This window comes from Oenanthe melanoleuca, chromosome 3, assembly GCF_029582105.1.
Source record: "Oenanthe melanoleuca isolate GR-GAL-2019-014 chromosome 3, OMel1.0, whole genome shotgun sequence".
In the NCBI taxonomy this organism is placed as follows: Eukaryota; Metazoa; Chordata; class Aves; order Passeriformes; family Muscicapidae; genus Oenanthe; species Oenanthe melanoleuca.
This window is the reverse complement of record NC_079336.1, coordinates 100,623,080-100,744,975: the sequence shown is the minus strand read 5'-3', so window position 1 is coordinate 100,744,975 and position 121,896 is coordinate 100,623,080. Positions and strand designations below refer to the sequence as shown.

The window sequence follows — 121,896 nt, the reverse complement described above, 5'->3', positions numbered from 1 at the left end:
GCAGCTCACTGAGGAATTTTTAATCCAGCTTCAAAACTTGATGCAGATAAAAATTCTTTTAAGTTCCTGTAGATATGGAGTATCTCTGCATTTAATGATTTTCTGTTCTTGGCAGATAAAAAGTCTGCATGAGGATGCTGCAATTTAATCACAAATACACATGCATGATTGGGACCATCAAACAACATTTATGCACGTACTTAGCTCTTAAAAGTATCTATAAAAAACGCACACACTTCTTAAATTAATAATGTTTATTTCCATTAAACCAAGACAAATTTCAAAATTAATACAAGATAAAAATTCAAGGTGATTGGCATGGGGAAAAAAGATAACACTGCACATCAAGTATATTATTTGTATATGCTTAAAAATAATTCTGGGTAAAACAATACTGGCACGTAGAACTGGCACTTCCCCAAAGAAAACCAGCAGAATTTTCCTTTCTCTTCTAGTCTGTAGTTCTATGAAAACTAAACACACATAAATGCAGCTTGCAACTTTCATAGCCAGGTTTACCATGGGAATTTGCAACAACCCTTTATCAGAAGTCACAGAATTGTAGCAAAACACTTTTTTTACTGCATTTTTCATAACTGATGGGTTCTATAATACTTTCTACAGACAACAATCAGTTTTCCAACATTGACTACAAGTGCTTCAAACTGCATTAGTACTTGCAAACAGGCCTGAGGCATTCACAAAACCTCATTTATTTAATACAGATTAAAGCACTCCTGCAAAGCTACATTGCTCCTGCCCAAAATCAAAGCCACTGAAATCCAATTTTGCTTGTTGGTTTCACTGGGCTCCCAATCTGCTACAGCATTGGACTAAACACACAAGTAACACTGATTTTTAGTTGTTTCAATAAAAATCTTCCACCTTGACAGCAGTATTTTCAAGTATTGCTATCCTAGTCTTCTAACACTGAAAACCATCAAGAAACAAAACAAACAAAAAAAGCCCAAATGGAGAGAAGAGCATTTAAACCAAAACTCCCTCTCCTTACCCCACCCCACCCTCCCACCCAGGAACTTGCTGACTTAATTCCAAACTCACAATTTATTGTACAGCCAGGAGTTGGAATAAGCTTTCCCTGAGCTCTCTTTCTACCTGTTTCAAAAAGTCAGAACATGTTTCCTTGAATTCAGCCATCATTATTACTATTATTATTGCCATTTTCTGTGCTAATATGCAACATACTTTCTAGGCAAGTTATTTCATTTTGGTAGCCCTGGATTTGTATTCTATTGCTCCAAATACAGAACTTGAAAGTGCATCTGACTTCTAAACAGCATTAATCAGGCAGGTTTCAGGGAGTAACTAGACCCAAAAAATCTACATGCACAAGCCTTCATCTCTGTTGAAAGATGCAGAATTAAGATCAGATTTGCTCAGAAATTTAGTGGCATAGCATCAGTCAGAGAAATAACTGCTTTGCATCACAAGGTTTGGGTTTTAGAAGGGAACAAAGCACTGTCCTGTGCAGCAGGGGTCAGGCATGGGGATGGGTACAGATTCCATATACAAGAAGAGCAAATGGTTCACATGCAAAATGCAATGCTGCACCATCATGACACTGAGAGCATCTTTGGAGGTCTAGTCCCTACCTGCTACCCACCTTCAGAGGAGTGGGAGTTGAGTGATGTACACAAGGAAGCCTCAGAACTGCATGAAAATTTTGCTTAAACTAGTTTAAGTCACAGGTATTGTCATGGACTTCAAATGCAAATCCCCAGAAGACTGACCTAAAATGTCCCATCAAATACAACACAATATAAATACACGAGGAGACTTGGGTTAATGCTGCTGACTGCATCCAGAATTCAGTAGTCTTGCTTTTTTCCTTTTCAGTATTTCTAGCATACCAAAAGGCATATTTGTGTCTTCCCCCATAAATAAAGTTAGTCTGATAATTTAATTTTGTAGATTTATAAAATATTTTCTATGCAACTTAACTCAATAGCCTAAAAAAAGCAATTAAATTTAACTTTAAGAAATAGTATATTTACAGTTAAAATAAGTACAGACCTTATTGGGTTTGCATTCATTTATAGCACAAAATAATTTACAAGGCTTAAAGTAATAAATAAGTCACTGGAAAGCTTTCAGAGATGTGCATTCTCCAGATGTCAGAGTGCAGTGCAGTTTCAGGAAGCAGAAATGAGCTCTGGTTAAAATGTATCCATGACTCCTTATGTTGGACGGCTTTGACCAAAACGGGCTTTTGACCTGGGTTAGAAACATATTTACATGAGAAACATATTTACTTTATCAATGTAGGGTTTTTTACATTATTGATGCAGGTTTTTGATGTGTGAGGTTTTTTTTTGTTTTGTTTTACAAGGTGGACAAAGAACAGGCTAAAAGTATTTGCTAACACTTTTTTGGTTTTTTATAATTTCATTTAAAAAAAAAAAATTATTTTGGAGGCACAGTGAACCTCCCCCCAGCAAGGCTCCAAGAGTTCCACTCTCCCAGCTCTACTGGGAGACAAAGGGAAGCTTTCACTCCTCATACGGCTTAACCTGGTGGAAGCTGATCCGTAAGAAGTGTGTGAAAAGAAGCATGTTTTTCTATAAAATATTTCTTTAAAATCCACCACCCCACACCCCCAAAAATCATGAGTTGTTTTCTTGCTTGTATTTTAAAATCTTACCTGGGGTTCTTCTCAGCATTGCTTTGTCGTGCACTGACCTGTGCTGAGGCTTTTATCTGAGCTTCAAGTCTAGAATAAATGCCTCCTGCATACTGCAATCCAGAAAAAAATAATCAAGTTTTGACATGATTTCAATGAAATCACTGACTTTCCATAAAAATCACTAATATTCACCATAACCTATGGCATACTTTTGTCCATTATCACAACCCAGTACTGATTTTTTTAAACTCATTCTACTTTTCATGAGCAGTTTTTTTAAAGCAGTGAACTTGAAATATTAAACTCGAATCCTCAAAAGAAACATGCTTAGAACAAAATGTAGACTGATAAAATTCCTTATTTAGCTTAAGTATTGAACAGATGTTATTTTCATTTGCGTTTAATATTTTTGTTAACCAAGGCTCACTTCAACTCTGCAAACACTATATTTTGCCAGGACAAATCTTACTTCTTTGCTGTCTTTGGACTTGACTCGATCAAGGTCTCCCAGTCTCATTTTTATTAAGTGCCCTGTAATCTCAGACATTCTTCTCTGATCTGCCAGAAATAAGAAAGGATATTTAGAACAAAGGTTTTCACTGCTACTAAGGAGGATTAGATACAGACACAGAGTTTAGTGATACTGGATTTGTAATTTTTTTTTTTTTAGTTCATATAAAAATCTTGAACAACCAAGATCCTAAATCCTGATGTAGCCTCAGCAGCCTTGGCAGATACCAGGATCAGCCTGAGGCACTTACATTGAGATCAAAATCTCAGGAAATGGTTTTGAGGCAGAGGTTTTTAAAACAGCAAAATCACACAAGAGTCTCAGGAGAGATTAAAAAAGGCAGAACAAATTAATCTAATTCTGAATATTTTGAGTCAGAGAGACTGGGAAAGAGATGGAAGTGGATGCTTCTCTATTTATCTGTAGAGACAACAAATGCCACAGGGATGCAGGAAAAAATATTTGCATACTTTTATAATCATGAGATGACACAACTATAATCTCTGTAGGTTCTGTGCTGACATTCCAAATAAAGCACATAAATCACACAAACACCCCAAATCCCACTGCTGTATCTGAGATTAAATTCATCCTACAGGGATGTAACTAAACTAAATTTTAAGAAAATTAGCTTGATCATTTTCTCTGCATAATGACTTTATGAAAGCTACACCCATGCAGGAACAGACCATCTTCTCTTTGAGCATCTTGGTTGAATCTCAGGGACCTGGAGGCATCCCATTTGTTCTGCTGCATGCTGACTCTGCAAGAGAAAGGTGCACAAACCCTGTTATCAGGAACAGCTTAAAAGAGGGAGATATTAAAAGCTGTTCTCAAGGGCTTTGGAAATGACTTACATGAATGGAGAAGCATCTCGGGAACTTGACTGGTGAAGAAAAAAAAAATTACATTTAATGTGTTTTTTTAAGGTCAAGTCCAAAACTTAGAGAAAAATCCTCATTATTTAAGCCAGCCAGAGAGCCTGGATTCACAGCTGTGATTTTACCTTATCAGATGGCTTCTCCTTTTTCTGAACACCAGGTGAGGAAACCACTTTCTTTGGGTGCCTGTAGGATTTCTTTAATTTCTCCTTTCTCCCTGCTAATAGAAGGAAAAGCTTTTCATACCCTCAGATAACTGGCATTTCTCAAAAAAAATATCCCCTCTATTTCTTTACAAACAGTGTAAATCAACAGGTTGTTTTCCTTTTTTTAGTGTTGCAGGCATGGTAACACACATTACTCAAATGCTTTTCTATGAGAAATACACAGAAACTCAAGTATGTATTTAAAATGCAGAGTGATTACACATAAAAGCACAAATTTTTTACACTTAAAAGTGCACATCCAACCACGTTTTTGAACATATTAATTAAATTACTAAATTCGGAACAATATCAGATCAAACAACTTTAAATTTCAATTACAAAAATTCTTTCAAGATTTATAAATATTTTTAAACTGGTACAATTTCAATTCCCTTTACTGAAAGGCAAAAAGAACAAAGAACTGCCTCTCTTCCAATGAATCTTTAGTAGGGGGAAAAGGAGAAGTTCCTTTTTGGCTTTCCATGTTCCTAAACTCATGATCACATGAAAAAATGAATAAAAGCTTTTTTAGATCATATAAAGCTTAGCTTCAATGCAGACACAATTTTAGCTCCATTAACCAGTCATTCCTCTATGCATTCAATAGACAAATGTGCAAAATTTTTTTTACATGTAAAAGCAGTCATGTAATTGCTGCCTTTTCTTCCAACACTTATTACATGAAATTTCATTAATTTGAGGGTTTCCTGTAAAATAAGTGCTTGATAATTCCAGGGACTTCTCAGACATGAATAGTTGCAGGTTTTCTTGTTTGCCAGTGATTTTTGATGGCACCAAGCAGTGGGGTAATTTGTATCCAACCACAGGAAAACCAGGGATTAAATTCAAGTAACTTTGGCTTTTGTTTTTGAAGCATCTAATATTCAAAATCTGCTTACAGAGGACTTCTGCTGCCTCAAATCCCTATCTGATAACTCCAGAGAGGAGGACTGTAAAGACTTGATGCACCTGGTTTCTTGCACACTTCTTCTTCATCCCCCACTTCATCCTCAGTGACCTCTGAGCCCGTGGTGTACTCCTCCTCTTCAGATAACAGGGATTGCTGTTTCTAACCAACACCAGGAGAAGGCAGAGATTAAAAGTGAGGCTGGGCTTCTATTAAATGATATATTAAATCTGTCTTGCAGGAGCTGACATCCAGCATAGTTCCCTGAGTGATGAAGGAGTGAATAATTCCTAACAGATCAGCACAGAATTATGGAAATGCTCAGTAATTTGATATTTACATTGTTTGAGTATACAAATATATCTAAATTAAGTGATAAGTGCCTAGAAATGAGAAATTATGAAGCTTAACAAGGAAGATGTGAAGAACTTCAGACCAGCCAACAGAGACAGATACTCAAAACCTTGGATTTGGATTTATTTTTCTGTCAGCCTAAAAAACTATTAATAACTGAAGCATACAGTGCTAGTGTACCTTGTTGCCATTTATGAAAACATTCAAAGAATTTCTCATTTCTATTACAGCCATATTTTCTTGTAAAAACTGTTGCTATACTGCAACCTCCAAATTAAAGCAAAAAAATACTTTGTCTCATTTAGTAGAAAGTAAGACAAAAATCCAAGCTAGTTCTCTGCTAGTAGAGAAGACCAAATATTTAAAATTATTGAAATATTTTACTAACCAGCTGCAAAGTCCAGTTCTTCAGAGACAAAAACTGTAATCACAAAGAGAGAAAAAGGTGTCTAAGCTAAAGAACTAATAATAATTAAAATTAAAAAGTGAGAGGAATTCTAAAAAAATAGGAGTGGTATGTTACAGTAACTCCCAGGACCCTCCCATCTTGAGCTCTAAATTTTGGTGGAATGACTAAACCCAAGTAGGTTGAAAACTACTGACCAATTAAACACAGTCAATTCATGTTTTAGTGAAAGTAAGCTATTTACAAGTAAATATTTACAGCTGATTTTTTGACTAAACACCTCCAGGACAGGAGGGAAGTTATGTACTGAAAAATTTCCAGCAGACATGGGAGAAGTTTTGCCTTTTCGCCAATCAGGTATTTTGTACCTATCCTATCCTACAATGCTCAGCCAGTGTTTATTTTTAAAGTTGTTCATTAATTTCTTCAAAGAATCCTCATTATTAGAAAACAGGAAGGGAAAGCATCAGCACTCACAGCATTGATTTCTCCAGTTTTGGGGCCCCATGGTGTGTTTGGTTCTACAAGCACATCACATTCAAGGCCTTTGTCATCACCGAGCCCAATACCAGAATCACTTAGAGAGAAATACATAAACCAAAAATAAATATTGCTGTTCCACTACTTCAGAATCAGTCTTAATTTATTCAACATGTGTCAAGAGAGCAGACAGACCTCCAAGTCAGCCACATACATTTTGATAGCAATACATTAAAATATAAAGATAGCAGTGAATGCTTATGGAGGTTTGGTGACTAAAAGCCTCCTTGAAAAGTTAAAAGGAAAAGTACTTGTTCTTCACTTCCCAATTCCCAAATAAACAACCAAAAATAAGTTACCCTTAGAAAGTCCTATGACTCATCTTGAAATGGGAGAGAACTCAAATATAACAAGCACATGTGTTCACTGTTGAAGGCTAAGTTATTTCAGTAACACAATACAATGTTCTTACCTATTCTCATCCTTAGTAAAAGGAACAACTATAACATCTCTATGACACAGCAGATCATTCAAGATCTGAGCAGTTTGAGATGGCAAAGCATCCTCCTCTACACTTTGAGATGGCAAAGCATCCCCATCTTCACTTTTTGAAGGAAACTCCACCATATGATCCCTCACTTTGCAGCCCTGCAATACACAGAATATCAAATACTGGAGTTAATGGCAAGAACTGATTTCAGTCAGTATAACAACAAAAATTCAATTTCTGAATTACAATCCTTATTTTGGAAAAGGATCCATTTTCCTAGCATACTGTTGCCCACCCCACCATGTGTTTTGCTCTTTCAGAGGAGAGCTGGAGTACCTTTGGGAGGGTTGTAGGGTCAAAGCGAAGAACTTTTTGGTTACAGCAGGGATACACTCCTGTGCCAGTGGAGCCCAGAGCACTTGCTACACCTGGATAGAGAACTGGCTGCGAGTGGTACTGGCAGTGGGAGAATTCAGTGCACAGGAAAGGCTACATTAGCAAAAGGAGAGAGTGAGAGATGAGATAACCCATGGAAGTAAAAACTGTGCACTGTAAAGGATGTGTACAGAACTTTATTACCACATATTTTCCAAACAGCTTTAATCCCTGCTTCACCCACCACAAGCCAAAGTGAAATTACCCAACCTGGTTACATCTTGAGCAGGTCAGCCAGTTGACAGTCCCCCAAAGACGCCAATAAACATCCCGCCAGGATTTCAGCTCCTCGTGAAGGCCAATTAAATACTCATGCACTTCCCAGGTTTTGTCTCTGAAAAAGCAAAACATCAGAGTCTTGACTCTGTTTTGATCCTGCCAACACAGAAACACAAGTGGGAGAATGAGCAGAAAACACACTGGTGAAAAGCCTCCAGTAGTTACGTCAGGAGGGATACAATGTGAGACAATGATTACTACACTCAGAGCATGACAGAAGAGCCTTTGTTTTTTCAGAACATCCTAAACTCACTCCTAGCAAAGCATTAGAGCTTGATTCATCCCAAGATCCATATACTGCAAATTTACAGGCTAAGATAAACATCTTCTATCTACCTGCAACACAACAGTAATTACTTAGCTAAAAAATACAGTTTGAAGATACAAGCTCATGCCCTTTTGATGAAGGTACATACCTGGCAGTTCTAGTGTTAAAAATGCAGGACTTTGTTCCTTCCTTGTGATCAAATTAGACACTCCCCTTCAGAATTCAAAAGAAAACATGTAACATGCAGTGGGGCATGTTATCTTCAGAAAGAGCAGATAAAATTTCCTCCAAATTTTAAGCCCTGGCCTAAACCATTTTTGTTAAATGTGTACCTAACCTAGACTAAGCAAGCAGTACTTCCAGTTGGAAGTTAGTTCTAGGCACCACTAGAGGACTAATGAATAGAAAACTATTTTTAAATCATTAAAGATAGAACTATATTAGCTTCAGAGCCTGAATTTATTAGTGGCCAGCATGACTTCTCAGTAAACATATTCTGTGTAGCAAAGCATCACAAGTAGCACAAGGCAAATAATTAGAATCTAGGTAATCCTCTGAGTAACTTTAAAGCCTTGCACATTTATCTGCTGGGAATTGCAGAGCAGCCACATACACTCAGCTTAAGTGAAGTAATTCAGTTAATGAATTTTATCTGACTAGTCACCAATGATCTTAAGCAGATCAGGACAGGGGCACAAGACTTTGGTTCTATGTAGATGTTAGGCAGAACTTAACTCCACACCTTGGAAGAACTTGGGAGATTAATGACAGGAGACCTTTCTCATCAGATCCATTCTATTCAGAGCAACCAAAACAGTTCAATATCAGCTCCCACCACCCTCCTTGAAAGGGGCATGTGAGGAGGGAGGGAACTGCAGCTGATCATGGACTGATCTTCATTAACAGGAGAATCCAGCTGTTCACAGCCATGGATGAGACTGCCAGAATTCAGTTAAACATTTATGCCAAGTAAATCAGTCTTTCATACAGAACAGGTCCTGCAGGCTCCTCTGACAAACACTTCAGGAACAGAAAAACAACTGGCAAAGTTTATTTATAGCAGTCTTTAAGGAGGCTGGGCATTTGATTTGACAGTATAAAGTCAGACTATAAAATACTCCTTAGCCTTTCTTAGCTGGCATGGTGGGGTCTATCCTTCAAGAAAAAACCTTGCAGAAATGCAACATTTAATTCAATCTGTCATCAACTGCATCCGTCTTAAAACCATCTGATAAAAGAATTAGCTGAGTATCTTCTATTTAAAGCAGTGCAACCCAAAAATAGCCCTCCTAGTAATCATGGCTGCAGTTTTCCCATTTCTATTCAACAGCAGCACTGCTGAATGAATTTCAGTAGTACATCATCATAATCACACTCCCCTGTTTCATTTTTTGCTAGGAAATACAAGAAGTTGAGATGCTTCACACACTCTTCACATATCTATGACTTAATTTTGTAATGCATCTGAGTATCTAGTACTTCTAAAACCACCCAAAATCAGAGTTGAAGAAACATTTTATATATGTACATATTCACTACCTTATATGAACATAGACAATATTCCCATGTTGGTCTATGTTGATTTTTCCTGGTACACAAGGAATTCTCCTTTCAGTTTCTTTGGTTAGCAGCTTTTTACATAAACAACACCTAGATTTAAAAAAAATAAAAAAAAAAAAAAAAAAAAAAAAAAAAGAGAAAGAAGGAAAGAAAGCATTGGAGTAAGAGCAGGATTTCTAAACATAGGGACTGTTCTTGCTATTGAAGCAGCCATAGGAAAAAACCATACCTGTATAAAGTTGCTGCATTTCCTCTAGAATCTGGATTTTCATACTCTGGATCAAACAGTCTCTCAATCTTCTTGCAGAAAAGTTTACTATTAATGACAGCAACACAGCTCACCCATTAGAAAAAAAATCTGAAAATTGCTTTATGTATACTGAGATTAACAATCACATTCTGATAAGCAAAGTCACTCACAGAATCTAGCTTTTAATATAATTTTCCCATAAATTATCCTGTTCATCTCATTTTTACACAAGTGTGACAAAAGCAATACTTTCATTTTTTTTTTCTTTATTAAAATGCTTGCCAGTATTAACTGCCAGCTTCTGCCTTGACTAAAATACATTTTATTAGTGAATATTGCTGTGAAATTGCATTCATTCTAAAATTAAGCCTTCACCCCCTACTAAAATCCTCTCTTACTTTCACCTTGCTTGTCTGTCAGTCTGCACTCCAGTAATTGGGCCTTATCTTGATACTAAGCTGGGGTCCTGATGTATCAAAGAATATTCCAGCACAACTATTCAGCTTCCTAGCCATCCTGAATTCTAAGTCCAAACATCCAAGTTCACAGGATGCTGAAGCCAAGCCATTCTCTACCAATTAGGAGCATGTCATCACATAAATGGTTTCTCCCCCTAATCCTTGCTCCCATGTGAAGAATTCATGAATAATTCCCCCAAGCCATGCTCCTAGCGTGGCTTTTCCTTTTGCTCATTTCCTATAAAGCTCTTTCCTTTTGCTCATAATTTTATATAAAATTCTGAAGTCACACCATGATATTCTGCATTAAAAATACATTCCATGAGAATATATATAATATGTAATTTCAAATTGCACAGTCTTAGCTGTTATGAAATAAGATTCCAAAGTTCAACAGCACTTCAGATGTGCATTACAGGGCAAAAAAAGTTACCTCTTAAATTTGTCTCTTTTGTCCTTCAGCTCTTCCAACTCATTGTGCCTGAAGAGATCAGCAATGTGTGTAACAAGATTAGCATTGATACAGTTCATGTTACACGGTGTGGCTACAATAGCATTCATATTTTTGTGACAATAATGAATACATTTCTCTACCTAGGAAAAATAGAAATATGAATGTTAAGGAATTCTAAACAAAAAAACCTCCATACTAATTTCTTCAAGAGTTTTATTTTAAGTGTGATGTTTTGGAAAACTATTTCAGTTTGACTTAAAAATAAAAAACAAGCCTAAGATTTGTCTAAAGGAGACACTGAATTAACAGGAATTAGTTTATGCTCTCCTCCAAAAGTTTCAGTAATCTGCCAATTACTTGTTAAAATCATAAAACACGCAGATCTCAACATCATCAGCTGTGCTTTACCATGGGTCACCCCAATGACAGAACTTTTGACCAACATTTTAATAAAGTCAGCAGCTATTCCTTATATAGAGCTGGCAGATCAGACCCTAAATTGCAGGCATATCATTCATGTAAAAAAGATACAAAACAAGCACTCTAGATCACACTATCACATTTAGAAACAACGTGCTCTAAGTTTTATTGAATTGAGATTCTGCAAATATTAAATTACTGCACTGAATAGGAAAAGTGTTAAAAATCTCAAAATGTTCCTGTTGCAGCACCTGTTTATGTAACAGCCAATGCACAACAAACAAGCTGTTAAGACACCTGGTAATTAACTGTGCCCTCATGCCAGAAAATCAATCTTTCTTAATACTTACTAATGAATCCATCTTCAAAAACTCAGAAGAAATAAGGATTGAGATGACATTTGATGGCTCTAGAAAGCAACAAAGCAAAGGCAGGGTTCTTTACAGGATTTTCTTTTGTAATTTTGTATCACGTCCCTCCCTTTTCATATCTGGCACCTGAGTTACCTATTATTTTAGCAATCAACTTGCCATTCCATCCTCTAGTTTATAGAACCTTATAACCATCTTAAGAAACAAACTTTTGGTTTACCATTCCAGTGGTCAGAGCACAATTATAACCTGGAAAAATGATTAAAATTGGAAACCTTATTAAAATTGGAAAAGGAGGCTTCACAGGGATATAATGACTAACAATTACACAAGATTAACTTCCATCTGTAGCCATCACACCCAGCTGAGATTTCTTCAGCATGTCCTTCACATTACAAGTTATAAACAAACCAAGAGAATAGTTATATTTTAAAGTGTGGTAGCAAGGGCTCATTAAAAAATTAGAAACTTGCCTCAAAATCCACAAAGGCTCTTCTACCATTGAATTGGATTGCATTGAAATGGTAGAAAACATTGCAATTGTACCAACAGGGAGCAGAGGAGAAACAAACAAATCAGTCATCAGCATTTAAAATCTACCACTCTGTCCTGGGTCAGAAGAGGTCTGAAGAGTCTTAATTAAAAACATCAGATCCCAAAATACATTAGGGCTTTTTTACTGCTTCAACTTTCAGCATGTTTCTTCAAAGCTGTCAGTGCTGGCAAAGCAGAACCATCTGCTGAAATGACCGGAGGATCTCTTTTGTGACACTCTTCTAACACCAGCCAGAAACAGACTGGGACTGAACTGCATCAAAACCATTCATCTTCAATTAGTACAGAACATAATGAACCTAAAAGAAATTATCTGCTTTTACCTAAAGTGGGCATTTCATTAGCCTCAGACTCTTTGGAGTTCCTTTTGACATATCTTATCAGCCAGTCAAAGATGTGAACATCACAGTGCACAGAGATGTCCACCTCCTCCCAGCGCTGGGCATCCACTGACAGGTACTCAGCAAAGTATTTCATCTCTGAAACCAAAAGGTCTCGGGGACACACAAAATCTTCTTTGAGGTTTTTGGCTTCATCACACACATGGATCACCATATTTGGCCTCCAAAGAAAAAAGCCACAAAGCAAATTAGCAGCCTAAGACAATCAGGACATCAAATCCCAATGATCCCATCTCCAACTCTGGGTCATGCATTGCAACACCAATGTCACCAACAGGATTTTATTAACAGAGGGAAAACAAATTGCAGTTATTAACTATAGAAATTATTGTTGGAGAGGTGAAGCAGACAGATGCATATCCTCTACAGACAATCAGAATGATTTAATTAAATAGAAAATTTCTAGCTCTGTCCCCAGTTTTGTCACCTGTTTGTTACAGGATACTACCTGTTCTCCCTTCTTAGTTTTCTTTAAAGAATAACCAGATGCTTAAATCATGAAGCACCAAGGCCAGTAACAGCAATCTTCATCAGTGGAAATAAAGATTTGGCTTATTGTATATTAAAAATCTCTTTTTCTTAAGAAATGCTTGAAGCTAGAATCAGTAAATTCTGTCTCTACAGAGAGATGCTTAGGTTTCAAACAAACATTACTCCATGTGTAATTATATAGTGTGGAAAATAGGGATATGTGATGGAATAAAAGTGACCTGGATAGTTATTGGAATTAATGGGAAAGTTTTTCATTTACAGCTTTCTTTTCCTGCTTTTACATAGGACAAATGTAGGCTCAAGAGTATTTTTCATACTGCAACTGAGTATCAGTCTTGTTCATTCCTTTATTAAACCAGGTACGTTTCTCATTCCTGCCACAGCAGTGATCAATCACCCAGAGGAACAGTATGCACAATTTATAAACATCTTACTGCACACAACACATTCCCAAACCAACTCCTTGTATTTCTGTAGCAATGAAAGGCTTCCAAAATTCTCACAGCATTCATTAGGCTGTTTCCAGTTGTTTTCTTCCAGGCAGTAAACAAACTTCAGCAATTTAGACATCTTTCTGTCAATTATACAAGCCCCTAGATAGGAAACACACAAAGCTCTTCTTACCCCTGTGTTTCATCAGTGCTCTCTCCACTGTTATGTACAGGACCTTTCTCAGATTCTGAAGAACAACTCCTTGTGGAGGCTGCACTGGGCCTTCCTTCAATGTAAGGAGAAAAGGCTGCATTAGAACACAAACTCCTCATCTTTTGCTCTTCAGCATCTTGGAAATGCAGCTGAAGTATGGCTGTCATGGTGGAGCAATGGCACAGCTAGCAACAGATCTGCTTCCATAAGGGCTGCTAAACAATCCAGACTCCTGCTCTGAGTGCCCTGCAAGGGAACTCACAGCAGCACCATTGCTGGGCTGCCCAGACACTTGGCTACAAACCCAGACCACTCAACACTGAGCATGAGACTCACAGCCTTCAGCACTTCCTTCTGGGAATGTGACCCATTCCTTTAGCTCTTCTGGTCTGCTTTGAGGGACATGGATCCTGAGACCTTGCCACATCAAAGCTTCTCCCAGGACATAATTTGAGATCAATCCCACTCCTTATCCATCATGTGCCAGCTTTGGAAATACGCAGCTTCCAAAGAGAAGCACAGAAGACTCTTAGGATGTGTTTGTCTTTGCCAAATTTCTCCAACATGTGGCTTAAACCAGCTGATCATACCAAGCAATGTTCAAAGAGAGCAGACCAGGAAATCTGCCTGGTCCCAGAGCTACATCACTGAGGCTGTTCCAGGAATAAAGCACAGAAATAGCTGATCTCCACAAAGGTACTACAAGCAGTGGGAAGTGCACACAACAACCTAGTGAAGTTCAGGAGTTCGGTCACCAAATCCACTGAGCTCTGGATATGAACATGTCTTTTCTAGCTGTGAATGGATTATGTGAAACTTCAATGATTGGCTTGAAAGTCAGAAAGATCATTATCTTTTAGAAACAATGGAAGGGCACATATCTGTCTTCCACTGAAAATCCCTTAAAGTGGTGATTTGCCATGATTATGCCATTCTCTCATATTTCTGGGAGTTCCAGAAACACCATCTCCCTCTTGAGTAGTGTAAGAGGCTGAAGAAGATTAAGACAGACCTCTTCATCTAATGGCTGAACAACTACACTAGACAGCAAAAATGACATGGTTCAGAACACAGCAGTTGTGCCCTTTAGGAAAGCAAAATTACTGCACCAGAGGCAGAAAAAACAAAACTGTCTCCAAAGGTGCAGCCAAAGCTAAGTCTTAGCAGGGCTCTAATAGAGGGAGCACAGTTAGCAGAAGGGGGAGATTCACTCAGATTCACTTCCAGTAAAACCTTGGGAAGGGCTGCTCCAGCCACAGCTTTCTGGGCAGCCATCCTCACTGCAGGTGAGGTGGGAGCCCTGGGATGGAATCAAAGGTGTGAGTTTTAAAAGAAGGGACTGTGGAAATACATAGTATGAGAAAGTTCTGTCAAATATATTAACAAGTTCATTGTGAACACAGTGAAGTGATTTATTGAAGGCAAAAATGCTGACAAGAATATGCAACACAGCCAAATTAATGGGGACATCTGAACTTCACTATGCATTTCTTCATATCTTTTTTTCCTCCCCTCCAAAGCTTACAGATGGATTAACTTTTGAAACCTTTTAACAATACTTGGTAAAAGGCTATCCTCTGTGCTTGTTTACTGTTATGACATGCAATCAGAGGGACTTACCAGCTGTTTGCCTTATAATTAGCAAGTATTAAGTGAGCTTTTATAACTCAGCCAAAACCAGAATCCAGCTCAGAATGAGTATGGTCTGATTTACTTTTTCTTGCTGTTACTCATGACTACAAACAAATACAAACAGAACCAAAATTCTTGATCCTAACAATAAGCTAATGTGAATAAATCCACTAGGAAGCAATTAATTAAACAAAAAACATTTACAAATAGGATTGTCTCAAATCCCCAATTCTGAAATATAGAAGTACTTCATAAACACTAAGAAGGTGAGTTCACCCAAGCCTGTGAGAAAAAAAAAAAAGATTAATTTCGTATCAACAAATTACAATCAAATAGGGCAAATGATTTATCCAAAGTCACAAAGAAAACAGAGAATAATATCAGGCTAGGATCTTGTTGAAGGAAACATTACATTAGTGGACTTCACTGCATTAATACTCATTTCATGTGTTCCACTGTTAAAAAAACCCATGCACTAATTGTCTAAGGACTTCCAGAAGCAGAGTGAGCTCATTAACTTCCTACTGGGAAGCTGCTAATCCTGCAAACAGGGACCTGTGGGTGCCAGCAGCATTTATCCCACACCAGCCATGGAACCACATAATTGAAAGCTGAAGGGAAGCACTTGCAGCCTTGACACTTCACATACAGTTTTCCAATATCATCCCTTGATTAGAGTTATTGAAAACACTTTATTCAAAGTTCAAACAGCTGTTTTTCTGCTGCAAAGAGGACAGTGAAAGCTACAGTGAAACACATTTTAACAGAGAACAAGCAAATTTCTCATGCAAATATATTTACCAAGTTCTAAAGTCACTGGAACATCTCTGTACTGAAAATCAGAGAATAACACACGTTTCATTACAACTTCTGACAGAAGTAGTACTAAAGGAATTATTAAAAATATTTAATTGAATTTACAACTATTGGGTTTGGTCCTCTTCTGCCCAATAATTACAGGGACACATAATTGACTAAGACACATTTTTTGTCATCTCAAGATTGTCTTGAAGCAAAAACTAGCTACATTTTGTTCCAACTCCTCTGTACCCATGGCAAACACAGGGCTTGTAGCTGAGAGAGGAAGCCCTCGAGGGATCACCACCTCAGCTTCCTGCAGCTTTTCTTCACAATACTCTCCAGTTATTTTAATAATGCTGCTTAATGTAACTTCAAATGGCTGTAGGGTTAACAGCACACCACCAAAAATCCTAAACAGAATTCAGCAGAAGGATTTATGCCTCTTGGAAGAACAAGTTACCAAAAATACCCAAGCAAACATTGATTCATAAACTAAACTAATAAGTGCCTTGTTGAATGCATTATATTAACTCTCCAAAGATGAATGACTATTACTCCTGGGTGGACTTAACCCCTCAGGACAGAAGCATGCACATACTGATTATCAAAGCCAATATAGTTCAGAATGACTAAAAACATACCAGTTATAGTAATGGAATCCTGCCCAATAGCAGGCTCCTCAAACTCTGTCTGTGTATCGAGCAAGGAGGATTTGATGTACGTAGCTAAAGTTTCCACAGGACTCCCACCAGCAGCCATCAGGGGATTATATTGGTTGTCAACAGGTGAACTTCCACTGCTTTTTAGTTCATCAAACCTTTTTGCACACTGTCACAAGATTAAATGATAGGACAATCAAGCAGTAGCTTTCAGCACATTTTTAATAACTATGATTTGAGATGGACACTGTGTTGCAGTTTTGCATGTGAACAGTTACTGATATCAAACTCACAAATGCTTCTTATGCAGCTAGTGGTATCAGTATATAAAAACACAGTAAAAGAATAGCTGCCATAATTAAATACTCAAACAGAAAGAAAAAAGTAGAACCTGCTTCAACTTCCATTTCCTTAAATCCTGTGATTTTAAGCCCAGTTTTCAAAGAGAAAATTACGGGGAGAGTTCAAATTCTCATTTTGTAACCAGTTATTTTACAATAAACATGGTATAATGTAATTAAGAGTGGCTATAGAAATTGATTCACAATTACTACTCTTTTACTTTATGACCTCTATTCCAAAGTGGACAAAAGGGACTGCTGCTTTCCACTGCAATTCTATAAACTGCCCATTCCCTGTTTTTGATGAACTAGAAAGTCTTGCCATTCCATTAATTTGTACCAACACAATCATAATTATAGGTTTGATTCAGCAAAGTCCTACACAGAGGTAACTTGCACATACAGAAAAATCCACTTAATTCTACAGGGCCTCCTCCTGAGACACAGGTGTTGGGCACCATTAGCAGCTGGTTTTATTTATTTACTCTGGGTTGGGTTAGTAGACATTGCTTCACTCCAGTGCCTCACAGGGATATTCTTCTGATAGTCACTGTGTCTCAGATTTGTGATGCCAGTCACACACATAAAGAGATAAACAAAGGGGTATCTGTGCTTTTATGGAACTGCCTTAAACAGTGACTCCACATATCTGAGACATTTAGTTCTTTAAAAACAGAGTAATCAGACATGTACTAATCAATCACATGAATTAACATGAGAAGGCTCACTGATTATTTTATTTAATGTGCACAGTGCTGTCTGCACATTGAAAGGTGAACAGCAGAGATGTCCCCAAGCACTCTGCCAAGCACTCAAAAGGCAGTAACATTCCACAGAAGCTTCTACACCCAATCCTTCATTTTTATGTTCGAAATACAAGGTTACAGCAACGCCCAACAGCACTGCTATAAATGTGAGCTGACACACTTGATTAGGTTTGCATGGAAGTCAAGACCATTGGCTTGTTTTCTTTCAGCTTTGCTGAATCACAAGGGCAAAAGACATTTTCTTTTCCTAACTTACACCCTCTCAGAAATTAAAAAGTCAGAATTATTATTATAAAAAAGAGTGGTTCACCTGGAAATTCAGTGATCCAGAAAAGGAATTAAATATACAGGAAAAGGAATTAAATATATAGAGGTTGTTCCAACTCTACTCCAACCAAAGAAAGAAAAATCCACATCTTGTAGGATCAAAAAAAGAAGCAACTGCATTCTTTACCTAATAGAGTTCCTCCTTGTTTAGAGTTGTAACAACAAGTATAGAGAGTTATTAAGTCTCCTATTAAGGACACTGCAACCTGCAGGGGGTTAGCAGGTACTGGCATCCTTTGCATACAAGTCTTAGCTATGGAGTTTGGAATGCAGCAGCACAGCTACCTTTGTTAATTCCACTTTTTAATTTTTCCTTTCTAGTCAATTTTTATTCTTATTCTGTATGAGTTCTAATGAAATACAATGCAGAATGCATTTCTCAATTTCAGTGCTCAGGTTCTGTAGAAACAAAACAAAACAAACCTCCCCATATATTTTTACAATCTACTGCACATTTAACATTTTCAATGAGGTGCAAATTACTTTAAGAAAAAAAACCCAAAAAACCACCTTAACTTCAATTTCCCTCCCTCCTTCTCCATAAAGCATTGCTTAAAACATACAAATTCTTTTATGAGTGAACTCACTTCTTTGGATGTGTATCCTGGAACCAGCCTTGCCACACTGTCCCAGTTGATGGGCTGAGGAACACCGATTAGGGAACACAGGATCATGTCCAAAACCATTTGGTTGTTGTCATAGGGGAAGTTATTGTTTTCCGACAATCCACGACTCATCTTTGGCTACTTAAGCCTAGAAGAGAAAGAGTTCTTAGCAAGTCTCACTGTATGGTTTGCTAAAGCTTGATCTACTTTACCTGCAGCACTCCATGAATTGCTGAGAGAAATGTTTACCACAGCATTAAAGTCAAGTACTGAGTTTTTTTAAATAAAATTTACATATTCTCAAAACTCTGAGGGAGAAGCAGACCTGCAAAACACACCACACCCAGCCCAAGAGCAGCAGCTTTTACCCACCATCCCTCTGAGCTTCCTCTTTCCAGAGGGGAAATCACACCTCTGAGGCCTCTAATACAAGAGAAAGACTTCCAAAAATCTGTGAAAAAACAGCCTAAGTGACAAAGGGACATTTTAATACAAACTGACATTCAAATGCAGTTGTCTGTTCCCACAAACCTTCTAGTCTCAGCTTTGCTCTCCTCTTGCTCTGCCCATGTGCTCAGCACACCTGAGTGCCATTATTTAAAAACCAAACCAGCTTATTTAGAAGCCAAAACCAATTTAAGGGCCATCAACACCTCAGAGCCAGGAGACAACACCTGAATCTTCTTCAAATCTCATCCCAAACACCTGACACTCCCATTCCTTATTAGCCAGGATGAACATTCCAAAATCCTATTATTCCTCAGCTTCAAGCTCAACACCAGAAAAAAGCATATAAGGACAGCAGAAAACACTTTATAAAGCAGGATTATATTTAGATTTTTTTTTCTTTTTCCAAATGGATTTTATGTATAGTACCAGGGAACAGAGTAAAAGTTCAAAGCACTGATTTAGTTTATGCTGGGAAAGAACTGCAAGCATTAATTAAGAGTTTCATGTTCAAGTAAGACATGGCCAAAGAGGTTAGGAGGGACAGAAGTACTTAACAACAGAACTTAAAAGCCACACAAAAATTTTGGACTTACAAAGCAGGAATTACAGAGAAATTCAGAGAAAATACACTGAGATAACACCTGATAACTTGTTATTAAAAGCATGCTACGCATAGAAGTTTCTTTTGCACCAGCCTCTTTGTAAAAGAAAAAATGCTTAAAATACACAAAATAGGCCTGATTATTTTTCTCCCTCTAGAAGCTGTTCCAGCCCTTTTTTCTGCTTGTTTTCTTGGTAGAAACAGAAATCACAGCAGCAGGTAACCATAAGCTTTCATCCTCTCAAAAGAGCAGCTGAATTAAATGAGAAGGGAAAAAAACCCCAGAACCCACCGAGAGAATTCTTTGGCTCCCCACAGTCATGAGACTTAAAAAGAAGACAAAAAGGCATCAAACAGAAGACAAGTCCTATAGAAATTTTCATACACTTTTAGCAATTCTATCTAAATGAAATCTGCTGTAAAATATGCCAAGTAGCCAGTTTTAAAAGAGAAAGATCCTGAGAGATTACAGGAGCCCAAAATTCCGAGTAAAATAGATGCCACTAGCAGGTGAAAGTGGATCAGCCCCTGAAGTCACTGTGTTCTTATCCCTCACCCTGAGGGCACTCTGAAGCAGTGTCACTGTGGTGATTCTGTGGTGGAGCCTTCTCCCTGCCAGTGTGCAGACAGATGTCGGTAGCAATCACATTTCAGCCCCTGAACAACTCCTGTTTCTGCTCTCAGGAGGAGAAATAACCGGGCCAGAACAGGTCAGCACCAGGGGCAAACCCCAGGGGTTATGAAACACAGAGCTGGCTTCTTGTGCTCGTACACATGGAGCAGCTGGTTTAAAAATATGTTGGGATGAGATAAGTAAATGATGGAGTATTATAATCCCCTGCTTTCCCACCATAAAATAGGCTTAATGCAAGTAAAATTACCAGCAATGTCAGTATTCCATAAATCACCGTTTTGAGGGTTTAGTGCTGTGGGATGAGTACACTGGGCAATAAAAGAAAGAAAGGAAAAGAGAAGGAAAACCTTTTTTTTTTTTTTAAAAAAAAAAAAAAAAAAAAAGGAGTCTGTAATTTAAAAAGAACAATCCTGAGTGCTTCAGTGGTAACAAGTTTACTACACATCAGCCCTGTGGACCATGAAGGGATGACAGGTACTCTAAAACGTGATGACACATTCAGAGAGAATCAAGTCTTTGTCTCTCACACAGGTTTCTTTATTTGCTTATTCTGCACAATAAAATAACAGTTCTCTATATGCTTATCACTGCAAAGACAAATAAAGGAGGAGACATAATTACAGGCATATAAAAGGAATTTTATTTATAGTCTGGAAAGAGCATGGGACTCCTCTTTGCAGCTTTATACATGACATTCAATATTTGCCTTTTTGTCCTTTAGGAAACCCTGTTAGAAGTATAGACACATGTAAGATTCTGTCTCATGCCAGAACTCTCTAAAAGCAACAATATAAAGCCTGTAATAAATCGTATTCTTAAGAGAAAAAGCAACTTCTATAGATTCTCTCCACTCCGTTACTGCAATGAAAGCCCAGGTTAACCCCTTCCTCAAGTACTATGAAAACTGGAGGAAAAAAAAGAATTCCAAAATTATTTAGCTATGACCAACTCATTTAAAATACACAATATAAAAAGATACGTGAGCACATGAATTCCTATTAATACTTAGAATTCCAAATCAAAGGATTCCTAAGAGTTAATTCATTACGGAAACACATAATCCCATTCAACTTCTTTTATTAGTATTATTTAAAGCACATCATTAATACCGAAGTGAAGAATTCCTGCCGCCTGCACGCGCACAACCTGAGGGAAGGTGAAGATGGTGGGATGGGCACGGAGCATCCACAGCCCTGAAACGCAAGGAAGTGATGGTGCAGAATGAGGCGGAGAGGAACAACAGCAACTTTGTAGCTTGCCCACGTACTAGACAGCATTAAAAATCATAAAGCGTTTAAATTAAAAATAATAAAAACCGGTCTCAGACACCCTACAAGTGCAGCAGCCTCAGAGCGGAGACCCCACGGGCGGTCCCCACGGGGACCCCTCCCGGGCGCTCTCCCAGGTTTACCTGGCGGTTCCCAGGCGCGGGGACAGCGGGACAGGACAGGACGGGCAAGGGCTTCTCTCAGAACGTGCAGCAGCAGGACGGGGGCTCGGCTCCACCGAGGGACGAGCGGCACCGGCGGCCGCCCCGTCCGCAGCCGCCGCGCCCTCATCTGCCGGCGCCGCCCGGGCCCGCCCTCAGGGGAGGGGCGGGAGCGCCGTGAGGGGGAGCGGCCCCGGCCAATGGGCGCGGGGCGGGTGACGAGGCCCCGCCCCCCGCGCGGAGCACAGCCAATGGGGAGGCGCGGAGCGCTCCCGCCCCGGGCGCGCGGCGGCCCCGCCTTGCCGCAGTGCAGCGGCGGCGGCAGTGCCCCCTCCCGCCCCGCGCGCGGCGTCCGGTCGCCACGGCAACGCGCCGCCCCGCGCGGCCTCGCGGTGACGTCACGGCTACGTCACGGCGCGCCTCGCACGAGTGACGCGGCACAGCTTGTGCCACACGTGACGTCACGGCGGCCTCGTCCTGCCAGAACCCAGCAGGGAAGGAAAAGCCCGGCCACCAGAAGTTCTTATCGCCGGCCAAAATAATGCATCAGAGACTAGAATTAGGCTCGTGATGTAAGCACGGCGAATTAATGAAGCAGCGATGTGTTAATGCACTCCATGCTCCTATGGAAGAGGAGCCTTTTCCCGGATTTTCAGTGGATGTAAATACTTGATACGCTGTTAACCATAAAAGCAGTAGCAGAACATTGAAACTGCAGCTGATTACACAGAACAGCCCAGCCGCTGGGAGTGGTTCACTCTGCAAAGGCTCAGACAATCCCAATCCTGTTATTTCACCCACAGTTTGATTCCTATTGCATGCCTACTACTGAATCAAGTATTCCCAGACATTTTAAAATTACTTCCTGTGGGAAGCCACCCGTGCCCGATAAAGACCAGCCCAGCTCCCCGTTTCCAACATAACAATCCTTCCCAATCCTGCCACGTAACTTCTGCTCCTTCGTGGTAATTTGGCAAAAATCAGGGATATCAGTAATTTTCTTTCCAAAAACCCCACTTGTAAACTCTGGAATTGTACAATGAGGACAAAGAACACCAAAAAAAAAAAAAAAAACAACACAGAAAAATTCAGGAAAAAAATTATTCCACTCATCTAGAGAAGTATCTGAAATTTAAATTCTCTAAGTGAGTCTGAAAGCTTCCCTTAGGTCTCAGTGAAAGCAAAACCCACTGATTTCACCCCACAGCCTCCCACAGAACGAGCTAAAGCTGGAATATTGCTGCATTATGATGACATCCAGCTATTTCATGATTAATGGAAACCTGATGGTATGTCAGAGAACTGGAACATGGTTTTTTAATTAATCTCTGCTGTTAGGCAGAAGTTCAGTCCCCTGTTTATTTTTTAAATAAGAAAAAAAAATCAGTATTTGAGAATAAAAAAAATCAGTACCTTAAATTTCACTAATTTGCTGTTCCAGAGGCTGTGCTAGATCAGTTACAAAAATTCAAAGGTAGTAGAACTGTCTCTTTGTATTTTTCATTTCTAAAACCACAAGACAGTGTTTATACTCTGACAGCATGAATAATCCTTGTCATTTGCTCCAGTCTGATAGTTTTGTGACTATTGTGAAATTCAGGGAATTGCTCAAAGCAGCTAAAAGTGAGCCAGGGGTGCCCTGCACTGACATCATGCCTCTGTTACCAGTCAAACCAGTTACACCAGTACACTTGTTCCAAGGAGGGATTATCCAGCTGCTAAGAGGCTGAGCTCCATGTGGCCACAGAACCCAGGGGACAGATTTATCAACCCAAAGCTGCTTCAAACTGCTCTGCAAAGGAACCAGTCCAAGGTATGAGGAGAAAAGGATGTGTCTCACCACCTGTGGACACACACAATTACTACTTTGGCCTTTGCAGCCCAAAAATGTTCCCCAATCTCAACACTTGGGCCACACCTGCATGGATAAAAATCTGGAAGGAGTTACATAAGAACATAACTTCTTGTGTTATGTTTTGTAAAACAAGTACAGTTCTGCTTTGATTGCACACCAGAGTATTTCTACACTGGTTCATCAAGAAATCCCTGGGTTGGTTTCCAAGTTTGCACCTCTTCTGGAAGGTTTTCATTGCCAACAGATGAGATTTGTAAGAAACTCTGTATTCACCTCAGTAGCAAATTTCACCAACCCTGCCAAGTGAAGTGAGAACACCCTTAATATCCCAGATGTAGTCCAATTCCACACAAGGAAGAGTTTTTCAACCTGTGCAAATTGGCCAATTTATTTCTACTAGACAAACAGAGGATTTTAAATTTATTATTCAGAAAGCTGAACAAAGCTTTGACCCTGTGCATGTTCATGTTCTGTTTGAGCCCCAACAACCAATCAGCAATGGCATTTGTCAGTAGCTCACATATTCAAGCAGAAAATGGTTGATCTATTAAACAGCATCAGTAAGATTTAAGTAAGAATAAACTAAGATTTTATATAAACAGATGTCAAAGCTCTGTTACAGACTTCTAGCTCTGCTACAGGTATATAAATAATTCCAAAGAATAACATAATGGTAACTTAGTATGTACAGACCTCAAAATAAAAGCTGCTTGCCCAATGCTTAGGTCAAGCAATATTTCAACAACCTCTCTTCTGATCTCCTCTTCTACACTCTCCTGGTGCTGCCACACCTGCTCCTTTTGGTCTTCTCCCCTTCCTAAAGTTGTGCAAGTCTTGAGCAGCCTGTCCACCAGCCTTCCTTTCCACCCAGTGCTCATTTAGGTCTTTTTTCTGTAGCCTGACACGTGGACAGAAACAGACAGTAAATTGTAGTGTACATTTCACTTCAATGAACTTTAATACCTTTCTGCAATCAGTACAATTAATTGTGAGCTAAATAACTGACTTCATTTCCCCAGAGACTTCTCCAATTAAGGTAATTGCAAGATTGAAAGGACCAAAATTTTTGTTGACGTTTCATAGATATAATGATGACAGTGACTTTGTGAGCTAAGTCAAACAAATATAAAGACTCAGGTAAGAATAACCTATCTTCCTACTAAAAGAATTGTTGTCAAAATAATATGACCCAGAAGTGAAATTAAACTTGTCTTTCTAAAAAGAAGACTTAAAACATTCCAACAAGCATCGTGGCATTGTCTTCTCAGCTTGCTCTGAGCCAGGAGACAGAAAACAGAAAAAAAAAACCAACCAAAAAAATCTACCTGAATGGATACTTACTAAAGAAAAGTTTGGGGTTTATTCATTCATTCATTCATTTAAAGACCCTTCCTCTGATCAAAATCTTTCATTGACAAGAGAGGCTGACAGTCCATTAATTACATCTCAGAAGAGTAAATTAATTCCCTCCAGGGACACACTCTGCACACAGAACTGTACACTTGATACACTCCTCCCCCCTTTTGCCTCTCTGTATTTCAGATTTCAGATTTTTTTTTTGCTATTTTCATTTCAGCAACAGATAATTTTCAAACACAGATAGTTTCCTTCTATGCCCTGGTGCACAGGGCAATGTCTCAGATACATGTTCTGTTTTAAACCTCAAGGTTTTCATTTGCCCTTAACTACTCTTTCCTTTACATCTGAACTTGAAAATCTAGCAATTTACTACAAATTATTCTAATCACCATCTCCCAATACCTAAGCACAACCACTTAAATTCATGTTCTATTTATTAACAACAGGCATTCAGAGATTACTTTAAAATCAAGGTTCCAGTATAATATTTGTCTTTTCAGCCACTCTACCTCAAAATCGTGCTAATTTCAGGCTTTTTTAGAGTTTTGTTGCATTGAATAGACTTCTAAGAACCCAAGGCCAGCAAGTGCAATTAAAATATAAATACTGAAAGCTTTGTTAACACATAATGGGTGTTGAAGATTCCTGTAGGAATGGTCAAACTGAAAATACTCAATCAATTAGACAAAGGCCTGTACCCTACTTACATTTTCAAGAAACTTTAAAATAAAACAGCTATTTTAATGATTAAGACAAACTTAGTTATTTAATCCACTGATGTAACCTTCAGTAGCTCAACATGTTATACATACATACTACAAGCAAAAAAAAAAAAAAAAAAGTTTTAATTATCTTTGCTTCTTTTAACAAAAAAACCAAAACAGTATTTCAAGACAGAATTCTCAAACACCCATATGACGAAAATACTCTGAACAGTCTTAATATTTTTATGGCTTTTGATAAACTGGAGCCCTCAAATTTTATGGGCAGATGCAAAATTTACCACCTGAAAGGCAGCATTTAAAGTTTGTCCAACTCCAAGACCTTCTCTAACTGAGACAATTAAGCAAGAAATGTTACTTTTTCTTTGATGCACTAATTATTTTCAGCTTCCCCCAACTCAAGGCCTTCCTGCTGCTCAGAAACATGGGATAGATACTTTGATACTCATATAAAATCAGTAAAGGACAGAAATAAGTTGAGATGCAGATGGTAGCTGATAGAGAGGCAGCTAACAGGCTACAACACAAAATGGCTAAGAGTGATGCAAAGTTAGTTAAGGGAGTAACAACTGAGTGCCTGACTGCAGAATACCCTTTATTCTAATGTTCCTTTTAATAAACAAAACAGAACTGCTTGCAACTACTGGTGATGCCTCACTGCTCTCCCTTTAAAAACTCTATTTCTCCTCCCTTCCTCCCAAGTCCCTTTTGTTCTAAGTGCTAAGTTCTTTAAGACAGAACCCTACTTCTTATGAGAAGAAACTTAAACCTTCTAACTGTTCAATTGTGTGCATCTCCTGCATCTCTCCCTCCTTCCAGAGGAACACAATGTGCTACTACTCTTCATGGTTCTGAGTGTGAAGCTTTGGAGGACATCTTACAGAAATCAATCTTCCCTTTGCAGATCTTTTGAAGAGGCTCATACTTCTACAAAGACTGGGTGTTAATTTGTCTCCTAAACGAGAATGGCAGTCCCTATTTTTTTTCCCTTTGTTTGCTTTTTTATAAATGCCTTACTTCTCCTACCTCAAGATCTCAGAGTTGTTGCCAGGTGGGTGGATAGAATCACTGACGTGCAGCCTTAGGTGAGTCAAAAATAAATACCACAAATTTGAGCAATCATTTCTCCATCCCTTCACCAGCCAGTAGCAGCAATAACTGGTACAGACCCACCAGTGCTCCCACTACAAACCAAATTTTCAACAAACCCTAAGTGGTACCAATAAAGCAGTTCAGCTGCTTTGTTCAAAGTGCATCAGAGTTCCTGCTTCTCTCCACCAGCCCCAGCGGAGTCCGACGCCACGGGAACTTTGCTGCTTCCAGCAAAAGCAGTTTCAAAAGCAGCCTCCTGCTCCTCCAAAGTCACAGCAGCAGGGGCTCCTCTGACAGCTGTGCTGGGAAAGGCTGGCCGCTGCTCAGGAATCCTTTCCAGGTCCACTGTTCTCCTACCTCTTCTTTTGCCCAGGATTTTGATGTAATTAGCTGGCACAAGTCCTGTTGTTTGGCCATCGTAACTGGCCAGAAGCCAACCACGGATCTTGGGTTGTTGTTCTGAAGGAGAGAATGCAAAGGCATCAAGTTACAAGACAATTCAACAAAACTTCTCTGTAAGTTTCATTAGAATGCAAGTAATCACTTAATGGGGAGTAAAAATTAGTGTGGTCGAGGAATTTGGCCAAGTAAGGTGGTTTGGGAGCTTGTTTGTTTCAATTTTCAGACTCTTACACTATAACTTACTTCACACGTGATGACAAAATAAACAGAAAATCAAAAGTTTACCTTTGGGTGCTAATCTTAGCATGTCACCAGCACGGAAAGAAATTTCTTCTTCTGAGAGAGCATTGAAATCATATTCTGCTCTTCCAACTACATGGTCATCTTCTCCACTCGCCCAGTTACTAGACACTGTTTTCAAACACAAATCACAAGTTTATCTGCTTTGAGTTACAAAGTTTGGTATGTTTCTCAAAGGAAAATGAAGAAAACACTTTAACTTCCTTGCTAACACTTTTCCAATAGAGAAGTGGCAGGAGTAATGTTGAGTAAATCCGACCAACACTTGTCCCACCCAACCCAAACTGCCACATCTACTAGGAGGGAGCCAGAAATTGAGAGGAATCATGATTCTGGAATCATAGAAAGCTTCAGAAGGAAAGCACATCTTAACAACAGGTTACCTAAGCAGGCTGTCACTTGCATCACATGCCTAAAATTCAGTACTGTGCCCCATTATCTATTAATTACTATGGTTGTAGTGTGAGGTTCATCTCTGTACAGGCAACAACAAAAGGAACAATGCACTTCTCTGGTGCTGCAGGTCATCTTTACCTGTTTCTTCATCACTGTATGTAGAAAGCAGCTTCCAAATCAGGTAGGGGCCTCCCAATATAACAGCAAAGAACAAGAAAATAGGCCAGGATTTGGCAGAGTTAGCCACCTTGTCTTCGAGGCCAGCACGAGCTACTTTGCCCTGGCTCTCAGCCCACAAATCCTCGTTGTCACAGCTCTGCCGCAGACCCAGCAGGCGCTGCAGGCGCTGGTAGAGGTACCTGATAGTTCTCACTAGAGCAAAGGCTGAGAACACCTTGGTGAAGTGGATCTTGAGGCGGGAGAAGTGGTTGGCCACATCCAGCACGGCCCTGAAGCTGTTGTAGACGGCCGAGAAGGTGGCATCCATCATCATGCTGACGGAGGCGAAGGCGTGCACGATGCTCTCGATGGACTGGAAGGCGCCCCTGCTGCTCTCCTCGGCCTGCTGCACGAACCTGCTGGGGGGAATGCCGTCGGCACAGAAGCGGTTATAGCCCAGCCCCCCGTAGCCGTAGCTGTAGGGGCTGTAGCTGCCATAGAAGGAGGTGCCATAGGAGCCATAGCCTGGGGAGAAGGAGCTGCTGTAGGCTGGCCTGAAAGCGCTCAGGCTGCTGCTCGCTGGTTGCTGGGACGGTCTCGGCAGAATGGGCGGAGGGATCCGCGCCACCGCGGGCTGGCCGGGCCTGGTCAGCAGGTTGTCACCCAAGTCAGCAGACCTAAGGGAATTCAGAGAATAACAATCAGCCCCCAAAGTTTAAGTTTTCCCTTCCACAGAGCCCTTGGCTAACTACATAAATACCACAGAGAGTTTCAGCAGTGTGGGGATAGAGAACCTGGGAGCCCAACAACAGCGTTTGCTGGAAGTAAAAAATCTGGACAGGAAACACAGATCCTTCAGGGGAATAACAGACCCATAATCACATATTCAGTGTAAACATGGATCTGGAATGTGCATGGAAAATCTTTGCCCATTTATTCTATCATTTATTGTGTATTTAATGTATCAACATATGATATACACAGCCCAGAGCCACCAAACCTGCTGCTCTAACACCCAGGTCATTCTTCTGCACATTCTTCTTCTGTCTCATAGGCCCTAACACAAACTTTTATGAACTTTCCAATCTGAAAGCTTTATTTCCAACCCTTGTTCCCAGCTCTTTTAGACAATGAGCCAATGATACAGCAAGAAGAAAGCCTGAGAGCTCCTGTGAATCCACCCTTAAAGGGTGGCATGACCTAATTGAGAATCTAATTATGCAACAATTTGTGCAAGGGCTTTGGGGTCCCCAGTTTCCCTCTCTACCCAAACTACTGATTACCTGTGTGCAGATTGTCAAGGAGTTGAATCTACTACTGAGAAGTGCTGGCAGAGAGAGGTCTTAATTTAGCAATTTTTCTTTTCCTTTGCATGCCCGTAAGTTTAAATTGTTTTATCAATGCCTTTTGTAACAAAACTCTGGAAGTACTTGACTGGCATTTGAATTCTGTCAAGCAGCTTTCTGTCCAACTTCTGCCAGTTCAATAGAAATATATGTGTTTCATTCACACATTATCACCCTAGAAGTCAAACATTTTATTTCCCATGCTTATTGCCTCATCCCACAACTTTTCACTTCTGCAGTCCAGAAAAAAAACCAGAAGGAAGTCAAGCTGGAATTGCTATGGAGCTGCTGCTTGCTGTACTATTTCTATAAAAGGTAGGGAACAGCTTCCTCTCAGCAAAACTCACATGTTTCCACAGCAAAGAATAATTTTTGTATCTTTACACTGCTGCTTTTTCCATCACAGACTATAACTCTCTCAGCAGTTGAAAACAAGAGGAAAAACAAGTTATTACCCCAGCAAACAGAGCTACTGCAATTCAGTTTGTCACACTACAGTCCTCCCTCCAGTGAGCAACTTGGGACACCGCACTTCAAAGCTGCCTGAAGCCATTTAAAACGGGGTAAATAAACGCAGAATGAAAAACCAACACCGAACTGCTGGCTCAGCACACTTCAGAGAACACTGAGCGAAGTTTCTGCTCAGGGCTCAGTGCTGGGCCAACCTTTTGCCCAGTTTCAGCTCCCTCCGAGGGCAATCACCAGCACCAAGAGCAAAACAAGAGAGTGTCCAGCCACAGAGAGAGCCTTCCTTGACTTCCCACAACAAAGCAGGAGTTTACAAACACTTTGTGTGCATCCTTCTCCACGAGCAGGTTGGGTTTTCTGGGAGAGCTCCCAGCAGACGGGAACACACACGAGGCTGACAACACACGGGAATCTTTTCCAAGTCCCAGCCTTTTCCAAGGCACGCAGCTCCCCCAGCCCTGCAGAGGCTCACAGAGCTGCACAGCCCCCAGGCTGTGAATGCCGCCAGAAATGCACTTTTAATTCCCTCACGAAAGGACTTTTAACTCTCCCAGGAATGGACTGTGAAGCCGCTGTACCCACCGATGACAACACGGCTTTCCCTTCTCCGCACCCACACGCAGCTCCCCCTGACCCCGGCGGGGTTTGAGCCCCGAGCCCCTCACGCCGAGCGCCCCCTCCCCGCCCGGCACAATCCCCTCACGGCGCCCGCAGCCCGGCCGGGCCCGACCTTTGAGCCCGCCCCAGGGCAGCGGGCCCGGCCGGCCCGAGGGGGCGAACACCCCCGGCCGCCGCGGCGGGGACACTCGCGGAGGGACGGCCGCACTCACTGGAAGGAGGGCGCGGTGCCCGGCAGCCGCCGGGACTCCCAGGGCTTGGGCGGCGGCGTCGCCGCCATCGCGCCCCCTCGGCCCCGCTTCGGCCTCGCTCGGCTCCGCTTCGGCTCCGCTTCGGCTCCGCTCGACTCGGGCTCGACCCCGGCTCGGCCCCGCTCGGCTTCGCTCGGCCGCTCTCGGTTCGGCTTCGGCCGCGCTCGGTTCGGCTTCGGCCGCGCTAGGTTCGGCTTCGGCCGCGCTCGGTTCGGGCTCGGCCGCGCTCGGCCCCGCCCGCTGGCAGGCAGCAGGCGGGAGCGCCGAGCTGTTCCCCCAGCGGCGCGGCGGGCCCGAGCGATGCGCTCTGCCGCTCTGCTGAGCGGGGCTGCGCCGGCTCCGCGGGCCGCCGAGCGAGGGGTGAGCGGGACCGGGCATGGGAACGGGAGCGGGACCGGGAATGGGAACGGGAGCGGGAATAGGAATGCGAATGGAGCGGGAACCCCGCCGGAACGGGGTCCTGTGCCCCCCTCCCCTCATGTCTGAGGGGCTCTGAGCTCCGCGCTGAGGTGCTGGGCCGGAGCGGGGCCCCGATTCCTGCCCCCACAATGTCAGGAATATCGCCACGTTTGCCATTATCTGTCACACAGTGCCACTACTTAAATCTCATGGAAGTGAATTGAGGTTGCAGCACCTAAAAGCGTGTTTGCTCTTTCTCTTCCAGAGCGGCTTTGAAGTTTTGCAGGTAGCCCTTGGTTTTTGCAGCTTACCATAAAGCACCCAAATCCAGGATTGACGAAATTAATCGAATTAATAACGAGGTTTTCCATGGCTGCAGTATTTCTGTGCAAGGTTCTTCTGAGCAGGATTGGATATTGCATGGAGAACACGGATCTATCCCATCCCTTGGAACTAGGAGAGTATCAAATGTTGCCTACAGGAGCTAAGCCCAAAGCAAAGCCAGAATTTGTGGAATTCCTTGCTGAATTTATTCCTGCTTTGGGTGACAATGGACTCATTGAACCTTTGGCCTGAATAATTGTGGTTATCCTTAAGTGCCTCCTGAAATTTCCTAAGTGTCCAGTAAGGGTGAGCACCTCACTGGGAATCTCTTCCTCCAAAAAAAAAAAAAAAAAAAAAAATGCTGAGTTCTATCCCATCACAAAATTTTGGCCAAAAAAAAAAAAAAAATCATCTGTCTTTTCCAAAGTTCTGGGCAGAGAGAACGACAGGAAACCAAATTAGCCATGATATTTTAAGAGTGAAAAAAAAGCACTGTGAGATTTCTCACAAAAACATGAGTCCTATATTGAGAAGGGAAATAAATCTTAAAAAAATGGGAAAAGCTTTGTGTGACGAAAGGGGATGGCTCTTTTTTTTCCCCCCTGTGATTTTTAACACACTGATTAGTCACTGCAATTGTAGGAGGAATTCCCATTTAAAATTTGCATTAATATGTCTTAGCTCCACCCTCCTTCATTCAGTAAAGACTAGCGTGTCATGTATTTTATCCAAGATTATCCAAGATAAAACTGGGCAAAAGCTCAGCATTCCCTTGTCAGAGCTCAAGTTCAGGTTTTCTAGGAAAAACCTAAGAAATACAGAAGCTTTTCCTCCACTCCGTGGTCTTTTTGGGTTGGTCTTCCACTTCTCTTGTGCCTGTGATTTAAAACAAATGTGTATTCCAAGTTTTCTCTAAAGGACAAAAAAAATCCAGTTACTCTCAATCTGGTGCAGTTGAGTCTCAGCTGAGTCTTTTTATTATTGAATTGCTGGATTGTGTTTGTTCTCAGCTTTTCCTTTTACTCCTCTGTGTTGAATTTTAGATTTGCCCAGCATGTCTTCACTGACAGAGAAGGACAGACCAATTGTTCAGCTCTTGCTCAGCACTGGCACTTGCCCACGATGTATTTTGAGGTTCTGCTCTGTGGGATCACAGATGCTCTACAGACAGCCACACAAGGTTTGTCCTTTGTTGTGTTCTTGGGCTCTTGGCCTGAAAGGAAAAGGAGTTATGTAAAGCTGTGCTGTTTCCTTTAATGTAAAGGAAATGTACATGAGATTGCAGAATTGGTAGGGGGATGCAGCTGAAGAATTGCAGAGTGAAGGTGAAGAATAAATCAGGGAAACAAAAGTCTTTCATCCTTCTTAGCTTGCTCTAATCCCCTGTCTTTATGCTTGAGTCTGCTGGTCGTGATTGTTTTACCTTTGCTCGAGTTTAGACTCTCCACAATTCCTTTTGAACATATTTCTTCCCTTTTCCATTTTTTATCAATTATTTAAGGAGTGTTCATTCATTGTGCCATTTTTTATCCTTTTGCATCTCTACCTGATTTTCCTCTGAGTTGCAACAACACAGTTACTGCTGTCTTCCTTACTGAAAACCTTTTAGTGAATCCTTCCTGAACTGTGTCTTGTCTCTCATCCTTCCAGGAATCAGAGAGATGCAGGTAATTCTAAATTTTTGAAGGCTTCTCTCCTGATACAAAGTTCTTACTCTGTGTGTTTAATTTCACTCCCCACCTGTGTCTCCTGTCTTTTCTTTTTGTTATAGTGGCCAACTCTCTTCCTGGGCTAGAGGAGTTGAAGGAATTAAATTCTAACATAATCTAAATGACAAGAAAGCACTAAATGTCTCTTTTCATGAAATAGTGATGGGGCAAAGATGAATGTGTTTCTGCAAGCCAGGTCTGGAAAATGTTTTCATTCTTGGATGATTAACAAGTCTACTCAGCAGTATTTTCTCTGGAATTTTCTATTTTTGAGAGAAATGCAGCTTGGAGCTGTTCAGTTGTGTCTTAAAGATGTCTTTGGGCATAAATTCCATGTTGTTAATTACTAAGTCTCAACTGGCATAGTACTGCCTTGTGGAATTGTGTTTGTTAAAGAGGAACAAACAACCAGGGTGTGATTCCTCTGTTTGTGTTAGGATTTGATGAAGGATTTGCAGGAATTTCTGAAGAGCAGTCAGGAAAAAGAAGACACAGTCTGTTTGGATGTGGCTGACCCACCTTGTAAGAGACTCAGACTTGAACATGGGGAAGAAGGAGCTGATGGTCTGAACCACAATGGAGCCATTCCCTCGGCTGACAGTGGGAATTCTGCCACGGAGAGCTCGGCTGAGAAGGTTTGCAACGTGTGTTTGGGAATTCTGCAGGAGTTCTGTGAGGCTGACTTTGTTAAAAAGGTACATTTTTAGACTTTTGGGGTACTTCTTTGGAGCTTGTGTAGTTGGGGCCTACAGGATAGAGCTGGTGACTGAAAACACTGTGCAGTTTTTTTGTTGCATCTGTGGTCAGACTGAATTTTTCCCAGGCTTTGTTATAGTGGCACTTCTTTAAAAAATAGCAGTGCAGGTGCAATGGAATGACTGCAGGGAGCACACTTTCCTAAGAAAAGGACTAACAGCTATGTGGTTACATGAATTTAGGAGATGACCTGAGGTTCAGCTGCTTTCAAGGAAAACCTCAGTGGAGCTGGTGACCTCTCTTCACTTTTTTATGTGACAGGAAAATGAGGAGTCATCCAGTGCTGTTCTCTGAACTGCATGTTTCTACTACAACATGAACCTGTCTTTATGAAGTACCACAGGGGAGGAAAATGTTTTGGTGGTGCAACAGATTCTGGATAATAGAGGAAATGTGAGTTAGGAGAGAATGTGGGCACACAGTGTTACAAATACCATCTCTGAGCAATTGTATTGCTCATGTGACAAACTGAAATATCAGCTAGAAAACTCACACTGGCATCTGAGATATTTAACAGAGTTTTGATAGAGAAGGGTTTGATTTAATAGCATGAATGTATCAAAAATGGGACTAGACAGAAAGCACAGTATAGAGTTTCAGTTGTTGCAGAACATAATTGTTTCTTTTTTGTTTCCATGGGCAGAATGTGCATCTTTTTACAGAATCCACTGCTGAGATTTGTTTCAGTAGCAACTGAAAATCTGACAGCACTTGTTAAGGCACCACAAAACCTAATTATTTGATACATAAATGTCCTTATCTGAGATGCTGATTTCACCTAAAATCTCAATATGCAGTTGGTCCTGGCCTTAAAATAGTGAGTTTGGTTATTTCATAGCACTGTTTCATTGTTGATTAGTAACTTTTTTTATCAGGACAGAAAAGCTTCTATTTCAAGAAGTTGTTAGTGATTACTCTGGTTTGTATGTTGGGCATCTCTCTGAGTGTGTGTTAACATGAATTCACAGTGATAATTCTAGAACAAAAATGACCAGCTCAGTCTTCTTGCTGTGGTTTCATATTAAGTTCCCTCTCTTACAGGTGTGCCAAAAAGTTAACTCTGCTGACTACCAGTTCACCAGTTTTGTATTTTCTGTGTCACTACCCCCACAGCTGTCTGTCAGGGAGGTAAGTAACTTAAATAATAACTTAAATAATTAAATGCTTATTTAAGAAAGTAGCTGTGGAAAGTATAAGCTGGAGGTGGTTTGATTTTTTAATTGTTATTGTTGAAAAAAACCCAAAAGCCCATGCTGGAAGTGAAGTCTGCTCTCCCTTTCCTTGTGAGTCAGTATTATTGTAATTAATAAAGGGCCTGAGTCACTTCAGTTGTCAGTTAGCCCAGGAGTTACTTCCCATCTGAAAACCTAAAAGGAGTTTGTTGAAACCTTTTGGTGCAGATGCCAGCCCTGCTTTGTGGATCTTCTCAGAGACAGAACTGCACAGCTGGTGCCTTTCCAGGGATAGATGATGCAGGATGCAAATGAAGGAATTTGAGGATGAACTCTTGAAGTGTTCAGCATTTTAAATGATACACTTAGTTGTGAGATGTTTTGCAGTCTTCCTCTGCTTTCTGATATAAAGTGATGCATAAGTCCTGTTCTAAAAGTGATGCAAAAGTGGTGTTTTAAAGGGCAACATGTAAATCTGTGCAAGAGATGCCTGCTGTGGTTAAGATGTGCTGGAGGCTTCAGTGAACATGGCAGAAAGAAGTGTAGATGGTGTAGGATTTCTGTGTAAAGCTGTGGTGAGGTCTCTTCTGCTCCCACAGTTTGGTAAACGATTTGGTGGTGATTTGTGCTCTTCGTTTTGGCAACTTGGGCAGTGCCACTGTGATAGCTAACAAATATACCACTCCTAAGTCTTCTGGAATTTAAGATTCTCTACTTCCCATCCTAATTTGAGCACTGTTGGTGTGTTTGCTTTGTCCTTTCTGGCCCTGATTCCCATTTTGGTGTTTGATGCCTCCAAAAAATGAGGCATGTCAAAAAGCTCTTTCAGGCTAGGTGAGTATTGGGATGCCTGTGATGCCCTGGCAAGCCCCAAGTCTGATTTCACCAAACTTTACTCCATCTTTAAGCCTGGTGTCAGCTGAGGTGATCCCAGAGCAGCTGATGTTTGCAGGAAGCCTCGGTAGAGGGTGGTGTTGCATTGCAGTTCAGGAGAGGGATGTCCTCAAGCCTGGGGCTCCTGCTCCAGCCAAGCAGGGAGTCAGAGCTGTTCTGTGGGCCCACAAATCCATGGATGGAGTGAAGTGAGTGACTGGGAAGCTCCAAAACTGGATGTGTTCCCTTTAGTTCGACTGGGAGAAGGTTTGGATTAAGGAGTTTCTGCTGTCCCTTCTATTCCATCCCATTAGTGAAATGCTAAAGCACTTGAAATGCTTCAGTTTGTGAAATGCTAAAGCAGCTGTTTGCTCCAACTGCAGGGGTGAAAAGGGGTGATGGTGGAGGAAGAACTTTAAAAATCATGGGGCTTTATTTACCACCTATCTGATTATTACTTAAAAAAATAGGTGAGAACCTGTTTTGCAGCCACAGAAAAGCAGCAATAAACTGTGTAAAAATGTCTGAAAATATCAAAATCAGATATCAGAAAATCTCAACATGCTTTGTGCTGAAAAGAGGTAGTTTGTTAAATTCTGCTTTTAATTCTTTGACCTGCTGTGTACAAGAACATGTGGAATCCTATCACCAAAGAACAACACCCAAAGGCAGCCTCTCTCCCACTGCCCTCTGGTGTGACACACAGATTTTATCCATCATCTTTTCTTAACAAAAAAAAAAAAATAATAAAAATCAGAAACCAGAAACTGCCTTTCAGTATTACCTTCATCTCATTTAATTATGACAGTTGTCATCCTGCCAAGTCTAAAATGTATGAGAGGAGCTGGAGAAGAGCGGGACATAAAATCTACATTTGCATAGTATTTGTATCTGTGATGTGTGATGCAAGGAAGCAATTGCCTCCTTCCACAAGTAGGAGCTTTGATTGAAATAAATCATAAATCCAGGAGTCCCAGGTTTATGTCAGGCAGCTCTGTTGGAATATGAAGTGAGTGGTGCCCTTCAGAAGGGTGACTGCCAGCTCTGCCTGTGGTCTCAGCCGTGATCCATCATCCTGGTGCTTGCTGCAAGGACATTGATGCAAATAACATCTGTAGTCATTACTCCCTGTAGGGCTGCCTGTGCCTCATCCTGGAATTCCCCATCTCCAAGCTCTTTTCTGGTGCACTGGGACAGTGCTGTGGCTGGGGTTGCACGTGGTATTTCAACTGTTGCCACTGTGCTCCCTCAGAATAATATCCTGCAGCTCCTAATCAATACAGTGCCTGGGCTGGTGTGTTCCAGAGATGTGTTTGCTGCTGAGTATTGCCCTGCAGGCTTCAGCTCTGTAATGAGCATTTTTCATTTTCAAGCCTCTTCACAAACATGAAGTAATTACCAAGTAGAGGGATCTGATCCCCTGCTCCATGCTCAGCTGGGAGAGAGTAGAGGGGTTTGGCTGGCTTGGTGCTTGAATACAATTTGGAATTTGGGATCTTTTGGCTTCTGTGCTTGCAGTACCCTCATCTGTTGTTTCCCCTTGATTGAAGGGGAAAAGTAATTTCTTTAATTCTCTTTCAACTTGGAAGTCAAGAGAGAGAGAGATGAAATTTGACCTGAGGTCTCATTTTAGCAGAGCTGCTCCCCTACAGAAGTTTTGTCTATTTTGTAGTTTTATCCAAAGAAAACAGGGAAGAGGAGTGAGATTAGCTTCCTCCTGAGTCCCAAACATCCCAGTCCTGCAGTGCTCTAAATCAAGGCATGAGAGAGGTTTCTTTGTAAATTGGCATTTGTCAAATGCAGCTTCCTAGGCCCAGTTCTTGTCACATCCTCTAGTTCAGAGCTACACTCAAGGAATTTCAACTGAAGCTATTTTTATTCATGATTTTATCTGGGTTATTATGCAAACAGGATTACAATATACTTCAAGTGAAGTAGCCTTACTCATACTGTCTTCAAATGCAGGATAATGAATCACAGTGGATTTGAGCAAACAGGATTTCGTCACTACAACTGCATTTGTTTTGTTCAGCAGTGTGTGGGTTTGTGTATAATGGATCTAACAAAGCTCGTGGCCTCTCCACCATCCCTCTTCCCTCTTAATTTCTAGCACTGTTTTTAGGGTTCTCTCATTATTTAAATATGCCAAATGAAGGATAATAGATTTAACTTGTTGATTGAGTTCCTTATCAGCATGGAAAAGGGTTCCTTCTGATATCCATGTGATCCTGGTCCTGTTTCCTGGAGCAGAGTTTGGGAGAGGTTATTCTTTCTTATTCAAATCAAACAACTTGATTTTTGGAATTCATCTTCAGTGAGGATGGTGACACAGGCTGAATTAGTTAAGTGGTTTCCTGCCAGTCCTAATGTATTTGGTAGTTTTTGTTAGTAGAGGATAACTGAAACTGTTGTGCTTTATTGTAGGAAGTTTTGAGGGGAATTTCTCTTTTTAGTAATTGTTAGTGAACTTGAGAATTTATACTAAAAGCTCCCTCTGATTTCTAGAATTATTCCTTCTGTTCCTCACCTTTTCCATATTTAGCATATTCACCTAAACTAAGTGGTGTGTTTTAAATAGGGGGCAATCCTGTGATTACCACAAGATCAAGTATATTTTTAATTTCAGTTTTTAATAATGGATGATAACTGAATTTGGGGTTTTATTAATTTATGTCAATCAGATTTTATATACCATTAATTTAGACACTTTTAAAAAAAAATTCTATATGGAAGATAACAGATGACTTAAAGTCTTTTTGTAGTTACAGTATTAATAGCAAGTTTGAAAGTGTTTAATGATTTTTCTTTTAAGCCAGATAGGATTTGATGTGAAGAGCAAAGTGATGTTTTAGAAATGAAAACCCACAGCAATTCCATCTTTCCAGTTCTGAAGCAAAAGCTAAATTCTTGATACTCCTTTCTGTCATGAGTTTTAAAAACACTTCTTTTTCACAGTCTCTTAGATTGTTGGGAGTTCTGAGCCATAATTTCACTTGCTTTTGTTTTTTCCTCTCTTTTCCCTGGGTGTGGCTGGTGACCTGCAGCGTGCTGCTTGGCTGGGGGTGAAGCAGCAGATGAGGTGAGCCATTCATACAGACACCATTTCTCTGTAGAAATGTTGATTTTATACTCCAGTTTACCTGATGCTTACGAAGAACAAGGTGGCAGCTGGGTTTTGTGTGTTTTGTTTTTTCTTTTTTACCTGGTTTGACTTTCCTTGGGGTTTCTTATGTCTTTTGCTCTCTAAGTTCCCAAACAAATGGTTTGAAATGCATCTCTCTCTTCCTCAGCTTTTCTCTGGCTCTGGAAAGACTCTTGCAACTTTTGATCTCTAAGGAAGCTCTGGCATCAGTTTCCTCAGTGCACAGAAAAAAAATTAATCTGTTTTACTTGGCAGCAGTTACTTAAGTTCCTCTTGAAATATTGTATGTCATGTATCTATTTTGGACAGACCCCTGTGCAAGTTATTATTTCTTTGTGATTCAGAAATCTGGGCCTTCCCTTGGCTAAGGATGACATCGTTCAGCTGAAAGAAGCTTATAAGTGGATTATTCATCCCCAGTTGTCAGAAGAGTTGGGTGTTCCTGCTGATGGAAAGGTCTTGTATAAATAACAGAACATTTATTTTTTTCTTTGTTTCTTCATTCTTTTTTCATGCATGTTTGTGTATGTGTATTTATACACTTATACACATGGTGGGGAAATAAAAATCTCTCCTTTTTTCCTTATTAAGAGAGAAACAAGTTGAGTGGCTCCTAAATTCACTGTAGGGGAGAGCAGGGGAGAAGTTCTTTTAACCAGAGATCTCCAAGTGAGAGTCCTGAGGGGCACAATGTTCATTTTTGTACACACAGATCATTGCATCTTCTGAAACCACCACAGGCTTGTGCCAAATCTCTTGTGCTGCCATCTTCCTTTTGTTAATGAGACTTTTCCAGTTGTCTGCTGTTCCAGGTTCCCTGTTTTGCAGAGGCTGAGGAATGCTTACACATTCCTTCCCTGCTCTCCTGTCACTGCCAACACTTGATACTGCTCTGGGAGCTCAGTTGTTCAGGTTCTGTGCATAAAATAAAATTCTGAAATGTACTGAAAGAGAAAAGACTGGTCCTTGTTCACTTTAATGAACACTAGACATGGGCTTGTTGGGACCTGCAATATCCCTAAGTAGGCAATAGAAGTGGCTTTTTCAAACTGTTTTCAACTTGCAGATCCTGATTAATATCCTTAAGATCTTTCTGAAAGGCATTGAGGGAACATGGCAATCAGGTGTTCAAATTCAGAAGCACCTTGAATGTAAATTTTCTGCAGTCTGTACGTTTTACTTGTCACCAGCCATAGCACTGACCCCAGGACTAGATTCACTTAGTCTTTATGTTGATTTGCCAGCTTCCATAATAATTACAGGCTGTGTTTTCCCAGGAGTGCTAATTGAAAGCATCCCTTTTGTCTTAGTAAAGAAAAAACCCACTCAGTTACTCTGAAGATGACCCAGGAAGAAACAAACTTCTTACACACCAAGTTAGCAAAAGCTCCACACCACTTAGGCACAGAGCCACTCCAGACATCCCTGTACCACAAAAGTTGTTTTTCTAGTGCCCTTTATCTACAAGGCACTTGAATATTAGCCAATCTTTTCAATAGCCCTCCTGAGGTGTCTGGTATCTGAGTATCAGAAGTAATGAGCCTTGTTTGCCCAAGGCCAGAGAGGGAATTGGGGGAAGAATTGAGATTACACTGGAGTTCCTGGGCTAGCTGTCAGTCCACCAGGACTGTGTTGCCTTTCTCTGCCCCAAGGCCATGCAGGCATTGCAAAGGAAGCCCCTGACAAAATTTTACAGTGGTGACTAGTGCAGGGTTTTTATCTTTATTGCTCTCCTGGGAGGGCTCTGGGGTTTAGTGACCCTAATAGGCTTTGAGCTTTGGCTGCCTCTACCTCAGCCCTGCACAGGATGGGGCCAGGGCAGGTCACTCTTGGCTCTGAAGTGCTCTCACATCATCTCTGGTGACTTCAGAAAGGAAAATGCTGCTCTGGCACACCTTTTAATGTCTTTAAATGTAAATAAATGGGTTATTCTCTCTTTTGTCTCTACTGTTTTCCTAAAAATACAATACAGGTGCTTGAGAATATCCTCCCTGTTAGTTTATAAAACTATTTACCACCTCCTTGTTCTTTTTACTTTTTTTTATTCAGAGTCTGTTTGAAGTCAGCGTGGTCTTTGCTCACCCAGAAACAGACGAGGAGTGTCATTTCCTGTAAGTTTTTCTACAAGTAACAAAAGATCTTTATCTAAATATTGTGCAATATTATTGGTTTGGATTTGTTATAGAGCACAATAGGCAGTGTTTATAAACCAGAATGTGGCCTGCATCTAGATTTCCTCATATCCACATGAAGTTGCAGAGCTTGAAGTTATACCACCTCTGGTAATTCTGCTCTTTAATGCTAATAAAACAAGCATCCAGAATTCTGATTTGAACAGGGAGGAGAGCATTCAGATGAGTTCTTCAATTTCAGCCTCCCTCAAAGTCATTCTCTGTATCATTTTGAAAGATTTGAACCATGTAATTGCAGGTGAGGGAATCTTTTGAGGTCATACCTAAGTTTTCCTGCTCCTATAGGACACATGGACAGGAGGAAAGGCTTTGAAGTGAGTTAATCCAATGTAGCTGGTTGATGAAACAAACAGAAATTCCCTGGCCACTACACACAGCCTCTGGCCTGGCCCAGTAGGGCACCTGCTGTACACAAGGGAGCAAAACACTTCTGTGAATTTATCTGCCATTTAATCTGATTTCTCAAAATCTAGCTGTAGTATATTCTGGAAAATTAGGGTCACTCTTCCTGTTTGTTGGTGCTTCCTGGAAAACCTAAAGTTTCACTCAGTTAATTTGCACCTACTGCAAGTTCAGTCTTAGCCTAGGAGGCTCAGCAGACACATCTCTCTTGAAACGTGGATTCATTTCTTGAGACTGGAGATTTCTCTTGCAGCCTTGATTTATTTCCTGAATTCTCTTCTGGCAGTTTGTGATATTTGAGTGCTCAATCCACCACAACTGCATCTTTTGTTTGTCTTGAGGTGGGGGATGAGGGAATGGAAGCTTGGGAAGGAGCCAGTATTAGGAGCCATTATTACCAGTGTTTGCTGAACATCTTTCCTTTCCAGCTTCTTCAAGACTGGGAAAAAGAGGGAGAAAAGTATAGGGCCAAACTACAATTCTAGATAATGGTTCCTGCAATCCTGTAAAGAACTGAAATGCTTCTGCATCCTGCACACTTTAGTTCTAATTTATTTAATTTTAATTCCTTCCTCTGAAACCTCTTCACTGGTGTTTTCCTCTCATCCTTCCATGCTTTTTCTGGCATTTCAGGAATATTGCTGTTGAACATGTTATGGTGCCAGTGTTAGTGCTCCAAGCAGAGCATTTGTAGAGGTGAAAGCTGAAAAGAAGTTGCATTCCTCATTCCAATGGTTTATTCCATGTGACCTGACAATATCCCTTTATTTGCCTCCTCTTTATAGCACACTTAAACAGCAATTAAGGTTTCAGGCACTTTCTGAAGTAACAGCACATCACCTAATTTAATTACACAGTAGTTCCTGAGGTGCCAAGGCTTGTGTGAGTGGTTGGCTCTGGGCACATTCTGAGGCAGTGTTTTGGTTTTCATGTAAATATGGTAAATTTGGGAATTATCACAGTAGCAGTGACAGTCATGGTTTCTGTGGAAGCAAAGTAGAGCTTTGTCTCAACCTGGAAAACTCCAGGTACACTTTTGGATTGGATTTCCAAGCATGGCATCTGCAGATTCTCACCTGTTCTTACACAGCTGTGTGAAGGTGGGTGTGCTGAAATGACCCAAGCTTGACATGGAAGATTGAATTGGCTCTTGTCAATTATATTTAAGGGTAAGATGACATTGAAATTTTGGAAGAGGGAGTTTGCATTGCTTTGGGTCACAGACTGGCCAGGGAAGTTGTTTGTATAGAAACAGTAAAACCTGCTTCCTTAGTCTGAAGGAGTTACAGAGGTGTTGAAAAGCACCAGCAAGAAATGATAAATGGGGTTGAAGGTCAGAAATATCTCTGACTGCATACACAGAAATCCAGAAACCATCTCTGACTGCTTACATAGAAATGCACTAATAGGAACAGAAACTTCCTCTACACTACTCAGAAAAAGTGTTTCACTGCCTTGGCTTTCACTTTTGTGACACAGCCAATTGTTTCCTTTTGAAGAGGCAAAGCACAAGTGGTGATGAACACCTGGGGTTACTTTTTCAGTGGGAAATTGAATTTTCCTCTCTTGAAGGGACAATTTGAATCTCAGGTTTGTAGTGGGCGTTGTCTAAGAGCGGCAAGTACAGATTTCAAGGTGTCAGCAAATCTTGCCTAGAACTTAAAATATTAATCATGACTTTTATTGAGAGAGATTGGAAAGGACTGAAAGCTAAGCTTGTGTGCTTTTCCATCCCATGTCAAGTCTGAGACATGCTGTTGGTCAGAGAAGAGCAGAGCTTTGTTCATGATTTCTCTGGATCAAGCAATGCACATCTTGCACCATTTGTGGTTTAGAATGAAGGGAATTGGAAAATCTGCTCTGAGCTGAGCTGTGGAAGTGAGATACTGGATGTATGGATACAAAAACCAATTACATGCTGTGCTTGTAAGTCTGTCTGTTTATTTTTTTCTCTGTAAGAGAAGCAGCTAATTTTCATTTCTGTGTTTAGAGCCACAGCCTGCCCAGACTGTTTCAAACCAGCCAAGAACAAACAGGTAAGATCTCATCACTGTACTTCTACTATGACATTCAGAATTTCACAGCAGTAGCTATAACTTACCTGGGTATTCAGTCAGTGCTCAATGTCTGCTTTTCCTTCATCAAAAAGCTCTCTTGTTTTCAATTGTCTGAAAATAAAGTTGTCTCCTTTATTCACTTCACAATTCTCAGCTTAGGAAAACCAAGAGCTCGGTGCTTTTCTTTCTTTTTTGTTCATTTTCCAGGCTGTCTAAAGGCCATAATTTTAGGAAGGTTCTCTGTAAATAACTCCCTTAAGATCTAGGAATTTGATTGTCATGCATTAAAAGTAGCATAAAAGATGATCCTCAAACTGTCTGTGGGGGAAGCAGTTCAGATAAGTCACATTGTGAAGATGAGACTCGGCAGCCAAAAGGGAAATGATCACACTGCAGTTTTCATGTGCTCTGATCTGAATGAAAGCCAGGATACAGGCAGGATGGTTTTATCCTCTCTGCCTCTGGAGGAGGGGGGAAAGAAAAGGGACCTTGCCACTTGTTGCAGACCCTGAGCATGCACACAAGCACTGATGGAAAAGGGCACAAGGATAAAAAACCAGTCGGAGGGAAACTGATACAAGTGGGACAGTTGATGTGATCAGAGGGAGAACAAGTAACTCCTGTCAGAAGCCTTTTATTCTTTCTGATGAAGAATCTGCCAGCGTTTGGCAGAGGCAGAGTCTGGCCCAGGAATTCTGCTGACTCTACTCCACCTGACCAATAAAGGCCACTCTTTTTTTAGCAGGGTTGTATTGTTGTAACTCACTGCTTGCTGCATTGCTGTCCTTTAAAAGGGGGGAAATCCCACATAAAGAGCTAAAGCAGCAGGGCCTGGCTGTTAAATCCACACAGGCAACAAAATGTAGGGGAATCTAAAGAAAAATAGCAGCTCTGAAGAGCTGTCAGAGGTTTGTCCTCACAAAGAAGCTGGGCTTGAAGGGCTGTGTTAATCAGAGAAGTGATGTCAAAAATGGTTCTGAGGGAAAATTTCTGTGCTGTCTGTGTAGATAGTTACTTAAACCTGCTGCTGCTTTCAGGGCTTTCCTCCTCATCTGTTCTATGAGGAAGGGAAGTGCTATTATCTCTAATTTATGCTTAGAAGGAGAAAGCAGTTTTCCTGAAGACACCCAGGAGCTCTTTAGAGTCAAGACTTGAATTGTCCCAAACAGTGACCCAGTTTTTGTTTTGTTTTGTTTTTTTCCTCAAATCCCCAATCCAGTTTGCAAAAAAGTCACCATGAAATTGGAAATTCATTAGCTGGCCATCAGGGCAGTCCCAGGGCTGGAGCATATGCTTGGGAGGGGAGGCTGAGGAACCTGGACTTCTTCAAGGTTCTTGGTGAAGGCTTTGGGGAGGATCCAGCTGAATCTCCTCCTAGAGCCAAAAGAGATTATTGAGAGCAGGGAGCCAGGCTGGTCTGCACAGAGCATGGTGGAAGGATGAGACACAGCAGGAATATGTTGAAATGAGAAGCTCAGAGGAAACACAAGAAAAAACACTTTACCTTGAGGAAGCTGAGAGTGGAGAGAGGCAGTGCAAGCTCCATAATAGGTAGATTTCAATGCTTGATTAGAAGGTTCATTTAGAGACCTGTCCTCAGCCTTCCTAGAGCAGGATTTCACCCCAGCTGTTATCACACTTGTTCCTCCTGTCCCAGGAGCAGAGATTCTCACTGGAGCCACCCCAGCAGCAGCTGGCTGTGCACAGAGCTTGGCACTCTGCTCCTGCTGTGCTGGCATTGCTGCTTTTGCTGCAGTTTGGGAGGGGGAAGCTGCCTGCTTCCCACAGGAGGAACTGCCCAGCCCCACCACTCAGAGCCCTTAGTTCTGAGAATCAATCAACTTTTGAACTTCAGGAACACATCCCTACTCAACAGGCTTATTTTCAGCAGAGCTACCTGCTGCCACTGACATAAAAGCTGGGCTTAGGTATATTCAACTCCTAAAAATGAAGCTGGTTTGGGTTTCTGCTCATGGATTTAGGATTCTGGTTTTAAGCTGTTTTGCAAATTTGGATCTGGGCTCCCAAGTGAGCAGTGACAGAACTGCACAGTGCAAGTTTCAGTGCTTCTTTCTTCCTCAGGTATATCCTTTTTTTGCTTTTCTTAGTTCTTGACTCATTTTTTTATTTCACTCTGCAGTCTGTTTTCACCAGAATGGCAGTTATAAAAGCCCTGGAGAAGATAAAAGAAGAGGATTTTCTCAAGTAAGTATATACTGAAACTATTTCTTAGTATTGTGCATTTGTATAAAATATAGGGAGGGGAGGAAAATATTCAGTGAGTATGTAGTGGTAGGGTGGCTTTAAAATAACTTTTGGTTGTTTAAATTCTGTTGGTTTACTGGTTAAAACATTTTTTTCTTTCTGGCAATAGAAAATTACTCCTGATCTTTTAATTGAAAGGATTACTTAAACTTAAGAGTTTGTAAGGAGTTGAGTTTTAAGAAAACACCAAGTGCTGTTAATATGGTAAAAATTATACACAGTGGGAAACCAAAAATGGACATTTTTTACTGCTCTGGTGATGCTCCAGCATGTTCTGGTAGTGATAATATGTTTTACTCTGTTTTACTTTTAATACAGGCATTTTCCATGTCCCCCAAGTTCACCAAAGAACCTCTGTGATGCTCTGGAAATTCAGTGCAATAATGGTGCAGTTTTTGTGGCTGGTAAAGGGATCCATTTCTTTGCTGCTGTGTTGTCTTGAAGAGAACTTTGTAACACTGCCCTGAGACCCAGAGGATTCTTGCTGTTTGTTAATTCCTGTAATGATGTGTAGGGAGCAAAGAAACAAATCCAGCTCTGTCCAAGAGGGTTTGAAAGGGGAAGAAATTATACTTGATCTTTGCTGAAGATATTATTTTGTCATAAGTTAGAAATTAACAATCCTCTCAGGATAATGGTTTGGGAAAGGCACCTCCACACCAGCAAGCTCCCAGCAGTGCTGTTCACTTCCTTGAGTTTTGATTTGGATTCAGAAGTTTTCACCATCTGGATTTCTCTGCATATTATCCCATCCAAAACTGCAAATATTAATGGGATTTTTTAAAGGTTTGGGTGAGACAGGAAGTGCAGCAACCCTTGGGTGTCCCTGAGTTGAGATGATTTAACTTTTTTTATCATCTGCCTGCCAGAGTATCTGCCATTCTTCTAGTCCTTAGTATGAACAACTTATTTAAATACATGCAAACTGATTATTATTAAAAAGAACTCAACCTGTAATTTAAATTCAACATACTCTGATGATAAAAATCCTGAATATAAAGAAATGGAAAATGAAAAAAGTGTGAAAATGAATGGTAGGGTAGTCAATGTTCTGCATATAACCATTCCTTATTTTTAATTACTGATCAGTTGGGTGTACATTTTTGTGAATCCAAGATATCCAGTTCCTTTTAGGCTTTCCAAACACACTGTTTTATTTTAAGTTGTTTTATTGGATAGTTTTATCAGAATTCAATAGTATGAAGAACAAAACAGGGTTTGCTTTCTGCCTGTCATTTAATACTGGTCTTGGCATTTATAGTTTATATCTTGCTCCAACAAAAAAAACAATTTAGGCAGGTGTTTAATTTTTCAAGAACTAAATCTAGAATAGAATTTGTTGAGTACAGTGCAGATATTTTGCTTTTAATAAAATGAGATGGGATCTTAATTTGTAAGCACATTGCCCTCTTGACTTTGGTGTTTAGCAATCACTTCCCACCTCAGCCTTTTTTAAGGATTCAGTTCCTGAATCCTTAAAAGGTCAAACTTCAGGTCAAACCAAGAAACAAACACCTTCTGTTTTTCAAAGCTACACTTCTTCAGATCAAAAGTTAAAATTATTAGAATGGGGAGCTGAGAGAAAAGAAAAAAAAAAACAAAAAAGCAAAGTTTATTCTCCTTTTTCCATTTTATGGAAAGAGAATTTAGCAGTGTGAGGCTGTATCTGAATGATGAGTCATCCTACTTTCATTATTTGCCCCAGTGAGACTGGGTTACTCAGTTTCCCCATTTGTTTGTGTGGCTTTTTCTGCTGTCAAAGTGCAAAAAAGGAAACATTGATCAAGACAGGAAAATATGATACGAACCCCAAACCCCTGAGATGTCAGAGGCCCAAAGTAAAGCACAGAGCTACTCTGAACTCTTTTTATTTTCTGTTTGCAGGTTGAAAGCAGTTTAAGCAGGGGGTTGCTCCTTGGCCTTTATGAATTATTTCCTTGCTTTGGGAACATTTTCAGTTCTTATCAAACCTGTCCATAAAAAAGCTCATATTAGTCATCCATGCCAGGCTTGTTCTTTGGTTATAGCCTGCCATGGAAACACCACTGGGACCATCCAGAGATGTTAATCTCTTTAGATTCTTGCCATTCCTCCTAATTTATTATTGGGACTTTTTGCTCCTTGCATGGTGTTCCTTGTAGTAAGACAAAGCATTTTAGCTTGGGTTTCTTTCCCTCAGACTTGAGTCAGTGGCAGGACTGGCTTGGGACCTGGGTTATTTCACACAGGAGGGTTATTCCTGGAGGCAGGGCTGCAGCCACAGGCTCTCCAAGCCCAGCCTAGGTGGCCATCCTGGCTACTGCCACTGTCCTGGAGGTAGCCACAGTGCTGGGGTAATGCTCCTGCCATAGAACAAGCTGCAGCCTGTCAAGTTATTTTCACAAAGCTCCCATGGAAGTTCAGTGTGCTGTGCAAGACTGCAGATTCCACTCATGGCTGTAGAATGATTGGAAGTACCATGGCTGTCTTTTACAGGAAGATACAACAAATATTCCAGGAATTTACCTCAGACTCCCTGGATTATTGATGGGGAGCGGAAGCTGGAATCTTCAGTGGAAGAATTAATTTCAGAGCATCTCATGGCAGAATTCAAGGCAGACAGTGAGTATTTAGGAGTTCTCCTGCCATACATATCTTCCATCACTACTAGAAGATTTTTTTCTTGGTAGCTACCCACTTAATATGAGAGTATAATAGAAAATAAAAGATGTTTCTTTATCCCTCTTGTTTCCTTCCAAGTTATGGCTTGTAAATTTTATTTAGCTGTGATCTGGGAGTAATTAGATCCTTTTATCCTGCTAAAGGAGCTCCTCAGTGGATCTGATGATGCAAATATGTTGGTTTCATGTGGTAATGTTTTTGCTTAACCAAACTAGGTAACTCATAAAATGACTTGCACCAAGAAGGTTTTTGCCACAGGTATTTCATAGCATCTGCCTGGCTTTTGACCCCCTCATGTTTCTCACCTTGATTCATTTATTTTCCTCAGTGCACAGAGTTCCACAAGATAAATGCTTATCCAGGGATTATCCAGGTGAAATAATCACAGCCCATCATTTGTCATCTAACAGATGTGGAATTAGAGACATAGAAAGGAAAAATTGCATTAAATATTAGTTTGGAAAAAACTCTGCTACTTCCCCCTCCTCTCCTCCCAATGGATATGTTAGTCTGGTTGTAGCAGGCCAAGGAATTGGGAGTGCTCTTCAAGAAACTTAGGAATAAATAGGAATTCCCACAGTTTGTGAAGTGCAGCCTCCAGTTTATAAAGTAGATTTGAAGTAGATTTTGCAAACAAGTTTTGAAAGGAAATATTTCACCTCTTAAAAGCTGTAGAGAGTATTACAAATGTAAAATAAAAGCTCACCTGCCTTGTTCAAATCTGTTACAGGCTTTAACTTTAGTTCCTCTGGAAGAGAAGATGTGGATGTAAGGACACTAGGCAATGGTAAGGCTTGGAAGACCCCTTGTGAAACACAAAGATGAAATGAGTGCATGGAGCTCCTCTAACAGATCATTTTATTTTATTTTATTCAGTCGCTATTTTTAAGGCATTTATGTCAGACTGATTCCTCTCTTGTTTTCTGCTGGATCCTTCTAATTTCCTCACTGTGACTGTGGGGAGCTTTGTTTTCATTTTGAACTTGAGTCCCTTACAAAGGTCAGCTGCTTTCCAATGTGCAGAAGCTGCTGTAGCCAAGGGAGGAGGGAAACAAAAAGTAAAAATGAACTGTTCTGTGTTTCAGTAGCTGTCTGATTTGTAGTGTGATTCTTGGCATGGCTTGTGCTGGGGATTGTCCTGGCCCTGAGCACAGAGTTACAACTCTGGCAACAGATGTTGAGCTGAGGGAGTGGGATTTAACATTGCTGTGCACCTGGGCATTGCTGTAGGTGACAGAAAATAAGCTAATTAGCTTTTTTTCTTATTTTATTTTTTAATTAGCACAGACTTGTACAAGATGTCTTCTGGGAAGTCATAATTTGCACTTATTGCTGATACTGGGGTTTAGTAGCCAAAAAAAGTCCCTTGTTTCTTCCCTTGCATCTGATGCTTCATCCCTCAGCCTGGCAGTGCTCTCCCTGTTTGTGTAACACCTTCCAGCCTTCCAGTGTAAATGCAGCACTGATTTAGAACAAGATGTTTTTGTGTTTCCTGCCCCTGCCCGTTGCCAGGAAGGCCCTTTGCGATCGAGCTGGTGAATCCCCGCAGGATCCGTTTCAGTGCCGAGGAGATGAGGAGGCTGCAGCAGGTAAATCACCTCACACCACTCATACTCGTGAAGCACTGCCTCTCCAGCCCAGCAGCTTTGCTAACTGATTGCTTTTCTTAAACATCACAGGCAATTAATGACTCTTCAGACAAAATACAGGTTCGAGATTTGCAGCTCGTCACCAGGTCAGTGTTTAAGCACACTCGGGGAGCTGGGAGGGGTTCTTGCTCACAGCCTTGTATAATTATGCTTATGTTAAGTGAGTAATTAACTTCTTTTGTTTAGAGAGGCAATTGGTCGGATGAAGGAAGGTGAGGAGGAGAAGACAAAGACCTACAGTGCCTTGATATGGACAGACAAAGCAATACAGAGAGAAGACATCGAATTTCTAGATGATATCAAGGTAGCAGCAGCTCTTGTTGCTCATTTAAGTAGTACCTGTCCTGGTGCCCTAGAGAAGAGTTAATTACAGATCATCCATGGGTCTATCTCTTGCTCTGTGCTTGATTTTGGTTTTTTTTTTGTTTTGTTTTTGTTTTTTTTTTTTATTGAGGGTTTCTCTTGATATAGGGACTTTCCTTTACCAGTCAGTCCAGGGGGGTTGGCTGTTAGCAGAGGCAACAAATCCTTGTGTAATGTTCACCTTCCAGGAGACCAAATCCTGGGAGAAGAGGAAATCTGGCACCTGCACCCCTTTTTTACCTTAGATAGTGTCCCGTGTAAGTGAAAGGAGCAGAAAAGCTCTTTGTTCTGGTCTAAAGCTGCTCTCCCATAGCTGCCACAATTTGGAGTGCAAAGAGCCCTCAGGAAGGCTCAGGAAGAACTTTCTCCAGATGTTGGCCTGATGGAGAAGTGGGTTCAGTTTTTGGTGTGTTGCACCATTTTCTACAGGACTTGCCCATGAGCTCATTCTCAAAGCCATTACAGCTCAGGCAGACAACTGTTGGGAAGTTCTTCCTTTAGCTTCCCTTGCTCCTGAGAAGTTGCCTTTCAAATTGCTGCCTCTCCTTGGGGAAAGGGAGTTGGGAATGAACTTTTGAAAAGACTGTTCTGAGATCTAATCTCATTTAAGGTTTTTTCCCCCCTCACTTTTATTTCTAGGGAGTTTGCTGTAGTTTAGACAAAGCATTTTGTGGGTGGGATTTATTTTTTTTACTTCTGATTGCCCTGAGGCTCTGAGTGAGCTGCTAAATCCTGGAGTCATTCCAGCAAAGGGCTATGGAGATTTCAAGGTTATTCCTCTGTATTTGTGATTCCATTAGTTTGTGTTCATGTGAGGCCTCCTTTGGCCTCTGAGAGGGCTGTCCTTTTTCCTTCGATAAACTTGGAAAAAACCCGTCTTGCCTTGAGATTACTCAACCACAAGATAAAAAAGGTGGGACTGCTTAACAGACAAGACTCCTACAACCTCAGCAGCATTTTCACACTTCCCCCCTGATGCTTTTGGTGACTTGTTGTGGCAGGAGTTGAGGCTGGAGCAGAAGACCCCCCTGCGGGTGCTGCACCGGCGGCCGCTGGCCGCGCGCTGCCGGCTGATCCACACCATGAGAGCCGAGTACATCGACCAGCACCACTTCCGCCTGCGCCTCAAAACCCAGGCAGGGACGTATCCTTGGGGCCCTGGCAGCAGCTGCACCTGCTGCCTCTGCCTGGGAGAACGGGAGGTTCCTGTCGGAGGCTGCGCCGCTTTGGAATCCCTGCCCTCCCGCAGTGCTGCCACTGCACACTCTTCTTCCAGGTCACAGTTTCACATTGGGGTTTTCACTGAGTGTGTGACAGGTATAAAAATGTGCTGGTTGAAATGCACTTCAGCTTTTTCTAATTTAACTGGAAGCTTTTCACCTCCAAAAATGAACTTTTCCACAATACCTGATGCGCTGCAGTGCAGATTGGAGATCGCTGCTACTTGCAGTTTTGTTTAGCCCATACCTAAGAAGTTACTTAGGAGTAGAAAAAAACACCTTTTTTTTTCCCCTCCCTTTGATTTCTTTGGTGTGGAATCCACCTCTCCTTAGCCAGTGTTTTCCAGCTATATTAAAGAGTTTGTGCATGGAGACTTTGGGAGAACAAAGCCCAACATTGGCTCCCTTCTGAACAGGACTGCTGACATTCTGGAGCTGGATGTAGAAGTAAGTTGGTTACTGTTTGTCTTTCCTGGAAGTTACTAAGGGAGTTGCCCTTGTGAGATGCTTTCCATGGAATTGCTCTAAGTGGATCAACATTCCTAAACCACAGGATACATTTCCTGCTGCTACTGTCCTTTGTAAATGCAGCCCAACACAGAGTGATGCTGCCAAGTAGTAGCAAAAGGAGTTGTGATTCTTTTAGTATCTGTAAAATACCAACTCTGCTGCCTTTTTTTTCCCCTCTCTGCTTTTCTAGTCCGTGGATGTTGACTGGCCTCCAACCCTGGCTGATTAACCTCTGGAGCTGGGATGAGGAAGCAGCAGCTCCTTGGCAGCAGCTGGTGACCAGACACTGTGCAGTGTTACAGCCTGGGTGCCAAGGGTGTCCCTGGAACATCTGGATCATGTTGATCTGCCAAAGGATACCCTTGGGCTTCACTTTACACACCCTGGACCAGGTAGTGTTGGTTCCATCTCTAGCCTTACTTTTATTTCTTCTGCACATAAAAAGGTTTTGGGAGTCAAGTGTATATAACCCTCCATCAAGCCAGATTTTATTTTAAACTCTTTTTATATTGGATACTCCAGCTTTCCTTGTGTGGATGCAGGTAACACTGAAGTTATCTGAAACCCACTCCCAGCTTTTTCTGAGCAGTTCATGCATGAAATCCCAAAAGCCAGGGAGTGCTCGCAGCAAGTTTCCCTGAGACACTGACTGCTTTTTGGTCAGTGGCAGTAAAGAGGAGCAAATTTATCTCTCAGAGTGCTTTTCAAAGGGGAAGATAAGTTTTCAGAGGAAAATTTTGCACTTAAACCAAGTTTTTCTCATTTAAAAACATTGGGGATGCTTCCTAGAAACAAGAGTTGAGGCCTCATCAGCTCTCTTGAGGACTAGGAATTCCCCAGTGAGTCACAATGTGCAAAAAGACTGGGAACTCCTGGCAGTGGTGCATGATGGGAATCTAAAGAAAAACAGGAATACCAAGAATGTCAAAGTGCAGGCAGAAACAAAAGGTACCACGGGATGCTGGTACAGAGAAAGAGATAAAAAGCTGTGATTTAGCAGTGTAATACATTTTTTTCTTGTACCTCTCCTTGGATGGATGCCTGGAAGAGTTGAACACAGCCTAAGAACTTGCCTGGAATAGGGAAGATCTGAGGTTTTCTTTGGTTATTTAAATGTTTCTTACTAAGCACCACCTACATCCTTAGGAAGTAATTTTTTATACCTGTATCATGTTAATCCCTTAGGGAGGTGCTTCCCTGAAGTACAGAAGAGAGTTAAACTATCAACAAGAAATTAAGGTTTGGAATCTCAGAGCTCTTTGTTAACATTTTGGGAACAGAGAGAGCAACATTTGCCAAGACAAGCCACTGTCTGGGGACAGGGAGGATGACTGGGATGTCTTCCCTTGAATTCAGTGATGCTAGAGCAGCTCCATGAGAGCTTGAGCTGGAGGCTCTAAAAGTCTTAATAAATAAATACATTTTTAAGGAGCTCCTTGAAAGCTCTGCCTGTGCAGGGCTATCAAAAATTGTGTCTGTAACATAAGTAATTCAGAAGCTCCTGTTTTTCTAATACAAAAATTTGATTCAGACAGCAATATTATTTTTTGTTTTAATATTAAAGCTCTTATGAGCAACAGATTCCATGAGTAGTTCTCAGATAATAATCTGCAGCTAGGAAGGAAATGTCATTAATGATGGAAAACTAAAGAAACCTAATTCAGAAAACAAAGGAGGGTTTAATCTCTGCATGATTTCTTAAAACTGCAAGTGAGCTAAAATGTGATTTATAAATTCCATAAACTACAAGGGGGAATAAAAATGTAAACAAGACTGTGCTGTCTGGACAGAACAGGCATGGGAAGAGCTGTTCCAAGGGGAAATAGAGCTAAAAGGGGAGAGGGAAAGGGCTGCTGCAGTAATGCCAAGGACACACAAGGCTCTTCTCTCTGCAGCTCCTGCTGCACGTGGGCATCCCAGGCAGAATCCAGGATAAACAAAGCCATAAAGATGACCCTCAGTGTGCTGAGCCTGAGCTCTTCTCTGGGCAAGGCAGACAGCTCCTCCCAAAATTCCCAGGCTGTTTATTTTTACAGTAGATCTGAAGTGTCTGAAGTGGAGGGGGGTGGTAGCTGATATGCAAATATCCCTGAGCTCTTCAGGCAGTTCCTGGGCACCAATCACGTGCAAATATGAAACTGAGAAATGTAATCTGGGGGTCTGAACTTTCTAGTCCAGTTTTGGAACCATCATGTACTGAATATTGCAGCAATAATATTCACGTTGTACTTGGGCCTTCACCTGATTTTTAGGAGTATTTTTGTGAGTGCTCAAACTGTGTGTTTTGTGAGAGCCAGATTTCATCTCTTATTTCCCCCCTGCATTTTGGTATTGCATCAGCTCAGCTGGGCCTGGAGAAAGCTGTACAAGCACACAGCTCAGCCAAAAGCATCTGTGCCCTTGTCCCCTCTGCCTGAAAACCCTACAGCTCTGCCACAGAACCTGCTGAGACAGATGAGCCCTCAGGTGCCTGAGGTTTTATAGTGGCCACCAGCAACAGGAGCAGAAAATACCCCCAAAAAACCCAGGATAAGCAACCAATAACCTACCTTGTCCCTTTTCCTGTGGTGAGGGATGTGCAAAGCTGAGGAGGTTGCAGAAGCTTGAGCACTTGGTATAACCAGTTTTTTTTTAATTACCAAACCAACTCATTTACAAAGGAAAACAGAACTTTGAAAATATTTAATTATACAGTAAAAACAAATTGTACTATAAAGAGCTTTCTATGAAGTGAGTAAAATGTTTACATTTAATATACTTAAAAACTGAGAACTTCAAAAACAAAAAAGAACTGAATAAACAACACGTTTCAAACTTTCTGTGTATTTCTTTGGTCTTCCTATTGCTTAAGAGTGTGGAGGAGAGGTGCAGAAGTGAGAAAAAACTGCTTTAAAACAGAGAGTCTCAATCCATGTTGTTGTGCACCTGGAGTTAGGGGAAGCAGTTTCCCAATTCACCTGACTGGTAGAATTCCAGCAGCAGCACCGGAGTGCTCCCACTGCAGTGGATTCCTGCAGGGAAGGCATCCCTGCTTTCCTGTAAGCCACAGAGGGGCTCTGGAGCACCTTTCCTTGAGTACAACTCTCAAGTGGCCTTTCTGATTTGGGGGGTGGGTTTTGGACATTTTACTGCTTTTTTGTTGTTGCTGCTCTCATTGTGCAGTTTTATGTCACCAGAAGGTAACAACAGAGACCCTTAAGCCTTATCTGCCCTAAAGAGCAGCTGTGTCCCTTAAGAAATACTCAGACATTTTTCTGTGTTGCTTCTTAAAAAATAACAGTGTAATAAAGTAGCCAAGGCCAGAGTGTCTTACCCAGCCAGTTACCTCCAGCTGGAGGTGTCAGGAACAGCTCCTGCTCAGGCTAAGAGCGAAGACTGGGAATCAAGTGGGAGGGAAGAAGTTCTGGTTCCTGATACAGAGGATAGAGGAGTGTTTTTAATTAGTACTGACTGAAATGGCTTTAAAAGTTGTTAATAGAGGTGAGGCTGCACCAAGGCAGCCTCTGGCTTTGCCCTCCTGGGAGGGGGTGGTGCTGGGGAGGCAGGATCTGAGCCTTCTTTGAAGCAGTCACTTGCATAGCAGGAAACTGCCGGGATACCTGAGGAAAAAGTAAGTGGATACTTCGGCTCCAGAGATTTCTGCCTGTCCAAATCTCACTCACATCGCAGCTACACACACACACACACAACTTGCAGAGCAATAACAGCTTCATTCCTAAAGCAACAGGGGCATGGCTTGTAAAACAGTGCACTCTGGATGAAGTGCAGACAAGTCCTCACTTTCTGTTCCTTCTCTTGTGCAGTGATTTCCTTTACAACAGAGCTGGACTATTTAAAAACTCAAACCTTCCGGTCTTTTAAAATATATCTAACAATGACATAGTCATTAAAAAAAATTTACGAGTAAATTTGCCTTCAAAGCAAATGGAGTGTGGTGACAGCGTGGAAAATCATCAATGCATGTTCTCATTTTAGGAGAAGAATATTTATAGAAAGGGGGTTAAAAACCTAAACCTTTCCAGTAAGTTGAGCAGAACTCAGATGTCATTCATTAGATGAGATTGAACTAGAGTGCTCATGTGCAGGGTTTTTTTGTTTTTTTCCTAATTTCTGTCCTATCAAAATTTAAATTTAATTTCTATAGCAAAAATGGCTATTTCACAACAACTTCAACCCTGTGAAGTATTTGAAATTTTAACCCTTCTGAAGATGCCAGCTTTTACAGTCCCCAAAGGTAAGGAAGCTTTAAGTGTCAACAGTTCCCACTTCCAACAGCGCAAAAACACATCTACAAGGTAATTTTAAGAAACCCCAAACCTTACTCCCACCTCCCTCTTCACGGGCTGCAATAAATAACCTTTAAGTTACATCGCGAAACTCGCACAGCAACATTCTGAAAGAGAAAGCAGGGACTCCAGAAGGGTGAATTGCTCCTCTCCACGCAGCAGCACGGCCCGGGGAGCTCAGGGGTTGTAGCTCTGTAGGATGTTATCGAAGGGGAAGGACTGGTAGAGCTCCTCGGCGTGGACCCCGTCCGAGTCGTAGAACTGGCCGTCGGCCAGGCCGCCCGGGTGCCCGCTGGACAGTCTGGGCTCGCTCAGCTCCTGCTCCATGAAGCCGTACACGGGGTCGGCCAGCCCGGGCTGCGAGGCGAAGGCGCCGGCCGCGCCGCCCGCGTTGGCCCCAGCCTGGGGCAGCTGCAGCTGCTGCCGCTGGCTGGCGGCGCCCAGCACGGCGCTGAACTTCTCCAGGCTGAGGCTGCTGCAGCTCAGCTCGTCCGTGTCCATGCCCACCACGCCGGAGGGGCCGCCGGGGAGGTTCTGCAGCTCGGCCGCCGACACCACCACGGCTCCCAGCCCGTTGGCGCTGCCGTAGCTCTGGAAGAAGCCCGGGTCCTTCCCGTCGGGCCAGCCCAGCGCGCTGTCCGGGAAGGCGGGGAGCGAGCCGCTGCCGCTGCCCGTGGCGCTGGGCTGGGGCTCGCTGCCGAAGCCGCCGTGCTGGTGCGAGCCCAGCGGCCCGGCCGCGGCGGCGCCGTGCAGCCAGCACGGGGCCAGCCCGTCCTGCTTGCCCGGGGCCAGCGCCGAGCAGCCGGGGAACAGCTGGCTGGAGCTGGGCAGCGCTCCCAGCCCCGCCGGCATCATCAGCGAGGAGGGAAACATGTTGGGCTCTACGAGAGAATGCCGCTTTTCAGGGTTTTTGGAATCAGGAATGGTAACAAGCAAAGGAAAGACAGCAAGATTGTTCGGGTACTTCCATTGATTTCCACTGTCTGCTTGCTTCACTGCTCCCATGCCAGTTTCTTACAACACCCCAGAGAGCTGCCTACTCAACCCTCTATGGCCCAAACTGAGGGTGACATAAAGAGCTGATAGCTTTAAGTTTGTACAGTCAGAAGCTTCACTATCTTACAGGAAGAAACCCTCGAGAGATGAGAATTCCAAGCAAAGAGGAAGGCACAATCTGTACAAGCAGATTGCGAAAACTTACCTTTCTTGATCAGCTTCCCTTCAGGAGTGACAACAGGGAATGAGGTTACTTTGGGCCTCTCCATCGTGTTTGATCCTGTGATGGAACACAATATAAGTGTGCAGCATTTAGAGGAAACAGCTCCATCTAAATGTAAGTTCACTCAAACATGAAGAAAAAGACAAATATTTTCCTTACCACAGTCCTGTATGAGCTTCTGCCAAGCCAACGTTGATCTTTGCCTTTTTGCTTTGTTGCCATATGGATCTATAGAGAAAAGAGTGGAAGGGGAAAATGCTGCATTATCTTTAATTAAGGCCTAAAGGAACTTTCTAGTGGCACCAAGTCATAGTAGGAATTATTTAAAGAAAAATATTGCAGACATGGCAGCACTAACAAACCATACCAGTGTTACCCAACAGTAATTCTGCTATTTTCACTGAAAGAGAGAGTAAACTGACTGCTGTAACTTTTAAAACCCCAAACTCTACTTTGCTGAAGCGCTGCTGCAGATTTTTCATTAATTAAGCCACTACCACCTGCGTGGATAATGGCTGTTGAGAAGCCCATCTCTTTGGAACCATACCCTTTTCATCTGGCAGGTATCTGAAATCCATGGGCTCACTGACTTCCTGGTCAGAGGGCCTCCTCAGCTGCATCTTCACCGTGATGGGCTCGGAGATGTCCCTGAGGAACGGCGGCGTCCTGAACACGATGGCGACCTGGCGGTGAACGTCGGCCTGGGAGAAGGAACCTTTGGCCTCCCAGTTGTCCAGGACAAACCTGACTTCTATGTCATCTAGGCCACAAGGAACAGAAGATGCTTGTTAAGATGGAAAACTGAAAACTTGCAGCAGAAAAAAGGGGAGCAAAGTGAGGAGCCCGACTCAGAATTCAGGTGCAAAGTAAATGGCTCGATTTTAAAGGCACAAGAGGTGCTGGGATCCCTCAAACCTGAAAGCTGTTCCACCCTGCTACAAAACCAAACCAGTTTGAGGTGTGTGGTGAAGGGTTTCAGCCCCCCAGAAGGAAAATGTGTCCATTTGGGAAAAAGGGAGAGAGAAAAACCTAATCCAAGTTACCTTTCTGAACTTTGTCACACAGCAGAAATATTTCGTCCCCTCCTTTGACGCTTCCACAGTTCTTGTTCACACGACAAATTCTCAATTCTGCAGTGTTGGGAGCTCCTGGAAGCAAAGAGGAAAATTTCATGACATAGAATTTACTGTGGCTCTGCCACTGTTGGATAGGAGGTGCTGGGAGTTCAGGCTTATGAAGGGAAGGCAACAGCTGCTGGAGTGTGACACCCTGAAATCCACACAAAGCAAGTCACTCCATACAGGAAATTCAGCAGCAGGGTCTGATATTCCATGATCCTACAGCTTATCTCCAAACACAAGACACCAGCACTGCTGTGCCATCCACTCCCTCACTACTGTAGGGCACTCTCAGATACTTCCCTCACTGATGTGGTTGTGCTCAACCCCTCTGCCCTTCAAGCAGAATTCAAAGCAGTTCTGTGAGTGACTTATTACTGGTACAGTCACATTTCTCTGGAAAGAGCTGGGCTAGCAAGTCAGAATTCCCCTCTCTGAGGGTCTGGCTGTAGCTGTATTCACAGAGGTCCTTGGCCTTCCAGCCTCTCCTCTGCTCCTCTCTGCAGGTGTCCAAGAGCAGCTCTAAGACCATAATTTCACACCTTCACTGAGGGCAGCAGGTTTCACCCCAAAACACCCAAACTCCAAACTCCAGACTGTGGCTGTAGGTGAACAGCCCTCAGGATAGTTGTGGATGGAGAGCTGCCTCTCACCATGAATTAACCTCCACTGGAGGCTGCACATTGCATTCCAAACAATCTCATGGCTATGGAAAACTCCAGTGGGATGGAGCCATGCTCTGCCTGGTGGTGTCTGGGTCTGTTCTGGAGCAGCAGCTCCAAACACACTTAAAATATCTGGAATGATCCAGCTGGTGCTGCTTTGACACCATGAAACTGATCATCCATGAGGCTCCACCACCACAGGCTCCCCATCCCACACAAAAACCAAAGCTCATGGTGTCAACCTCAAAAAAAACAAAATCCAAAAAAACCCAAAAAAACAAATCAAATCCAAACCTAACAAATATGCTTTAGACTCTCAGTTTGAATCAATTCCTAGCCAAGTACAGCTCCAGCACAACACAGAGTACACCTAGAGCAGAGTTCCTCTCACCAGTCCCCAGTTACGTATTTACTATCTGCACTTATTACTGTCATTGTTGTAAGTGGGAGCTACTGCCTCATGTACTACATGACACACATCACTTCATTTGCTGAATGAATCAGAAACCTTCAAGGAGGGGAAACCAAACAAACCCAGAAACAGCACAGGGCCATGTGACTGACAGCGTCATGGTGCACTTTTCACAGGAAGGGTAAATTAAGAATTGTGAGGAAAAGCCTAATTTTACCAATGTTTCACTTCTGTGTGCTTGAATGGCACTCAATAGCAGAGAATTACAGGGTGGTTTGACTTGGAAGGCACCTTAAAGATCATCCAGCCCCACCCCTGCCATGGGCAGGGACATCTTCCACTATCCCAGATTGCTCCAAGCCCTGTCTAACCCGGCCTTGGACACTTCCAGGGATCCAGGGGCATCCACAGCTTCTCTGGGTAACCTTCCCACCCTCAGAGGGAAGAATTTCTTCCTAATATTCCATCTAACCTTTCCCTCTGTTCATCTGAAGCCATCACTCCCTGTCCTGTCACTGCATGCCCTTCTGTGAAAAGTCCCTCTCCAGCTCTCTTGCAGTTCCCTTTAAGTCCTGGTAACAGATTTTTGGGACAGTCTCCTTTACTGGAATCTGTTGTTTTGTCCTTGGACAGGGAATTCAGAAGGGAAATCAACGCACACAACAAATGCCAGCAGATGTGGATGCAGCACTGTGCTGTCAGCAGTAGCTCTGAGCCCAGCACCTGCCTCAGAGGGAAATGTTCCTCATCCCCTGTCACCTCAGCTCCTGCCCAATTCCTGTTCCTCACCCTCCTACACCACATCCCTGGTGACAAACCCCTAGAGAAACGAGCTCCCCACTGAAAATCACATTGCTCTCAGCAAGGGCAGGACAACATGTTCTACCCAGCCCCATTTCTCAGAAATGCTGAGCTGCCTCAGCTGACTCTTCCTAAGAGTTTTTGATATGCAACTTGGGAAATTTCTGTTCCAAACCAGTTCACTTTAGAAGCATCTGGAAGCAGAAGGTGCTGAATTTGAGACACTTGCAGCCTCTGCTGATGGGGTTGCCTGTGTGATGTCAATATGATTCTTCTGTGCCTCACTATCCAAAGCAAGTGGAGACTACGAAGGATGAGGAAGGGAAGAAAATACTGGATTTGAAGTGTCCAAGCTGTTTTTCAGAGTGTCTCTTTGCTCTAATCCAAGCAGATCTGTGAAGGCTCAGACCTCAGAGCCCAGGGTTGCCCAGCCTGCAGTCACCCAAAGGCCAGAGCAGCTTTAACCAGGCTGAGGCTTCTAAAAGCTCGGATCCGAAACTGAGCAGGGCCGTTTGTTACAATTTGTGGTCGCAGCTCTGCAGGGGTTTATTTACAGGGCTGCTACGCTACAGGGAGGGCTTTGGGTGCCTGCAGTGCTGCCCACAGACACCCCCAGCACCCGCCCCTGCTTCCCCTGCCACGCTCAGCCCCAGCTCTCACAGCTCCACCGGGACTGACGTCAGCCCACGGCGCGAGTAATCGTGATTTGGCACATTTCTAAATGGCAAAGCTGCAAATCTGGTGCATCAGTTTTTATCTCAGCCCTGATTATTTCAGTGCAAGGGTTCTCAGTAGCGCAACGCTCGCGGTTCCAGCTTCCAGACGGTTCTAGAGGAGACTCTAAATATATCAGAGCCATCTGAGTTCATGCTCAACATAGTCACAATGGTTGTGCCCACATCAACACAATCCTAACAACTTCAGGAAATGCAGATCTCATTTTATACTTTCTGCCAAAATGAGGACATCAAATATTTAGCATGGAAACACTCATGGTGCAGAAATGAAAAACACTGCAGGAAAGTTTTCAAGGATTAAGAGCTCTTTTGCTACTCTGCTCCCAGAGAGGAGTCCAGCATACACTGGGGGCTAAAATCCTCAGCTGCTGATGCCTTATGGATGTCCAGTTTTGTGCAATGTGGAAAACAGTGCAAAGAAGGGGTGTTACGTATTTCTGCACCCTCCAGAAGCATGGCCAAGGATTCTTCCATTACCCACCCCATACAGTGAAACAGCCACCAGCCAGGACACAAAGACCTGAGGACAGTTTCCCACTGGGATAAAGATTCCTCAAGGGCACAAGAAGGCTCCAGAGGACTCCCTTGGAAAACAGATCAGCCTTGAGGCAGCCATCCATCTCACTTCTATCACTTTAATCACTGGGCACGTCAGGCACCGGCTTTTCCTTGCAATCACTGCTGTGTGTGACCAACGACTGGAAAAACACCTGTGTGTGAGTCCATGAATGCCATGGACAATCCTTACTCTGGCTGGCCAACATTTCACCCTGGGATCATGTTTGAATTATGCTCACTGTGACAGTCCTAAGCCACAGAAGTCACCCAGAACTGGCAGGGACCTCAGAAAGATGGCATTTGTCATCCCAAGCTAGAGAGAAAAACGAGAGGGAAAAGAAAAGGAAAGGCATGTGGCCGAGCTGGTACTCACTGTTGTCATAGATGGGGTTGGAAATCAGAGGAGGCAGGGCTATGGTGTAGTTGCCATGCTCGTCAGGGAGGAAGGCTTGGAAGCAGAGCCGCACCACGTTGAGGTCGTACTCGTCGATGTTGTGCAGCTGCTCCTCGGGCACTGAAGGACACACAGCAATGGGGCTCAGTCACAGAACCAGCATGAGTTCTTTACCAAACTGGGCATGGATCCTCACCAGGAAAAGAGGTGGTGTTCCCCAGGCACATGTAGCCCCTGGAAGCTGGGCAGGGGCTGCATGAATTAATCCCTTGTTCACAAGAAACAATGCTGAAGCCTTCAGCGCTTTCCCTGCACCCAACAAGGTTCAACTGCCCGAATTCTCCAGCTGTTTCATGTGTCTGGGCTCCTCATCCTGCCTGCCACAACATTTTCATATATCTATAGTTTAAAAGTAATTTTTTTACTCTTCTTTGTGCGTGATAAAATTTACAGAATTAATGTTGTTGCCCAAGAGAAACATTTCGGTTAAAGATTTTCTGCAGCGCTGACAAGACTGTGCCTACATGGTATCGTTATTTTCTTCTAGGAACTGAGATGGAAAAAGAGTCAGAAGGCAATTCCTGGGGCAAGAATGAAGCTGAAACAACAGAAACCACCTCCCTGCCCCATCACCACCAATGTCACAGCTGTACCTTTCAGAGCAGGGGTTAGTGGAGCCACTAGGATACAGATTTGTAACACAAGAAGGAAAGCCTTGCTGGAAAGGATCCATTTCCTTGCATACTCCTCCCAGTGTAAAATCCAGCAATGCATAACCCAAACTCAGCATTTCAATTTTGCTCACTCCTTATTTTAATTACAGGGCTTGGGATATCATTACTGAACATTTCATGTATTCCCAGCTTAATGGAAAATTCTGGGAAGAGCAGCCCCTTCTGAATTTGACACTTTCTTTTAAGGCAACCACTATGTTGACACTCAATGCTAGTAAAAATGAGAAACTAGCTTAATTTCACTTAAGTACTGATAATTAAAATCATTGTAAGTGTTTTTGTTCCCCAAACCCCTCCAAGCTGCAGTTTAGCTGTTCCACACTCCTCACAGTTACTCAAAGCCAACATGTGCCAAGTCACCAGCTCACCAGCTCTCTATTCTCCTCCCCTCCCTTTCAAAGGGCTCTTGCAAGAACAGAAGATTAAACTGGCTGTGATAAGAAGCCTGGGGACCACGCTGTACTGATTAGATTGCCTGCTCTGACCTTTAGCATTTATCACTGGCTCAGGTCTCCACCCTGGCACGAGTGGGATTCCACAATGCCCACTTAGTGACTTCTTCCTTTTACCTTTTGATAGTGTGAAATAGTAAGCCTGATGAGCTCAGAATACTTTCCACTGGCATTTTGAGTCCTTCTGGTGCTCTGAATATCAATTTCTCCTGGTCTCTACTGCAAAGGGAAATCATGTCACCTTTCCCCTTTACAAGCCTGTGATCTGCAATATTTCAAGGCAAATATGGCAGTGAGTACAAAACTAAGCAACAACTGTGTGAACTTCAGAAGTGGTGAGGCCCAGGGGAGTCCTGTCCCTGAGCATTTTGCAGGTTGGTGTTCACCAGATACATAAAGGTTTATGCTTTAATGCACTTCATTAGTCCACCTGCTAACCCAAAATAGGATCTTTAGGAAACAGGTTGGGAACAGCTCCTCAGCCTTGACTTGGATTTGGCTGAGCCCACAGCCCACTGCCTCTGGATACAGTCTGATTCAGAGAACACAGAAAGAAAAGTGCATTTTCCAAAGTGCACCTTGAAGAAGGGCTATGAGGAGAGCAGCTCTAATCCATGCCCTGGCATCACAGCCAGCTCCCAAGGACACCCTGACACCAGGGCTTATGTCCCTGCGCTGTGCTAGCCATAAGTGACCATGTGGATCCTCCCAGAGACCCAAGGGTCAATCAAACCAAGCACAGAGATTCACTCAATACCTTTGCCTGAGTAAGCTGTTCTGTAGATGGAAGCTGAGCATGAAATCTGGACCTGGCTTCTGACCCTGAACCAAGTGAGGACTTTGTGGTTGTGCAACCAAGTTCCTCTCTCACACTAAAAGAGCCTCAGTCCTGCTCTGTGCTTTCCACAGGGAAATTGTGCCTCTTCCTCAGAAACATGTAACAGCAGACTAAAGCCTAAGAGTACTCTATAAAAGCAAAAATACTCTAGATATGGAGAAAATCAGCAATGCTAATGTTCAAATGACATCACTTCCTCCGCTACAAACTTGCGCAAATTCCCAATAAATCTGTTTAGCACCTGACACGGGAGTGGTGTGCCAAGAATGGCAAGGGACAGAATCACTGTGTACAGCTCATCCTATTGCAGCAAAACCCACTGCTCCTGATTTGCATGTTTTGATGAACGATCTAATAGAATTTTCAAAAATCTGTAGTTTGAAAGAGGAAGTGTTCAGTCAGGAGTGATTCCTCTTGGGCTGTTTTTAACCAGACAAGAAGAACATAACAGTGCAAAAAAAAAGGAGAACAAGACAGCTGCAACTCCATCTTGTGATGACACACTTTAAAAAAGAGAGAGACCAGATTCCATGTGCATTTGATTTCACCGATTTCAAAACAAGACAATCATCCAAACAAAACAAAATCTTGTTATTTTCAACAAACATCTAATTCTGCTCCCTCTGAAGTCAACTTGGGAGCAGCCACTGACTTGGGATGGATGCTGGCTTACACCTTGGGAATATTAAAGCAAACAAAGCCGAGGCAGACAAACACCCTGAGTAATGCCTGGAGCGCGGCCGGACGGAGGACGGTCATGTCATCCTGTGTTACTCCACCAACTTCTGTGCAGAAGGACAACAGACAGGAGTTAAACCTGACAAACCTGAAGTTAGGAAACGCTGTCGAAGATTTTGGGAACGCTATGTACTGGAGAGGAGGAGCAGCCACCCCACCAAGCCCTGCACAGCAGGACTGAAACCGGCGGCATCGCGCACGAGAGGTGAAAACGTCGCCCAGTGTGGCACCTTGGGGCACAGGTGTGGTGAAAAAAGGCTCCAACACAACACATGAACCAAAAAAAAACAAAAAAAACAAAAAGGGAAGAAGTTCTCTCGGTTTTGGCAAGGGTTCAACTTCCTCTTCTGCCTGCTGCTCGCTGTGTGGTACCACACCTTAGTGTCTTCATCAGGATCCAGCCAAAAGAGCTGGAACCCAACCAAAAGCCTGGGTATGTTCCTGCAATGGCCCAGTCTAATTACAAAAAAAAGCCTTAACCTGGCAGAAACCCTTTAACTGGAGATACCTCTGCACACAGGAACACATGAAGAACTATTTGCAAACTTTCCAAGGAGCTTTCAGAAGAAACTCACAGAAATTAAAGTAATATTTTAAAAAGAACCAAAATTCTAAGGTAAATTTGTAATACAATGTCCAAAAAGTCCATAAAAATACCAGCAGCACCATGGTAAAAGAAACCCAACCCTGCTCACCATGATTCTGGCAACAGGGTTGCAAAAGGAATTACAGCCAAGCCCAGGGAGGATTTGCTGTTCTTCTGGAAAGGTGCTATAATAACCAGCAAATAATTTCATGATAGACCTGTTCTCAACTCTTCTGAACAAAATGCTGGCTCCCCAATTTTACTAAATAATCATCCTGGAAATAATTCCCTAATCCATTGTCTGCTAACGTGGGAAAAGACCAGCACAGTCCCAGTGTAGGCAAAACACCCCATGTGAGCTAAACTGTGAATTCCTTCCAACCTGAGCTGGCTGATCCAGGCAGCTCCCAGGCATTAGGTTTGGGTTGTACCTGTCTCCAAGATTTTGTCTCTGAAATCCAGAGATGCCCCACTGAGATTCCACTGAAAACCTGCTGGATTTGCTTCTTTAACACAAAATTGGAGACTTTCTGTGTTCAACACACCAACATGCAAGTCCAAGTTCGGACACAAAATTAATGAGGCTGGCAATGTGAGTCCTCCTGTTTATTAATTTCTAATTATAGTTTTATAGGTTTTTTTAGTATTTCAACAGCTTTCAACATCCAGCAAGGCCAATAAAATGCTACTTATATGATTAAATTAATGGGGAATTAAGGGCTCTAATGTTCACTCATAAGGTGATGCTTCAGAGAAAGTGAAAGTTTATTCTGAACACTGAAGAGAGATGATCAAGGGTTTTTGTTTTTAGGCTGATAATGTGACACCTATCAAACAGCAGATCCCATCACCCAGCTAATGATGTTAACCTTCTGGAGTGGGCAGAGCTGGAGGCATCTCAGCTTAACCTGCATGGAAACTTCCAGGGCAAACAGTGTGGTGTGCCACAGTCAGAGAGAGGGCTCTGTGGAGAGCACAGCTCACCCTGCAAAGGGACATCCTGTGACCTTCCCCTTCGGTGAGGGGCTGCAGGGGCACATGAGCCACATGAGATGTCACAGAGAGTGACCTCCCACAAGTCAGAACACCCCAGAGATCACACATCATTAATAATCATCACACATCACTCCCCACTTGTGTGGGGAACACACATCATTAATAATCAGCATGAGCTGTTTCTCTTACGCAGATGAGGGTTTTTAATTTAGGGATATGCTGGGAGCTCAGTTTCATTTCAGGGATGACACAGAGGTGGTTTGCCTGCAGGGTTTTGCTCCTGGAGTACAAAGATACCCCCCTTGGCCCTGATACCGACCGGGCAGTCTAACTCGGTCCGTGCCAGAGGTTGTGCTGCAAAAGGCGGCTCAGCCCAACCTCTGCAGCGCTGCTCAGGCTGGCTTAGCTCTCATGTGGTGAATCAGATCAAGGAACTGGTCTGGCTCAGAACTATCTTGCCAGAAGGGAAGAGGAAAAGGCTTGTTTTCAGCCAGCTGGTTCCCACGACAGGCAGCCCTGGCAAAAGGGAATCGGTGGAAGCAGAGCTTCTTCCAGAGCTGGTGCTGGCTTACACCAGGTTCAACCAGGCAGGGAAATGGGCTGCAAGCCACAGGTCCCTCTTGGTGCCCAGGAGGTCCATTTCAGATCCAGCTTATCCCCCCAGCCTCTGTCCCTGCTACAGCCACAGCTGTGCTGGTGTACCCTTTTACTAACACTTCCCAAGGGGCAGGATCATGGAATGGTCTGGGTTGGATGGGATCTTAAAGATGATCCAGATCCACCCTTGCCACGGGCAGGGACACCTGCCACTATCCCAGGCTGCTCAGAGCCCCATTCAACCTGGCCTTGGACACTTCCAGGGATGAGGCAGCCACAGCCTCTCTGTGCCTCACCACCATTAAAGAATTTCCTCTGTATATCCAACCTAAATTTCCCTTCTATGTTAGAACCCATCACTCTTTGTCCCATCACTACAGCCCCTGATGAAGAGTCCTGGTGAACCTGGGAGCAAGGGGAGGGAAGGACTGTGGCAGCACTGTGTTTCTTCTCCCAATACACCCACACCTGTTTTATTCCACTGAGATCCACAAAAAGGTAATTTTTAATCAATTCTGCAGAAAAGAGAGAAACTTCTACGTGTACCTCGAAACACCCATTTTTCAAAAAGCAAAAACTCAGGGAGTTGATGAGTGCAAACATCTAAAATTTACAATCAGTAAATGCCCAAAATTCTATTGATACATTTCCCTGATTTACAGAAGAAAGAAATGCAGGGAAGGTGAATGGCCTAGCCAAGGGAAGAACTGCTAATACAAATCAAAACTTTCAAAACTCAGCACTTATTTTGCCTTGACAATGTTTCTCCAGCTTCTTTTCCTGTTTTAAGTTCAATGTGAAAAAAGGTGAAGTTGGAACAGATTTAAATGTGTGTATCCATCAGCCTCAGTACATTCTTAATATCCTTCTTTAGCAGTTTCTGTTTCTATCATAAAATTAAAGAGGTCAGCATTTTTGTCTTGCTACTTGGTAATTTTCCTTTCTAAACAATTTGAAAGGGGGCTGTCCTTTATGTTAACATATACATTTTGGAACAAGCAGAAAGGAGCATTTGCATGAGAACAGAAGAACAAAGGGCTTTGCAAAGCTAAGTGCTAAAGTCATGCCACGATCAGGACACGCAGCTTCCCTCGAGTGGGTTTGCTCTGTGCCTCTTACTAGTAAGATTTTACCCTTCAGGATTTAACTGGGGAGGGCTGCACACTTCTTTTAATACAAGACAAGAAGCTTAAAGCTCCTTGTGATATCCGAGGAGATCGCTACAGCGGGCACCTCCAACCCATTCCCAACCCAAGAATTCTTGCCGCTGATGCAACCCACGGCTCCATCAAACTCCCTGTGGGTGGAGAGGGGGATCCTGGGGACACCAGAGGAGAGGGGGTTTCTCATGGAAGCAGTGCTGGAGGAAGCTGTGGGGAGGGGAGGGCGTGGGGAGGATGCGGGGGCGTCACGGCACAGACGGTGACGAGCGCAGGGACAGCGGAAAGGGGAAATGGCAAAGGAAACACTGCAGAGGCACACGCAGACGTGGGGAGCTCTGGGGGACAGGGGACAGCCCAAAAATGAACTGCACGCTTGTCAGAACAAGCAACTGCAAAGGAGCAGGAGGCTCAAGCCTGTGGCAAGCTCCAGGGAAAGTCAGGTTATCCCCTCTGATAAAAGCTGCCTGGGATTTGGCAGATTTGGCAATTCTCACTCCAAGAGAAGTCCAAGGTTTTCATGCCATCATGCATTTGGCCAGAAAAAGGTCAGTCCCCTGTAACACTGCACTGAGTACAGTTTTTCCCTAATTTAAAGAAAACACTTAGGGCTTTTCCTCATTGACAATTAACTCGAGTTGTTATTAACTCAATTGTTGTCTCTATGTCAAGTCACACCCACCCACAAAAGCTCTTAACTGAAAACTGGCTCTTCTTTTAATTTGAGTTGGCTGTACATCAGACAGTGCATGGGAAGACAAGGATATGGCACAACTCAACAGCTCCTAAAAGAAAACAAACACCATAGAAAGCAGACATGGACCAGCTCCACTGGAGGAGTAACTCTGCTCCTTCGATGCTGTGCTATTTGTATCATCATCATCACCATGCCAAGGAGTCCTAGTTACATGTTAGGCTGACACTGTGCCCCACTTCCCTGGAGTGCTCAGAGACGAGAGACAAAAGGGATTTCTACAATTTTTGAGATTGTTAGAGGACAAAAATGTATGGGATGTGCTTTGGGAACTCAACGGATCACGAACACGGTGTGGAAACACCAATTCCCTCTCTCTCAAACAAGGCTAACACAAAAGGAGCAACCTGATTCCAAGTCATCCATCCTGGTGAATGCTCTACAGCCTGTGCTAAACTTCCCAGGGATAAATGCTGCCAGCCAGCACTGGGAATTCACAGGGAGACAGCCTTACACAGGTACACTTGCAGAATGACTCCGATCTGCAAAAGAATTCCAATCACCCAGGGATTCCAAGGTAGGCATTGACTGCATAGGGTCAAGACTGAACCTCTCTCCCCCAAAAGGACAGGCAATATTTGTTCCAGAAGAAAAGCCAACCAACACAAGCACCCTGAAGGCTCATTTTCCATGAAGTTTCTTTGATGATGTCATACAGAAATGAGTAACACCAACTTGCGACCTGCTTAGAGGATGCACAGCTCCAGAATGTCTCTAAACAGGGAAGTCAGATGCCTTTCTGAAGACACAGAGGTAAAGCACAATGCAGGATGGATTCAGCACAGCCTGCACAATCCTGGAAAATGTACCAACACCTCTCTGACCTTAAAAAAACAAACTACACTCATCCATAAAACTTTCAACCTTATCAAGCAGCGAATGCTGCTCACAATACCCTGTTCTGATCAACTGAATAAACACATAAAAATATTCCTGTCACTAATCCTGTTTTATTAGACCTTGGTCCCAGGCCTTTCTGGGCTCTGCTCAGCGTGGGACTGCCCTGGAGGCCGTTCTTGCTTTGTGCTGACACATTAACACGCGCTGAAGGGCAATGACACAGCTGGGGATTGCCAGCGGCCCCTTCTCAGCACAGCCCCTGCCCAGAGCAGCCTGCTGCCCTGTGTGTGTCACCAGGGCATTGCCAGGGCATTACCCTGTCACTGCCAGGGCAGCAATGTGGCCTCCTCCACTGCTGGGCTGATGGGAAGCAGCCCAGGATCTGCCCGGATTCCGCCAAGCACAATCATCCAAAATTTATTAGTGAATGTGGAGTGAAGTGCCAACAATTGTAAAAATCTACTTCCTTCTAGAGAAAAGTTCCCCTTTTATTGTTTAAAAATCAAGGTAGATCTGGCTGAGGAAAAGGCAACATAATTCAAACATTTAAAGTGTTTAAATTGTGCTGATGAACTAAACTCTTGTCAAAATACATCATGCATACATTATCATAACCAGGACAATTGTTCAGATGGATCATCAGGGCCATCAGCCTGATTCCAAACAGCTGCTCTAAAATTAAGAAAAATACCTGAGATATTTCTTATTCTGTGATAAATTCAACATCCTTCTTTTTGTCCCAATTCAGGGACGTATATTTTAAAGAAATCCAGCTCTCAACTCCATAAAGGATCTTACCTGAACATAGCAAGAATTCTGTGGGTATTAGAAAACCCACTGAAGTGTCTGGAGAATCTCCAAGCTCCTGCCACGCTTACAGAAATACATGGCTACATTTACACTGCTTAGCTAATAATTTGGGGGTATTTATGCTTTTCATCTAATTCCCCTCAGTTGTGCCTGCATTCTGCATGTGTTGGTCCCACTCCAAACTTTGCAGTGCTCCCCACCCCCTCTGTGCAGAGAGCTTGGCAGTTAAATTGCTGTGAGGGGAGTTGGTTTAGCAAGTTGATCTGAAGGGAAACCACTCTCTTTTTTTGTTTTCGAGTTGGTTTTCCATTGGAGCAACTCGCTGCGGGGCCACGCTGCCCCTGTGTGTGGTGGTGAGAGGAAAGTGGTGGGAGTGTGTGAGCAGGGATGGGAGGGAAGAGCAGGATGACTCCTCCTGAGAGCAGCCCACAGATCAGTCACATCAAACAAAACCCTGTGGGCAACCCCTCACAGGTGTGGTTCTGCAGCAGCAAGTCCTGCCTCTGACCTCGATGAGCCAACCACAGCATCACAGGATGGGCTGGGGTGGAAGGGACTTGAAAGATCATCTTGTTCCAACCCCCACCATGGGCAGGGACACCTCCCACCAGGGCAGGCTGCTCCAGGCCCAGCCTTGACACTGCAGTCCTGCTGTGAAATCAAGTGAGGAGCAGCTCCCAGGGGGCTATCAGCCCCCTGACATGGTTACAAAAAAACACAGCAGGAGAAGAGAAAGCGGCAGTGAGATTTGTATTGGCTTAAGTGGTTGCAGAGTTATGCTAATTCAGTCTTTTACTCTCATCACTGCCAAGACTGGGGAAATCCAACTCCCAAGACACTTGTAGAAGTTTCCAGGAAAGGTTTCTGCTGCTATCCCATTCCTTCTGTCCAAGCAGCAACTCAGACTGCTGCTGGGAATTACAAGAACTCAATTTAAAAAAAAAAAAGGGGCAACTATCCAAACAGATTAATCATGTGATAACTGGGAAGAAAGACTGGGAGGGAAACAGAAGGGAAAGACTGTTTCTCAGAAAGAGAAAAAAAGCTCCAACACAAAAGCAAAGGCAGGACAGGACAAACAAAACCCCATGACCCTGCCAAGAGAACCAGCTGATTTCCACTCACCATTGAAAGGGTTAATTTTCCTCGAGATTCGTAAAGAAATGGATTCCTTCAGGTCTTTCTTCTTCACACACTGAATGCCCAAGTTCTGGAAACTGAAGCATATATGACAAGATTTCAGCAATTAATAACATCTTCAGTGTAGACTATTAAATAAAATATACATGCTAATTAGTGTGATAACATCCAGTGTAAAAAAATAATAAAAGCTGCTTTTGAGAGGGGTGTACAGGACCTGAAGAGCAGAGATGCTGTTTTTTCTAAAGTAAGGGCAGACACAGAAGCAAAAAAACCCTAAAATAGAATTCTAAATGATTTACACTACTATGAATATATATTTCTGTATTAAAAATTATTACTCTGCAGTAAACCTACAGTGATTAAAATGTTAGATACTCAGTCTTAGGTGATTTATAGTGACAATCATTTCTGTAATCAATAAACCTGGTAATTTGCATTAGTTAAAGGATTTGCTCTCCTGCTTTTATCAGGGAATGTAAATCTTAAACACTATTATAAAGGTTTTTTTTTTAAACAGGTCAAAACAGGTTTTTACATCTCACATAGTTATGGAAAAGTTCTGAAGAGCTGCAGCTCCTCCTGATTTGCATAAAAGTGCAGGTCACCCTGATGCAGGAGGTGGGGGGAGTCCCAGGCAGGCTGACTCTTTCCCACATGGAAAAACCATGACATCATCAAAGCTGAGTGGATGTAAAGCAGGAAGTTAAAAAAAAAAAAAAAGAAATTATCTGTGTTTCATGATGTTACAATAAACTCTGAAGATGGGCTGTAAAAGCAGGCATCTTTCTCCAGAAGGCCCAGCCATTTCCCTTCCTTTGAAACTCCACAAACCTTCTTTGCTTTAGCAAAAGGACATCTTACTGCACCTAAAGATGCTCCTTGTTCCTGCCAAGAGTGCTTGGACACTTCTGAACAAGGCTATCCTAGGATGATGTTAGGTTTAATTTCCCTAAACTCCCTTGTCTCAGCCCAAGCATGCTGTGCTCAGAGATTCCCAAAAACCTCTGCCATCCACTTCCAGAACCTCTGCTCACCAGGGGAAGGCACAGGCTTCCGCTGCAAACTGAGCATGGCATGACCTAGAGGAAAATAAAACACAGCAGCATCTCATAATTCACTAAAGCACTCTGCCTTCAAATCATGGCTACTGGCATTCAGATTGGGACTGCACCTTGATGCATGGAAACCTTGATGGAAATAGGATTGCATCCTATTTCCACCTGCTCCTGGAGGAAGTACTTTCTTTAGGGCTTGATCACAGCACACATTATTTTCCCCCCCTCAGAACATCCACTGTACTCCACAGATTGTTTGAAGCACACTTCAAAGTCCACAAGTAGGGGCAGCTCCTTCCTCAAACGAAGCCTCTCGTGGACAGAGGAATTTCAGAATTTTAGCAGCCTGAAATTCTGGGATGATCAATGTTTTCTAAGCCTGTGCTGTCACAGTGAAAGTGTGTGTTTAAGCAGAGGCTGGGTCAGAGGAGGAACTGCTGAGAGCCCCAGCAGGGCTCTGGGGTTTCACGTCGATGGGCGCTGACAGGAAGCAAGTGAGATAACAAGAAGAGAGAGGGAGAAGTATGAAGAGAGAGAAAAAAATGAAAAACATCTAAAAAAACTATGATATCATCCTCATAGAGAGAGGAAACTAGGAAGTAAAAATCTGAGTACACAGGCAGCCCCACAAGCTCTGACTTTCATACTCTTGCCTTGATGTCTTGGCCAGGGAGGGCTCTGATCAAGTTTGGACAGCAGTACAAAGATCATTATACCACAGGCAGAACAAAATGCTTGGGAACTTTAAAACATGGGGAACTTTGAACAGCAGAAAGCAGAGTAATTACTCTGAGCAGCCCAAAATCTGTGATTAATTCTACTTCTACTGAGGGGAAAAAAAAAAAAAATTGGGTTTTTGCTCAATTTTGGGATGCTCAGCAAGAGTAAAGAGCCAGAAACACTATTGACAGAGGACATCTAGTACTGGATGAGGCTTTTCTCCAACATGGACTCGAAGAGAAGAATGTGAAGATTGAGTCACCAGCCACAAAAAGGAAAATGACTTTAAACATCCAGATCCAATTATGGATCATACTGTTCTTTCATCTTAAAGCAACCAATGATTTGTTAAAAAAAAATGAGTGTACTGATGCTGGAAACATTTCAAAGGGAATGTGTCGAGCCTCCTCCCATCAGGATCTCCAATGGCAGACACAAAGCTCACAGTTTCACATTATCAATAAAATGAAAGCAGCCCACTTACTATTCTGTAGGAAACTGAGAGGCTCATATCCTAAAAATATTGAGAATTCATGAATGGAGCAAACAAGCACCAGTGCCTGAAGTGAGACAGAGGCATGGCATTATGCCAAAGGACAGGATTTGATGCAAACATACAATGGAGATGAAATCACAATCTGCAAATAAATAATGGCAGAGCATCCCAGAGTTTCTTGGCCTGACATCCTGTCATGGCCTCTCTAACAGCTTGCCTTGTGTCTCCACACTGAACCTTGTGCAACCAAATGCCAAGAGGAGAAACAACTGTCAGGGTCTTCCTGCACTCAGTGATGGGAACACAGGGCCAGAAAAGGTGTTAAGCAATCAGGCTTTTCTGCTTCAGACCAGCAGACACAGAGCTGAGGGGGGAAGTGGGATGGGCCAGGACAGCAGACTTCCTTTGACCTTGGCTGAGGAACCTTGATCTGAGAAGGCAAAGGGGAAGCTGGTGAATGGTGGCCAGAGGAAGGTGCAAGGTCCTGTCAGAGTTTAGGACAATTACAAGTCAGCGTGCCCTGTGCCACCAGAACAAACTGCAGCACATCCCTCATCCCTTGAGCCTGGGCTGGATGCTGAAGAAGCATCCCCACTGTTTATGTCACCACCACCTTCAAAACAGATGTGTCTTCAGCTCTCTCCTTTAATAGAGTCCTACTGACTAAACCCATGTAAACATGGAGTAATTTCACCAACACCACCAGAATCCCATTGGCCTGAGAACTGTGTGTAAGAGTTACTTATACACTGGAATATTCACCTGATTTTCTTCCCAGCTCTGTTATGCTTACCCCAAAGCAATAGCCTACTTCCATATTCCCTACATTGCAAACTGTGAACCACAAACAGCTTGCCACTTCCAAATTCCCCTCTCCAGCAATAATCACTCCATGTTTGCTGCAGCTTATTCTGCTTTTATTTTATCACATGAGTAAACTTAGAGGAAACACCATTAAATACAACTGTATTTGAGATGTTCTTAATAGCATTGAGAAATGTCTTGCACACATTCTAAGTTTTCCTCACTGCATCCACAAGCAGATCCTTCCCTGGCACACTTGCTCTTCAGAGCTAGGCCTGAGCAGAATCTGTATTTTCACTCAAAAAAACTCTAACCCAACAGTGACAGCTACTAACACATCTCTAGATGTGTCACAACCACTATCTTCTAAATTACACGATACTCAACCACTACAGACTTTCTCCAGAAAGTCCAAATATAATTTCCATGGAAGATGTGAACTTCCCTCATCACCACGAAGTACGAATCCTAATGCTGTTACCCTCTCTATTACTCATCACTTTTACATTTAGGAAAGAGTCATGCTCAAGAGTAAGATGTATTAATGAACAAGGCTAAAAAAAAAATAAGTGGGAGAAAAGAAAAGAAGACAGACATTGGAAGAATGGATAAAGGAAAGAAAAGGGTGAGAGGAAAGAAAAAGCGCAAGTGTAGCATTGAAAAAAGAAGGAAATACTTCCAAGGGAAGTTCCCCGAGATGGGTTAGTAAACTACAGCAAAGACAGCATTCTAATTGCTCTTTTAATCATTAACATGAGCTTTAAAACACAAGATTAGCAAATCACTTGCATAATTAATCAAACACCATTACTCACGACAGGACTCGCCGCTCTGGCCCGAACTCAGCTTCGTAGTAGCCATCTCTGCAGTCTTTTCCAACCAGATCATGAGGGTGTGGCTTGTAGGGCTCATTCTTTGTTACCAACGTGGTTCTTATTTTGACTTTTCCAAAATAGTTCAGAATCTACAAAAAAAAATATGCGGGATGTTCTCAAGATTTTAGGTATCGGTCCCTACCTGTTACGGAAAATAAATTTTATCCTGAAATACAGAAAAGTTGCTTGAAGAACAAGTCTACCTCCAAAGATTTTAGGAAAAAACCGCATAAAGCCTCAGGGATGAGGATACTACCTGTGCATGGAACACTAAGTAGTGAAAGAGGATCTCAACAGATACAGCATGACACAATCCACTCTGAAGCTGTTGGGTTTTTTTCCCAACTAATTCTCAGATGAGTATTCAATCTTACATTGAAGCTGGCGAGTACCAAAACCTCAAGCTCTTACCAGAGCTTTCATCAGCCAATTCAATGCTCCTTTCTCAGGTGCATAAAAGCAACCTCAAGCTGATGGCTACCAGTGAAGTCACCGAGTGTGGGGGAGTGTTAAAGGAAAAAAAAAAAAAAAAAAAAAAAAAAAAAAAAAAAAAAAGGAGGAAAAACAGTTTGGCCTAAATTGTTTGACACGTAAAAACTTGAAAGCAAATACAGGCTCAGACATACATTTGTGTAGAGGTGAGCTCTCCTCCTCCACTTCCCCTGCCCTATAACTGAGAGTTCCTCTCCTTCCCTTCCTTTTCTCCTCCTGAGACTCCAAGAATCCATCACAATCCTTTTCAGTCAACACCTCAAACCTTTTGGCTTGAATTGTGCTCTTTTACAGATGTGCTGTCATCATCTGTTTGCATCAGTCTCCAGTTTGGCTCCATTCAGTCTTCACACAAGCCACTGTTACTTTTTACCCTTAAAATGATACTTCCACCACTCCTTCACTTTCTTCAACCATTACATCATTTCTCCCTCATTTCACACCCAGCCCCACGAACATGAAGCCTGATCTCGCTGCTTTTGGTTCTCCAGTTCCCCCTTAATGTTCATCTTCATAACCACACCATTAAATTTCATCTCTTCCTGGCCCCTCTCTTCACATTTCCATCTCTAGAGGGAACTCCCCTGGAACCTAATCAGCACTAAAGCCTCCCACGGGCTTCAGGGAGGCAGGAATTCACCTAGAAATCACCTGCTATCAGTACAATCAGCTCTGTCATCAATAGTACCCTTTCAAAAGAACAAACTTGGCCAGGCTTGCATAGTCACATACCCATGTCCCATCTCCCCTTTGGGCTCTGCCTGGCTTTCATGTGCAGCACAGTCCAAGAGAAGAGGAATCAAGGCTTGATTCAGCCCATTCAGCTTGTGCCCTGACACAGACTTAGGCTGAGAGTCTGTGCAAACTTCTACTCCTGCCAACAGCCCACACAGTTCCTTGTTCAATTGGCAGAGTGCTGAAAAAATGAGTCTGGCACCATCTCCATTTCCTGCATTCCCTAACCAAATCTGGCACTGTGATAGTCAAAGGGAAACCTTCTTTGCTTCTTCCCTTAGTAATTCTGGCTCCAGGGCTGGACCAGCTTCCATAGCTGCTTTATGCAATAGAGTCTCACTCTGCTGCTCAGCACACGGCTGCCAACACTCTCCTTCTCAAGCCCTCCCTCTTAAAGAGCTTTCGTGCCTCAGCATAAAACATCTCATATTCATCACATTTCCATATTCTCTACTTGTGTTCTGCTGTGATTCTATTTTTTGGGCTCCACATCAGTTTTTTATACTTGCACACTCTGCAGATGCAGATACACAGCCTCTGCTCCTGGTCAGGAAGATGGCATCTTAAACATCAGACAGGGGACCAGAAATTCTTTTTTCTTACCCTGTCTCTGTAGGTTGTCCTTTGTCTAACCCATGAAAGCCACTGCCCAAGTGGTTCCATTCCAGCTCTGCTGTCTCTACCTTTGTCCCTGCTTTGCTCATGGCTGTCAGGGCTCCTCTGAACCCCTTCATTCTGGATATCCCAACCCACCCATGGTGCAACCACCCAACTCATCGTGACTGCAGATGCTCTGAGGACACAATTCCCCATTTTCTCAGCTCATTTCTCAGTTCTGACTCTGCACACCTCACTCTGGTGTCTCTTGCAGAGCCCATCGCTGTTCGCTCGAACCAAGCGCCTTCTTTCATGTCGTGCCCAGCAACGTTTCAAAGCCTTTCCACATTTTGTAGGCAAATTCCTCCATTGCTCTCCCAAAATCCGTGCTGCAGTCCAAACCCTAAAACCAAACCCACGTCACCTAACTGAGAGAGCAGAGCAAACAGAGAAAGCTGCTAATGAATGGCTCCCAGACCTTGAGTCTTCGCTGCGTCCCCTCTAGCAGCACTTTGTAAACCACCTCTGCACCTTCTCCTCTTTCTGTAAACCAAATCTTTTCGTGACCAGGAGCAAGTAACTCCTTTCCCACTCTGCTGCAGCTCCATTTGCATGCCAAGGAAAGAATCCCAGAAGGTGAGATGAAAAGCATTGTATTTACTGTGCAGAGTCCAACACATAGCTACGAGCACCACGGTAATGTGGGCAATGGTAATTCCCGGATAAAAGCAGTATTTACCTGGATGGAAGGGAAGGTCTTATTGTTTTCAGTACTGTGCTCTCCTGGAATGCTGCCTGCTGATCTTCCCTCACATTTGTATCTGAATCGCATGCCCCTTTGCCTGGGTTGCTCAAATATTTCAATGTAGGGCTCAGGGCCACCTTCAAAAATAAAATATTTTCAATGTTAGGACACAGTAAAGCTTAAAAAGCAGCAGAAGATCAGAATCAGAATTTCTAGACTTTACCATCCTTCCACTTGGTCTACCTTATCAGAAAATCTACTCTATTTTTATGTACATGCACATGTTGAAGGTGGGGTACAAGGGAAGAGAACAGATTTGGATGAAACATCCCTGGTATCAATGCCATGCATTAATGAAGTAATTAGCAAAAAAATACACCCTTCCCTCCACCTCATTTAAAACTTAGCTTCTTAAAACCATCATAGAAGACGTGTCTGATGAAAGAAGATTTTTTTACAACAAAACTCAAATCATCATTTTGAGGGAATGGTTAACATTTTTTGGAATAATATAGGTTTTAAGAATGTCTGTCCTCTCCAAGCACTGATACTGTCAACTGCTGTGTTCTCTTAAGCATCCTCTGAAAGTGAAGATGTTTGCTCAGAATTGATTGATTTAGTTCCTATCACAGTGCAGCAGAAACTATTCAAATTATGCAAAAAAAAATCCACCCTACTGGATGGAATACTATCACTGTGAGCTCAAAAAATACCTGATTACTCGTATTGAATTCTACATTTTGAGCTGCCCATCTCCCATGGGGCTGGTTTCTAGTTGCAGTATCTCCCCAGACAATGAAACTTCAGAAAAGCTATTGGGCAGTTGTCAGAAGGGAGGTTTTCAGGAAACACAGAGTGATAGATGAGAATAGGAGACAGCAGAACTCTTAAATGGGGGGATTAGAAAGACTTCAAGTTAGCAAGAGCCTAAGTACTTTTCAAGTGATGTTTTATTGCCAGACAGTAAAAAGCTGTTTAATATATCTCACTGAGAACATCAAACAGGACAGTCAATCAAACAGTGACAACAGTGGGATGGCATGTGAAAAATAAACAACTGAGGCTAAGTAAATATTGTTGAAGTTGAATCATCACAGTGCTACACAATCAGAAGAACGTAGCTTATGGAAATGTCTACTGAGCTCTCTGTCATCTTCATATAATAGCATCCTCCTCAAGCAAGGCTGAGCATCACAAACAAACAGGACAGACAATATCCTGTGGCACAGCACTGAAAAAAAAGTGCTTGGACTTCAACATAATAAGCAAAACAGTTATTAAATATATTGAAAGTGCTGAAAGGGTAAAAGAACCCCTACTTCCTTTTGCCCAAGGTCTGTGCTGCCTGTGAGTCCACAGCACACAGGTTTTGGCAAAGAGGTGGATTCCAATCCCAACTCCATAATAAAGGCTTCTCTTTTGCTGCACCTACAATGGTTTAGGCACCCCTGCCAACACAAAACTTGAACTTTATGCCTGGGATTTGTTGATGGCAAAACATTTCCAGCGCTGCAGCAGTTCATACCCGAAGTAGGAAAATATTATAACCCAAGAGATAAAGTAATCAAGAGCAGCAGAGAAGGGATGGATGGATGGAAAGAACGACATCTGAGACGTCACCTCGGTGTGACCTGAATGCACATTTATCTGTCCCACACCTACAGGAGCTGAATCCACCACTCTCTGTGCTCTCACAATGTCTGAGAGCAGCTCTTGTGCTGGGATGGTCTTCAACAACTGCAGCCTCTGCAAAGCCTTCAAAAGCACCAGGCACTTCCACTTCAGACTGTGTTTGGGGTCAAAACCTTTGGGAACTGTGGTTCAGGACTCTTCACTCACCTAACAAAATGCAGTTTCTAAACTGATCACCTCCCACCAGGTAGATTTTAAATGACTTTTTTATCAGCAGCCATGAGATGTCACATTAAATACACATCAGCCACTAGTCTAGGTACAGTTACTCAGCAGGATGATCCCTCTTCTAGATACTTCCCAGCTCTTCACCTACCTCTCCTTTAGATGAGCTTTGCATATTTTCTCTTTCTGGAAAACAAGCAAGTCCAGCAAAAGGGAAGGGGAATTATTTATTGATAATAAAAAAACCCTAGAAATGACGTAAAGCTGGTTTCAGAGAGAGCAGAAGCCTGAGCTTCTCACAAAACCATGCTCACACATCTGTGTATGGCTATTTTAACTTTCACACTGCAATTTATGCTAGTGCATTGATCAGCACAAATACAGACACGTATCCACATACTAAATTAAAAATCTGCTTTACAAGTTAAAGTGACAACATCACAGCAAAGTGCCTACTAATCTTCATATTGGGAGATTCTCATGCTTACATAGGTGCCAACCAGACGTGCAGGACACCCACAGACATTATGGATTTGTCAAAACTAGCCAGCTCAAAACTACAAGCACTTTGAGCACTTCAACTCTTGCTGCTTTAACCAACAATTTCCCTTCGCATTCTATTAATACTCGCTTGAGAGGGCTATTTTCTCACCTCTCAAGAGCCCTTTCTGCTAAAACTCTGGGCTCAGTGATTTTTACAGGGCTGTGGTCGAAACAAATGTCACCGAAGGTAAAGGCACGGCTCGGCAGCAGGTGTGTTTGTGGGAAAGTAAAGCTCAGTGACGCGGCAGCCTCCTGAGATTAAACATTAAACTTCACTTGCTCTTGGCTGCCTCTCTCTCTATTCAAGAATCACGTTATCACCTCTGCTGGGATTACCAGTGTCATCATGCTTTGTGTAGAGAGGAAACACACTCAAGTGTTTGTGTGAATGAGAGGTATTACCAGCACTCTGCAGCCAAGTGTCCAGTGCTCCCTGTTTCTGTAAATCGGCAATGTGCTTGTGAAGTGGCACAGCTTAACCATTTCACAGTCTGCTCTCACACACACAGAGGTCTGTTAGCACCCACACAGTCACTACAAACCTGTCCTCCTCAGGTCTCACTTTGTTTGTCAAACAAATGTGAGCTATGCCAAAACCCAAACTCTCACTAATTCTGAAAGAGAAATGCACATCCCACAAAATGCTACTCATATTTATTACCTGCTTGCCCACAACAACTACTCCATAAAGCATTTGAAATGGAAGAAAGAGAAAAAAAAAATCTAGGTAATCCTTCATCTAAATTCTTAAGAGATTAATTTGTCTTTGTAATTAATTCTAATTGCCCATACACATGCTAGCAATAGAAACATTATGCTACACATTATAACCTGCCTGTTGTTTTTTTCTTGTTATTGAATTGCCTTTTCCTCCTCCTGCCCTGAATACAACATTGAATAATTTTAAAGAGAATATAGGAGATCAAGTGTCCCAATTACATACACAAGGAAAAGAGCTAAAAGCAATGACAGCTCCGAGAGTTCAGCAAGGAAAAGAGGCAGAAGCAGTGACAGGTCTGAGAGTCCAGCCAGTTATGTTCATTCAAGAACTGAAGAGTGTTTTACTGTCACGTTTTGAGCAATACAACGAGGAAGAAAAGGACAATCCCTAAAACTTCATCAGACGTCTCCACGACAAGAAATCCGTGATGGTTTAAAGTTTAAAGCCTCTGCCATGAGGAAGTGTGACATTCTGCCATCGAGCAAAGTGACAACCCAATCAAGGGTTCTGTCTAGTTGCTTGACTCCAAGCAAGCAGGATCTGGAGGAACTGCTGAATTTGGCATTTTCTGAACAGGCTCTCCATCAACATGTGCGTGTGAAAGCAGAGCAGCTGTGGGTCTTTGTGGAAGGAAGATGAGAAAGTATCACCCGAAACTCTCCGGCCCGAGGTGACTGCAGTGACACACAGATGGGAGAAGCGTGGCCCTTTAACTCTGATGTCACCGCTCTGCACAAATCCCTGGTGGCCCTAAGTCCGTCATTTCTGAAAAGCAAGAATCTATCCACTTGTAACCTTCTGCAGCACCTCGGGCAAAGAGGGAGGATGGTGAAGGCTTCGTTACAGCACACCCCACCCCAGTTTAAGCAAAAGCAACTGGAAACATAACACGATTTGATTTGAAAAAGCAGTAATCTACCTAGGGCTCTATAAACTACACAATTTCTAACAGAGACCAAAGAACGTTCATGAACTTCCTCTTTACTATCGTGTTACATTACAAAACGGCAACTAAAAAAAAAAAAAAAAAAAAAAAAAAAAAAAAAAAAAAAAAAAAAACCGACAAAAGCTAGCTAGTACCAGGAAGTTATAAACTTCCCCCGCTGAAAAATATTCCTTATCTGGTTCTTAATTACACTGAAAATACAGAGACACACGAAGAAACAAAAAACCCGAAATTGTTCTGTCCTGCTCCATTGTTGCCACTCTAAATACATCATAACATTTAAAGCACAAGCCCGGCTGTTTTCTCTCCGTGTTGACAGTAAGCACACCTATATATTTATCAGGAATGAAAGTTCATACCTTGCTAAGTGGCAACAGAACACACACACACACCCATGTTCTAAAAAGCAGCTTTGCCTAGAAATACTATTCTAATTAGTATAGCCAAGTTTTAAATTTAGTTTATTTTTTTTTTAACCCCGGAAAGATATCAGAAAGACGCCTCCTAAAAGGATGACAAACCCGGTTTAGCTTAGCCTCTAGAAACTTAATTGTGCTTTTTGTAGCAATTACCCAAAGCACGATCCCTTATCTGCATCGCTTTGCATTCGTGCCATCGCTATTCCTCATTCATTTGCATTCCCACAGCCGAGCTCCGATGCCAACGGGATCCTGATGAGCATCTCCAGCTTGTCTCCAGCCCAGACAGGAGACCCGCGTGGATTTAGCGGCTGAACGCTTCCACCCCACAGCTCCAAGAGATCCGTTTGGAATGGAACAGCTTTAGTAAGATCTCCCCGCGACTCATCCGAGCGGCCCCACCGCGAACGCACCGGGCGCCCGGAGCTTTCCCCGCCCGCTTTCCCCGCCGCTCACCGGCCATGCTGACAGCTCCGCTCCGGCCTCTGCGCCGCGGGGCTCCGGCCCGGGCCCGCACACCTCGCAGGGACTGTGGCACGGCCGCGGCTCCGGGCTCCGCCGCCCTTTTCAGGGGGAATTTCCCGTGGGGCGGGCGGGCGGACGTGCGCGCTGAGCGCCGGGGCGGTGCCGGAGCCGCCCCCCGCCCGCCCCCGCCGCGCCCGGACCCGGACCGGCACCGGAGCCCCCGGGCACGGAGACACCGCTCCGCGGCTGGAGCTGCCCGGGGAGTCTGTCCTGCGGGCCCTGCCCTGCCCGCTTGCCAAAACTACAAAGGAAAAAGTTCAGCTCCTCTGGTTTCCTTCCACACCCTCGCCGAGCATCGCTCTGGCAGCCCCACTGTCAGCCTACAGAGACCAAGCACCCTCCTTATCCAACTTTTTCTCGGTTGCACGGAGCCTGGTGGCCATCCCAGAGAAGGGAAAGCTCCAGGGAAGACTGTACTGCATCCTTATGGGGTTTGTAAGATGGATAAGGATAGACTTTTACCAACAGGACAAGGAGGAATGGCTTACACTGGCAGAGGGCAGGGTTATATTAGCACCTGATAAGGAATTCTTTACTGTGAGGGTGGTGAGGCAGTGGAACAAGCCTACCCTGAGAAGCTGGGGATGCCCCGTCCTTGGAAGTGTTCCAGGCCAGGCTGGATAGAGCTTGGAGCAGCCTGGTCTAGTGGAAAATGTTCCTGCCCAAGGCAGGGACTGAATGAGACAGGCTTTTGAATGCCCCTTCCAGCTCTTTCTGTGCTCCAATAACTAAGCTGTACCTAGTAGGGATAGACCAACATTGCAGGTAAGGTAAGAACTAATCACCAATAAGCTGATTCGGTCTCTAAATCTACCAAACCTTTGGAGCATCCCAGATCCTAAATTTCACAGCTTGGCCCCAACAGAGAGATGAAGCAAAGGAGCTGGACAGGGAACAACCCCACAGCCTCATGTTTGGATCAGATGGAGAGGTCAGTACCAAACAAACAAATCTGGGGAGAAATTAAAAAACACCTGAAAAAAGAGGAACACAAAGGAACAGGAAGGCCACACCTAGCTGCGGTGTAAGACTGCTTAGTTAACAATAAAATTTAACTTTTTTTTCTTAAACCTTTGCTCTGGGAGTGGAATAAACTGTCCCATGTGAAAATGCAGTTAAATCAATTAGTATATCCCTGAAAAAGAAAAAGTAATAAAATAACAAGAAAAGCCTGAAAGAACACTCAAGTGAGGTACAAAAGCTGATAGGATTTTGCTTTTTTCCCCCACTATCTTATTTCTAAAGCTAAGGTTATTGGGATGCACAGAAATGAAGCACAGCTGAAAATGCTGCTCTATAATCTGCAAATTCATACACCAAGCCATGTAACTACGCAGAAGAAGCTGCCAAATGCTAATTATTCTTCCTGCTCTGTAGTCCATCTCAACAGGACTTTTGTTTATAACCTTAGTTTTGCTCAACTTTCCTCATACTTCCTATAAACAAAAAAGATCTTTCTCCACCCCACAGGCAAAACTTTCCTTATTAAAGATTCATGGTTTGTCACATAGTAGGATTGTTGCACCCCTCTCAAACTTATAACTGAAATTGAAGTAGAAGAATCCTTGGGAGAACACAGGGTAATCAAAACATCTGTGACATTAGCCTAAGATGATTAAAGAGAAGAAAAACTACATTATTCAGATGCCATAATAAAATAATTCTATGGCTGTGGGTTTGTTTCTTGCCAGAAGAACATAATTTCTTATTTTCTTTCCCACAAGAAAGCCAAAACAAAACAACACAAAATATATAAACCAGCAGTGCCCTAAAAGTATAAGAAATTCAAACTAGACTTTTACATCTTCAGGGATTTCTTGGATTCCCTATAATTGACAATAAAGCAGGCAAGTGGGTCTAGTATTTTGAATCAAACTTGGACTTCACCTACACAAGCACAGGTGACTCCAAAGCACAAAATGACAAAGACAAATAAAATTGTGCTGCTCTACAACAAAGGCAGCAAACAGGAAAACACACAACCTGCATCTTCTCTGCTAAATGCCCCATCCAAACAATCAGCTCACCAACATTTCATATTAGAAGATACTTTAGTTTTTTAATTGATCACCTGGTAGGGCAAATTTTGTAGAAGCTTTTATTCACAGGGCTGAACAGCCACAGAAATGCTCAATTTGAGGGCATCCCTGCAGATCACAGGAGTAACTTGGACAGGATTTTTAAAAGGAAAGTTGTGCAATTCCTGTGGGATAGCTGAAGCTGTAGATTGAGTTTGGATGTAAGGCAAGTTGTGAGTACAGATGTATGAAGTGACTAAATACTTTCCCTTTTTTATCTTCAGGCTGGTTTTCCAAATCTCTGACTGTAAAAACTGTGACCTCTCAGAAAGGACTAATGTAGTTGCTTCCTTAAATACAGTTCATATCCCTGGTTCCCACCTATTTCTCCAGCCCATGACACTACTGAGTAAGCACAGACCAGGGAGACTGTGGCTCAAAACAGAAGTACCTACTGATTTCTTCAGAAGGAAAGTGTTATTGTAGGGCACACAATCTAAACCAATGTGAAATTAAGGGCAGTATTCCAGGCAATACAAACACCATGTTATGACTAAAACATAATAAACATTCCCTACTTTTCCCCATCTCTTTTGAACTCTACCTCTTAGGGCTTGCAGGAACAGGCTACTCAAAGATAATCCTTAAGATTGCATGTTGCAAATTGAGGTGGTATCTCACATGCACAGCAGCGTCCTTGGTACAAACTGCTCCTTCATATTATTTATAAGAAAAAATATTAATGGATTATACTTCTTCCAGCATCCCAAAAACTTTCTCTCTTCCTTCAAATGATAAGAGGACTACTAACCATGTGAAGAGTTTCATTATGTAAAATCTGTGAGCTCCTATCATCAGAATACACTAGATCTGGCTCAGGAAGATCCTGAGCAAAGTGATTGGAGGAAGGACAGCATGAAAAGGAGATGTTTTCTTGATGGTTTTTCTCTAGCAGCAGCCATAAGCCGATGGCCAGGGAAAAGCACAAGAGTGGGACAAAAGGAGCTTTTAGTCTAAGACCAGCATAGCTGTTTTACAAAACATTCATGTTCCTAAACTCTATGGAAACCAAGGAGCCCTCCCAAGAAAAAGGCAAAAACCTAAGCAAATGAAAGAGGCTTTACTCAAAGTGCAAGCACAAGGATATTCCTCTGCTCCTGTACGCAGTTCTGCTCTGCTGGGATCGGAATCCCTGGCACAGGGATTATCCCGGGAGAGTGAGGTGAACTAGAGGATTGCAGTATAGCTTTGGCAATCACAGAAACCTCGTCAGCAGCTGCCACGAAGTGCAAGAACATGTCATAGCTTCGGGTATATGCAGATCTCTGCAAAAAGCAGGACGGAATTCCCCTCCTGCAGCATTGCATAACAAAAGCCAGGTGCTTCACTATTATTTTTGTCAGCTGACTTTGGCTATAGCCAGAGGCAAGATACCAGAATTCTTAGGCCAGTCTGATCCAGTGCTCCACTTCCTGTCTTCCAGTTAAAGCAAGTGTTTTAAGATCCCATTTCTCTCCACTTACCAAGTCCAAAGGCAAGTCTGACCCTCCTGCTTTTCACTGGCTGCTGTGCTAGCACAGCTAACATCAACACTGCTACAGGGAATAAAGCTCCCTGTTCTGGCAGGGAACATCACGTGGCAAACAAGGCTAGAGTGGAGGGATAAAAAGCCAGCACTAAAACCTCCTACAGCAAAGGACTGAGTGTTTGACATGGTATTTGTCTAGCCTAGGACAATGGCTCTCTAGTGGTGCTTAGCACAGGCATTGCCCAATGAAGCTTGCTGTGACAGGAGAGTAGCACAGGCAAACTGTTAATTCTTTATTTCCTGTTCCCAGCTATCTGACTTTGATCAAAGATAAGGCCTTTTCTTTGGCCTGGTTAAGCAGACACTAAGGTACTTTCAACATATGGCTCTCCTAATGAGGTGCATCATACTAGGAGTCAGAATAGTATCAATAAAATCATTCCCTTCTCTCCATAAAGTCCTGTTTTCTTGTCCACTCTATCTCAAGCCTCACCTACTGCCAGATTAGAAATTTCCAATCCTCTATGCCTTAAGAAACCTTTTGCTGTTTGAAGTATGTTTTTTAATCTCAAAGGCATCTTACTTAAACACTGTCAGACCTTTTGGTGGTTAAAGCTTTTGTGGCTATTGGTCCTGAGGAAGGCTCCAATGCAGAAGCCATTCTCAAAACACTCATGGCTTTCAGATTAATGATAAACCCAAAGGTTGTTCAAGTCATTCTGCTGGAAGTGTTCCTGTACCACACTTTGAGTTTGTTTGACATAGAACAATGATATTGTGCCTCCCTCAAAACAGGGTGGAGAGAAAGGAAATGCTAATAGAGAAAGGTTGGTCTTGTGGATAAGGCACAGGGCTGTGATTCAGGAGACTGGAATTTGCCTCTTGGCAAGTCAGCCTTTCTACTCTTAGGCAAGTTGTTTAATTCTCTAAGCCTCAATTTCCCCAATAAAAATCAGAGAAGATACTTCCTTGCTCCCACACTTCTACCTTATTCATTCATGATGCAACCTCTTCAGGGGACGAACCGCTTGTTACATGAAAGTGCCAAGCACAAAATGATGATAGTTAAATGAACTCCGGGGTAGTGTCAGGAAAAGACAGTGTCCCCTCTCTGCCTCCTTCCACCCAGGTAACTCGCTCCTGTGTGCTCCTACACTGTTCCAAGCACTCCTTTGGAGACACAGGAACATGCTTAAAAGTAACCTGGAGGAAACAAGATTGGTTTTTTTTCTGCTGGCTCAGTTTTCCTGCTGGAGCCAGTTCCATGTACAATCACAGAAATTACTCTGCCAGCAGGAAGGAATGTGGTGGCACCAAGGCCCGAACAAGTTTCTGGAAGACAAATTTGGGCAGAGGTGCCTGCTTCCTGACAGAGTGCTAACGTCATAGAACTGTAGCACAACACTGTATTTTTAGCCTGAGAAATTGATAAAGCTCCCTGAAATTTCTTAATTCACACTCCTTCCTTTCCAGAGTTAGTATTCAGAGCAGAATTTCTCAGGCACTTTCCTCCCAGACCTCTCAAGTGTTCCCTATTCCCTTCTACTCATCCCAGTGCTATACACACACACACACCACAGTTTGGGAGTTGTGTTGTTTAACAGAGGAAAAACTTTAAATGTTTGTTGGCAGGCAAATAAAAAGATGGAGTACTGTTTTCATTTTCCACTGTGCTCCATAAAAGCCTCTCATTACAGTGAGGCTGATCAGTGACCTCTGAAGTAGTCACTAAAACTGCAAACTCCTTCCTTATGCCACAGTCAGGATTCACCTGATGCAGTAGAGGACTTAGGCAAGAGATGAGCTCAAGCTGCAGCAGGAGGAGCTTAGTCAGCAGAAAACAACCTTTTTCTGCCCAGATGATTTTTTTAAAAAAAAGATTACCTCTATAAGAGATCACTGTGGCTGCTTTCAAAGGAAAGCCACAAAACATAAGGCAGGCAGAAGGAAGGATAGGAATTGTCCCTTTGGCAACAGCAATGAAAACTGCATAAAAATATACAGGCAATGCATGCCTAAAGTAATTCTGCTGCTCCCCAAAACTCCAGCAGTCATCATGCACTGGGCCCACTACAGAGGATAACAATCATTCATCCAGGCTTTTATTACAGGACTTCCCTTTTTCCTCAGGGCCCACAAGGAGTTTAAGCTGCTTAACATCAGCTTGAGCTTCAAGAATCTCAGAAGACTATCTACAGCCAATAATCAGAATCAGTTAGGTGGGAAAAGACCTTTGAGATCAGACTCCAATCTTTGACTGACCTGCTGTCAAGCAGACCACAACACAAGGAAAGACCATCCAGTCTTCCCTTGAACACCTGCAGGGTTGATGAATTCACCACCTCCCTGGTAAGCCAAATTCAACATGGAATAACCTTTTCTCTGAAGAAATTCTTCATGATGTCCAACACAAACACCCCCTGGTGCTGCTTAGGCTATGTCCTCCTGTCCTATCACTGCTTGCCTGGGAGAAGAGCCCAAACCCCACCCAGCCACAGCCTCCTTTCAGGGAGCTGCAGAGAGTTTCACCTCTTTAAGGCCACCTTAAAGAGGTGAAAAAGTTACCTTGTTTAGCCCCACCAGATCTATCTCCTCTTAATTTGCAGTTTCACACCTTAATTTTCAACCTCTAGCCCAATGACTCCTGCAGTTCTGATCTGTACAGTTACAGGATTACACCCAGGAATGACAGAAAGTGACACCCCTCTTCAGGCCAAAGGCAAACACATTAACACCTTCTGGGACAAGTTCACACATCAACTCCTCCTACTCATGCAGAGCAAACCCGCAGTTGTAAATTGGCCTCTACACATCTTATCTGGCCCTGCATTAGCCCTTTCTTACAGATTGCCCGGGGCTGTGTCACAGGTGCCACCCCACCATGCAAAGCCTTACTGGCAGCAGCTAGCCACAATCGACTCCAAGTGAGCCAGGCTGTCACCCCACTTCGTGCCTCTGCATTCAGCTTCAATAAAATAATTTAGATTTATTAACGAGGCCTGTATCTTAGTAAGGCTACCGTTATTACTCTGAGCTTTTTGAATGACAGTGTTGAAAGCCCTTGATTTCTCACCCAGAACAGTGATGAGTTTTGCTATTTCATTGTCTCGTTCATCTGGCAGTTGTTACATAATTTGTTAATTTTGCTTTTAGGACATTTGAGGAAAGTTTGACATCATTTTTGTAATCAATGTTGTAGTTAACATCTCATATAACAATGAGTTTGATAAATACTCATTCACCTTGTACAGGATTTCCACTTGTGAGCCTTAATATTGTTGAAAAAGATCAAACCCAAACAACAACCTCTGTTTTTTCAATGTGCAATACTGATCCTTAGGTATAGTAAATGTGTCAGGCACCATGAGACTGAAAACATTTTCAGATGCCTGAAGAAAATACTCCATGTACCTTACTCACCATATGCAAGTAAACACATATCAATCTGAATTCTTTTTTAATTAAAAAGAACAGCAAGCCAAGAAGAAGATAATTCTTCAAGAGATCTCTTGTGCAATACAAATCCAAAAAAAGGGAACTGAACTGATTTTTTTGCTCTGTGCAGTGGAAATAACAGCTCTAGACACAGCCCATTGAATGGAAACACAACAGACACCACAATCTGCTTCTGGCAAGTACGTGCAGGAACCAGAGGAAGGAGAAGGCCTAACCAAAGAAAGAGACAGAGAGCAGCCAGTGGCCAAAAGGATTAATTAGGACAAGGGCTAGAGTTGGCTGAAGGTTAATATCATATATAAAGCTGAATATAAAGAAAAGGCAACTGCTTTATGGAAAGGTTCCTTAACATGCTGATGTAACAAAGACAAATTATTAAAGCCACTAGTGTCCCAGCTCCACTTGTGATCAGTCTCCAACAAGACCCTGGGGTGCAAGTCAAGTCAGCAGTGCTGAAAGTCAACCTGTTCAGTTCTCTGTTCTTCAAAGGCTTTAGGTACCTGCTACCCAAACCATTCCATTGCACAGCCCCATGGATTCTAAAATAAGCATTGCAGGCTCCAGTATCAAAAGAGTAGAAAGTAAGGAATGGAGGGCATTTGGAAGAAAACCTCTGATTACAGTCCCACTGGCTTTACTCCTGGTTGTCACAGCAGCTTGTGCCTTAAGGGCCTTGATACCACTGTGCCCTAAACCAGGACAAACAGCCCCAGTGATGGTGACAAACACCCTCGGGCTTTGTGGTGTCTCAATAAAATGTTCCCTCGTAGTGACCACCACGATTTCCTCACTGGGCACACAAATCCTGCTTCCCCCACTGCTCCTGTATTTTTTTCCCTGAGGTTTACTTCTTCTCCCAGAACAAGAGGGTCAAGGTTTACATGTGCAAAGCTGAGAGCTTCAGTCTCTGTTCACTATCTTCAGATCTCATATCCAAGTAAAGTAGCCAGAGTGTGACTGTGCCTTTTCCTGAGTTCCCATCAAAAGGAGACCTGCATAAATAACATCTGCTTAACTGAAATTAAACTGAGACCAACGTTCCCACTGAATTGGAAAAAGCATTCCTGACCATATACATAATAATTTGCTTAAAAAAAAACCCCAAGCAGATAAAAAGCCAAATCTATAGGTCTAAAGAAGTTAGTTACTTTTTAAAAATAATACATCTATTTCAGTTTTTCTTACCACCTTTTCTTACCTTGTAAAAACAAAATCCTGAGAGTTAACAAATCCAGACTTAAAACCACTTCAACATTTTAGAGATATTAGAGACTCATACTTCAGTGAGAGAGAAACTAAATCTGTTCCCAAAGGCATGGATGCTGTAGAGAAGTGAATTCTGTAGCTGGCTGATTCCAGGAGATTCAGACATGGTAATTGCAGAGGCACTTGCCTAAAGTAAAATTGGCTACCACACTTGATTAATATTCATTATGCTCCACACCCCCTAAAAACAGCCTGCAGAGAGACTGTTGCAATTGTGAGATTGGTAGTGAGACCTGATTCATATCTGGATACTTTTACTGCCCCAAGTCTTTCAAACTTACCTGACCCACCAAGTGAGACTATGGCTCCCAGGAGAAAGCTGCTGCAAGGAAAGCTTTAATTCCACCTTTCCTTAACTCCTTTAAATCCAGCTTTCCTTTCCCCAGTGCTAGACACTTCTGAGATTCAGCTGGAAAGGGCACTGGGCCATCTTGTCTAGATTGTGCTTTTGCCAAGAAAGGTTGAAACAGATGATGCTGAGGTTCCTTTCCAAGACAGCATTCCATTCCATGACAGATGCTATCTTGAAAATTGCTGGTGCTACCCTTTTTCACCATTTTCATCTGTTTATTTTGAACCTGCCAGGGCTTTGGGACAATTTGGGGGGATTTTTCATCCTGCCTCCACAGCACAGCAGGGTGATCTAAGGCTACAGCTCACTGGCTGAACAGCAACCCAACCCTTATGTGTGATGCACTGATCTCTTTTTGGGGTTCCTGAGCTCTCTCATGCTATTGCTCCTAATTCTCTTTGAATTGGCAATGTCTGTGCTCTAGGGGTGCAAAAACCCCACTAGGAAACATATCTGAAATAATGATATTAATTAAAAAATCCACGTTGTTTAGCTGCTGGATTTTTTTAAAACTAGAATTTATATTCCTTTCACGTATCTTAATTACACATGGTATTGTTTCTGCCTCCTGAATATGCATCTTTAAGTTTCAATGTCAACATAAATACAGCTATGCAATTATAGCACTTTTGTGTCTGCAAATATTCCCATGACCTACATCACAAAAAACTCTGGCAGGTGACCCAGTTACTACAGACTTGGTCAGTTCAGGACTTCACACTTGCAACACGGTTAAAACCTTATTTGCAAAACAGCACTGCTGCAACTGGTCAAGTGGAAACCATGTGACCTGACATGTTTTTAATTGCAATGCCGACAGAACTTTTAATTTACATAGCCTAGGACTAGCATATACTTCTGTTCTGATGCCAGAGGACACCAGAAATGTAGGAAGTTAAAAAAAAAAAAAAAAAAAAAAAAAGAAAGGTGGCCACTTCGTAATTTACTCAGACAATTACTGTCTCATCATTACCATCACTGCTTAGAAGAATGTTTACCAGTGCCCCTAGAAGAAGAGTGGAAAAATAAAATATATAGCTGAACGGAACCACAGAATAAATTACATTTAGCATAGCAATTACAGTTTTTCCCAGACTATATGCATTATGAACAGCCTGTATTTGTGTGGTCAACAACCCTGCCTCATAAACACCCCTGTAATTAATTTGAAATAACAAAAACCAGGGATAAATAAACATGGTGTTCTTTTTGCTCCCTTTACCAGTGTTTGGCTCCTTACCTACATACAGGCAGTCCATTCACTGCAGCTGATGAAGCAGAACTCTCCAGCCAGGAAAGAAGAAAAGGACTCAAGTGTGCTGGGGATGAAGGTGGCAGCAAGAACCTCCTAAAATGATAAAACCCCAGCTGACTGTGGTATATAAAAACAATACATAGCAAAGTAGCTACTGATGTGTTACTAGAGGTTTTTTTCCCCCTCTCCTTAACAGCCATTCTATGCTCTAGCAACCCTGTCCCACTTCTCTTTTGCAATATCCTGCCCTTCACAAGCCTCTAACCCACCATTCTTTCAACTTTTGCAAAAGTTACTGGCTGTCTCCCAACCCAGAGCTTCCCAATGCCATATGCACAGCATCTATGAACAGATGTTTGCTATCTTCATAAACTCCTGGCCTGGGCTCAGCAAGATGGAGAGGAGCCACAATTCTCTGTGGTTCCCTTTACAAGAGAAGCTCCATCTTGGCTCACAATGTGCTCAAGCAGCAGAGACTGCTCAATGGCATTATTTGGGAATTTCAGAAGATTCACACTCCTAAAGCTGGAAGAGGGAAGGGGCAAGTCAACTTCTCTCAGCTGAGTGTTTTTCCAGATTTGAGGGGCTTTAAGAAAGTCATGAAGCAATAGCCCACTCTTGGTGCTGGAGACATGCTCATTGTGCATGTTCACTGCACAAGTTTGATTCCAGGAATAAGTTTATTACATTTGGGGCCAGGCAATAACACATTCACAGCAATACAGAACAATTAAGAGCCAAGAACCCAATCACACACCTCACTTTCAGACAATGCTTCCACTTGAGTTGACTGGAATTTTGAGTGACAGAAGTCCACAGCCACAGAACATTCATGTAAGTATTGAAGTATTGCAAGGAGATGGATTCCAGAAACTTGCTGTAAACTCTGCCATTCTTTCAGAAAGATGTAAAAACATACCAGTTCCCACATGTAACATTAATAATGTTTATAAATAAATATATACACTTAGGATCCATTCCTTTTCTGGAGATGCTTCTTAGAAAATCAGGCACCTTATTTTTTTTTCACAGTTTTACTATCAAGAAGTATTGGGATTCCTCCTTACCACTCTCACTCACCCCCCAAAATATTAGGACATAAGGACTTACCTATGAGCACTTAATAAGATGTTAACTTGCATCTGGCAGTCCTGTGGCACTGTGAGTTGTGCTAAAATTCTTAGTGTGACTTTTTTTACGGAGAAATGAAAATAAGCAGGAAACAAATTTGTGATATTTTTTTTTATTGTTGCTGTTGTTAGGAAGATAGTCTGAAAGGAAAAGCTGTTTAATTTGCAAGCTTATAAAAAAGCAACAAGAATAGTGGGCTATCATGTAAACAGTGGCTAAAAAAATCAACAGCTGGTGTCAGTAATCTCTAGAAATACAGAACCCTTAAAACAGTCCTTAGCCAGATACAGTAACTTATGCACTGGGAATCCCCACTGTGGGCATAGACAACATCACTCTAAAGAAAAAGGGTCTCACACATTCAGGGAACTTGGTTCAGTTTCTGGTCTTAGCCACAAAATTTCTGTCTGGCCCTTCATAAATAGTTAATTTCTACACCTCAGGTCCATCTGTTAAAGCAGAAGGAAAGCCTTGGGAAAAAATGCATGATACTTAATTCCAAAACTTAAGAGAAATAAGGAACTTTTGGTGAGCACTCTGTCCAATTATTTTGGATAAGAAGTCATCTTAAACATTAGTGTTAGTGATATCCATTACTTAACAAATAGATCATGCCATGTTTGTCAACAAAACAACTTCTAAAGAAGTAGCTGAAAACCAAAACTATCTAAGCTAAAGAAACAGTGACTGAGAACAGACTGAAATTCTCATACAAGCCAGAGCTGATGAAATAATGTGGTGTTGCTTAGAAGTGGTTAGTTTCTATTCGAAGGTTCCTGTAGCCTTAAACTTTTCTAAGTAATGGCTTTGCTTTTTTTATTGACGTTTTCAGACCTTTGCAGGAGGACAGACAAAAGTGCAGCAGGGTTTCCCCACTGACATCACAGCCACTGAAATGAGGAGTGACCTTTAAGGTTGAACACAAGACTTCAGTTTGAGCATACAAACCTCTGCTTGAGCTCCATAGCTGGGCTGCTGGACAATCCATCTCAGCTAACTTGTTACTGAAAGGTGAACTCAAACCAACTTTAAAATAACCAGAGTCTAGAGAAAATTGAGATATTTGAAGTCAGAACACGTATGAAAGGGAAAGAGAATTAGCATGCTGCTGATTACTCATTTCTGCAAAAGAAATAGTATTTAGCAAAATGATTGATAATTTTACAGCACATACCAAACATTTACCCAGAATTACAGCAAAGTGAACATCTCTGTACTTGCACAATTTACCATTTGGTGCAAGGCAGGATTTATTTAGTGGGTGAACAGAGGAACAGAAACAGGGGATTCCCTGGCCTTCTCATTGCTACTATTTCACTGCTTGCAACACTGTCATTTTCCTCAAAATACAATTCCCAGGGGCATATTTTTATCTCATTTTGTTTTAACTAAATTACTGCAAACAATCACTCTACAGAAAATACTGTTTCCATGATTTTCCAGTTGTTAATGACCTGGCAAATTTGGTAATGCTTTGAACAAAATCTGCACTGGGTTTCTTTATAAACTCTCCCAAGATGTTATCCTACACAGCAAATAACATACAGTATTAATTAAAGATCCATAAAAACTTTCAAAATGAGTGGAGAAAACTAATGTATGCTATACCATCTAGACAAAACCAAAAGTGAACGTAATGACCAGTTACAAGCCTTGCAAGAAATAGAGACTTCAGTTTCAGAAAACTCAGAACCAGCACAGCTTTCAGTTTCCTGAGTGTAATGCCTGTTTTGAGAGAGCAGAAAATGCAGAAATGTGAAATTGTTGGTATTCCTTTAGCTTAGTTATTAGAAGTCTCTGTTGGATTGCTCATTATGACAGGTTTATGCCTTTCTGCTTAAGGCTGCACATTACAAAATGAAAATTCAGCATCAAATAAATAAAAAAAGGGAAAAACAATTAACAAAATCACAACAAGCATTGTTTCAAACAGTTCTGAAGGCCTTTAGCCAGGAATTACACATCAAGTGATTCACAAAACCTCAGCTTTTCTTCCTTGCATGCATGCACTCAGAGTAGGTGGGATAACTTTCTGTTCTGGCCAAGTGACCACACTGGAAAAACAGAGCAGAATTAAAACTGCAGGGATAAAAGAAATTCTAGCATGTTCTATCTTTAGTACCTACTTGCTAAAGCCTTTTATTTTTATCTTATTATCATCAACACGCATTGTTGGTTATGGCTAGTCAACACTTCCTATTTTAAGGCCACATTTTCAGTTACTCCCAGTCTGCCAACACCTTTTCTTCACATGATCACATACACTGCACTGCCCCCTGAGATGATTTTTGAGGAAAAACAGAACAAATATGACTCAGTCATTTTCCTACGAATGACCATGGGGAACGTATGCTTTAACTATATTCAAAGAATTCTTAAACTTTTAAGAAACTTCTTTGCATTTCAGAAACAAGGACGTGAAATTCAGCAAGGAGACCGTGCTGGTGTCACTACTGGGATTTTTTGCTCTTCCTTGGAAAAGATTGGCAGCATGTGCAAGGTCAGACTTACTTTTAGTAGCCAAAATTTGCAGCTTTCTCTCCAGTGCACACACAGAGAGTGAGCTGGATGGTGCCCACAGTAGGCAGCTGAGTGCCAGGCTGAAACTGAAACAGGGTAGGTTTTTTCTCCTCTGGTTTCAGGACTCATGGGAGTTTTACCACCAAATATATTACCCAGCTCAAATTCAGAAAGAGGGACTCAGGTGCGAGGGGGAAACAGGAATTATCAGAGAGAAAAGGAAAACGGGCAAGAGCCTGAGATCAGAAGAAATGAAAAAAAGATGAATAAGAAACGAGGGTGGGAGAAGACAGAAGGATTCAGTATCTTTCCAGGAAAGAGGAACAGCCCAAGGATGCACAGACCATATCAATTTTTTGAAGGTCAGACAGCTGAGAGTTCAACAGGCTGTATTTTCCAGAATAAGAGAAAAATCAGTCCCCAGGCTACTGCTTTGACAAGATCCTCCCACAACAACACCCAAACTCCAACAGCTTGGAGCCCTGAACCCTTAGGGCACGCCAGGGTAGATGAGGTTGAAGAAACCCTTATCCATGGTGATATGCAACACGACACGAGCAGCGAGGAGTGCCCACCACCACTCCAGGCTGGACAACACCCCTGGCACCGTGCTTAGGTTGTGGGTGTTCCCGGTAGCAGCAGTGACGCTCTGAGCCGGCCACACGTGGCAGTGTCATTGTCACACACACGGGGCAGTGTCACAGCACACGCAGCCCCGGACCCCGCCCGCCCCCGGGGCAGGAAACCGCGCTGGGCGTGGGACGGGACGGCCACAGTCCCTGCGAGCCCCGGGGAAAGGGCACACAGCCCCCACAGCCACCCCACGGCAGCCGGAGCGGGGCAGAGGGCAGCAGCCGGCTGGGCTCTCCAAGGGAAAGAGGATTTGTGCACAGGACCGGAGTCCTGGATTTCCTTTGGGACAGGGCTTGGGCTGGGTACGAGCCCTGCGCCTGCACCCTGAGACCATTTCTCTTCTGCTCTTCATTTACTGGAATAATGCACAGGATCACACTCTTTATAAGAAGTGTGATGAGGTAATTACAAAAATACAGCCAGGAGTTTTTGCTGGTCTTTTCAGGCTCAACAGCTTCTGTCACTAAGCATTACATAATACAGCATACACAGGGTTAGTAAGCCCCCTCTCTCCCACAATCAAGTTTAACAAATTTCAAGATACCTTTTCATCTCTTTGCTTCTTCCTCATTAAGGCAAAAAGTAAGTATTCTGTTACTTTCTCTCACTTTCTACAGGAAAATCAATTGCTACAGCCAAAATGTAGGTAACTTCTCATTAACTGCTTCTTTGCTTGCACCTAACGAGTAAAACCAGAGATGTTAACTCCTGCAAGGGAATTTCTTGTTTAAAGTTACTAATCAGACACAGTTTCAATACAGAGCTGCTCCTCTTGGAAGAGATTGAGATGAGGGACTCATGCTCAAGCCAGACACCCAGCAACCAGCTAAGAGAACAGAGAAAAAAGAGCAATGTTTGGAAGAAGTCTGATATCAAAGAGCTTCCCTCACTGGGTCCTTATGCAGGAGTAACTTCCCTTTCAATCACTGTAACAGAGGAGAACACTGCAGTTGAGTAAGTTTGAACTTTATTTACAAACAGCTGAATTCTAATCTGCAGAGTCCTGGGGCAGCATCGAACTTCTGCAACATCCAGGGAAACTCCGGAACACTGACATCACTTAACATCACACTTGACATCTGATGTGTCAAGATACATTAAGATAAGACGTGTAATTCATCAATGGATCAAGTCTGAGAAACTAGTAATCTAAATTCTTCCTGAATGCTCTTCTCAAAACCCTGAATATTCTTCTTAAAAGCCTAAGAGTGAGGAAGAAGATAAAAAAGAATTTATAAAGAGCAATTAGAAGATAACCACAAAGCAAGAGCAAAATAAAATTATCTGTGTAAAGGTATATCCATTGGCTAGGTTACTTTAATTTGAGAATAGTTGTATAAGTGCATGTGCTGACATAAAGCCTATGGGAAAAATCATCCTTCAGACAGTCTTTTGGAACACTCATGTGGAAGAATTTAAAAGCATGGGAATATTACAGGACTGTAGTCTACTACAAAACACTTCCCAAATATTCATTTTGCTGCTTATCACCTACTTCAGCTCTAGTTCCTTCAGATTCATGATGGATTTGTATTTACACAGGTGCTGAAGTTGTATACCTACTGTAAGTGGTACACAGAAGTGACAATGTTTGAGTACCACTGTTTTGGAACAGGTCACAAAACAGAGGCAACCATTTCATAAACCCAAGGTGTAGTTCTGCCAGAAGCTACTTAAGTAATAGGGGTAACTGTTTCTTAATTTTAACCTAAATCAAAGCCTTGCAGCCTAAGTTTTGGGGGTTTTGGAGGGTAGAAGGAAGAATAAACCCTCTAAGGTCAATTTCTAAGGGATAAATTGCACTTGAAACAAGCTGGAAACCAGAGAATAAGGGCAAAACTAAATAGATTGTGATAAATGTAGCCATGCTTTCTCCACAGGTTTGGGATACTAGCAGCAGAGGGAATGCTAAAGAGTTAAGACATGACAAGATAGATATCACCTCTTATTTCTTTACAGTCCTTCAGTCTCATCACTAAGGTGGATATTTAAGATGTTTAGAGCTCAGATTTGCTCTTTAAGACAAGCAACTCATTTTAAAACAATTCAGGGGTAGCTTTGCCCACACATCAAACTGGGACCTCAGGTGACTCATGCAGTTTGCAAACTGCACAATGCAGAGGGCATTAAATCAAACCCCAGATCTACCAGAGGCAGGAAAGCAAAGTTCCTGCCCTCCTCAGATTTACTCTAGCATGGCAGTTTAGTGAAGGATTTGGCAGTGTTAGGTTTACAGCTGGACTCTAACTTAAAGATTTTTTCCAACCTAAATGATTCTACAACATTATCATTTTGTAGAACAGTTTTTTTCTGGCACTGCCTTCCTCCCATCCCTTTAGAGTTGGTGCAGTTGTTTAGATTTTTTAAGCAGATCCCATCTGCACTAAGGAAAAAAAAAAAAAAAAAAAAAAAAAAGAGACTAAAGATTTTAAATTTCACTTTGAAGATAGTTTTTTACAGTACATACAAAAATACTCTGGGAAAAACAACTTACAAGTTCACTTATGAAACCACCAAATTATAAAGAAATTACAATAGAGAAATAGTATAATACTTGTTTCATATAATGAGAATTTCTCCGCACCCCCCAAAACCCCTAATACACTTATCTGGGTAAGCAGTGTTATCAGTTTACAGAACCAGACTCAAGACTACAACAGCTTTTCATGTAAACATTTAGAACAGCTTTCAGGGTTTATCTGAAATCACTTTCTGCAAGCAGCTTGCAGGTGGGCAGTAGTGTCAGGATAGCCTCAGCTGTTGCAATCTTCACTGTGTGTTCAGAGTTGGGCTTTACTACCCAGTGACACACAAAAAAACCTCTCAAGTCTCATGCTGAAGCAGTCTTGAGACAACAACAAAAAAAAAAGTATCAGATAGCACAGCATGGGACACGTCTATCATCTCCATACCTTGGTGCATCCTCTCTGCGTTTCCTTCAACACTGAAATCATTGATGGGCCTCCATGGGAGGCAATACTGTGCAGTGCATGGCTGTGCAAGGCAGTGGAAAGCTGCGAGCCAAGGAAGCTGAGCACCATTGTGAGAGAAGCACAGGAGTGTGTGTGCCAAATGGGAGAACAATTGGAGATAAGAACAATGCATGCACACGGATTAGGCAAGCACAAGGGAACACAAGCACCTTCAGACACACTTGAAAACAGAATGTGGTTGCAGCAACTAATTAACCCTGGTGACATACATTCTGAATCCAAGGCACAGGACAGGCTGGCTTTTGTAGCTGTTTCAGCTGGTGACAATTTAGACTTTAAAAACTCCTAGAGATAACTGTTACAAGCACATACAAAGAGTAGTTCAAAAGGAAGCAGGTCCAACAACAGTATAAAAATCAGACCATGATTTTAAGTGGTCAGTTACAGTATGGCCACAGTAACCTTCTACCTTTGTTAGTAACTACAACACACATTCAGAATAAGGACTAGTAACAAGTGATTATCCTCTTCACCTGAAGATCAACCACTTACCCATTAAGGGTAAGTTTGATGGATCTTTTAATAATACGAATGCTATTTGTTGGAACAGGAGATGAGGAATCTGGCAGTTCTTTACTGGAAAGCCTCTGTAACACACAAACAGATGCCACAGGAAAAAAAAAAAAGAAAAAAGGAATTTTTAATTAATTATTGAATTAATTTTAAATTCATTAATTCAGAAGCAGCAGCAGATAAACCCTTTCCTAGCTGAATATAACATTCTTTATCTACCAAACCTGTATGGCCCAAACCCATTTTCAGAGAAGCCTTTTTTTTTTTTTTTTTTAAAAAAAAAAAAAAAAAAAAAATCACACCACTTGTTTTAATTACCACCATATCCAGAGGAAGAGCATTTTCCCCTCTGCAAAATTCTTTTCTTGCATAAACTGAGACAGGTATATCCCTGAATGGGGGTGAGAATTAGCTGTGAGTTGCTCAACAGCACAGTAAAGGAAGACTTTTCTCAGATCCATGTATCAGGAAGACAGAGTCTCTACTGTCTGGATCACTTCCAGTCTTGCAGCACTCAATTTCACAACATTCTACATGACACAGAGCAGTTACCACCTAGAGACTTCAAAGCTTCCAAGTCTCATCACAGAAATCAGTGTACAAGTAGTGATAACAGTACAAGAAAACCAAACTAGGACACACACTGTCAGTGTCTGAGGCATGGAAACGTGGTTTTCCAAGTTCAAACCTTGGCTTCACTTTGGCAAAGGTCATTGTTCAGTTATTTAATTTCTTGGAAGCACAACAAGCAAAACCCTACTAATCTTCAAACCACCAAGTGTAATGGTACTTAAATCTTTGTACATAAAATGAAAGTGTTTTACCTATGAATACAAAAGCACAATAAATACCTGTGATCTTGATGTGATCACTGGAATCTGCATGGATTTTCCATCAAGGACACCCTAAAAAAGCCAGAAGGGATTTGTTAGGCAGCACTGCCAGGTTCCTGACTGAGAGGCAGCAAGGTCTGGCAGCCAGGATACCTTAAAATCATACATGCATTAACAACCTCCACCCCATGGGGTGTGGATTTAGGAATCCCAAAGCCCTAAAACCACACAGACACTGATTCAGGTATTTCAGCCTTCACCAACAAGATCTCATCTTGATTTGAGGGTGTGCCCTCAAGAGTTTATGCCTCAGTAACAAGCACCACGAATAGAAAAGCTCTTTATCTTCCCTCTGACAGGCCAAGTGCTTTAGTCTTTATAGCAGTTTCAATTTACATCAGTGAATCAAAGATTAAAAAAAAAAAATTTAATATTATTTCAAGCATGGCAAGGAATTAGACACTACCATATCACCTAATAGTAAAAGATAGGTCATACAAGTGTAATATTTGGGAATGAGTACTGAAATAAGCTAAACTAGAAAGTGTATTTTTGCTTCCATCAGTAAACATGCAAAGAATTTATGTCAGGCAGTCTAATCACGAAATTGTTCAGCTTTTCAGTTAGTTCACTGAGTAAAATCACTTAAAAATTACATTTTTTGTAGCTTTCTTCCTCCCATCTTGAGGGTATCCGCTTTCTGTGGAATCTGAGCCCCACACATTTAGCTGGAGGAACAAAATACACAATCTCAAAATAATTGCTGTGCTAAAATTTTCTTATTTGGGTACAGCTTCCAGTCAGCACATAAAATGTATTTAGGGGCCATTCTTAAAAGAATATTTATACAAGTCACCATCACCCTACAGGAATTTCAAGCCTCTGAAAAAGCCCTGCTACCCAAACCTTGAAATCTGTACTTGCAATATTCAGTACTAGATAACAGTTCTAGAAGTTTGTAAGTGTCAAAACTGAGGGTTCTTTTTCTGATTGTTTTTCACTTGTGCCTCAAATCAGAGGTCAAGCTCCAAGAACAGCTATTCAAGGATACTTACACATAGCAATTAAAACAAATGAAATATTAATCTAAAAGTTCCACAAACCGAGATTTAACAAGCAACTCCACGCTATCATTTCAGAATTAATGACTTATTGAGTAGGCTGCTGGTTTCTAAAGCAGCAAAACTACCAACAGGCACTCAAAAAGCATCTGCCAGAAACAGATTAGTTCATACTTTAGCAATCATAAGATTAATATCTTCTTCATCTGGAGATAATTTTTTTCTGAATTAAGAACTGCTTCCAGATGAAACAGTTCATTCAGCAATTGGTCACTGCAGTGACAGGTAAGTACAGCAGTATTTAGATACCTTGGCACCAGATAAGAAGCAGTCATTAAGTGCCAGATCCTGAAAATATGGTGTTTAATAGTTATGCATCACATTCTCCCATCTACATTCTAGTACAACTAGATATGCTTAAATTTAGATTCCTAAATCCCTTGGGGATGTATAAATGCATTCATTTTCAGTTATTTCATATTTTCTACATCAGTAATTAATACTCCTTCAAACCCTCCTTGGCCTAGCCCCCCCCTTTCTTGCCTTTTCTCCATCTATGGCTTTTTGGGGGCATTCTCTTGATGTAGGTGGCCGAGATACTTTAGAGGTTGGTGAATAATGTTGCTTAGGTGAAGCACTCCTAGGATCCGTGAATAGAGTCCCACTTAATTTATGCTGTCCTTGCACAAAACACGTTCTGAGTTGACAAACCGTGTTATATCCTGGAATGGTGCAACCCATTGGAGGTCCCGAGGTTCTTAGTGCAACTGTAGCCTCCATCTCTGTAGGAGACACCTGGCTTTTAGAGTTTGGCCACGAAATTAAAAACTACATTCCACCTACCACTTCAAATACATACTTGGATCAGTCACAGGAATGCAAAGTCCCTTAGACGTTGATGGCTCAGCTACACTGTTGGCACCACTACAACTCTGACATTCAACATTTCTATAAAAGTCAAACACTAGAGTTATAAAATGCTAGTTTGTAGAATACTGTATATGTCATTTCCAGAAAATGCATGCAAGACAAACATCAACCTTCTTAGCTCGTTGTCAGAGCTCTATTAAACAACACAACCTCCCAAGCAATGTAGCATCAGACCATCATTTTGCTGAATTTCAGACTGCAGATTTATCTCAAGCATTCTTTTTACTGAGTCTTTCTGTGCTGATATATTTTCCCAGATTAGCCTACCCAGCACACTGTGCTGCTTTGAACCCTTGTTCTGTTTTACCCAGATGTGCACACAATTTTTTGTTGTGGTTTTTTTTTTCCCCATGTGACTCCTACAGTATCAAACAGAGCAGGTATCACACATTGGGTAGGATTGGGCAATTACTTTCAAGATTACATATTCTTCCTGTGCTCAGGGAGTTGCTTAGGGATAAACACTTCCCAGGAAGTGACAGTCACTTTTACTGCCTGAGTTCTCATACCACTCCACTAAGTCAGCAGCAGCTCTGGGTGTTTCTGAGACCAAAATCAGTACGTCAATAGAGCTTAATCTGCTTGGCATCAACAGTACTTTTTGTTAGAAGGAACACTTACTTGCACATAAAATACTCCAGGTTCAAGTTACACGCTAACCTATGAAGATTTACATTCAAGACTAAATAATTTCCCTGGTGTCAAGATCTTCATTCCCACATGTTCATGGGATATTATTTAGGTTTTTTTTCAAGGATTCCTTTAACCTGGTCTCCTACCACGTGCCCAATGGAGATTCCAGCTTTGCTCCTGAAGCTCTTAGAACCCTCCACATAGATCCAAACAAGAAATCCTAGACTCTTTTACATTGTGGGTCAGTTAAAAGCAGCTTCTCCACAGTTCCAAGGTTATGGCACTAACCTTTCTGTCTCTGCTGTAGAGATGTCCAACTTAGATATCTTATTTAACGAGGAGGAATTAGAGGGTGTTCTGGAATCTCTGTCTTTGGAACCATCCGAACAGCTTTCACCTAAAGAAGACCTTTTGCACTGAAGTCCACTATTATTTTGACTAATATCTGACACCCTTTGCTGAAACGACAGTTAAAAAATAAAGTCTTCAAGTAATTATTAAAGCTTTTATTAAAAATTACCAGGAGCGCTGAATTTTTATTATACCTTCTTTCTTTTCTGCAAGGTTCCTGCTGGCAAAAAATAATGGAGTTGCTTTCTCTTCACATAAGTTGCCTCAATCTTCATACCTTCCTTTAGGATGTTGAGGGCACTGGCCTGCCTGTAAACTGACATCAGGGTGTTGGAGTTTAGTGGGAATGTTTGCATTAGTGCTTATCAAAGTTATTTATAGTTTCTTTAGAAATGTGTCTGCCCAGCCCAAATGAAGAGTTTCCAGCTTAAGTTAACACAAAATGCTGCCCAAGCACTCCTAGCCATCACAAGAAGATGAATGTGACCTGTGATGCCCATTTCACATTCTCTACAGACCAGACACAACAGCTATTTGAGTGAAAATATGCATTTATAAATTCTATCTGTCTGAGGAAGTCATGCTGGATTTTAGGGACAGCTGATTTAACAGACTCACTACAATTTAAACAGATTTCTCTCAACTGCCTGCAAACAACCTTTTATGCAACTGACAAATGCTACAGCAGCACAACAGTTATTACAGAGTTAAGTCACATTTAGATAAGCTTATCTAACTGGCCTATCATGAGCATAACTGGAAAGTCAGCTTACTGACATCCAGAGTGAGAAAGCAAAAGATATGCAACTCAAAGGCTTTCCATAGGAGACCAGCAGTGAAATAAAAGCACAGACATGAGCACACATATGGACAGTTCCTACAAATGAAATTCAATAGTTTGTATGTAAAAGGGAAATAAAGTTCACTGAACAAAAGCCCTCCAAACTGAGCCTTCCATTCTTGAGCTCATCAACTTGTAATTAATCTTTGCCCTCTAAAATTATTCTCAAAGCCAAGGCACATGGTAACAGCTCTGAAGCACAGAACTACGGGTCATGCCCACATGTGCCAAAGGATCTCCCACCTCTCAAGGAACAGCTTTTCTGCTCAATTCTGCCTGGATTCACACCCTACATCCAGCACATACCACAGGCTGTGCTTCACTGCAGTAAGAGCACACAGCACTAACAGTGCTGATGCACAGAGGATTTACCATTAGTTCTGCTCTCCTAGCAGCATGTAAATCTCATTAAATAATTCACATTTGCCATTGAAATGTGGTGCCACTGGATGTAAAGTGCAAGTATAGATAAGAGTGCAAGTCTGAGGAAATCACCCTGCCTGGTTTGTAACTCAGACAAGGATTTTGATGCATTTTTCTGTGCTTTTCTCATATCCCAAGCACAGACTTGGTTTTACTGCCTTTACTCATGTTGAGTGAGCAAAACAACACAGAACTCATTCTGGTACTATGGACAACTCCAACAAACAGAGGATTTCATGATTTAGAACTCTTTATCCAAACACACTTGTCACTCAGAAGAATAGCCTGATTTCCTTATTATTTTAGCATTATCTAACAGCACTTGCAATATTAATTTATTTCTACATCTATCAAAGTAGTAACAGACCATGAACATTAAAATTTACGTGCAAGACTGCATGTAATTACAACATGACAACTTGGTGATTTTCACAGTTCTGGGATCATATTATACCCAAACTGTCTTGGAAAAATACCATCAACAACTCATTTCAGAGCTTGACAACCACTTCCCACTTCCAAAGTTCAGCAGCTGCCTACTGCTTGGGGTATAGCTACCCCAGCAAACGAGATCTCTGGGCTTCACAGAAATGCAGTTTTGTGAGGACTATTTCACATATGGTACACTGTGTATGACTGTAACACACTTTTGTTTCAGGATGGCCTTGCTTTGACAACATGTTTTTCAAGCTAATCTTTTTTTATGTTGCTCTCTAGAGGGATATCTAATAACAGAAGGAAGCACAATTAACTTTGTGAAGCAACCTCCACTGGAATAAAAAGAATTACACTCTAAAGTTTGGAGCAAGAATAGAGCCTTACCTGTATCTGTGAATGACTGTATCCCATGTGTTAGATCAACGTTAGTCTTTACTGCACTTTCTGCTTTCTTAAACACAAGCCCAAGAAACCACATTGACACATATCCACTCCTAAAAAAAGACAGATTGACAAACCTGAGCTGGGCACAGATACCAGTAATCAGGATTTTGGTACATTTTACTTGTTCAGCTTAGAGCCAGCCCAGACTTAATTTCTCAGAGCACTTCTTGAACTGCTCCCTTCTTTAAAAAGATGTGACATGCTCAGGACCCTGCCAGAAATGTGCTGAACCTCTCTCACCAATGAGCTGAGGGGAATGAAGATACACATTGGCCAAACTGTACTTCAGAAAAGTGACAAAACTCACTGTTTATAGAGAACTTCATTGCCAGGGAAAGACTGTGGCTGCACGTGTGCAATAGTTATAAATTCATTCCTTTCCAGGTTTCCAACCAGCACACGGATTTTAGACTCGACGAGGCCAATCCTAATTAAAAAAAGGAGGTGTTTTATTCATTTTTAACTTATTTTATTCATTTTAAATTTTATCCAGCTCATCAGTTAGACATATTTTTGCAATACAGTGTTAACCAGTCAATAAGGACCAAGTTTCATACAGCTGAGCAGACACTGGATCTTTATATCACATATACACACTGTAATTCGAGATGTTTCCAGTGACATTTGTGCTTTTGTTTCCAAAGGAAGAGACAAGTAAGTTTTACATGTACTCTGAACAGCTCAGATACAACACTTTCACATGTAACCTATGATGAAAACAACAAGGAGCAGATCCCAGCAGATCTGCCACAAGGATCAAGGAGAACAGTGGTTTTGAAAAGGCTCAAGCACAACTGTTCAGTTATACCCCAGATACAATTCTTCCTGCAGACTGATCAGTGAAAAAGTAAAAGTAGTTATTTTAATAAACAAATTATCTAGTCAACAGTCCCATCAGAAACTTCCCTAAAAAATGAATCATGACCATGAGGGCTTTAATTTCAATCAAGTAATTAACTTCTGCTCAAAACACTGTTAAATTTAAAAGCAGTCAGAAATTTTTATGTTCTTCAAAAGCATCTTATGTTCATGAATAACAAAGATGTTATCCATTTTCAAATCCACTCAAGAATTGGTGAACCAAACTTTTTCTTATAATAAACTGAAGTTTATCTTCTGCTTATCATTTCCCCAAGCTGCAAAACTGAAAAATTTGCCTCTATCTGTCACTGAAAATACATCAGCTCTTACCACAGCCAGAATTTCTCATCTTTATTGTGAAGTACAATAAGCTTTGTTCACTCAAGAACACATCACATTAAAAATTACTTGGCCCTCTGCCCATACACCTTGCTGAACACAACTGTGACTGACAACAAGATGTAGCTGATAAGATTTTTAGGTGAGTATAGTAGAAAGTTCAGATAAAAAGGTATCACCTATTAAAACAATTTTTAAACATTAAGCTATTAATGATTAAGTAAAAATAGCTGATCTCTATTTTAGAGATGGCACAATAATTATTTAACTTAAAGCACAAGCCAAACTTTGAAATAAAAGTAAGGAAGGTGCCCTCAGAATAGGTGTCTGTTACAGAGAGGTGTTTTGCTTTCTTGAGCAAAGCAAGCAAAGTACTAATTTCTTAACAAAGAAACTCACTGGAAAGTCAGTAAACATATATTACAGTGCCTTAATTCCTCACCATTTCCCCTTATTTCAAAATTCACAGTGACTCAGCACATTCACACAGGTTAAATAAGTAATTACTGGCAAATCTCCCTTCATTGAAGAAAAGTTGGTCTGGAATAGGCTGACTACACACCAGTGCAATCTAGTCCTTAAATATCACAGTAAAACTCCTCATGAGAAGAGGAGTCTAGAACAGTGGTCTTGAAAGCAGGGAGGGAAGAGGGTGTATTCCATGCCTAGTTACATAGCTACAGACTTTATTTGTTAATACAATTAACAAAAATATGGTGCAACATTGAATTGAGTCTGTTTTGCACTGCACCCACATTTAAAGCAGCACTTACCAGTTTAAGTGATGCTCTTCTGTAAAGGCACTGGCAGTCAGCACGATGTAATGTCTAGAAGAAAAAAGGAAAATGAGTACACTAGCCCAAGATTTTATTCTACATTCTAAATATCAGATTTTTTTTTGGTAGTAAAAATGGCATGAGTGGCATTACAGCTTTTCCTATCTTTCCTAAGCTTATACATAACAAAATTTATATGACTACTTCCAGTTTCTTTAACAAGCCCTAAACTGAAATGCATCAATGCAATTTCTATTCAGACCCCAAGTTAAAACTCATTATGCTAACCACTGAGTAAGTAACTTCAAGTTCAGACAACAGATTTCATACATACTTGTACTTCTGAAAGAAGTTCAGTGGTTCAAAGAGCTTTGACCAGTCTGATTTTCCTTTCAGGATCTCATCTGTAACTTCAAGACCTACAAACATGGTTGAAAATCTTATCACTATTTTTTAGAGATTACCATGACAAATTTTAGAAGATTGTAACAGTAACTCACAGAAAAAAAAAAAACCAAAATAACAAAACAAACAAATACAACAGCTTATTGTAAAACTGGTCCCTTATTGCCTGCCATGGGCATATTTCCCAGAGAAATCTTATACCTAGAACACCTCACTGAACAAAACTAATTCAGGCAAGATGGTTTCATAGAGCAAGAATGAGACTTTAATAAGCACAGAATGTACTTTACCACGTTGGAACTCCTCTACCATGACTGCTCGTGTTGACACAGACACGTTGTACGTGGAGTTCTGCTGTGGATAGGCTGGGGTGATGATGGGCATCACGTGGTACCGGTCTGATGGGTTCACCTACAAGGTTACAACAGCTTTTTTAGCACCACTTAGGATAGAACAAAGTTTTTAATGCCTCTGGCTTCAATGGCTACCTACCCTAGGGTCCCAGACTGGCAAATTAAGAAAGCTCTCCTCAAGTCGTTTCAGCAATACTGGCTTTGGCCAATCCCTATAGAAGAAAAAACAGTAAAGCATCCATTTCAAGCTCTGCAACTCAGGGCTGCATGGGAAGTTTTCAATATATATCTTGCTATAAACAACAACAAGTGTTACTTCTTCATGCAAATTAAAATAAACAGCTTTTACCATTTTGAAAAAATCAAGAAGAACTTGTTAACGAGAGTAGAGGCCAAAGCATTCGGGTAGAGTTGACATATTCTTGCTACCAGCATTGCCCAGGAGACTCCACCAAGAAATCCCATGATGTTGGAGTAAACACCACGTCCTACAATAGATACCACACATTTAGCCTGCAGTCTTTCAAATTTGCAGCACTAGCTGCACAGCCTATAGAATACTTGATACATTTCAGACTCAATGTCATTTATTTTTGCAGTGCAGAAACAGGGATGAGAAAAAAGCAGTACAACACATTGTTCCAAAATATTGCTACTGTGAAACTTGCTTGTGCTGCTTCACTTCAATTCCCCTCAAGACAAAAGGTTCTGCCATTCTTCTAGTACTTGCTCTAGCCACACGGGCAAATGGGGCTCTTATTCCTTTTACACTTAATTGGGAATTTTTCATCATTGGTAGTCATGTTCCTGATAAGCAATGCAGCAGTGTCTCATAAGCACTCCCCTCTTGCCTGAATTCCACCTCCACTAAAAATCACACGGAGTTTACCACATGGACACAGCATGAACCTGAACTGAAATGGTTTTAATATAACAGCAGTCATTTAAACAGCAATCCAAAGCTGAGCTACATCCAATAGTGAGCATGAGGTGCCTCTGAAAAGTTTAAAGAGCACAAAGCAGCCCGTCACTCACGTTTTGCCCACAGCTTAACTGCACGGAGCGTGAGCCGGAAGTTCTCCAGGTTGGGCACCAGGCGCAGTATTTCATCTGTCACCCTGCTGCCTGCAGGTGAGACAAAAGGTGAAGCACAGGAGTTCCCACAGACAGCTACAAGCCTGGGCTTCCTACACAGGATCAACAGCTTACAGTGCAAGCCTAGGAAAACAGCTCTGGATTACTTGTTTTCTATTATAGATTGCACATAACATTCAGCATCCCTTTAGGTAACCGGTGCCCTCAGCAGCTTTTTTACAGTTTAGACTACAACCAACAACTTCTAAATAAAGCCTCTCCACAGGATGTTTTGGCCATAAACTACAACACAAGAAGCTCCACCTCAGCATGAAGAACCACCTTGCATCACAGGGTGGCAGGGCACTGGAAGGTTGCCATAGGAGGCTGTGAAATGTCCCTGTCTGGAGGGATTCAAAACCCACCTGGATACATTCCTGAGTCAGCTGCTCCAGGTGACCATGCCTTACACCTGGGGGGTTGGACTGGATGATCTCCAGAGGGCCCTTCCAATCCTAAATGTTTTACATTTAATTACAGAAGCCAGGTTTCTTTTGACAGCCAGCAACCATTAAACTAACTGGTGGTAAACACTGAGCAAGTCAGACTTCAGGTATTTTAACTCTCTCTTTTTTTATGAACCACTTTGTTTATCATTAATACATTCTTATCAAGTGCCCTACTTAGTCATCTGAATTTCTGGGGCAAACTGGAGCATTACTCACAAAAACCAATCAAACAAACATGACACACAAGTCTGTGTAAACACACAACTCCTTGAAAAATCTAAATTTAGGCTCTCTGGCTGCCTCCTCAGAACTCAAATACACTGGAGATCAGTTTCTGCATCTTGTGGGCTGTGTAATGTGCACCCTAGGCCAATCTAAATGTCTCTATAAAGGTGTGCAGAACGTGCTCACCATTCAAGCTCCGTATGCATCTTATATCCAGGCTTTTGAGGCACGAGTCATCCCTGAGATCCAGATCATCAGAAACCGTTGGCAAAGACAGCTTTGCAAACACCAGATCAATCTTCAAGAGAAAAAAGTTTCAAACATGATTTACAATGCAGCACTGTTTGCAAACAGGACACTAGTGAGGGACACTTGGCCATCCACTGGTTAACATTTCTATTTGGAATTAGGTGACCACAGACAAATATTTATTTGCCAGAAAAAAAGAAAATTACTTTAAGTTCTCTATTTATTTACAAAACCACCTCTTTTTAGTTAAGCTAGGGAAAGAAAGGGTTGGTTTTTCTTTTTTAAGGTGGAAAGATTAAACTTAGAATTCCTATTAAAAGGTAATTTTAAATTAACCACAAAATTAAGACTAATTCAAATCACCTCAACAAATGAGAAAGTATTTTCTTTATGCTGTAATGCCTTAAGCATCTGATTTTTAGTATAACCTGAGGCAAACATATTATTCTGTGAATGTACCAGATAAAGGCCACAAAGAGGTCATTGAATAAGTGTCTTCATGACACTAACACCAAGCAGTAACTTGCCTAGGTATTACAGCAAGTGGGTATTTATTCTCTACACAAAATGCATTCCAGATGGAAGGATTCCTGCAGCTGCCAAACTCAGGCAGGAGTCCAATGAGCAGTTTTACTTTTCATTTTCCAAGTTGTTCGTCTCACAGGGACTTCATTTTTGATTTGCAACAAAACATCAGGTGATTTGTGCAGGGAACCACAACAGAAACACCCCCTGCAGAAAGGGAGCTCTTGTCAGAGCTCAGGGGAGTTGCAAGGACATTGCTTCTACTCCCACTATGAACATCCTTGGGAGATAAATGCTACCCAAGCAGACTACCCTGGTCTGCAGCATGTATTTAAAAAAAGGTTTCCCTCATGTTCTCATGCTTGCCAGGCTAGCTAGGGGATTATTTTCCTAGAAGATCCCATTTTACTTCTTCTGGGATAGTTTGAAGTCAGGCTGTTCAATTACAGTTTCCTAAATATGCTACAATGCACCAATAACCTCATAAAACCCTGAAAAAGTTATCCTGCTCCAAAGCAAGAAAAAAAAAAAAAATCTCATTTAAAGGAGAAAACAAAACCAAATAAAAATTAAATTCTTACCTCAATGCCATCAAACTCAAATTTGATAACTGGTACATATGCATCCTCAATGGCCTGTGAAGGAGAGGATATCTGTAATAAGATATCTTTTTGCTACTTTAAAATTTCTCCTATACTATGATAAAATACAGAATTTACACTGAGCTACTCAGTACAAAGACTGAGTTCCTTCCAAACACAAAAAATGTCAGTAACTCTCGGGCAGGATAGCACTATTATAGTACCAATACTAGATTTTATTAAAAGATGTTATTTATGCAAGAGATTCAGAGGCTGATGGTGTAATGTGACAAACTATCAGTGGCTGTGAGCCCTTACTACAGGGTGAAAACAGCATCCAGGGACAACCTTGCTTCCTGATGCAGCTGACTCGTTCTCAAAACACAGGCAGGGGAGAGGGACCACAAAAACTCTTATGTGATGTAATCACTGGGGAAAGGAGCTAAGAGCTGGAGAGCAGCATTTTCATGCTGCATAAACCAGTATATTAGAGGGTACTCAAAACTGATTTAATTGCTGCTTGTAAAATATTCACTACCAATGCAAGTCTTTAACATGAAAATCCTTATTGTAAAGTTTACACAATCTATCAAGCAGAGAGTTTACTCACTCTTAGGTTTTTCACTTCCCCTTGATTCTTCAGTTTTTCAAAGAATGACTGAAAAAAATCTGATCTTTCCACATGACTGGGAGCAACACAAAGAGCATCAATGTCTGAACCTGCAAAGAGATTCCATTTCTCCTGTTAGTGATGGAAGTCCCCTTCCAACATCAGAACTACAACCAGGCACTGAAAACACTACCTTTGGTGTGCACTCCAAGCCTGTAGGAACCAAATGTAAATATCTTGCCACCAACTTGTTCTGTTATTGAAGGGGGAAGATTCTGTGAGTGAAAGAAAAAAGTTTAAGATGCATGTTATCCTCTGTGCAAATTTAACTTGCTTGTAAGTTATTTAGAAAAACAAACAGCCTGCATTGAGTGATGTCTACTCACTCCCTTACATTTTAGTTCACTAGGTTTTGAGACTGTTTTTCTGAAATAAGTTGAGCTTGCAACTCCAAAAAAAGATTATAGGTGATGTAGCAGTACTTCTATTAATTTATACAAATTAAGACCCATTATTAGGCTTCCCTGCAGCAGAGGCACATAAATTAACACAACCTAAGAGCCATTCAAAGGGCATGTCTAGAATCACAATTTCAAACTAGACTGAGTGCTGTAGGCTGTTTGGGGCAAGATTAGTGCCAATTTTACCATCTTTCTCATCCACAATGCCTTGTTTTGGCTTTGTTAACAGCTAAAAGTCAACTGATTGAGCCAATGCAGGAATTTATTCAGTTCCCCAAAGACTCTGAGATCTTGATCTTGATACATCTTTTATAACTTATTTCAGTGGTAGTTACTAGAGCTCTCCTTGATATTTAAGAAGTTAAAAGTTGAACTTTAGCACTGATCCCAGTAGTGCAGCCTTTAAATCAGCTGTTTTGACAAAAACAAAAAAATCCTTACCTTGCTTTCGGCAAGTTCTGAAATCCATTCTCTGACAAAGTTATTCAGTTTTCCAAGAACAGTTGTCCTGTAAAGAAAACTCATGCTAAGTTTGCTTTAAAAAAACCCAAAAAAAACCCCAAGAGGTTAACAAATTTTAGTGTTGTTATACCTGTGATAGAGTTCTTCCTGATCCTCAAACACCCCAAATGGCTTCATTGCTTCAATCAGCTTCTGAGTATGAATGTGGTCTTTATCACTAGGAGGAGCCAAGCTAATTGGAGAGGTAAGTCCATAGTGCCCTTGAGGCTGGTTCTGCTGCCTGGAAGTACTGGGAATAAAAATAAAGGAATGAGTATATAAAAGAAAAAAATCTTATTGGAAAACACCCTTTAGCTTACACTTTACAAATCCATTTCTGCCCTTTTACCCAATGTTGACAGAAAGGAGAAAAAAAATCTTGCTTATCATTTTTAGATGACTTGACCTCACTTAGAAGTCACTACTACTTTTTTTTTTTTTTTAAAAAAAGCATGTATGGATGGAATAAATAATCCAAGATGCTGTCATCTTAACACAATTTATTTGCATTGCTCCAGCCCATCAGAACTAATCACTGGGAAATGAAAAGGTTTGAAACCCACCAAGGACAACCATACAGACAGCAGAAGTTTTGGACACATTTCACTTTCAATTTAAGGATACTCCCAAACACCAAACTAACACAAAACACGACAATTAAACTGCTCTTAATTAAATGTTTCTGTTGGGTTTCTACTTATTCAAGAAGGGCATTATAGTTGATTGTAAAGGCATATAGGTTTGTTAAACAGTGTTGATGCAATAAATTTGGTGTATTGCTATTTAAATCCCTTGCTTTAGAAAGGGGAAAATGGAGAAAAAGCTTGTTTTGCATTACCAGCTGCAACCAGGAGAAATAAAGGAGTGGGACAGGACATAAAAATGGTGCTTAATGCATCAAGGATCTCTACAGAAACACCTGCAGCAAAAGGGGGAGATACCCCAAAAGGTCTCATCAAGCTCATCAGGGTCCAGAATCAGACCCTAAGGCTCAAGGGATTCATTGTGCCATTATTTAAGCTGGATATTTTCCTCCTTCCCAAATGTACAGCTTCAAAGATCAGCTGGGTTAGGGAAGAGGTAGTTATACCTATTAAAGGTTCCTGACTCCATTCTGGCTGGAACAAGATTAGGAAAAACTCAAAGGCCAGCTTCACCACTGGAATTTTTAAAAAGACAGCTCCTTACTTCCAGTTGTTGCTTTTATTCCCTCTCTTAAAGAGATTTCCCTCTTTTTAAGCATCCTTATGCAACTACACACAGAGCCTGTAGGAACCTAGGAGGTTTGCTCTCTCCAAGCCTGTTTTTAAAACTTTTTTCTCTGTGCTTTCCAAAAAGCTGGGTGGGGGGCAGGTATTAGGACTGTAGTGCTATCAACTGGTGTCCCCAGCCAGAAGAGCTGGTTACTTACAAGCCTAACTAGGCCTTGACCTAATTTACCTTGTTTATAGACATGGACAATTTCCACTTCATAAATAAAAATATTCATAATGAATATTTTCCTTCCTGTGATATCATTTTCATAACAAATACAGGGAGGAAAGCCTGTACTTAATTGCTGTGCATTACAACTAAATTAAACCACCTACAGCAGCAAGTGCTTCCATGTTTTATGCATTGCTTGCATTGTACAACATGCACTTCATAAAGTTTGCACAAAACAAGAGCAGGATTTGGACTCCACCAGCATCTAAGACCTTTCCAAGGCACAAAAAAGGCACCACCTGCCTTTCATTGCCTCATTCTGCCTACAGATAATGTAACTGGAGCTTGACGTAAAGCACAGTATCAATTAGATAAACCTAATGCCATCAGCATCAAATATGTATTAAATATTATTAATAAAAAATCCCTCTGCTTGACAGTAGATATTTTCCAGGTGCTTACACGTATTACTGATAGTTTGACCTCACAACTTAAGAAGCACCTGGGAAGTTTCACTGAGTGAAACTCCATAGAATTTTGGAATAAAAAAATAAATTAAGTCTTTGCTTTCTCGGACAAAATTAAGGGATCTTATGGATCCTAACACACATGGCACACTACTTATTCCCCCATGAGACTTTTGTTTAAACAAGAATCCTGTTGCAGTTTAATATTTTGCCGAATTTTGTTACAGTCTGCACACCACAGCAAAAACCTCCAATGTCTGTTCTGGTAAAGGACACTTTTACCCAAAAAGCGACCCTAGGCGGATTAATTCCGAGTTTTGCCCCTCAGTTACAGCTCCCCAAAGCCGCAAGGCGTGTCTCCCTCACACACCAAGGGCGGAGGGCTCAATTCACACCCGGGGCATCGCCTACACACAGGTGAGGGCTACAACGACCCCAAAACCAACAGCAGAAACCAGGAAAAAAAAAAAAAAAGCAAGGAACGATGAAAAAAAAAAAAAAAAAAATCCCCACCACCTGGGACCTTCCACGAAGGGAGCCCAGCTCCACCCTTCGCCGCTGCCGCACCAGCTCATGCTGCGCGGAGCCCGCGGGCGGCCGCCGCCAGGCCGAGCCTCCCTGCCCCTGTCCCCGTCCCCGAGGCTCGGGCGGAGTCACTCGTCCGCAGGGCTCCGCAGGACGCGCAGCCCCCGACCAAGGCGCAGCCCCGTTACCGCCGTTCCTCGCCCGCCATTGCCGTTGCTTGGCGACGGCGTCGCCGCCACACGCGGTGAGACCCGGGCGAGGGCGGCCCCCGCCACCCGCGCTTCACAGCATTTATTTCAACCGGGGAACTGCTCTCCCCCTCGGGCGTAGGGCAGCGCTCGGCCCCGCGCGGACCCGCCGGGGCCCCTGGCGGGGCGGCTCCGGCGGGACCCCCCCTCCCCGGCCCGGCGCCGTCCCCTCAGGGCAGGGCGGGAAGGCGCCGCCGCCTCACCCGCGCGTCTCCTTCATGGCGCGCGCGCACAGCCCGCGCCGCCGCCCGCGCTTCCCGCCCTTCTGCACCGCCGCCCCCTTCCCGGCGGCCCCCGCGCCGCCCGCACGGCGCCCCCTGGCGGCCGCCGCGCCTTCCCCCTCACGGCGCCCCCGCCATGTTCCCGGGTCGCCGCCGGCGTCCCTGACTTTTGGGGAAGGGTGTTCCTTCCCCGTTGTGCCCGATGGTGCTTCCCCGAGGAGGATATTCCGTCCCCGTGGCGCTGACAGACGCGCCGAGGCTGGGCTAGTCCCCGGCATGAGGCGGTCCCGCATCGCACCTGCCCGCCCCTGTCAGACCCTTCCAGACAGGAGGGGTGACAAAGAACAGGAATCGCCGTGGATTTAGGCTCCTGACACCCTCTACCAGAGAGGACGGGTGAAAAAACCCCTCAGGAATCCCTCTTGTGTTCCTTTATTCTCATCCAGTAAGTGCAAGCCCAGCATCCCTTGACTGCTACGGTATTGGGAGGATTTAACACGCATTCTGCTGCTAATGTCAGCAAATAGCTTTGAGTACCCACCAAAAGGTCATTACCGTATAGTTTCTACAATAATTATGGTAGAAGCACGGAGTGGTTTGGGTTGGAAGGACCTTGGAGACCATCCAGGGACACCTTCCATCATCCCAGGTTGCTCCAAGTCCTGCCCAGCCTGGCCCTGACACTTCCAGGGATGGGGCAGCCACAGCCTCTCCTGTCCCAGTGCCTTTTTCCCCCTACTATTTAACCAAAACCTACCCTCTTTCAGTTGGAACCCAGTCCCCTTCCTGTCACTGCAGGCTCTTGTAAATAGTCTTGCCTCATCTTTCTCAAAATTCCATTCAGGCCACAATTATAATAATTTCAAGTGTGTTACAAAGTGAGTATTAAATCAGCCAAACTACCCTGGTGTGTAATATAGCATTTAGGTGACAATTTCCCACTCACATTCAAGTCTGCAAAAAGTTAAAAAATCAAAAGTGTAGTGTTTCTGTAAAGTTGAATAAATCTTTAGAAAAAACTGCTTCCCACTGCCACAATGTCACATCACAGCCTTTCTTTGAGATTAGCACGTGATTTCTGTACTTTTCTGAGTTGTCTGTAACATCTTTTTTGAAGTAAAATATGTATTATCTTGCAAGAGGCTTTGAAGAAACACAAACTTAACTTTTGTCCTGATATTTTAATAAATTAACAAAACAAATGTACCTTTAGCAGGATAGTCTTACCTACCCTACTCAAATAACTTAATGAGGAGGTTGAAAGTTATTTTATCTATTGAACATTTGCATGGTAGTTTATGTGCTAATATTTCAGTCTTTGATGTGATTGATGCTTCTGCAAGGACTTGTATTGATAAAGAAAAAAAAAATCAAGCAAATTTATTGAGAGCTTTTGTTAAACCTGTAGCCAAGCACTTTGTATTCTTGGAAATTCATTAGAGTTTTCTTTAATATTTTATGGTCCTCACAACAAAACTGTTGTCCTAAGATTAGAAAAACTTGTATACTGCTTTTTTTTTTTCTTTTCTTTCAGGTTCACACCAGCTATTTAGTGTGAGGAAAACACCTGCCTTTATTTTTGATGAGTTTACAAGGCCAATTACCCAAATTTAATTTTTAAGCTTGTTTCTGCTGCATGCTTTAGTAGCTCAATAGAAGCTGCATTTGCCCACAGATGTGATGGGAGGTTTTTAATGGAGAAGTGATATTTTCCTTTAAATCATCTGGAGCATTTAGGAAAAAATCAGCAGATCATTAAGTACAAAAGCTATTTTTCAGGTGCAGCTCTAATGTTAAATGGAATTGAAGACTAATCAAGCTTAACCATCTTCAATGCTCAGCTAATAAAGAGAAAAGGGAGGAGGTGTTTGAGAAACAAAGTGTTAAAGTTGGAATGAGACAGTCTGGTGAGCTCTTACAGTGGCTAGAGCTTGAACTCACAAATAAAATTATTTTCCTGGAAAAATGGTAGTGCTGAGAAACACAATTAAATAGGATTTTTATTGTTAGGGAGTTTATGAATTTTAGTTTCCAATGTTACATGAGGTGACTGGGTTATCTCTTCTGTGAGTAGTTTGAGGGTTTTTTACAGCATTAGTTAGTTACTATTAGTCATTTGTTTCTAATATAAAACTGCTGCATTCTCTGCAGCATTCTCTTCCACAGTTTTAGGTGCAGTACTGACTAAACTATATCATGTTTCAGAGTGTGTGGAGTTTGAGGACAATTTGTTTCAAGGTAGTGCTTTCCTTTGCTAGGTGTGTTACATTAAAATACTTTTGAGTAGCACCTAGGTTATAGAAACGACTAAAAACTAATTAAATGTTGTAGCTGGGATTCTTTCTTGGTGGGTGTCTATGTCATCCAAATAGCGTTAGCTTGAAAGTGATGTGGAGGGGATGTTTGGGTTTATTTGTTTTATTTTTCTGTACTCCTAGGTTTAGGATTATTAAAAGTATTAAATTGACACCTAGGTTGTTAAGGAGTCAATATCCTTCTCTGTAGTAAAAATGAGCTGATACCTGAGTACTTTTAATCTGTTAGAGGGTCTTGCTGAATCATGGAGAGGTGCTTTATAAGTACCTAGGCTATGCATTTTCACATGTCAGAGTCTGTATATATTATTTTAATCTAATCTGTGAAGTTAATGATGTTAGTGTGATGTGGTTTATAAAGCACTTGTGGGAGACTTTGTGTTTGATAGACTTGTGGAGTTTGACAGTCTACTTACTCCTGGATAAAAGAAGTTGTCTGTATGTTCCTTATAATCTTGCTGTTGTTGTTTCTTGCCCTTTTCTACTTGGGTTTATTCAGTGCCACCCTGTATCCCGTAGGGAATTTTGCTTGTAAATGCCTGTCCCTTTTCAGTGGGAAGTGGCAACCTTCTCCATCTTTCCCTCTTTAAAAACTGATTTTCTCTATCCCAAGTGAGCTAATTACCCATTACTATTTTATTTGATAAAGTGCTTTGTGATCATCACATTTAAATGTTATAGAATTTTAATGATTAAAGATGAATGAGTCTAAACAGATTTTTTAAGGCAGCTCTGGAGGAATTTGGGGTTTGTGCATGAAAAGTTATGTACTAGCTACTGCACCTGACTCTCTGCTTCAACATGTGAAATATGCCTCAGAGGGAGACTGCTGCAGAGAAAATATTTGTGTGGTATTAAAATATTGTCCACATCACAGAAATTTATTAGGAAAAAATAGTTTATTCAAACTTTGTATTTGTGCAGATGATCTTATCTGTGTAATGCGCTATATTTCACTAGAGAAATTTTTGTCAGCAATAATTTGTATATATACATTTTGGCTCTGATGAATATCAGCTAAAATATGAAATTCAATTCTGGGAAGCTGCATTTTGTAATAAATGTTCCCAGGATTCACTAATCTATCACGTGGAAGATCTATGTTGAAAGATAACGCTGCACAGCAGAAGGTGGGGTTACTGAAGACAGATCTTGGATGGATTTAAATAAGAGGTGGCTGCAGGATTTGAGTATCTTATGGATTTGGGTTTTTTTTTTTCTTTGTTTTTGAATTTTGTCAATTTACTGAAGGGCTGTAGTTCTGTAGAGTTGTAACCTTACAAACTGCATAAACCACTTACATTTTAAGCCAGTCCTAGCTGCTGCTAAAACACCAAGCTTGCCTTTGGATTCTTTACTGTTAAACTGCCACTTGTCCTTCCAGGCTGGCTTTTCCTAATGGTTCTTAGCTCCTCGTATGGGCCATTCCCGGGGATTATTCCCTTCCCCGCAGTCACTTGGTAGGATTTCCACGTGCCCCTGGTGATAAGCCAGCAAAATGGAACCCGTGCTTTGCTTTCCCAGGGAAGTTTTGGATGCTCCTGGTGCCCTTGATGTGAAATGTGTATCGCCCTTCCCCGCCCAGCAGCAGCAAAAGGCTTCACTAGCCCTGCAGGGCAGGTGCGATTGTCGCCAGCAGATGGACGGGTCACTCCCTGGTTTCGCTCCCAATTGAAGCAGAGATTAATGCCGGCGTTACCAGCTCCTAAAACAGGTTAGTTAATGGGAGCTAACTGTGAGCTCACTGGAGCAGCACTAATCTCCCTGAAGTGTCTGGCTTTGATCAGCTCATTCTCTCTCAGCAGGCCGAAAAATAGCCACAGGACAGGAGTGCTCGGTTTACAATCACGGTAATTTCGCTTTA

At 42.1% G+C, this 121,896-nt stretch overlaps 5 protein-coding genes across 13 annotated transcripts; 1 reads left to right on the top strand and 4 right to left on the bottom strand.

The window, feature by feature from the left end:
• Nucleotides 1–212: 212 nt before the first annotated feature.
• On the bottom strand, nt 213–22,114 carry SANBR (SANT and BTB domain regulator of CSR). Of its 3 annotated transcripts, none has more exons than XM_056488324.1 (21): nt 21,696–22,114; nt 18,582–18,747; nt 16,542–16,728; nt 13,447–13,540; nt 12,253–12,491; nt 11,354–11,412; nt 10,563–10,723; nt 9,651–9,737; nt 9,401–9,511; nt 7,525–7,648; nt 7,216–7,368; nt 6,862–7,037; nt 6,387–6,486; nt 5,892–5,924; nt 5,212–5,311; nt 4,162–4,253; nt 4,013–4,041; nt 3,845–3,918; nt 3,114–3,202; nt 2,663–2,754; nt 213–2,235 (listed from the first exon to the last, which is right to left on the bottom strand). In XM_056488324.1, the coding sequence occupies exons 2-21, from the start codon at nt 18,729–18,731 to the stop codon at nt 2,199–2,201; spliced, it is 2,187 nt and encodes a 728-aa protein (XP_056344299.1). In that variant the 5' UTR covers nt 18,732–18,747; nt 21,696–22,114; the 3' UTR covers nt 213–2,198. The 3 variants fall into 3 exon arrangements, with proteins under 3 accessions (XP_056344299.1, XP_056344298.1, XP_056344300.1); XM_056488323.1 differs by having other exon boundaries at nt 4,162–4,256; nt 21,696–22,110; XM_056488325.1 differs by lacking the exons at nt 16,542–16,728; nt 21,696–22,114 and having other exon boundaries at nt 4,162–4,256; nt 18,582–18,659.
• Nucleotides 22,115–23,925: 1,811 nt separating this feature from the next.
• PEX13 (peroxisomal biogenesis factor 13) lies at nt 23,926–30,939 on the bottom strand. The gene is made up of 4 exons (XM_056486532.1): nt 30,643–30,939; nt 27,978–28,675; nt 27,429–27,554; nt 23,926–27,200 (listed from the first exon to the last, which is right to left on the bottom strand). The coding sequence occupies exons 1-4, from the start codon at nt 30,708–30,710 to the stop codon at nt 26,905–26,907; spliced, it is 1,188 nt and encodes a 395-aa protein (XP_056342507.1). The 5' UTR covers nt 30,711–30,939; the 3' UTR covers nt 23,926–26,904.
• PUS10 (pseudouridine synthase 10) lies at nt 28,699–55,191 on the top strand. 4 transcript variants are annotated; one of them, XM_056486531.1, is made up of 19 exons: nt 28,699–30,159; nt 31,346–31,710; nt 32,448–32,584; nt 33,551–33,808; nt 34,911–34,997; nt 38,959–38,993; nt 39,401–39,512; nt 41,106–41,167; nt 43,641–43,686; nt 45,848–45,912; nt 46,291–46,376; nt 48,448–48,573; nt 49,364–49,420; nt 50,146–50,222; nt 50,313–50,368; nt 50,469–50,586; nt 51,647–51,789; nt 52,213–52,312; nt 52,566–55,191. In XM_056486531.1, exons 3-19 carry the CDS (start codon nt 32,459–32,461, stop codon nt 52,602–52,604), a joined length of 1,593 nt encoding a protein of 530 aa, XP_056342506.1. In that variant the 5' UTR covers nt 28,699–30,159; nt 31,346–31,710; nt 32,448–32,458; the 3' UTR covers nt 52,605–55,191. The 4 variants fall into 4 exon arrangements, with proteins under 4 accessions (XP_056342506.1, XP_056342504.1, XP_056342503.1 ...); XM_056486529.1 differs by lacking the exon at nt 28,699–30,159 and adding an exon at nt 30,963–31,041 and having other exon boundaries at nt 31,346–31,366; XM_056486528.1 differs by lacking the exons at nt 28,699–30,159; nt 31,346–31,710 and adding an exon at nt 30,996–31,041.
• On the bottom strand, nt 54,991–95,758 carry REL (REL proto-oncogene, NF-kB subunit). Of its 2 annotated transcripts, XM_056486525.1 has the most exons (11): nt 94,376–95,758; nt 93,604–93,711; nt 78,727–78,869; nt 76,104–76,252; nt 72,196–72,287; nt 62,545–62,685; nt 58,924–59,028; nt 58,428–58,640; nt 58,040–58,108; nt 57,863–57,937; nt 54,991–57,542 (listed from the first exon to the last, which is right to left on the bottom strand). In XM_056486525.1, the coding sequence occupies exons 2-11, from the start codon at nt 93,620–93,622 to the stop codon at nt 56,839–56,841; spliced, it is 1,710 nt and encodes a 569-aa protein (XP_056342500.1). In that variant the 5' UTR covers nt 93,623–93,711; nt 94,376–95,758; the 3' UTR covers nt 54,991–56,838. The 2 variants fall into 2 exon arrangements, with proteins under 2 accessions (XP_056342500.1, XP_056342501.1); XM_056486526.1 differs by lacking the exons at nt 93,604–93,711; nt 94,376–95,758 and adding an exon at nt 83,675–83,852.
• Nucleotides 95,759–98,848: 3,090 nt separating this feature from the next.
• Nucleotides 98,849–117,749, bottom strand: PAPOLG (poly(A) polymerase gamma). 3 transcript variants are annotated; one of them, XM_056487185.1, is made up of 23 exons: nt 117,700–117,749; nt 114,923–115,081; nt 114,772–114,838; nt 114,063–114,144; nt 113,870–113,979; nt 113,260–113,313; nt 112,091–112,202; nt 111,132–111,221; nt 110,446–110,584; nt 110,236–110,308; nt 110,034–110,154; nt 109,673–109,757; nt 109,336–109,389; nt 107,670–107,789; nt 107,303–107,412; nt 105,411–105,532; nt 105,154–105,323; nt 104,162–104,250; nt 103,846–104,084; nt 102,898–102,969; nt 102,260–102,313; nt 101,388–101,482; nt 98,849–99,104 (listed from the first exon to the last, which is right to left on the bottom strand). In XM_056487185.1, exons 1-23 carry the CDS (start codon nt 117,714–117,716, stop codon nt 99,044–99,046), a joined length of 2,295 nt encoding a protein of 764 aa, XP_056343160.1. In that variant the 5' UTR covers nt 117,717–117,749; the 3' UTR covers nt 98,849–99,043. The 3 variants fall into 3 exon arrangements, with proteins under 3 accessions (XP_056343160.1, XP_056343159.1, XP_056343161.1); XM_056487184.1 differs by lacking the exon at nt 117,700–117,749 and adding an exon at nt 117,240–117,467; XM_056487186.1 differs by lacking the exons at nt 102,898–102,969; nt 117,700–117,749 and adding an exon at nt 117,240–117,457 and having other exon boundaries at nt 98,855–99,104; nt 104,014–104,084.
• Nucleotides 117,750–121,896: the final 4,147 nt, after the last annotated feature.

Excerpts from the sequence above, each read along its gene's own strand:
- SANBR (XM_056488323.1), bottom strand. The coding sequence starts at position 18,731 with ATGAGTCGTGGATTGTCGGAAAACAATAACTTCCCCTATGACAACAAC. Across the intron at positions 7,649-9,400 it reads ATTGTCTATGTTCATATAAG|AGACAAAACCTGGGAAGTGC; the intron begins GTAGTGAATATG and ends TTGCTTTTTCAG. Across the intron at positions 7,038-7,215 it reads ACCCTACAACCCTCCCAAAG|GGCTGCAAAGTGAGGGATCA; the intron begins GTACTCCAGCTC and ends TGTGTATTGCAG.
- PEX13 (XM_056486532.1), bottom strand. The coding sequence starts at position 30,710 with ATGGCGGCGACGCCGCCGCCCAAGCCCTGGGAGTCCCGGCGGCTGCCG. Across the intron at positions 28,676-30,642 it reads GGCACCGCGCCCTCCTTCCA|GTCTGCTGACTTGGGTGACA; the intron begins GTGAGTGCGGCC and ends GAATTCCCTTAG. Across the intron at positions 27,555-27,977 it reads ATACAGTGATGAAGAAACAG|TGTCTAGTAACTGGGCGAGT; the intron begins GTAAAGATGACC and ends GTTTGAAAACAG.
- PUS10 (XM_056486531.1), top strand. The coding sequence starts at position 32,459 with ATGTCTTCACTGACAGAGAAGGACAGACCAATTGTTCAGCTCTTGCTC. Across the intron at positions 49,421-50,145 it reads TGTAAGGACACTAGGCAATG|GAAGGCCCTTTGCGATCGAG; the intron begins GTAAGGCTTGGA and ends GCCCGTTGCCAG. Across the intron at positions 50,223-50,312 it reads AGATGAGGAGGCTGCAGCAG|GCAATTAATGACTCTTCAGA; the intron begins GTAAATCACCTC and ends TAAACATCACAG.
- REL (XM_056486525.1), bottom strand. Across the intron at positions 59,029-62,544 it reads CAACCCCATCTATGACAACA|GAGCTCCCAACACTGCAGAA; the intron begins GTGAGTACCAGC and ends CTTTGCTTCCAG. Across the intron at positions 58,109-58,427 it reads ATACCTGCCAGATGAAAAGG|ATCCATATGGCAACAAAGCA; the intron begins GTATGGTTCCAA and ends TTTTCTCTATAG.
- PAPOLG (XM_056487184.1), bottom strand. The coding sequence starts at position 117,298 with ATGAGCTGGTGCGGCAGCGGCGAAGGGTGGAGCTGGGCTCCCTTCGTG. Across the intron at positions 115,082-117,239 it reads CCCTTCGTGGAAGGTCCCAG|TACTTCCAGGCAGCAGAACC; the intron begins GTGGTGGGGATT and ends TTTTATTCCCAG. Across the intron at positions 107,413-107,669 it reads AATGAAGTTCTCTATAAACA|GAGTGGATATGTGTCAATGT; the intron begins GTGAGTTTTGTC and ends GTCTTTTTTTAG.